General features: G+C 40.8%; 4 protein-coding genes across 7 annotated transcripts; 2 read left to right on the top strand and 2 right to left on the bottom strand.

The window, feature by feature from the left end:
- The first annotated feature begins 6,794 nt into the window (after nt 1–6,794).
- LOC125892978 (dolichyl-diphosphooligosaccharide--protein glycosyltransferase subunit STT3B-like) lies at nt 6,795–78,106 on the top strand. Its single transcript, XM_049583366.1, has 16 exons — nt 6,795–7,400; nt 44,867–44,975; nt 46,323–46,610; nt 49,159–49,224; nt 50,358–50,457; nt 58,200–58,298; nt 59,778–59,924; nt 62,500–62,548; nt 63,467–63,621; nt 67,100–67,311; nt 69,492–69,679; nt 71,326–71,497; nt 72,888–73,061; nt 73,378–73,491; nt 73,586–73,795; nt 75,848–78,106. The coding sequence occupies exons 1-16, from the start codon at nt 7,117–7,119 to the stop codon at nt 75,926–75,928; spliced, it is 2,448 nt and encodes an 815-aa protein (XP_049439323.1). The 5' UTR covers nt 6,795–7,116; the 3' UTR covers nt 75,929–78,106.
- A 2,737-nt stretch (nt 78,107–80,843) lies between these two features.
- Nucleotides 80,844–85,554, bottom strand: kiaa1143 (KIAA1143 ortholog). 2 transcript variants are annotated; one of them, XM_049582716.1, is made up of 4 exons: nt 85,336–85,554; nt 84,860–85,010; nt 84,047–84,285; nt 80,844–81,321 (listed from the first exon to the last, which is right to left on the bottom strand). In XM_049582716.1, exons 1-3 carry the CDS (start codon nt 85,447–85,449, stop codon nt 84,056–84,058), a joined length of 495 nt encoding a protein of 164 aa, XP_049438673.1. In that variant the 5' UTR covers nt 85,450–85,554; the 3' UTR covers nt 80,844–81,321; nt 84,047–84,055. The 2 variants fall into 2 exon arrangements, with proteins under 2 accessions (XP_049438673.1, XP_049438672.1); XM_049582715.1 differs by lacking the exon at nt 80,844–81,321 and having other exon boundaries at nt 81,396–84,285.
- A 297-nt stretch (nt 85,555–85,851) lies between these two features.
- Nucleotides 85,852–90,310, top strand: LOC125892641 (transmembrane protein 42-like). Its single transcript, XM_049582717.1, has 3 exons — nt 85,852–86,107; nt 88,264–88,410; nt 88,553–90,310. Exons 1-3 carry the CDS (start codon nt 85,928–85,930, stop codon nt 88,694–88,696), a joined length of 471 nt encoding a protein of 156 aa, XP_049438674.1. The 5' UTR covers nt 85,852–85,927; the 3' UTR covers nt 88,697–90,310.
- Nucleotides 90,307–111,050, bottom strand: zdhhc3a (zinc finger DHHC-type palmitoyltransferase 3a). 3 transcript variants are annotated; one of them, XM_049582713.1, is made up of 7 exons: nt 110,986–111,050; nt 107,598–108,037; nt 107,236–107,360; nt 106,826–106,922; nt 106,499–106,580; nt 103,763–103,893; nt 90,307–91,461 (listed from the first exon to the last, which is right to left on the bottom strand). In XM_049582713.1, exons 2-7 carry the CDS (start codon nt 107,943–107,945, stop codon nt 91,255–91,257), a joined length of 990 nt encoding a protein of 329 aa, XP_049438670.1. In that variant the 5' UTR covers nt 107,946–108,037; nt 110,986–111,050; the 3' UTR covers nt 90,307–91,254. The 3 variants fall into 3 exon arrangements, with proteins under 3 accessions (XP_049438670.1, XP_049438668.1, XP_049438671.1); XM_049582711.1 differs by having other exon boundaries at nt 110,872–111,040; XM_049582714.1 differs by lacking the exon at nt 90,307–91,461 and adding an exon at nt 93,829–100,158 and having other exon boundaries at nt 110,872–111,040.
- Between the last annotated feature and the right edge of the window lie 10,846 nt (nt 111,051–121,896).

The raw sequence follows: 121,896 nt of genomic DNA, 5'->3' as shown, positions 1-121,896 counted from the left end.
TCACTTTTAACATGGCAGCAGAACATGTTTCTTTAGCAGTAACTCAACTTAACTCTGCACGGCTGAAGCGATCAGTAAACAAATTAAATCTGATCTGGGGCTCACACACCTGTGCTCCATGAGCCTCTTCACAGTTCACGTGTTCTCACCTTGACTGGCCAAATTTTGCCTGGGTCCTAGCGTCCCCCTGCTACACATGCAAACAACTATAAGACAGTGTAATACAGACAAAAGTAAAATATGTTTGAGCAATATAATTCTGGTATATTTTACATGATGACAAATACATTCATTTCTAATTAGTATCAGATTACTACAAAATTACATTTGGTCTTTGTGATATAAATATTTTAAACTTTTAGGAGATCACATTAGGCCAATGTAATCTAACTCTGTAAGTCTGACTTTCAGGAAAATCACATTGATTCAATTTGATTGTTATTATTGTGATATAAATGGTTTAATTGCATCCAACAAACATGATAAGTTACAGCTATATCAATCTAAATATTTCACATGTAAATTTGCCACATAATGAAAATACATTAAACTGAGGAGCTATTTCTTTGAGCGCAAGCCAATAAAACCTATCTCTACATATCAAGTGTGGTGTAGCAAGAGAAAAAAAAAGCCCAGCTTGTGTCTGTTAACTTTCTTTAAAAGCACTGATGCTTGAGTCTTTTCCAGTACATTTTATATAATGAAGCAATAGCCAATGCAGCTGAGTCTGCCTCATGGGGACAAAGAAACATGAGTTAATATACTCGTGTTTTGAGTGCGATCAGATCCGTAAGATCGTTAAGCCCACATGCTTCCACATGAATGAATCAGGCCTTCATATAATTGTCTTTGCATTGTCAGCTGTATGATATCACCTGAGCAAAGACAGTAACAATCCTCTCAAAACTAGGGGATTTGATTAAATGTGCCCATCCATGAATTCTCTACTTTCAGTTCTACTCTATTTTAAGTCAATTTATTTCACATTATTTGCATTTTTGCCAGCTGGTGCATGTTAGGTGTATGTCTGTACAGCCTTACGGGGTGTTGAATCTTAAAATGGCCCAAAAGTATTTAAAAAAACACAACATCTCTGAGCACCTTAACTCCTGTACCTTGTGCAGATTCAATAAGCAGTAGGTACTTTCCCCTCAGATATGTACCTTAAAGAATGTCTTCCCAAAATTCATTTCTACAAAATAAGATAAATCTCGGCATTCTTTACACATTTACAATTCAGATAACATTTCTTGCTTTGATACTTTCAAAGTTTTCATACTGAATTTTTTTTTAACATGGCTGCAAATGGTACTGCATTACAGAGTTACGGTGCATGCAAGCAAAAAATTGGACCCTGGGTACATATCCTGTGCTGCATAACATCTGAGGCAACAGAAAGTCTTTTTGATCCTCACAAGGTAACATATATACTATATTTATTTATGTAGTAACATCAAACACTCTGAAGTGGCTTTAATGTTGCATTTTGGTGTGGGAATACCATTTAAGGAAGCGGAGCCACAAGTGGCACAATGTGAGAGAAGCCTTAAAGGTCCAGTGTGTGGGATTTAGAGGGATATATTGGCAGAAATGGAATTTAATATTCATAACTACATTTTCATTTGTTTATTATAAGCTAAAAATAAGAACAGTTGTGTTTTCGTTACCTTCAAATGAGCTGTTTATATCTACATATGGAGCGGGTCCTCTTCCACAAAGTCAGCCATGTTGTTTCTACAACACATTCTCACTTCAACCTCTTCACATATCGGCATTTGGTCATGTCAACATATGAGGTGCAAGGTACCCGGGTGCATTGGTTGTTGATGTCCTGGGACGCCATGTCAAGTTCAGCCTGTTACATGCATTGTCTGATTTCAAAATACACTTCCATTTTTACAGGAAATGTACAGTTTGCATACAGTCTCTTTCAAAATAAACGCACTACGCCTTGAGCTGAGTTTTTTTCCCCTCAACAACACACATGGTTTTGTTTAGCTGACACATGCATGTGGTTGGGTTTAGGAAAAAGAACAGGGTTTGGCTTTACAATCATATGGGAAGCAAACACCAGCCTACTGGGTGAAAGTCGGTTGTTGTTGACCCATCTACCACCTCTCCTACCCACACTACTCAGACTTGCACTCCCCTAACTTACGCTGTTGTCCCGCCATAGTAACCCCTGATGCTAGCATGCGTCATTTAAACAATAATGGTGACCAGCCACGTATCATGCTGACATGAAAGAATGGCTTTTTTTGTCGCTGTCCGATTCTAGAAGTCACTGACCAAGTGCCAGTGTTCATTGACTTTGGAGTGAGACCGTATTGGTTTCTACAGTGACCCAGAACGGACAAATCAAACACTGGCTCTTGACAGAGCCATTCATGGTTTTGCATCGGCCACTGTAGTTCTCCAACATGCCTAGCATACAGGAGAAGTTTCAGTTGGTAGCCATATGCAATTTTACCGCTAGATGTCACTAAATCCTACCAATGTATCCTCATAGAACAGATATCCTACAAATTACCCCCCCACACAAATAATGTTATGTCCTTAATGTAAAGTTACATAGGCTAATTGACGTAAAGTTATGGAGGTTAGATTTAGGCAAGTAAAGTTACTGTGGATAGGTTTAAGAAAAGGCAACTGGTAGGGTGTTCCGATCACATCCCCTGGGGAAAGTCCTGTGTTTTCTGACCCATTCACCACCCCAACATGCCACTGTAAAAATCTGCTTGGGACCGCTTCCTTGTTCACTTCCGTCAGTGCATTGGTCACGTGAAAAAAACACACAAGGATGTGCAAGAAGCATAGCTGCTGGTTTAAAGACACATTGCGATTTTCCATTTGTTTCCTCAAGGCAATGCTGCGCATATAGGCCACTACCTGTGCATATACCATGCTTCATAATGGAGATCATGATGTAAAATGATGACCCTACAGTGTTTTGCTTATCATTCACTTGTAATAATGGACAAAGGAACATTTCATGATCCAAAGGGGTAAATGGAACGTTATCAAGTGGGTCTTGATCACGTTCTTGTGTTAAAGGCAGTGATTGTAATGGAGAATGATCATGGATCCACCAATCAGGTTTGAGAGACAGATGTCACCACTCTAGAGCACAGAAAGACACACAGAAACTACACAATCCTCACTCTCACATTTGTTACAAAGAATAATGCACATATGTGAAAAAGGAAATAGGGAAAAATAACATTTAGCCAAACAAATGCACAGTACTATACACACTAACAAACACACAAATAATTGCATCATTATTTAATGTATGTATACACAGTAAAATCAGTGAGGCTGAACAGGATTTGTTCAACAGGATGCAGATACTAAAATCTGACACAAATGTGGATTCTCTACAGGATACGAGCGCTCGCGCAACTGAAACATGAAAGCCTTGTCACACCTTCACTTGAGCGCATCAATGGTTTACCACTGCACTGGCAGCAAGAGCGCTGCTCACCACAAACTGCGTCATGTGTTTCAGTAGTAAAATAGATTAGAGATTAGATTCGATTCCGCAGGGTGTGAGTGCACACTGCACAGATGAATGAAATGACAAATTAACAAATTTGTCTCATTAGCTGCAAAGGTCACTCTCCAGCACTTCATTTATTACTCTAATAGCTGCCATCCTTAAAACATGTAATGTGGGAATCATACAATGGTGATTCATGGCATGCTTATCTAAGCATGTTAACAACCTTTTCATTTGGGTGCCACCAGAAATATGACATGAATGATATTTTAAGGTCCAGTGTGTTTTTTCTAGGTTTTTTTTGACAACTGTTTTTTTTTAAAAGATATTTTTTTTTTGGCCATTTTGCCTTTGATGGGTGGGATGACATGCAGCAGGGTGCCACAGGCTGGATTCGAACCTGGGCTGCTGCGGCAACAGCCTTGTGCATGGGGCACCTGCTCTGCCACTAAGCCACCAATGCCCCACTTTGGTCTCAGACTCTGGTTTCAATAGGGAGTAGTGTTAAAGGGTAGAAGATAAAGCTGTTAAAGGTTAAGGCTCAGGCCTGCATATTAATGAAAGAAGTTTCTAAAATCATAAGATTTGTTGCCCAGCTGATGTGAAAAATGAAACCAATCTATCGTTGGTGTTATTTTCATTTATACCACATTATGCAAACTGAGTGTGAGTGAGAACATATTGGGTTACGTTCTCAGTTTACGCTTCGTCAAATACCATCTATGATCTCTAAATTTTATCCTGTTTTTTGCAGAACTCTGTTTTGAAAGATACAAAGATAGGACATTTGCATTGGGATTTTTTTTACCACTACATTTTTCACATTTATTGCACTTTAATTAGTTTTGTGGACTTATGCAGAAGCATATGAACAACTTTAACTATGCTACCTTATGTATCATGTGTAGAGCTTAGTTTGGGATATGAGATATACAACAAGATACAGGTCAACCTTAAACTTCCTACCTCATATCTCCTGCAGTTTGTCACAGTTTTTTTTGCATGTGCAGGGTTGTGTGTGTACAAGATAATTCTGCTCAACAAAAAGTTGAGATTTTGTCTTTGTTATCATTTGCCACAGAAAGTCCTTTTGCTTTTTCCATTCCTTGCTCACATCACCTGTTTTTATATATGGAAAGCAATTTGTACAGCACATTTCATTACAACAAAAATCATTGTGCTTCATATGAAAATGTGTGCAACCACTGACCAATCTAAAGACAGCAACTGCACAGATATAAACCACAGAATCAGAAATGCATAGTGATACTGTAAAAAGCCAGCCTATGTATCTTACTGACGTCACTACTTTAAGCGTGAAACCATTTCCTGTCTCTGGCTTTTAAGACCTACCACAAGTACATAAATCTGATATCAATTAAGCTATAAAAAATGAATGCAGTACACCAGGCCTTTAAGATTATTAGATATGCAGCTGATGTCAGGATATAAATGTTTCCTTAAAGGGACAGTCCACCCCAAAATCAAAAATACATATTTTTCCTCTTACCTGAAGTGCTATTTATGAATCCAGACTGTTTTGGTGTGAGTTGCCAAGTGTTGGAGATCTTGGCTGTAGAGATGTCTGCCTTCCCTCCAACATAGATGGAGGGAAGGCATTTGGCTTGTGAAGCTCAAAGTGCCAAAAACATAGATTTGAAAAACTCAACAGCAATGTGTCTTTCCAGAAATTATGATAAAGTTACTCACGATAATTCACAGAGCTTGTTGTGAGCAGTTTAACGTAGGAACTATTTTCTTCTTTACTGAACTACACCTGCTAATCATACCACAACATAGAGGGAAGCATGAATCCTCACCTAGCACTACTGAGCTAGCTAAAGTTACAGCTCAGCCAGGGAGGATGGATGCCATAAATGTTTACATCTCACACTGTCACAAGCATGAGCCTCTCACAGGCCCCTGGACGTGAACCGGGCTTTGAAGCCAATTTTTGTAGTGGCCCAATGGTGTAATTACACAGTCACGTGATACCATGCAACCTAAAAAGACTTTTCCCTTTTGACTTACATGGCGAAAAGGACATCTGTAAATCAGTAGATACATTTTTTGAGTGTCACAACCATGCAAAACAACTTGTTTTACTATCAAGATTAATTCATCTGGTCTGATAACTATTGTAAAGCCTAGAAGAGGCGCATGATTGAATAATATTATCCCCATTTCTAGTGGTATAGTGGAGGATATACACAGGTACAGTATATGGGGTATTCCCCCTTTTTTTCCTGGTCATTTACAACATACCCACCTGTCAGTCAAAAAGCAACAGGAATATAGGAGAGTATACCCACTTCCTCCTCAATAACCTATCAGTCTACAACTACCACTATACCACTGCCCCTTCAGGTTAACAGAGCTCTAAACCCAAAATAACCAACACGGCCAGGCCAGCGGAAGTCTGTAGTGCATCTGCTGTATGGGCCACACAGTACCGAAACAATGCCAGTCATGTGAGCAATTTTACACATGGTGGTTGAACCATTTTGGTTTCATGCGCCACTGACTTACTTTCATAGAAATGAACAAGTGTTGCCTCCAGCGCTGTATCCAGTTCTCTTTATAGCCTACAGCCATCGCCTATCATACACAAGTAGATAGGCCTACACACTTCCTGCTACGCTGTGATTTGGTTAGCGGGTGTAGTTCGATGGAAGAACTTTATGTAAGTGCAATACAAATTTGCTGGAGTATCTCTTTAGTGGTTTAATTGTTGTTCAATTAAGCCTTACTAAATGGTTAATTAACCATTTATAAAGCCACTAGTTGCACTCTATAAACCATTCATAAACAATGGCTTATCATGCAGTGGAATCAAACCTGATTGTTTACAGCATGAACTTCTTACAAGTTTCCACAAATAGCTTAATGTTGATGTGTAAGTTACATTATGAGTTTCACCTCAGTTCCTCTGGTGTGAAGAAGTAGCCTAACTGGCGTCAGTCAGGGCCTAAAGTTTACATGAAGCCCCGCTCCTGTCATAGCTCTTGTTCCGTCAGAAATATTCAATACTTTCAGTGAAATTCATTTATTTCATTGGTTCGTGTGAATTCGGCGAAACCTGCGCTGTTCGCGTGCCATACGCTCTCCCCGCTGTCTGTCACCCGACATCTTCACTTTCCTCTCGCGGTAGCGCATCTTCAGCGGTCAGACGGCTCGTCTGTCATTGGTCGCTTCGCTTGTCTGTCAAGCGCGCTCTACCGTGGGATTGGGTTTCTCCCAGAGCTGTGTCCCTCCTGGCTGTACCTGTCTCACTGTGAGAGGTTGACAGCTCTTCCTGCTCCACGCGCAGCTCCCGCCCCTCCATCCAGCTCCAAGGAAGGAAGGAGGAACTGCTCGAGCCGCATGTGTCTGCAAAACCGTGCTGCTATGTGACTCCCCGGGATTATTTATCTGGTTTTGCGGTTGGTGGGAAGTAAGGTTGGAAAGTTTGTAATCACAGCCGGTGTTTTGGAGGGTGCGGGGTCCACAGGGAAGGTGGTGCAAGTGGTTTCGGAAGTGGAGCGTGGCAGCGAAAAGGAAAAAGGGGGGCTTTTCTTTCCTGTGTGATACCAGATAGCTCGCTTCGCTTGCTTGCCACGACGGGACTGACGTAGAATATGGCGGAGCATCACCCGGTTCCCGACAACAAACACAAATCCTCCCTGAACTCCGGAGCGTCGTACTCGGGGAACGGGCGCAGCAGCACGGCGGTGGCGGAGAGAGGCAACAACGCCGGGACAGGAGGTGGAGGAGGAGGTCTGTCCGGCGGCCTGTCGCAGCCGGCTGGGTGGCAGTCCTTGCTGTCTTTTACCATCCTGTTCCTGGCCTGGCTTGCCGGTTTCAGCTCCAGGCTCTTCGCTGTCATTCGCTTCGAGAGCATCATTCACGAGTTTGACCCCTGGTGAGTTGGTCCTGTCACACACCGAGCTTCTTTGACCTGTTTGTCAAGATAGGCTGGTACAAATGAACAGTGAGCCCCGGCTGCATTGTGAGGAAGTTTCTTTCCAACATGTCAAGTGAGCGGGTTCTAACATATCTTGTCACGCGCCTCAGTGATCAGAAGCGATGTCCTTGCATTTTTGGTTCGGCCTCCAAGAACTTCAAGACCGGTACGAATTGGACCAGTGGTTACAAAAATGAATTAGCTTATTGTGTTGAATGATTTAAGCCACCGGACAATATTCTTGGTCATCCTTTGTCAAAGCTTCAGCTTTAAATACACGTTTTTCTTTGTCTTTCCAGGCCACTGTGCTGATTAGAAACACATCACTTAATTTGGGCCGCATTTTCAGTAGCAAGTGGCGCCTCAGGATCTATTGTAGTTCATTGTAAAGTGCAATGTTGTAACAGCGAGTAGAGGAGGGGGGGTGGGGTGTCAGAGCAGAGCAGACGAGGATAATGGTGACAGCTTCATCTGACGCGGGTTGAACCCGGAAAGAAGCAGTCGCACTGGGTGAAGTCCTTCTGACACAGATTTCTCCTTTGTTTACCCACAGCTCACCTCTGCTCTGATTCAGTGCCGTGCAGCAGCACTAGCGCTGATTACAGGGTTTAATATAGCCTGTGTGCCAAACATGTGCCACACATATTTCAAAAGGAGCATGTCATGCCTCTCAGTGACTTTAAGGCGATCATGTTGTACCTTATCCCGCACATATTCCTACAGACTTGGTATCAGAATCTGTCTGAAGTTAATGAAACTATTGTTTGTCCCCAGATTGTAATGTGCTTTTTTTAATTCAGTATTCAGATTCATGTGGCCGAGAAAGTTTCCAGGAGACTTACCTTGAGCACTTTGGCAGTGCCCTGGTACATGGTGCTGGTTTTAATTCAAGTGTGAAAAGGGTTTCCTCACACCGTCTCAGACATTAGTGCAGCCAGGCAGCAGCTGACAGTTGGACAGTGAGGTTAGCAGACTTTGCTGCAAGATAAGCCTCCTTACACAGTCAGGTTTTGTACTTTTTGTATTTTCTTGGAATACTTATAATGTGCTCACACATGTGCATGTCAAAGCTCACTGCAGAGATAGCGAAGCATAGGAGTTTAAACAAGCCACTGCTTCTCCGAACCCGAGCCGATGCTCTTTGTTGCACTGGCCGTCAAATTGTTTGTGTTTGATTTCAAAATCTCGACCAGCGTGACTTCTGATATATATTGTCCAAGCTTTTTATTTGTACTCCAAGGGACTGTTGCCTGGCCCAAGCCTGCATTGCATCACTGAAACCATTTAATGATTATTCTGAGACCAGCAGTGTGGATTAAACTGCCAGCTTCATGTCTGTCTGCTGAATAAAAGAGGAGGCTTGAAAGCTTTGGCTGGGGAGAATCCCTCAGTTTCTGTGTGTCACTGTCTGAAAGCCTAACATGGCATGACATGGAGTGAAATTTATTCATACACTGCTTCATTGTTCTATCATTCTCCCTTAGCTATCAGACTGGCAGCATTATTTAAACTAGATATTTGGACAGTTGAGGAGGTGTGTGTGTCAGTCAGTGTTGCCTCTGCAGGAAATCTGATGATGCAATATGTTAAAGGTCAGTTAATATTTTTTGGACATTTAAAACCTTGATTGTGTTGCAAAATGCACCAATTCTGCCAATATGTTTCTAATAGATTTTTACATTGAAGGTAGTAAATCAGTTTTCAAATAGTGATTACAATATTGAGGCTGCCTCGCCTCATGTTTCAAAGGGGAAACCCCTGGTGTGTGTGTGTGTGCCACTGTGAGCATTTGTGAGGAGGAAGTAGTTTGTCTTTGCATAACTGATATAAACATACTACAGGCTGCTGTTTTTCTGTCAAATGGACATTTTAAATGTGTGGAAGGAGTCCAATTTTTCAGAGGTCAAGCTAAAGGTACTTCAAGGTTGTCCAGCATTTAAATGGATAAAAGCCGCAGAGTTTACAGCCCTCTCTGATCACTGTTTGATGATAGTTCCTTCATGTACGACCTCCCGACCTCACTGCAAGGTTGCTGTCATTCTGCAGCTTATCTGTAAAAGAGTATTGCAGGGGAGCTCACAGTTGTATCACCCCTCCGCTGCCCTGTTTGTTCTCGTTCTACCTCTCTCTCTCTCCCTCCCTTGCGCTCCCTCTGATGTGTCCTTTTGATGTGGCTGGTTAATAGTCATTTTCCTTCAGAAGAGCTAGATCGAGCTATTAGATCTGACAGCAAAGCGGATCGGCGCTGGTATTACCAAGCAGCCAGCCCCTATATAGTTATGCTTTGAGTTGGGGCTGTGTGAATCTTTAATGGAAGAGCATCAGAAAAAAAGTAAAAAAAAAAAAAAAACAGCTTCATTAGTACTTATGTCTCTGTCTAGTACAGTAAAGGTTGCTTGATAGAGAGTGGACCTCCCTTGGAGCAAGGTCTGGCAGGGAGACGGCATCTGATCCACCTGTCATCGTATGCTTAGAGCTCCGGCGCTATGAATAATGGTTTGTAGGAAATTTAAATGCAATTAGTGTCAGTAGCCAGTACATTTATGAAGAATGACGTGGCTGATATGAATGAACCACACTATTTGAAACCACACCAGTCTTCTCTTTGTTGCCATTTTTGTCACATCTGCATCCCAAGTAACTGAAGTGACATCTCAGGGTTGGATGTTGAACATCAGTACTTTTTTTTGTTAATGACCAAAATATGTATTGAATGTGAATATTAAATCATCAAGTTCCAAAAGCTACCACTGAATGTCTAGTCAAATTTATAAGTTGATTGCTAATTATTTGAGCAGGTAATTTCTTTTTTAAATAAAAGTTTAATCAGTTTTAGATGGTATTTTATTTAGACAAAGTTTTTCTGTGGCTGCTTGTGTTGAGACAGATTGCTCAATGACTGACACTTTTTGCATTTTAAATGACAAATGTGGCTGGCAGAAAAAAAAGATCGGCTGTGACTAATTAACATGAATGCCGTAGGTACAGAGTTTCCCCCAGTATATCGCAAGCCCGACGGCTCGCTTGGCCTAAATCGACCCCTGCTTGGTGAAAGCATCAGGGATTTTTTTATTTTAAAGGGGTCCCTTTATGCTCATTTTTAGGTTCATTCTTGTATTTTGGCTTTCGACTAGAACATGTTCACAAGCTTTAATGGTCAGAAAACACTTTATTTCCCTCATACTGTCTGTGCTAGAGCATCTGTATAGAGCCTCTGTTTGAAAAGCTTCATTTTTGCACCTGTCTCTTGAAGCCCCCTTCTGAAAAAGCCCAATCTGCTCTGATTGGTCAGCGTTTCCGGGTCTTTCGCATCTCTGCACGATCATTGCACCCAGGGAATAACTGTTACAGATAATAGCAGCACTTTTCACCAATTAAAGCTTCCCAACACAACCAGACATGTTCTAGCAGGAAAAATGATCCGAAATTGGGGTGAAATTAACAACATTGGCAACCAGCATTACATGTTTCCCTGATGTTAGCATGTAGCTACATGGAGCAGTGTATGTAATGTAAACACTTGCAGTAACATGGGTGGAACAGGTGACAGTATAAAGAAATCTGCCAGGAGCTGACATCAGCTTGTAGCCAGGGAAAAACATTGGAAACAGAGTATTCAGAATGTTCTGAAACCTGAGGTTTTTGCTCACAGTGTCACTTTTACATTCGTTTACCTCATTATTAAAATCTTTGGCCACATTTAACATGCACATCTGACATTGTAGCATTTTATATGACAGAAAATAAGGAAAAGTATAATAGTTTCCTTTAAAATGTATTTTTAATAGTTTTTTTTAATACAACACTTAAGCCTCCTAATAATCTTCAATTCCAGGATTCTGGCCATCACCACTTTAAGGAAGTCTTATTATCCTGGGGCCAAAAACGTAGGATGGGGAGGATGAAAATTAATTTTAGATGATGGTTGAAAAAAAAAAAACTCTGCTAATGATATAATGAACGGCAATAAAATGAAACTGACTGGTAATGGTAACGTTTCAGGTAATGAGGCAGCAACTGACATTTGCATTTACAGTGAGTGAGCTGACAGTAACGTTCCGTTATCTATGAGGTGTCAAACCTCTGCAACAGCTAAAATCATGTTACTTATGTTAACGACTTACTTACCTATACATTCCCTATGGGACATAAGGCTGCAGTAAGATTTCTCCATCACATCTTGTCCTAGGCAACATGCTGCAGCTCTCCACCCAACAGGTGCATCATGTCCTGAAACTCCTCCAACACCAGCTAACAGGACTGTTTCTGTCTTTTTGGCTGCTTTATGCAAAATCTTATAACAAAGATTTTAATTTCAGGACAGTCTACATTCATTTCTGAACAGCTAAGATTATATTACAGCACAGATAATAAAAAGGTTAGTCAGTACTACCACTCTGATATGTAGGAATATGTTGTGTAAAAGTGAATAGACTACAGCTGTCAGATACATGTTTAATCAGCAGTCCAGATCTCCTGATGCTCATCTCATTTTCGGAGTTGAAGCAGTTGTGAACATTTCATAGACTGCCACTCAAAACTTGTGAGCCAACAAACTAAACTGAATCTGTCTACGCAGCAGTTATTAGCCATGCTAGTGGCATGGCTCTGGGATTGCATGTGTCTGTTTGTCTGTTGACGATGCTGAACTATCTCAATAACTGTTGGATGGATTGTAATTAATCTCGGTGCACTCATTCATGTCCCCCTCAGGACTTGTAATCACTTTAAGTGGGATTTATATTTCTGTTTCAAATCAGTGCCTTACCTACGGCGTAGGCTCTGCATAGATGTGTATCCTATGCCGTAGCCTGATGTGCACCTCCCCAGAAATATAACGACACGTTGCAGTGACGCAGACCGCCTGTTTACACAATAAATTGTGAGGGCAATAAAGCCCTAACAAAACAGCATATTGTCTGTGAGTCATCCTGGCTTCACGTGAGCAGAAGACAATCATGTAGCTGCTAACTTATGCAATGTAAATGTTATAGGCTTATACTAATAACAATAGCATGTTTTATAGTATGTAGGGAAAACGTGTCTAAGATAAGACTGTTTCGGTGAACTTGTAAGTCAAAATGGAGCAGAATTTCATGATATTAACCTTAATGAAATGTTGCTGTTGTTCTTGGCTTCATAAGAGGAAGAGTCCACTAGCTGCTAGGCTAATTTAAACAATGCAAAATTCATAGGCTTCTGCTAAAATTGTTAGCATTTGTGGGGAAAATGTTTCCAGCATAAGACAAGTGTTTTGACTGTTAACCTTGGGACTTATAATGATGCTGATTTATGTACTTATGTTTGATATTGTCAGCATTAAGCCATATGTAATGTGTGTTTTGAATCAGTCAAACTTGACTGCACTTAACAGAAAACCACTGCAGACTCATGTTTTGGAGGTGTTTTTAACTCAGAGCACCACTGTGCTTGAGTATCAGCATGACAAGGCTGCTAGCAAGGCTATAGACCCTTTAGTCTTTTATAAATTTGAATTGTAAATATTGGAAGCTAAACCTGAACGGGTTGGATAGGCGGACTTTACTCGATGCAGAATGGATAAAATGCTATCAAGCACCAGCCTTATTTTTATACCCAGACCTATTGATATCACGGTTTGGCTTTGTGACTGATTTGCCTGAAAATTAATATCCATGCCAGCAAAGCGAATTGAGAAGGACATTGTGAAAGCAAACGGAGTGAGATTACAATGGATCCTGTCTAATATGAGGATACTGTTTTCTTTGTTCTCACATGCACAAATGGAAGATAATAGGAAATGGGCCGGTGTTTATTGAGGATGGAGTTGATGATGTGTGTGTGGCGTTATTGCGCCCAGGCTGCAGAACAGGTTATCAATTGTGCCACGTTACAAGGCACTCAGAGAATGGGAGCAAGAGGTTTTGTGTTCTGTAATAGACCCAGGCTGTTTTGCTGTTGTACATCTGTCTGAAAAGATCTGGTTCATCCTCTGTATTTTCTTGAGAGGAAAAAAGTGCTTTTGAAGGTTTCAAATGAAGGGAGGGAGGCTGGCTTGGGAGGAGAAAGAAAAGTGCCTGCTTGAAACAGAATAGGGAAGTAGATCCTACATTTAGCCTTGCTGGCTTCATTTACACTGACAGCCTCTTCAGATCTGATTCTTTTATTTCTGCTTAATCATCTCAATCTCCCGGTGCTCTTCAGGTCAAATGATGCAGTATGTTAGATTCCTTTATTTTCGTTTTATTCTCAGGTGTAGGTGACGGTAGAAAGTGACTTCAGAAACATTATGTGAAACAGAAATTGGATCCAGGTCAGCAGTGGCTGGTGATTCATGAGCGCAAGTACAGCCCTGCTGTCTTCTTTTCGGTGCCTTCAGCAGTGCACTCTGTTCAGTGGTCACAAGGGTCATGACAATTTGTGCCTCTGGCCAGCTCTGTTGACAGACTGAGCTGGTCCTCCTGTAACCTGATTCTTTAGTGGCAGTGACTCTGCCAAACACCAGTGCATTCACTGGGCAGGGGAGCAAATGTTCTGTCCTGTTGGCTGCCAGTAACAGGCAAGGAGATGAAGGGCCGGATAGGCTGCCTGGCTAACACACTGTCAGGCTGACACACTCACAGACCCACTGGGTGGCTGTGACCTTGTGCAGTTTGGACTTTACTCCACACTCAGTGCAGATATTTTATTTACCGCTGCTATTTCCCAGTTGTTGACTGTAATTTGAGTTTTTGTTTTTGGTCTGGCACACATTGACCCAAAAACTAGAAACCCCTGTACATTAAAACTGTCATATCAAACAGCCCTGCAATAAATCTTTCTTTATGAAGCTTCTAATGTTCAGTTGTTGACATCAGGCCCGGGCTCGTTGCTGCATTACTGCAGTAATATGATGCCTGCCACAGAGTTGAGCTCATTACTGTCATCACTGCTACCACTTCTAGTAATTCTTTCTCTCAGTCTTCAACATTATGGGAATGATGCACAACATATTATGATCAACTAATACACACTGTTTGTGGGGTTATCTAAACAAATAGACAGGACTTGAATGGCTGTTCAGCTCAGGGGTTAGCTGCCCATCACCATTATGAGAAAAATTACAGACCCGGCTGTTGTCGTGTCAGAAGGCTTTACTCAGCTTATGGTAAATTTTGCAGCAGGAGTTAGTGATTTTGTTTTGGATTGGATTGCATTCAATTGAATGGTGTTTCTAATAGTTTTCCACTTTCAATAAAATTCAGTCCAATTCACCGCCACAAACTTTTGCCTTGTATTTACCAAGGAGGTGAGTAAACTCTTCTCTCACACAGTGTCAACAAAGATTAAACTTGGCTGTTTTCACAAAGGTAGTATTTGCGTACGACTCATTATTTGGGAATTTTGTTGAGTGAGTTTTTGTCTCTCTACTTAGGTAACATATATATATGTATGCAGCAGTCAGATGAATTATGCAGTTTGTTGCATCTGTCTTGATCAGCATTGTTTATGTTCACTTCGCATAACTGGAAACACACTGGTTTTTACAATGGGTGTATTGATAAACTGATCTAGATCAATATTATATTTTTAATCATTCATCAACGATTCCACATCACCAATGCAAAGTGAAAACATCAATAAATATTTTCATCTGCAAAAAATGCCTGTAATGTTAAATTCCCGTGGCACTGCCATCCATTCACATCTCCTTCCTAAACATTTGAACAGTGCTAGCGACATAGAAAAAGACCACGGGGATATTTACTGATATTGTCTAGTATTGATCACAAGCTCCTGAATTGAATCAAATCAAAATCATACCGTGGCAGCCTTTGTGATATCAGCAAGTATCATAAAGAATTGATATATTGTATTGTGATGAATCTCATGATTTATTTGCTACAGCAGATGCCTGTTTACAGTAAACTACAGTAAGATAGTCTTGTTGCAGAAGCACAAAGGACAGCTTTTGGATATATGGGGACATACCTTTCTGGTGACAATTAATTTGAATTAGTTAGACTATATTACAATACAGGGGAGTTTTTCCATTTTTGTGGAGTTTACATTTCTATTTGTAGTAGGAATGCACTGATTTATTGGCTGAATGTCCTGAATGTCTTCCTCTACTGTTGACAGTAGAAAATGTGTTTGGGATGAGCATAGATCTTCTCCGGGACTCCATCAGGATGAAAGGACGCAGTAAACTCGGTATCGACATGTCCATATTACACTCCATATTGTTTCCCGATAATGCTACATTGTGAAGAGCAAATCTGTGTTAAAATCGGCAGGAGAAGAGCTAGTTAACATTAGCTGTTAGCTGTTAGCAGCCGGTGGCTGGAACTAACAGCTCATGGAGGTGGCATTGAGTTACTGATCTTTAACATAACATTTAGTTATTAGCAAGAAACTTGAATAAAAACAGTTTTTTGAAGGAAAAATTTGGTGATGTTTTCACAGCAATATAAAACAGATATTATTTTTTATTGTGATATATAATGTAAAAAGACTTAAATAAGTTATTGTTTTTAAAAAAATGTTTTTCTTGTTAAAGGTTATATTAAAAGTTGTTTAATAAATTTGTATGATCAAATTTGTGCTTATACAAAGGTAGTGTAATTAAGTTATTTTTTTATAGTGTGGATATCTTTATTTCCCTGGCACAAGAGCGGAAATATATAACAGAAAAAACAAAATAAACAACAACAACTTAAAAACATTAGTATCGGCTAACAGCCAAGTTGTTATTTTCAGCATCTGTATCAGCCCAGAATTTCACTATCAGCCAATCCCTAATATGTAGTTATGCTACTGGATTATATTTGATCAACAAAACTCAGCGGTATGCATCTACACCCTGTTTGTAACTTCCTGTGGAGTAACTCTGTCCTGATGGTTGATGATTACAGAGCGGCACACTTGTACTCATAAACTCAAATTAAGCTAGTACTTTGAGGAAGTTGACAGGTCTTTCAGCATCACCGACTCACTTTGCATAATAAACAACTTCCACTGTGCCCGAATGCAGCTGCTATGTCACGGCACCATTAGGTGTATGGACAAGTTAGTAAGGTGCGCCAGAAGGGCAGGAACATCAGAAAACTGCCATTGATAACATTTCTGAGCTTTGAAGCACAGTTCTGTCACATAAATTTGTTTTTCACCAGGAAATCCTCCCCACGGTGTACATGTGGAAGATCCCCTTTATTCAGCTTACATAACACTAATTCTGGTGTTTCATTACGCAACATCCAGGATGGGGATGAGTCACTTTAAGCTATCATTCAGATGGGAGGGTGAAATCGCCTGGAACTAGTGTAAACTTACCAATTTACTCATGTAAATTTATTCTATCAGGGGAAGATGACAGGAAGTGCTTCTGTATTTCCAGCAGGGTCACATTTGGCACTGACCTCTGTGGCGCTGAGCCGTAAAGGTAAAATGTTATTTATTTGAAAACACCTTAGAGTGACAGTGTTTGTGTTCTCACCATTTTAACCAGTAAGATTGCAGTCAGAGGAAGTATGTGCTGTTATCATAGTCTATCAGTTTGTGAATCTGTGAAGTGCGTGTGAACGTTGGACTGTTTGCACTTTGTGGCTGTTGCTGGAGCTGCGAACTCCGCTTTATCACACGCTGTAGCCTGACAGTTCCTTTGCCACCACTTCTTTTTGATTTATGACCACTACCAGGGCTACTTCTCCTTTCCTCTGTGTAGTCTGTGCGTATATGTGAGTGTGTGACACATGCACATTTGCAACTAGTTCTGTGATCTGCTGTGGCACTTCTGTGGAGGATCTTAACCCTAAAGCTAGATTTCTTTGTCCCAAAATACCAGTACTGTATAAGCACACTGACAGATTGTGATGATGAAACAGCAGTGCAATAAACCCTTGTGTTCTTGTCAGACATCTGCTGATCATGTCTTTGGTTTTACTGCTTGATCTTTTTGTTTTGTTGGTTTATGTAGTGTCAACCCAGTTTTGTTTGACAGGCTCTTTGCTGTGGTGCAGAGATGCCTACAAGCAACACCTAAAACATGGGTTTGGCTTAGTTTTAAACTCTTGGAGTAGCCAAAGATATTATCATATGAGAAAAGACATTTATTCGATTAAAAATTGGTTTACCAACAGTGGTCTACAGATAGATTTTAAGACATCATTTTAGGCTATGCAACTGGGGATATACATTTGTCATTCTTGTTTTGACATTATAAAGCATTTAAGGCTTGAACTTGAACATTTTTTAAAATTATTGAATCAGCTCCCAGTTGTTATTTTGATAAATTGATTGACAAGCTCAGGTCACTTGTTTTGTCTGACTAACAGTCCCCAAACCCAATGCTATTAAATGTGCAATTATACACAGCAGAGAGAAGCAGCAACTCCAAGTTGGAGCCATTACATTTTTGACATTTTTCCTAAAAGACTAAATCATTTTAACACATGAAAACTGTATAGCATTTAAAAAACTGTTAGATTAAGGCTGCTTGGTTGCCTAGAGGTTAGGACAGATAACACGTAACAGCCTAAGGTTGATTTTGAGACACTTTGTGCGACCAAAAACCTGTCAAGTACAACTAAACATTTCCATTTTTGGAATATATTTGACTTTTTTAGTAATTTCTGATGGAGTAAATGCACCTGTAGTTGTGGGATTCATCTTTAAAATGTGCTTTTGCAACCTGTTGTTTTGTAACAAAGCTCCATTTGGCATCTACAGTAAGAAATGACATGGAGAAAAGATTTTCTCTCTGTGTTTGAGCTCTTGCCAAGTCTTCAGATGATTTGAATGTGAAGCTTAAAATCTTGTGAATGGCCACTCTAACGAGTTCTTCTTTTTGAGATAGAGAATGTTTCTGCTTTGATTTCATTATGCTTTGAACGGCTACTCCTGGCAGCATGCCTCCATACTGCTAACACTTTAGTTTATGCAGTCTTTTCTAATCACAGTATAGAGCCACTGACTAGATGTACTGCTTTCCTTGCAAAGCCTCTCTTTAAGCAAACATCATAGACACATCTAAAATGTATAGTGCCACGTGCTGAATTCTTACTTCAGCCTGCAGTACTTCTACTACTACACTCAAACTAGACTACACTTAACAAGTTTTTTACCCATAGTTTTCTATCTGCAGTGGCTGCAAAGGAATTCTGTGGATGCCTTAGTGTGTTTAAGTAATTTATACTGCTTTTATTTCTGTATTTATGGGTTATAGTTCTAACTTGTCTGCTGAACACCCTCATGTCTGTCTGCCCTTTTTTTTTTTTTTTTTTTGCAAAAGCCTTTGTCAGGTTTTAATTGACTGTAGCTCATGTATCTTGTAATGCATTACTCTTCTTCCCAACCGATTATTTACAGATTTCTTCCAAGTGTTAAATATATAAACTGTCTGCTGCAGAGCACCAGACCAAATACTTTACTGGACAATATCCGCTCAGAAAGCTGCTTTACAAGGTCTGTGCAACAAAAATGCTTCAAAACAGTTGAAAATTAATGCTGTAGTCTTCTTGCCTCTACTTACTGTATTAACCCAATTTCACATGGACTTCTTAATGAGGATAGTAGATAATGACTTAATGAGGAGCATTGCAGAAAAAGTAGCACAGAAGCTACACTGTGATCATTGTTAAACAAAGACTTTTGTGATAATTTGCATTAAACCTGATGTTCACTGAGTTTTACTGCAGATGGTACCTTGCTCATTTGGTTCCTCAGTGTTACAGCATCAGTGCACTTCCTGATTATTCTTTAATTAGCTTCCTGCTCCAGTCTCTGACTGGTGTTTCAGGTTCACAGTCCAAACAGCATCATGCTGTATTCTGCGATGGTGCACTGTTTGTCAGGCTGCTTGTTTGTTGGACCCTTTGCTTCACTGCTGGTCTGTGTTGTAATGCTTAAAAAACGTGATCAAATTTAAAATGCAATTTACAGATAATTATGAAGCAACACTTTTTTGACACATATCTGTATTCTTTTGTCCTGTGTACCCTGTCTTCCTTTCTGCCGAAGGCACTGTCACCTGTTTCCATTTCCTCAAACATCTGTCCATGTATCATCACGCTTCTGCCTCTTGTTCAGTCAGTGTAGAGAATCTGACAAGCTCACTGCCAGCTTCACACAGGCAGGCAGGAAATCAGACTGCATGTCTGATTTAGCTCCAAGTATTTCCAACGACATCAGTTTAAAGAGAATGTGCTGCGCTTGCAAATTGTCCCATGACATTGAAGAAAGTCATCTGTAACCATTTCAGTCTATTCGCTATCTGCTGGGAATCAAATAAGTGTTATTGGTTCTTGTGTGCATAAGTAGTTAGGATTTGTCATGGTTCATTTGATGAATAAACAGACACAGCTTGGCTGCTCACTCTTTCCTTCTCTATGCCTCTCAAGGAGTCCTACTCTGTCTCCACCTGTTCTGTAAATAAAACAAAAAGAACTTCAGATTTGTTCATTAGCATATCAGGATTTATTGTCATATGCTTTAAGATACAGGAAATTCAAAGTAAGAGTTTTATTGCTAAGTAGGTGTCTTTTTCACAACAGACAATTTTTACTTGTTAGCATAGGAAAAGCACAAGTGTTATTAAAAATATTAATTGCTCCATTTTTAATTTTTAAATTTGAGCAGCTAAATATAATTGAGCCATCATTCATTTTAGTATTAACCTCTGAGCTTTTCCTCCTGTTAAATATCAGAACGTCTTCCTTGAAAAAGTATATTGTAAAAAACCTATTTAGACTTAGAGGCTCCTTAGCGTCAGTCTGTTTTGGTTGGATTTTAATTCAGATAATTTTGAAAACAAGGATGTACCACTGTGTGTTATGCTTTGTCCTTTTGTCCCACTGTCATGCTGTCACAGTGAAATTTTCCTTGGCTCAAGTCTTGCACATGCACACGTAAAAAAAGAGGTCGATCATTAGTGGAGTCTTAAAGACTGACATGATAACGATTGTTGTGAGCAGGAAAAGGCCGATTGCTGATTAACTGAGCCAGACATGCTGAGCATTCCAGTTCCCTACTACTATACTATTTAGTATGCCAGAAAGATATTTAGGGTGTCCAAATGCATAGTGTGTCAAATGTAGTATGTCAAAAATACGAGGATGTTCTACTACATCTGGTCGTATTTTGCAGTATGCAAGCCAGCATGCTTTTCTGGCTATTCTGACCCCTAATCCTCTGCACAGCGGAAGATTTGTTACATCAACTGAGCAGCAAACAGATGACGGCTTGACGGCTGGTTGGCAGCTGATTGACAGCTGTCAGAAGCAGCAGCATTAACGAATGACAGCACATTCAGTTGACTGGTGAGCAGTCGAATAGTAATAATCGAAATATCAACTATATAGATGAACAAAATAATCATGGAAATAACCAACAACAAAAGAACATAACTATGAAAATAACAGTGACAGAGAACTGCATATGTCATTTTACTGTGGTGAATATAACTTGTTAGAATCTACAGTGTATGCAGGTAAAACTGAGAAGTATAAACTACATACATTGCAAAGTAACAACAACAGAGCTCTCCTGGCTGACCTTCAGTTCTGGTGAGCTTGGTGAATGGCGTTTTTTTTTTTTCTCCAAGGTAATGGATATATGAACAAGAGGGTCAAAGTTTAGGGTGCAGTGTTGTGAGAGTAGTACGTCCTGATTGTACGCATACTGCATGCAACAGTACATACCTTTCAAGGGCAGCTGCAGTACCTAAAAGCACAAAGAAGTATGTAATTGGGAACACGCCCCTAGTGATTGAAAAACCCTGCCCCCCCTGTCCGCACACTGGGGTGTTGGTCTGCCATGGCACTGATGACATGCATTGTAAAAATTTCAAAAAGTAACAATTATGATTTATCTACCAGATGAACTGTAGGCTGGCAGATAGACAAAGTGGTACCTTTTTTAGTGATCAGATTTGTCGCCACCATGGTGAAGATTTTATGCTGTCACTGATAACTATCTGCTGACATCCACTGGGCTCACTGCCTCGCTCGGCCCTCTCAACCGCCATGTCTCCACTGAGAGCGGAGTCAGAGGAAGGTTCCTGTAAAGTTACCGGGCTCTGGATGTGATGTAATCATTGTGCGACCATTTTGACTGGGGCGACGTAGGGACGCCGCTAGCTGTTAGCGGTGTCTGTAATAACTCACGAAGTGGCCCGGGGAAAAATATTTTTTCCAGCGGATGTCTTAGTTACAACATGATTGAGCTAACTGGAGAACTGGAGTAGTTTCATGTCGTATCCGACAACAGGAGGCTTTTAACAGATGACGTCCTGATGTTAGCTTTGCTGCTGCTGTTGTTAGCTGTCCCTGTCAGCCACAACCACTGATGCTTTCTAGACATTGTGATTTCCCAAAACTGAATAAATACCACGCATAGCAACACAAAACTGCTTTGCTAGCTCAATCGTGTTGTAACTAAGATATCTGCTGGAAAAAATATTTTTTTCACAGACCGGTTATTGAGTTTGTTTACATGGCGGTGGAAGCTATGAACGAGCTAACTCTCGCCTGCTGAGTTTTAAAAATGCTGGCTATTTTGTTGCTTTCTGTTGACCTCACATCCCCCCTTGAATATATCCAATCAGCACCAAGTAATCCCCAAGCCCCAGCCAGGAGTTTCTCGGGGCCGTTCTGAGTACCTACTCCGAGGCAGGGACTTGTTTAGCCCCTGTAAAAGTTCCGGAACTCTGTCCTTAGGGGGTGGTTCCTGCGGTGGAGACACGCACCAACGGCCCCGGCCCCATAAAATTACCCCTAAGTTCCTGTGGTGGAAACGGGCCTATAAATATCACGGGTTCCAGCAGGTGGGTCAAAAAGCGACAAAGCAGCATCGCAAGTAAGTTATTAATCACTTACAGAAACATTGCTGGCAATAGTGCAGGTTTCACCTTCTCTATTTTGTATTTCCAAATAGTCAAAGTACTGATATGATGATCCATAAAGCGAAAAAAAAAGAAAGAAAGTCAAAGGCTAGTATATGGCTGTGTAGTGTATGAAATGCTAGAGGGCTTTAAATTTAAAACAAGAAGGGGCAGTATTTACTCAGCCATGGACTTCTGCTTCTATAGGGCTGGCTCGCTGTTGAGGTCCAGCCAAGAACTTCATGTATATACATGTTATGTTAAAATGAAGAACAGAACACTCAGACTCAGTCACACAGCAGAAGGGACCTGCTTTCTCTAGAGTTGTCCCCCCCTCTTTTATTCAGGTCAATGAAGTATGCCCCCGCGTGACTGGTGGAGGCTGCGCAGCCATCGCCCACTGTCGAAGCCAAGTTCCCCTGATGCAATAATTTGTGAAATGTCCTATCAGCACCCATTAATTAGCCAAACTGATTAACTGGTCGACCTCTAGTAAGACGCCACTTAGAAACGCAGTTAAGCCGGTTAACATGTGGCTAAGAAATCTGCTCTCTCTCAGGAGAAGTTCTGCTGAGAAAATCATGTTCCTCTAAACCCATACCCGGATTATGGAAACAGGGTCTCTTGACATTACAGAAATCAGCTTACTGCAGATAGCCAGTAGGAATCCAGTTACTAAAGTGCATGTGAATGCACTGATTGGATGTTAAGCTTAGCAGTTGATGACCGATGAGGAATGTCCAACACATGGACGACATGATAAAAAAAAAAACTTGAAACATTTTTCAGCATGTCTGCAGCCGTTCCAAGTTGTGTTGGCGGTTAAACTGGATGTTTGTGCTGTGGTTGGGAAAAAATCCCAGTTGTTGTGTTTACTTTACATTCTCTTACATCCTCATGATTCCACAGTGGTAAGTGTGGAATGAACACTATGTGTTTTTTACTACAGCCAATTTTCTCATCATGGGACTTTCCAGTCAACTTTAAACATTAACCATAGCAGAAAAGCGAGTCAGACAAAGGTGAGAAAGCTGTGGTCAGTGTTGCAGTGGAAAGCTTCAGATGATTTCCTTCCCTGCTCCACTGCTGCGCTTCCTTGATATTCCTCCACACTGTTCCTCTCCTAAAGTCACTGTGAACGGGCAATTAAAGGAAGTGACTACACAGCTTACTTCCCATCAAAGAAATGTTGTTACCCTGATTAAATGTACAAACAAAGCTAGGAATTATCATAATGGCCTTGCCTTCTTTTCACAGCTGATGAATCTTTTAATGTGACAACAAACAGTCTCTGTGGCTGTCACTGATAAATATTTATCAGGATTACACATTCTTTGTCCCAGTTTAATAACCAACTGCAAAAAGACAGAGAAGCATGTTTGCCTTGTGTTACATAACATTACAGTTTACTGCACAAGATAGCTGAGAAAAGGGAGAATTTACTTAAAAATGTCACTTGGCCTCTCTACTTATCTCTAGGCTAGGCTTCACTCGTTTCTCTGCTTTACTATATCCTCCGCTCCCTCTTTCCCTTCCCTGCCTTTCATTTCCTTCCCTGGTCCTCACGGTGTTGCTGTGCCTTCCTCAGCCATTAGGTCGCTGCTGGTTGCCAGTTATATCAGCCCAGAGAGTTGCTGTAGCTCAGCATTCCTCTTTGATGTAACCCAGCCAACCCCTGCACTCTCTGTTTTACTCTCTTGTTGATGCTCTTTTCCTCCATCTTCTCATAGTTCTGTCTCGTGGCTTATGTATTTCTTACTGCTACCGTTTTTCCTGTTTCTCCTGTCAGGTGGCTCATCTGCCAGCAGAGCGACAGGCCCTGACATTTTAGCCTGGTAGTTACATTGATGGCAAAATGAACACACGGTGATAATAGTGAAGGAGAAAACCGTGGTTGTTGTATTCTTCTGATTAGGAGGTTAGGGGGGTCGCAACTGGGAGACTGATCTTTGCTGCTGCATTGTGGCTGGTGACCTGGGTGACTACAGGAGAGCTGTAATATCTCTGGTCAGTTAGCCTGTCTGTATCTGCAGAAATATTCCTCTTACGTAGGAAATACTGCAGCGTTCTGGAAAAAAAAACAATACTGCATTTATGGCGGGCCAGCAAAACAAAGCCAAGGTCTACACAGTGCTGAGTTGTTATGTCATGTCACAGTGTATTTCAATTACAATACTTATTTCTGATTGCCTGACAAGTGTCTGTTAAAACCGCACAACAAGACAAACAAAAAAAGGTCAACAATTCGGCCAATTTTGTGCAAAAGGACTGTGTGTAACCATAGTAACAGTATTTGAAAATTATATACATTATGACTTCCCTAGGAGACTAGTTAAAACTATAACCCATTATAGGTAGGGTTGGGTACCAAAAGTGGTGCTTGTGAGTACCGACTGAATTACGTTGGTACTACTGACTGCCGATTCACTTTAAATCCATGGGTGCCAAATATCAGTACCTGCGTGAGAATGCCGGGTTAGGATAAGAGGGTGAGGTGCTACAATGCGCCAAGGAGCTCCGAGGCCTGCAGCACTGCATAGCTACTGGATTCAACTTTAGACAGGAGGCGGAAGCGCCCCGAAGCTGGGAAGCTCTGCAGCCACTAAGTCAGCTTCCCAGCGAGCCAAAACTACAGCTGCAGCATGTTACCTAACCCTATAATGCCTACCATGGTAGGCATAACAACACACTCCTAGGTGAGCTGATATAGAACATTCCTAACTGCATTGTTGGATGTGTTCAGAAGTGCAACAAAGTTGAATCTGTTAACCCACAGAGTCCAGCAAATGGTTTTATCTGTACAGTACAAGACTGAATGTGGCATTGCTCTTAAAAATCTTTTGTATGTGAGAACAAAGCTATAGCCAAATCTATGTCGTGTCAAGTGTCTCAAAAGTTTTAAGCTGCTAGTATGCTTCATCAGTAGTGCTTGTGAAATAGCTTCACAAACCCTTCTTTGTCCAGTAATCTGTACTGTCTGTCAGTCATTTTCACCCACTTCAGCTTGTGATTGGCCTGTCATGTCCAGGTGAGAAAGTAAGCAGGTTTTGAACTTATCCCTAAAAATCTCATTTTTTATTTTGCACACAACTACCTCTGTCACTTTTCAAGCGACTGTCTGAAAATGTGCGCTGTTATTCCTGTATTTAAACCAAATTGATTTCAGATGTGGTTGCACAACATGTCATATGATTCTCTTCTTTTCTAGTTATAATCTGGCCCTTACCGTACGCAGGTCAAGCTGCATAGACATATTTTTCAATACTTTTAGCTTTTTTTGGCTTGCTTTTGCTTTTGGAATTCATTGTGCTATTTTTGTTCGTCTGCAGAATTCCTGTCTTTGTAAATCCCAGTCCACTAACAGTTTACCAGCTTTTTACAACCCAAGTTAAACACGTTCCATTGAGCTGCATTGGAGTGAGAAGCTTTGTCAAGAGCCGGCTGTGAATTTCTCTTTCAGCCTGAGAGCCAAATGACAAATAGGACAGGCTTGCCCCAGAAGCCAGACTCATGGAAACATATTGCCTCCTTCATCATGTGGCCAGCGACGCACCATAGATAGGCCCGTGACCTCTAATTTAAGAAACAAAGCTCCAGGCCTCACAGTGACAAACTGCAACTGCTCTACTTACTCTCAATGTATTTGCATAATTTTTCCATAGTCAGATCCAGTGTGGCCACATTGACCTACATGTTACACTGTGTTCCATATTGGGAATGGTTATGCTTTGTACTCTGATGACTATGATAGCAAGTCTGTCACAGCGAAACCTTGCATTACTATCAGTGTATCAATGGCTTGCCTTTAGTATGAGAATACATACAGCAGCAACCATTTCCATTGCTATAGCTCTGTCATTTATCATTAGGATTTTGACTCCATTCTGAACGGAGGCTGAGTTTAGGAGAGTCAGGATATAGGCCAAGAGAAAGAAAGTGGATGAGCAGCGTGCTTATGCTGCAAGATTTTTATGGTCACAGCAAAAGTCAGAGAGAAAGCATATTCTCAAAGGAATGATCAGTCACATCAGTAATACAATAAAGAAGCCAACCAAGGTTTTTATGGTGTGCATTATATAGCCCACATTACATATACACACAAACACATACAGACAGACCTGCTGTATCCTCTGTATTCCAAAACTCATGACTTTATGGTGGTATTGCAGATGAGCCGATACACAGTAGTCACAAAACAGCGGTCCTGGGGCCAAGGCTGCATTGAAATGAAAGGAAATGGACTCATTACTCAGTGGAAAATATGAAAAGCCAAAGCGGACACTTCAAACGGCTCAAAGCCCGTCTGCTACCACAGCACAACACAATCTGGACATGCATCAGATTTTATGGATCACAAAATGGCCAGCATGACTTTGTTTGCCAAGTTAAATTTGTAATATGAGTATCTCGCCGAGATTTGTATGAAAACATTGTTTAGTGTTTTGGGAAATCACTGCTCGGAGAAGGGCTTTACAGGCAGATTGCCTTGGAGTAAACCTTTAAAGGGCCAGTGTGTAATATTTGGCATGGTTTATTGTCAATCTGAATCTGAATCTAGTTTGTCGATAGAGAGTAGTGAAAAGTTTTTTTAGTTATAAAGTTTGCGAATGGACCACACTTACCTCGCAACAGGAGAGAATGAACCCGAACCGTCATCTGCGAGGAAAAGAAGACGCAACTTCACTCCTTGTGATGCACTCTCTGCGGCGCTTTTCCTCCTGGTGATATATCTCCGCAACGATGGTAGCACCGAATCCCATTCTGTGCATTCAGCCTCTCTTCTCGCCCGCTCAGCATCAAACACATGGAGTTCCTCATCTGTATGCTCCGGCTCAAACAGGTATGGCTCTGGGTCTGTGTCCGCTACAAGAAACTCTTCAAAATCACGTTCAGAGTCGTCCATTGCAGCTACTATAGTCCGGAGATATTGCTAGGCTAAATAAACAGCTGAGCTCTGTTTACCGGCTACGCTGTCAGTCAGTGTGCAGGCTGGAGATTGGTTGGCGGAGCAGAGAGGGGAGGGCGGTCCCCACTTAGTAAGGTAAACGAGTATGTGTGTAAAGTTATTAAGTGTGTCTGTTATGCTAGAAGAGTCAGAGTTTGGAACGGAGTGGAGTGTTACCGGAGTTTCTGGAGTGCTCAAATAAACAGGCCTTTTTCCCGAACGCTCCTCTGGTCTCCTGCTCGTGAGGGATTCATTACAATATCGTAACATGGCTTAGATTTCTAAAGAAATATTCACCTCGTCGCTAGATAGACCTACTCCTGAAAAACTCGTGCGCAAGGCTTTTTGTCCCTACGAGGCCACCGTCATTTACCCGACGGGAAGGGTGAGCGAGTGAACCCTGCAATCTAGAATTTGACCACTGATGTCACTGTTTTCAACCCATTTTACACACTGGCCTTGACACTTTATGAAATTCTTGTTTTAGCTGATCTCTAGTGGTTTAACTTCTCACTGTGTTGTGCAGTTGTACTCCAGGACCTGGTGACATTACTGTTAGGTGTAGTTACAGGTCGGGTTGTTCTCATGCACTGTTCGTACATATACCTTTGAAAAGTCATGCACCAGAATTTTTACATAACCCTTGAAATCATGAAGGCTGTGATCACATGACCAATGTGCAGATGGGAGTAATGGAGGAAGTAATATAAGGAGCAAACGTCCGCGTAAGGAGTTAGATTGTGTTGGTGGTTGGGGCAAACAAACATAAGACTTCACCCCAGGAGATCGGTGTCTGTTTCCTAAACCTGACGTACTTTACTTTCCTAAACCTAACCTACATAACTTGAAGTACGTAACTTTACGTTAATTATGTAACATGACAATCCTTAACCACATTTCCTTTCCTAAACCTAAGTTATGTAATTTTATGGTAAGTATGTAACTTTACACTAAGTACAACACCCAACAGGGATTTTTTTTTCTTAAACCTAAGCTAACAGGAGGAGGCACTAACTCGTTGGATATCATATGTAGCTTATTTTAAGATACACCCAACAGTAATGCTGAATGTGGTCAGATATAGAACAAGCTTGAACCTTTCAACAAGAATAAGGGCAGCAAAACGTTGCTTTTTAGCCTGGTGTTAAGTTCTTCTTGAATGTGCCTTGAGAGGTTCCTTGCAAATGTAAAAAAAAAAAAAAAAAAAAGTTCATAACTAGAACACTTTAAGTAAACCAAATATTGTAACGTGTAAGCTTATACACATCTGTTTTTTCCTGTATGAAACCTTGTTTAAAGCAGTTAGACCATATCACTTGTGTATCCATGCTGTGTACTAGGCACTTAACAACCTGCTCTGACATGCAGTGTGAGTAATGGCACCAAGCCATGGAGGTCAATTTTTGCTGTGGCTGGTCAATTTGTCTCCTCTGTCAGCCACGGTGGCAAGTAATTGGCCATCAGCTGGAGATTTTATTCAGCACCAAGACTCTGTTTTGACTCTTTAATAAAGTGAAAATAGCTGTTAAACTCAGAACTGCCAGACACTGTGGGCAGCACACACACACACACACACACACACATATGTCAGCTCCGTGCCCTGAAGCCACAGCACTGACACAATACAGACCTTTAAAGAGGAAGCTACCATTTGCACTGTATGAGCTGATTAAGCTTTGTTTATATTGTGGGAAGGCTCATACACATTATATTTCTCTAGAGGGTGGTAATGAGGTATCTGCTGGTGTGTTTATGTATCTGTCTGTACTGTATGCTTGTATAATGTGTGCAGTGTTATAATTATAAAAATCAGGGTAAGTAGTAAAAATACATTTTCTTCAAACAAGGTCAGGTTTTTTTTGTGCCCACTCTGCTGGATTACACAGATTATGTTTTTAGTTGATGGTTCCCAAAATTCCTCCCACCTTCACTAACAAATGATTTCTATTTAAACATGCATGAATGACATCATGCAGTGTTTCTGTTTTTACTTACTTACTTTACTTACTTTTACTTTATGATTGCTTGAAGTGTTCAATATCTGTGCAGGCAAAAAAAAAAAACCTCTCTTGAGTTTACTTGGCACTATTGCTGCACTCCATTGTTTTTCCCTGCAGGCTACTGTAGCCCCCCCTCCACCAGAAGCAGTAAGACAAATGACTATCACTGTCAGATTTAGGCTCTTTGTGTTGGCTTATGTTTGGTTGTTTTACACAGTGTTGTGGACTAAGATTTATCAGCTTTCCTTTTAGCTCTATTTACAGTGAGAAATCCCTCCATCACTTGCTCTGACAATCACTGTTTTTCACTACTGTGCACATGGAAAACTTCTGTGTGAAAATATAATAAAAAGGTGTAGTTGTAGAGCAATTTAACACCCCGCTGGAGCTTGAACACTTCTTCATCAATTCATAACATGCAATCGAACCCTGACATCCAGACAGAGACCGAGTGACAGAACAGGGAATGTGAATGAGTGATAGAGGAGAGCATCAAACAACACAGTAAACTAGCTTAAGTGGTATGAGTGGCAATCATCAGAGGGTCCACCATACAATATTATTACAGTACTTAAGTCACGATACATTATTGCGAGTTTCAGTATGTTGCAGCTTGCGATATGCTGAGTGTTGCAACATATTGCTATGTATTACCTTTTTTTTTTAACTGTAAATTATGTCCCTAAATGAAAACTTAAGCCATTTTTTGCAGCAAAATGTATCTAGTGGACAAAAAAGGAATTGATTATTTTATTCTAGTAGGCTACCCAAAGGTTAACTTGTATTTGTGATATTGATAATTTATCTAATGAAAAATATTGATGGCTCATTTATGCTCAGTGTTCAATGAATAGACAGAGACGGATGGAGCCTATTGCTCGTACTCTTGCGTTCATTTCATGTGTATTCTGTGCACAATGTCTGAAAGCTTACGGATACAGATGAAATGGTGCAGTGCCATCAGCAGTTGTGGGGGCAGTGTAGTGTAGGTCAACTGAGCTAAGGACGGAGGAAAAGACATTTAAAGAAATGGCAAAATGGAACGAATTAGTGACATAGTGCAAAAGAATTCTCCGTCCACAGACCACCGCTGTCTACACCCCGGCCTCTGTTAAAAGATACAATATTATGACCTCCTCCTGGTTTGTTGCTGTCTGAAACTTTTGACTCTGACCCCTGAATGTATCTATGCCATCATAAAAGACTATAGGAAGTATGAGGGCAGTGACATTTATAATGTTGGAAATGGGCATATCTAGTTTCATACATACAGGGAGTGTAAATGAGCCTCAAGTTTACACACGGCCCACGTTGTCTTGGGAGATAGCGTACTCACCACATGGCACATTTCTCATTGTATGCATTTGACAGATTAAAGGATTTATTTGGCAAATAAATGGATTATGTCTGCTTATGATAGGGTGAAAGGTTAGTTTCTGTCTGCATATGGCATGGTAAATACAGCCTGAGCAGCCACTATATTTTTTATTTTATTCCAGCTATTTCGTGTTATTCCCATGGAAAGTTTCCACCTTGAATTTTTATGGAATTTTGCAACCCTGAACCCCAAATGGCTCCCGATGTTCAGGCCAGTGTTGTGCATGGTAGTTTGTGGCTACGTGTGTGTGTGAATGGGTGAATGAGCAGCAAAAACCTCATAGAGTGCTTTGGATAAACGTGTTTTATGAATCTAGCCATTTACCGATACGAGTTAAAAGAGGAACAAGTTAAAAACATAGGTGAGCTGGTTGACCTGCACTGTTCCATACACGCAGTGTGGTCAGTAGTCTTTATTATTTTTCCAGCGGCTGTGTGAATAGCCCGTACCTCCTCAGTGTACTGTGTGTGTGCAGTAAATGGTAGTTTGCAGAGCAGGTCTCTCTTATCTCCTACGATCGGCTCCTAAGGCACTCAGATGTGTTGAGCAGCTGGTTGGAGAAGCAAAGCAACTCCTCATTAAATAATCATCATGACTGCAATGGGCTGAGACAGTGTTGTTGTTAGGCTGTTAGTGCTTCTGACTGACCAACCAGCACTGCTGAAAAAGAGCTCAAACCAACCCTGTGAACTCAACTTTTATTAAGACCTAGCAATTTTGTAAGCTCTGTAATCCATGACTTTGGTGTCAGATTGTGAATTTAACTCAAATGTAAATCAAATATACCTCAAAAATAAGTGAAGTTATATATTTTTCTTTGAGTTTAGCACTCTGTACATGCATTCCACAACTGGACATCCCTTGACTTCAATTCTCAAAGGTGAAAAAGTTTAAAATCAATACAGTGCAGAACTTTCAGTTTTGCCAATCCTTGCTGCACCATCACGCACACTCTCCCTTCTCAGATTGCTGCTTCAGGACCTTTTCTGACTTCTGACTACAAAACTCCAGAAATACACGTTTCCTTAATGCATATTTGATAGTGTGTCTGTCCAGGGGAGAGGCTTCTTCAGTGCCTCTCCCCTGGACAGTAGTCCAGGTCTCCAAGCCAACCAGTCGGCAAGCACTGGGATGCTAATGTTTAAACTTTTAACTGTGTTTATCTTTCCGATCTGTTTAACTTTATCTTATTGATTTTCAAGAAAAATATATTCTCCTCAGGTCTGGCAGTGTACAGCAACAAAATGTCTCTCTTAAGCAACAGAGGCAGCCCCACATGCTGAGATCTCTGAAAGTGAACGAATGCACATAGTGGAGAGAAGAGTAAGAAAAAAATGGGAGGGAGAGCAGCCAAACACCACAGGGATCCTACTGCTCTGTTAGGCTTGTCAGGCCCCATCTCCACTTTTAACAAAAGTTTTCACTCTGTTTGGTGGGGTTTTAGATACTTTCCCAAATCAGTTCTGCTCCGCTGTGCAGGCTGGTTGTCAACATCCACATCATTTGTCCTTCCTCAGACTCCCTAAACTTAAAGGCCTCTCTGCTTTATATGTTTAAATGTTTTCCCATTCCTGTAAAAGGTTGATGCTTTTGGTAATGATTCCTTTTTCTTTTATCTGATCATTGTTTTATCAGTCGCCTCAGGTCAGTTTTAATGAATGCAGAAGTAAGGGACACATTTTGACATTTTAGCATGGGGAGCAATTTTAAGTAGGCCTGCATTTTCATTATCGAATGACCTTGCAACAATTTTCTTGATTAATTGGTGAATTATTTCGTCTATACAAAAAAAATAAAAAGGAAACTGATCAAAAAACCAACATCCAACAATGTTCAAGGATTTTAAGTTTACAGACACATATAACAGAGTGGACGCTTGGGACTGTCATAACACCTGCTGTATTGCAATACCATGCTATTGGCAAGTTAGCCGTGGAGGATGGCAAGCAACCACCACAGCTGCAATGTTCATGGTTTTTTTTTTCCTGTCATGGGAGCGCTGCGCATTTACACTATCTTACAAATGCCAGCAGCTTGACGAGGTGCTGAGCGATGCACATTTGCTGTAAGCGAGCGTTTAAAAGTATTCAACTTTGGGTAAAACGCTGCAGCAGGTTGTTACTGTCAGTCTTTACTCAGCTGTCCAATCACAGTGGAGGAGGGGTGGGAAAAACACTACAAAATCCAACCATCACAGTGCTGAACAGCTGAGGAGAAATGAATACTGAACCCATATAGGCTGGTGGGTCTGTCTCCTCTCCTCCTGTGCTTCAGCCTTCCCTTGTGCCGACACTTTTACCTCAACTAATATTCTGTGTCATAGCAATCAGACACAACCAAAGGGTCTTAGCAGAAAAAATGCTGCGGCCCTTATTGGGGCTCATACCCTCTATGTTCTGCATTTAACAATGAACAGATATTTAATTCATTTTAAAACAGTTTTATCTTTGTCATTTATAATAATAGCCTAACAATAAAATGTTTCTATAATGCACTAAAATGGGAATACATATTTATTTATAATATGCAAAAAAAAGGCAATAACTCCACATATTGTGCTGCTGTTGAGCCACCCTTAATCACCACAGCGGAAATTACTTCACCGTGACAGCCCTACTGGATTTGGTGCTTTTCTACAAAAAGATTACAACTCTGATAGAAAATTGAACGAAGCCATATAGGCTGGAACGGCCAACATGATAAGGAATGAGATTAACATGATGAGATGAGGGGAGCGGTGACCACACTGGTACGCCCTTTTTTTAGACACTTTCTTCTGTTTCTCATCAGTTCCTGAAATGGACTTGAAGTGCAGAGAATCGGACCATAAAATGGGCCACTAACTGAAATGACTTTGTTTAGTAGGATTTTTGAGGTGTGCTTGGTTTTTGCAAAAAGAGGACCATTTGAAAACACAAGTAGTAGCTCTTGCAGGGGAAAAAATATCATTGTTCTGCAGTTCGTGCTGGAGTTGACCTTGTAACCTGCTAATAATAAGCTCTGCTTCTCTCGTAGACTAACCTTACAAACCTTTATGTAGATTCATACTCTAGGCAGCAGCAGGTATGTTGGTCTCGCTGTAGAGGAGACGTAAAGCACCTATTCTACACCCTTGGCACTGGTGTGAGCCTCATATCGTGATGGACCTACTTTTCTAGCTCCCCAGATATCTTGCAGGTTCTCATTAGAGCCAGCCCTGGGGTAAAATAAAAATTATCCAATTTGCTTCTGTTTCTGGCCTCTTAGTAAGACCCCATGTGATAAAGTATCATCTCTGTCCCTTTTGTCCCCTGCTGCTACCTCTCCTCTCCCGTTGTAGGTGATTTAGAGAATGAATGAGGGTCAGAACTGTCTGTGGTCATTTTCACAATTATGATCTCTTATCTTGTCTGCAGCCTCCTAGGCGCAAACTGAGCAGAAGGTTTTGAGGTTGATTTAGTTTGGAAATTGTTTGATCGGATTTATTTGACTTATGGAAAGCGAGAGGGAAGTTGCGGGTGAGTTGTGCAATTGTTAGTTCGTACCTGTACTCCCCCCTGGGTGTTTTTTTTTAATCAGCCAGTCATACTTGGGTGCAGTCATCCTCATTGTGTCTCTTTGCCTGCCCTCGCTTACCGCAATATTGGATTTGTGGGAATTTGATGAGACATCATCAGATTTTAATAAATGCTTTTGTGTGAGGTCTTCCTCCTCCCCCTGGCTCTAAACCGGCTTAGTCCCCACTCTCTGGCTCTGATATCTACACACCTCCTCTTCCCTACCTCACCAAACCAAATGTGGGATGTGGAAGGAGGTTAATTCTTTACACTTTTTTACTTTCTGTGCGTCTTTGTCTCAGCTCCTGAGTCTCATGCATATCTTTTAACTTCTCTCAGCACTGGTCATTATAGCAGTTTTTATGTCTTATGCCATCGTAGGCCTAAACCATTAGCAAAAGGTGCTGATTGAGGTGAGCAAAGCAAGTGGATTGGCATGCATGTCAGTCACACTATGGCCAGCACAAATAATCGGGGAAGCTGAAGGAGAGAGAGTTGTGTATAAGACAAGGGCAGTGTGTCAGTGTTGCTCCATTGTTGTACAGGATGTACATGTAAACATATCTAACATGCTAGCGCACATTTAAAAGCATCACCCAGATGTGCCGATCACAAACCAAACAGGAGCACAACTCTTCGCTGCTTACAAGTATCATTTAGACACAAAAGCAGAAAGAAAATACTGAAGCAGTTGATATTTACACTGGCAAATAGCCAAAGTGGAACTGATTGAAACACTCCTCCTAATGCACAAGTTAATTTTTTTTTTTTTTCTGTACTTTTAGTGTTTTCAATTTCATATCAGAACAGATGCCTCTAAGTTTTAAAGTTTATTGTGACCTGTCTAGTGTGTCCCACAGAATTAGATTCTGTGTGTGGCTGCAGCTGATGGCGCCTGTGTCCTTGTGTATCAGTCTGTGTCCCCTCTTTGTAATTGGAGGTTTTTGCGGGTCCGTGAACACAGCGCAGGAAGAACTATACTTTGTTTTTGTTGCGCTTTCAGAGTATGAAGCAATGATATCCAAACTGTATATGTATTCCAACAGCGCTCTTGACGAACGGTTCAGCTCCAAAAATAGTAAATCCAAATTGGCGGTAGATGTTTTAATCGCGGTGGGCCACCACAAATAAATGAATGTGTGGGAAAGCCTGCTGTCACCTTTTGGAAAAGTGTTTGCTCAGTGTTTCTACAGTGTAACACAGAAGTGTTTGAGACGTTCCTCTTGCTTGTCCCCAGTAAGAGGCTCTGTCTTTGTCACTTACACTACTGTCTATTTAAAATGAAGCACAACGAACAGATTCTTATGCATTTGTTTTTTTTCCCCCGCTGTACCAAAATCGCATGCTGTACTAGGGTATGAACCCAACTGTGAGTTTTGTGTAACCTCACATCCCTAGTTTAGAAATGACCACTGTGTATGGAAACTGACAAAAGATAATGCTTAAAGTGTATTACTGTGGAGCCAAAAGGCGCTGTGAAGAAACTGAGGTTCACCTAAATTATGTGCCGGTGTACCTAAATGAAAAAGTTAGGCACTCTAGTGCAACCAATCCAAACGGTTAGTGTGGAGCTCTGCCATTTTATTGTTGTGTTTATTTGATGTGTTGCTGCATCTTCTGTTGAGCTAGAAGTGACTTGGACATTTTATCAAAATAAGACTAGTCTCTTCTCACTCACATCCCTATGAGCTTGTTTTTCTTCTCTGATCAGTCTCCCTTCATCCAAAATGTTGTATCATCATGGCTTTAATTAAGATCTTGAGAAGTGGTATTGCTCCCGGGTTCAGTTCCAGTTCTAAGTATTGTTGTTTCTTTAATGATACACAGGTGTGAACACGTGTAATTGATATTTTGTAATAAGCAGCAAAGCCAGATTACACTTTTTTATTGCATTTCCATTTTTCTTGGCTGTGGGGCATTTTGTGCCTTGCTTCTTTTCTTCTTCTAATCCCCAGCCTCAGCTCACACACTCCTCTCCACTGGAAGAAAAAAATCTGACTCCTACTCTCTGTCCTTCTATCTATCTGTACTCCTCCTAACTTCACTTCCTTCTCCTACTCCCCTCTACATCCATTTTTACTAATCTCCTGTCTCCTGTTTCTGTTTGTTCCCATCTCCTCCTCCTCCCTTCTCCTTTCTGTCAATCACATCTCAGCCAAGCCTCAAAGCAGCAACAGCTCACAAACAGACAAGTCTTCATGGACTGTGAAATTAGGTTTTATTTAAAATCGGGCCAGTGGAGTTTAGAGATGATGAAAGTGATTTACTGCATTGTTGTTCGCAGTTACAGAAAGATGGAGACGCAGAGGAAGAGAACCTAATTTCTTTCGTATTGGCTGCTCCCGTCGCATCAAGTGTTCAGAGAGCCCTGACCAGTTACTCAACATGGCTTCTTCAAAAGGCCAGATAGGTGAACAGAAAATGCAATTATAGTTTCTATCTATTTCACCCCGGGCTTCTGACCCCTGCCCACTCCACTCTGAACATGTGGCCTATACTCTCCAGTGGTATGAGGCTCAAAATATTTTGGCCTGCTGCCCTGTGACTCCTGCCTCCAGTCCTGTGACGGAATGAATACTGGCTGCCTTTGCCAGCTTAATCTTCCTCTTAAGGATAATACACATTAACGTGACTTTGATGTCGGTGCTTCCTGTCCCGTCTCTGTTGGTCTCATCCTGATCCCATGCTGTGCTGGTGAGCCGAATGGTTCTCATCACACAGAGTTTACAGCAATACAGTGTTTACTGTGTGTGCTGTAACAGTGACTACCTGATGAACGAATGAACGGACGCTGCAGCTTGATTATGTGCAGTGCTTAGGTACGCTGTCTGTGGTGCTGAACGCCATGGCAACAGCAAACAGTGCAGCAGCCGTATACCTTTTGGATATTCAGTATTTATTTCTAGGTAAACAAAGAGCAAATAAAACTGAGCCCAAATTTGTTTTTGTTTTTGTACAAACCAGAAGTTGCACATTTAATCTTCTTGGCCCCTCTCTGAAAAGACTTTTATAATAAAATATGTATAAACAAAAACACACTTTCCCTTAGCAACACAGTCTGACTGTGATTCGTCGACAGACTCGACCCAGTGCATCCTGGCATAGATTTTTGCCCTCAGGATGACAACAACAACTCCTTTTAACACAGATGAATGGATAAATAATCACAGAAAACAATCATTTTTAGATTTATTAGTTTAATAAAGTCTCCACAAAACACAGCTAATCCATGCTGGATCACAAAGATTTTGAAAGTCAAATGTATGTGGGGGGAAAAAAACATGTCCCTCGACCTCTTCCTATTGCATTTAATAGCATTTGCGAGAATCAGACTGTGGTGTGGTCAGCAACAACCAATCTGAGCCGAGAAGTCTCTAACCCAGCAGTCAATTGCTCCTTGAAATGTTAAACTAGGTAGCTCTGATCGAATATGAATCAAGATTCTGTTACTGCCTATTTCTCACCTCAGATGTTTTCAGAAACACTCTTGTGTACTGTTAAGGTGTAAGATGACGTTTGCTCTGGTTGGTAGGTGGTGCTTGGTACTCCATTTAACTGTCTCCAACATGGTGGACGAGTCACAGACTTTCTCATTTTATAGCTAAACTGTACACTAAATAGAATATTGCAGTATCCAAAATCTAAGACAATATCTAGTCTTACATCACAATATTTATATAACATTTTTATATTGCCCAGCCCTAGTGATCTTCTGTGCTGCTCTGTTGAAGATGTGTGTGAAGCATTCATGTTTTAGGATTTGTAGCTTCTTTGCAGCAACATCCATAGTTGAAGAATCATCAACTGTCATGGCTACACATTTGTCCGGACAGACATGAATGTAAACTGCAACTTGACTGGTTGGCGGAGGTTTACAACCATGAGGCAGTAATGGTATTTGTGTAAATATTTTTGTGTGTATATCCTTTCTACGTGTGTGTGTGTGTGTGTGTGTGTGTAGCTGTGCATTAGTCTCTTTGATGCCACCTCCTGTCATCTCCTTAGGGTTGTATGTTCATCAGTCCTCCTGTGTCGGGCTCCCACACACACACATCAGCATCATGCAGAGGCTGCCGCTGCCTTTCTCATGGAAGAGAGTAGTGAGGTTGGGTCATTAAAATGTGACTTGGTTTGGCTGCTTTTTGGCCATAAATAAAGACGCAGCAGAGCAATTGTCAGTGTTACACACACAGAACAGAGAGAGTTGCCAAAGAGCTTGTTATCAGAAATGATAAATCAAAGTGGTGACTCCGAAATCTGACATAACCCTGTCTTGAACAGAAGACCAAAGATATCAAAACGTATAAAGGGTGATTTAATTGCAAAGTAGACTGGCTCTATAATCTTTACTAATAAATGTATACATAAATGTTTTTTTTTTTTTTTTTTTGCCTTATCTTCACTTGCACTCCAGCCCTCACCACTGCACTGCAGCAGTGTAAAATCACCCAAGGGTGATTGCCTAAAGGGGCACTATAGTTAATGTAAAGATAAAATGACATATTTGCCCAGAGGTAATTGTGCATGCATGTAAAAAGTAACTGAGTTTGTTTCTTTGTATGTATGAACATATTTAAATTCAGTCCAGAGATAGCAGGCTGCTACAAGTACTGCTGTGGTGATTAGTCCAAATGATGCTTGCATTTTTATTTTCACTCACTGCCTGAGTGTCCGCCCCCTGGGGGCCAGGGAATGTGTGACAGTAAACTCACATGGGGCCTGTAGTAGAATGATTCACCTTAGTGCAATACAGCTTTCAGCTATATCTCTGGATTATTTACCGACTTTAATTTGTCTAATGACAATTGACTAAGAATGATTAGTGCGTTTTGCTTCCCAAGGCAAAGTCAGCAAATAAGTCCTAATTTGATAAAACTGTTTCCATAACAGGGTTTGTGAGAAGCACAAGGGATTTCTGCTCAAAATGTTCTATAACCATATACATTTTGAAGTACAATAGTTGTACTGTACATTACTGTACAGGAAAAGCCAGCTCAAATGATCTTGTAATACACTGAAAATGTGCTAATATTTAAACTTCACTGAGCCCCTAAAGTCCTGGATGTTAATATTTTTTATTTTGTGGGCACATGTTAATTATCTTATGAGAAAAAGTTGTCTTATGCACACAAGATAATAACTTGTTCTGACAAGATCACAACTTATGCACACAAGATAAAAAAAAAAAAGAAAAGAAAAAAGATAATCTTTCAGGACTTTAAGGACTCCTTTAAGTTACTTAAATAAATTTCTTTCTTCAAGAATTTTGTTGAATTTTTCAGTGGAGTCAGAATGACACCAATTGTGATCATGTAACACTTCAAGACATTTTACTGTGCAATTTCTCTAGAAAATCAAGGGGGAAGTTACCTTAAATTACATTATAAAGTTTAGAATTTCCTCATTTGAAGTGTCATTTTTTGAGGCCTGCTCTCTGAACTTTTGACATGATTTCATACCCTGTAGGGATGCTTTGATCATTAGGCTTTTTAAGGCCCATAGTGATCAGTGATTTAATGTTATTACAAAAGGTCTAATCTTTTACTGGCCCATTGTTTCCTGGCGCATCTCTACTTCACAATCAGCCATTTTAGCACCTCTTTTACAGTCCTTGTAAAACTAGAAGATATTTTGTACATGCCAAGTCTTTTACTTTTGAAGTTACAAATCAGGGGTCATGGAGCAAAAAAGTGAAGCTCCAACTCGGATACTATTTTTTCTTTGGTCACACTTTAAAATCAGTTTATTAGAATCTTAATACACACAAAAAATATTTTTTCAAAAGCCCATTTCCATTTAGAAAAGAAGTGTTTGAGCTTTCAGGCACTAGGAGCCCAAACATACAGCCAACGTGCTTGACTGAATGCATCACAAGTCCTGCAGTGGTTATCGACTAGGCCTCGAGACCATGAGGGCCCATACAGGAGCATAAACTGCCTCCGATGCCTGTGAGGTGGAGATCAATCATCGGAGACACTGTTTAAGGAACATTAATTTATTTGCATTGAGTTGGTTTAGTGATCAGGTTTTCTTAACTGCAGTGCTAAAGGAAAAAAACACGAGTTGAGTCTCATAGGTGCCCCATTATCTGAACATCCTTAATAAATTCACCATCCCAAAATTAAATAAAGTTAAATAAAATTGAAGAGAGTTTCAGACTAGAAAACTGATTGTACATGAAGACTTTGAGGGCATACAAATTCACCAGCCACTGCTGAAATATACCAGCATGTATTTGGCAGTTAGAGTCAATTTTGTGTTCTTGTCTGGCTCAAGAAAGGCTAGTTAGCCTATTTCTGGTCAGTCTGCACATGAGAAGAGCTTCCCTATGTTTTAATGAGCTGGATCCCATGGGTGAGACAGACTTTAGCTTGGTCTGAGAGCCAGGTTGGAAAAGGTTTAAGAGCCCATCACCCAGAGAGTTAAGTTTGGGTGGTGAGTGCTTCTTTTGTCCACTGGCTGGCTGAACGCTTTAGATACTGCTGGCTTTCTGGGATTGTGATTATAAGAGGAAAACGAGTGGTGTCCTGTCAATACAGGCAGGAATCAGTGCCAAAGATGCAATGAATTGTATGTGTGTTTGTGTGTGTGTGTGTGTGTGTGTGTGTGTGTGTGCAGGCATCTCTCTTTTTTCAATCAAATAACTGACCCTCCAGAGTGAGCATGAACACCCTTGCTCTCAATCTAGCACTCACTCCTTAGGGGGCTGAGCAAGCCATATGCTGCAATCCCTCCATCAAAATCCTGTTTTTCATGGAGGGACACTTTCTATTGAGCATTTAATACTTGCGGAAAAGCTCAGGGGACAAGCAGACTAACTGCTGTGTATCAGCACAGTCTCTATCTGAAGGCTAGGGGCTGGATGCAGGATTTATACAATAGCAGCACTCCATCTACCAGGCTCGTCTAATTATAGACAAGACTGTAGTTGGGTTCTTCTCTTAAAGTCTTGTCGGCTGTAAACAACTTGAGAAACAGAAGGCAGACAGAAGGCCGGGGAAGAATGAGACAATAGATGTTGAGGAAGGAAGGGCAAATAGAGCCACTGGAGAGTGATTTTCTTAGTGATTTTTGTTCTTTGTTTCTTTTCGCGTGTCTAAGAGTAAATGCCAATAACACCTTGTGTCTACTGTGCTGTTAGCTGAGGTTGCAGTCATTTTGTGTAAGTGCGGAAGAGTGAAGTGCCAGTTTGCCAACAAACTGTCAATTAACAGTGATTGGTTTTTCAGCAGTTCACTGCATTTCTCTGATTTCTAGTCCCCAGTAGACCTGACATGATGTGACTTCAGTGAAAAGACCTAAACATATTTAAGATCTCCCCTTCAGTCAGATATAGTGCAAACCTCGATGTACTGATGTTATCTCAAGAACCAAACTGTAAACAGTCTGAATGCAGAGCTACAGTCACAGTCTAGTTTTCTTTGAGTTTGGAGTCTACCTAGGAGCGGACCTCTCCAGTCGCCTCTGTCTGTTTTGCTAAATATGTGCTAAATTTAGACTCCTATGTTTATTTTGCAAGTCCTGTTGATACTTTTTGTGGTTGGCTTTGGATGGTGGTGGCATGTGGCTGCGAGTCACTCATCGGAATGATGAAATCAACTCACCAGCCTGTAAACGCTCCTCCTGCAGACTTGTTTGCCTCTAGCCGGGTCGAGGTTTTCAAAGGTAAACATTAGTAAACATCAAATAAAAGATGAAGAAGAATGAGCATGAGCTGAACTAGCATCCTGCTACTCATTGTACAGGTGGTGGAAAATAAATTGGACAACCTCCTTGCCACAATATCAGGAACTGTAATATTCTTTGATTTGCTGAAACTTGGTGAAATCCTGGCCAGAGAAGGAGAGGAGGAGAGTGCTTAGCAGTGAATATGGATTAGTGTGACCGTGGGAACGTGAGATACTGTCCTGTTCCTGCTGTGGATCACTGCTATATGCTGTTCAGAGGCGGCTGCCTGTGTTCAGGAGAAGCGACCATAAGTCCGTCTTTGAGATGTGTGGACAGTTAAATTATTCCACAACCAGAATCCACGGATTACCTGAACCATCCAGGAACATGGACAATTATAGAGCAGCAGCCAACAATGTAAGATGACACAAAGGACTTAATTGCTGTGCAAACATTAAAGAAGCTGATAGGATCACATTTCACAGGAGTTGTGCCTTTTGTAATTCTCATGTGACAAATAAATGATTGATTGAATTATTCAGTGGAGTAAAGAAAGCAAAGTATTACACATTATCATAAGATAAGGTTCTCACCTGCAGATACAAACTTTGTATTACTATTAAAAATCAATCTTGTCACATCTGCAGTACTTCTGTCTGGCTGCTTGCTAGTTGTGTCACTGATGTCACCAGGATTTTCAGGGCACTTCTTTATGTCTCTTTTATGCCTGCTTTAACTTCAGCCATAGTCTTGCAGTTTGCTGTTAGAGGACATTCTGCAGTTCTTCATGTTGATATAATTTCATCAGTTTACCTCAACGGTATTACAGTCAAATCTTTTCCATGCTTTGACTTTGTTGTGACTTAGTCATGACTTCCAGCCCTGCTCATAGCTGGGACTTTGAAGTTTCCCTTGTTGTGTCTTTTCAGTTCTGCAACTTTCAAACTCTGTTAAGTGCTTCAAGTAGAAGCTTGTTTGATATCACCATTTCCTCAGTCTGCTCAGTTGTTGCACAGAGTTTGTACTTTTCATTTTTTTTCACTGCTGCTTGTTTGGCGCAGTGAGAGTAGCTTGGCCCACCCACATCAGGTCAGCTGAGCTGCTGTGTTCGCTGTCTTGTTGCTCTGCAATTGGCCCTGTAAGAAGAATGCATTTCAGTTTCTTACTTGAGGGCTGAAGCCATGCTAATATGCTAATGTGAACTTGTGGGCTGCAGTTGGTTACCTAAGTCATCTCGTCATTTTCAGAATGGAATAGGAATTTTCACACCGGGCAGCTGGCCTAGAAGCATTTGATTCTCAAATTAAGTCTCAAAAACCCAAGAACTGTGTTAACGTTGGAAACATAGTGTCCTCACTGAGTCATACTCTCAGTCCTCAGCCTCTAGGTTGGCTGTAAAAAATGAAATTGTATTATTTCCTGTTTCCTTTTAGAGGTATCAAAAGGGTCTTTAATGCCTGGTTCACGGTACATGACTTAAGCGCTGGTTTTCAACTTGCCAACAATTTGTGAAGCTCACCGGCAAAATCCCCAGATCAGAGACGTTGGCTCCGTGCTTACAAATCAGTTCTCGAACGCTTTGTGTGAACTGTTCAAAGAGGCAAGCAGAGCTCCCCAGATATCTAGCAGGCCAAATATCTGGACCTGGGGACTGGCGGGAGGTGCAGTCAGTGAGAGTGGAAAACATAGGTTAAGGGCAGAGACAAGCAGTGTTGCACAAGGGGTGTGTGTGTGTGTGTGTGTGTGTGTGTGTGTGTGTGTGTGTGTGTGTGTGTGTGTGTTTGAGAGGGAGAGAGTGACAGAGAGGGAAGGTGGATTATTGCATGCAATTTTTCTGTAAGTTATGAGCCTAATAACTTACTCTGAGTGCTGCTTTGTCACTTTGCAGATTTGATATTTTCTAGTAAGCACTTCCCAGACCTAGGGTTGTGGTCTGGTCAGTCATGTAGTGTGAAAACCACACCAACTTCTAGACTCAGTTATAAGCAGCAAGTTACAGTGATCTGATGACTTTGAAAGTCGCGTAGTGTGAACTTACCTTAAGGTTTCTTTCACACCTTTAGGTCAGTTCACTTGGTCTGGATCAAGACAGTGAACTGCATTTTTGCTTTTTACTTATGATGCATTTATTGTTCACACTGACTATTACAAGAAGTAGAAAAGAGATGTAAATTAGAAGCTAAATGAAGCTCAAGGTTACTCACTCATCAGACTGTTGTGGTGACTGTCATCCTGCATCATGACTGCTTCATGGACCTATTGTCTCATTTTCATATTCTGGTGACTAGCATGAAGCCGTGCAGCACTTACCTTTTTTTCCCAGGTGTCGTGGAGAGCTCACCAAGGAGTGTTAATTATGTGCATTGTTTGTCAAGAGTGCAGTTGAACCCCAATGTCATGAATAATGACAAACTGATAGAACAGGTTTAGATGAGGAGAGGTGTCTTGTACTGGGTTAGGGTTATTTACATGCTCAGGAGATTGTTTTTTTCACAGTTCACAATCTGAAGATTGATGTATATGCTTGTTGCTTTGAAATGCTTAAATCACACATTTCCTCCCACAGACTCCCGTGGTTTGTTTTGCTTCCACACGACAAATAAGCCACTTGCAGACCATTGATCTATTTAGGCTGTTGCAAAAACTGAACCCGTAACCCATCAGTTTATCCCATTTACTCCATTAAATAGCAGTGTTTAACTCCCAGATGAATCCTCCCACCCCTCACCCCCTTTACTCTTATTTATTTAGTTTAGCTTTCCTTTCTCCCATGGTGTTTGGTTACATTTTGGTGGTTTTTCCTTTTTGTTTTCTTTTCTTCTTTACTACTTCTTGAGTTTGGATGTTGTTACAGCAAAAGAAAAGATATGGTAATTTGTAAACATTTGACATAAAAAAACCAAACTAATAAAACCTGTAAAATGCGTTGAGTTAGTTTGAAGCACAACACTTACTCTCCTCAGTTAGACACTCATGTCCTCTGAAGCTGCTCTGTTTGGTTTCGGCGTTGTGCCCTGTTTGACCGTCCACTCTCTCTCTGCCTCTGTCCCTAATGTTGCAGGTTCAACTACAGGTCGACTCATCATCTCACCACCAATGGCTTCTATGAGTTCCTCAACTGGTTTGACGAAAGAGCCTGGTACCCTCTGGGTAGGATAGTAGGGGGCACGGTGAGTGTTTCTTGTGCTGTGTGTGTTTGTGGGTATTTGACTCAGGAGGCTGGGGATGGATTGTGGAAGTGTGTGTACCTTCTGCCTCAGCACCATCTTTTCTTTGTCCTTATTTCTCAAGAGTCACATTACTGTGATGGATCTTCAATCACTCTGTTAAACTCACTCTCAGCTACACGTCTTCCAAACTCTTACACACACGCACGCTCAGTAAGCATGGCTGGATGGTTAAACAGCTCTCTGGGGAGCAGGGGGCACTCATACAACACATAAAGCGGATCTGTCTTCATCATAGCCAGAGAACAGAGACACCGGGGTTACTTTTAACATGTCATTACACTATGACTCATCTCTGAATTTCCATCTCCTCTATATTTACTCTGTGTGATCTCTTTGTATGGGTTGATGAAAGGAGCGCTAACTGTTGTGGGCTAATCTCTTCCCCAGAGTTCACTTATAGACATTCACATTAGCTGACAAAACAACACCTTTAAGTTTGTTGTTTTTTGACTTTGAAGCAACCCTTTGCATCACGTCACTGGAATGAAACAGAGACAAAGATGAGACTCTATACTTAAAGGGACAGTTCAACCCAAAATCAAAAATACAAATTTTCTCCTTTATCTCCAACACTCTGCAACTCACACCAAAACAATCTAGACTGATAAATAGCACTACAGGTAAGAAGAAAAATATGTTTGTTTGTTTTTTTAAAAAAAATTGGGGTGAACTGCTCCTTTAAATATTGACCACAAAGATTGGCTGATGGAAATAATGGCTGAATCTGGTTTAACTAAATGAGTTTTTGTAATTAAGTAATTTTAAAGTACCAACAGCTAACAGTAGTTGAAGTTTTGGACTTTCTGTAGCTGCTTAATATAAAGAAAACTGCAGTGTTTGTTACATTAACAAGTTACCAGATTGTTCCATTAACATTTGCTGTCATAATTTTGTTGGTTGATGTAACAATGCAGGCTGGTAAAAGCCCATCATCTCTCCAGTGGCTCTGAGCTAGCAACAAGCTTGTAGTGTTATGGTTTTTACTGCTGTCGAGTTTACTCATTCAGACTGTTAATGATGGCATTTTGCAGTCACAGCAGTTCGAAGATGCATGAAGCAGCATTTTCAGTTGTTCAGTACTTTTGCTGGCTTGTCAATATTACCGCTCTCCTCATCACATCAAATACATATTACATGGGGGAGGGATGAAAACAAGATCAGTTTGAGCTATTCAAACTTTATTAATAACACTTGACGTGTAAAATCTACAGAAAATTAGATTTGGGTTGCTTTTCTGAAGAAAAAATTCTGCCCTGATCTTCCTCCTCTGTTCCCCTCTTCTCTCAGGTGTACCCAGGCCTAATGGTCACAGCGGGCCTCATCCACTATGTGCTCAACCTGCTGCACATCACCGTCCACATCAGGGACGTGTGTGTGTTCCTCGCGCCGGTGTTCAGCGGCCTGACCTCCATCTCCACCTTTCTGCTGACGAGGGAGCTGTGGAACCAGGGGGCGGGGCTGCTGGCAGCCTGTTTCATCGCCATCGTCCCCGGCTACATCTCCCGCTCCGTGGCTGGCTCCTTCGACAATGAAGGCATTGCCATCTTTGCCCTGCAGTTCACCTACTACCTCTGGGTATGGCTATACATACTTTATTAGCCTTTACATAGTGTAGTCCTGACCCTCCATTATGCAGCTATTTATAAGAGTTTTCACTGCTGCTTCAGATGGCTGCTCTTCGTTACATGTTGGGGAATAAAGTGAATCCGACTGCAATACTAAACCTTTTTTTTCTTAAAGTGACTTAAAGCTGCAATCATTAATATTTTTTATTACCAGTGACTCAAATGACTACTGTTTGTGCAATGTGGAAGTAGTACTAAGTTAATAGTAAGTGGCGTGTACCTCCAAAGTCATTTTTATTCAACACAGAAACTGCAGCAAAGGGAGCAATTAATTTTGTTTTTCACACTGATTTAAGAGTAATGCCAACCTGTATAGCTGTGCCGATCTAGTTGCTGTTTTTTTTTGGCAATTTTTCAGTTACCATTATTCCAACTCGAGCGCAAGAAGATTCAAGCTCTGCGATATTAGGATTGGCACAGTTTTTCCAAATGGGGAAACCACTTTTACTAAACTTAAACTGAACAAATCTGAGGTGATGTAGAGATTCAGAGATCTAGATACATGCTAGCAGTTTCCTTCAGCTCTATGGCAAATTTTAGCTGATGTAAGCTTTAGTTGTGTTTTTTTGGTCTTGTTGATAAATTAGTTAATCTTGTTTGCAGCCACTGCAGGCAGCTGGCTTCTGCGACAGAGTTCTGATAAATCCACTGTATCGCCCTGCACTAAAAGGCAGACCAATAAAGTTAGCAACTCGCTGATGAATATAGTGCGTTAACGAGCAGCTAAACATCCAAATATTTTTCTTTTGGTGGAGACCAAACCAGAGCTAAAAGGAGAGTAAATATTTGACCACATGAAAGATGCTGCTGCTTTATATCTGCTAGATGTGTAAACTGGCGATTGTTTGTGACCACGTTTGCTGTAACAGCTTTTTGAAGTTAATATATTTTTGACGTTGTGTTTTAAGCTTGTTTCACTGCCTCTCTGTTGCTAAAAATCAATTAACTCAGATGTAGTATTTAGAGCATGAAGTTAAACCTCTTTATGTGATCTTGTAAAGCTGAGTGTTCATCTAAGATGGTTCCTAATGTTAGGAACAGATCATTTAACTTACTAATACATTTTTATTTTGACCAGAATAGTTTCACTTACTAGAATAAACATTCTTTCAAGCCCAGTTGCCACTGGACAAAATGCCACAAATAACCTGCTAATATCTGGCTTTTGTATTTAATGGGAATGGTTACAGTCAGCATTCACTCCTGGGACAAATAACTCTGCGGTGGTCCAAGTAGTGGTCACAAGTTTTAGCCCCGTTGCTAGTGCAATGCAGTGACAGGCTGCCTCAAAATACCGTATGTCTCTGTCTCCAAAATTTAGTTGCCACTGAATTTGAGTGAGAGACTGAGTAAGTAAGAGAGATACTGCTGCTTTCTTTTACTAACCTTTTTTCTGGCCTGTTTGTGTCATTGAACGTGACACACCAAAAATAAAAAAACAGGAATTCATACTTGGCTACCTCTGGTCTACTTGCAATCGGAAAGCTGTCTGTCACCTATTTTTTTTTAACAGGTCTTCCCGCATTTAAAATAACCTGCATACACATACTAATTTTTGTGGGAAAAGGGTGTTGGTCACCAAAGACAAGTTCCAGTGTCTCATTCATGATTACACATTAATGTCTGGAGAATGTTGTACATGTTGTTTCAGATCATAGGCATAATATGATTTTTTTTTTTCGTAAATAAAAACTCTTTCCTTTAACCACAGATGTGGCTTTCTATTTCTGCTTCTACAGATTTATTCTTCCTACTGATCCTCAGTGGTTTGTGCATGTGGCTATATGAGCTAATGTTATTCTTAGTGTACATGATCAACTACAACATTTCATGCATACCACTGAAACTTAAAGAAAGAATCCACTATCCCAGTTATGCAGCCTTGAAGATGCTGTTAATTGGTGGTATGGATGGATGGGGAATAGCATAACCTGGTTTACATAAACATTAAGCCTTGTTTCTATACTCTGGATTTTAGACAGATTGTTAATACATTACAACACGAATAAATCACACAGAAAACTAGAATAACTTAGCAGTCTCCAGTGATTGCATCTCCTACTCCCAGTATCTCTCTCTCTAACAGTCTCTACCTCCCTTTTGTTTACTTTACCTTAACGTTCCGTCCATCTCTTGCTTCTTTACATTCACCACATCTCATTGGCTCAGCTCCAGTGTCATCTAGCCGAATGCAGTGACTCCAACCCGTGCCTTCGTTAAGTCGGGGCTCGTTAGCCTCGTTAAGCCCTTGTTAACTTCTCTTGTGCACCGTGCTGGGGAAGGTAAAAATGTGTAGGACACGGTGCTCTGCTTTGTGCAGGTCATTAAAGAGCCAAACATGATGAATAATTCAGACAGTCGTGTTGGGTAAGCAGCAGCAGAGCAAATCCTCAAGGAGGAAAAGTGATAAAGCAGCTCAGCTTAATGAAAGCAGCTGATGTAGATTTTACTCTGTGTGTGTGTGTGTGTTAGTTAATGCTCTTTTATGCAAACTACAGGTGAAGTCGGTGAAGACGGGATCTGTGTTCTGGGCCATTGGATGCTGCCTCTCCTATTTCTACATGGTGAGAACATACACAGAAACACTTGTTTTACATTGTACATTTCTGTGCTATTATGACACTAAAGCTTAACCCGTAATGCTAACATAGATACTAAACACAGGTCTGAGTCATAAATGATAGGGAGAGCCATGTGTAGCTCACACACTGACTCAGAATCACAGGAGCGCCCAAAAATGACTGCCGTGCCACTGACAGATGGCTAACATCGAACATTTTGTGGATGTCCGTCAAACTTTGTTTGCCTCACATCAACACAAGGCATTTTCATCAGACAAAACCAGAGCTTTTCCCCTTCTCACCTATCACTCAGCCAGGCTTTGATGAATCTATGATGAATCATTTGAACTCCTCACTCTGTAAGCTCTGATACCTTTTCTCTGGCAGCTGCTCACTGACAGGGAGGGACATGACAGTTAGAGACAAAAAGCACAGAGCACAAGCTTAGAAAGAGGTGCACATGTGTTGTTCTGAACATGCCTATACCTGTGTGGGGCTGCTGTTATGAACGTGTGCATGTGTGTGTGCGCGCCTTAACGCTGTAGCTCATAATGTTTTCACAGCTCTCCAGTGGGCTGTGCAGCTTTGCACCCTGTTTCTGATTGCTACCTGTCTCATTATGGAAGTGTGTGTATGTTGTGAATAACAGAGGAAATACAGCCATCCTTCAGTTCCCAGCCTGCAGGGACTCGTGGGCTCACAATACTGATTACCTATTTCAGGTGAAAGCACTGCATGGATTCAACAGAGATCAAAATCCCATTATGATAAAAAGCAGTAAACTAACTGTATGTGACTTTGTATGAAAAACAAGAACCAAAAACTGTCAACATAATGCAGGCAACCATGCAAAAGAAAAACCAAGGCACTCCTTGGTGTGAAATAATCTCATATTTATTCTTCCAGTGTAGGTAACCGAACTCCGTCTTCATTTAGCCTGAAAAACACGAATCAGACTAAATCATATACCAATCATAAATGTATGTTACTTTTTATTTGTATGTTCATACATCTGTGTGCAGGTGACCACTGTATGTGTGAATGCATATTCCACATTGTTACACCCCTGCATTCATGTCTGCTGTTTGTAAAGTTCTAAATAAGTAAGAAAATACTCTTATTTTGTTGTTTCACAGGTGTCAGCTTGGGGCGGTTACGTGTTCATCATCAACCTTATTCCTCTTCATGTATTTGTACTGCTCCTCATGCAACGCTTCAGTAGGAGAGTCTACATAGGTGAGATGCAGCGCGCACACACACACACACACACACACACACACACACACACAAACTATCGGGTGCGGAAAGGGACACAGAGATGTGTGTATATATGTGCATCCGTGTGTGATTAGTGCAATGTCTGTGTACGTGGGACTCCTGTAACACAGGTGTGCAGGTGTACGTACATCCACATGCACATCCTGTGATTGCATGGGCAGGCCGACTGCTGGAAATCTTGGCCGACATAACTGTCTTAAAGAGGCTGTGGTGTGCTCATGTTTGAGGCTAGCGTTAAGGTAGTATCATGTGAAACTAGACAACTTAAGGCAGGGATACTGACTTTACCCGGGCTGCTTTTGCAAAATGGCAGGAGGCCAGGGGCCAGTTGATAAACAAACATTAATAATTAATATATGAATAATTAGCCTGGACCTCTGTCAGGGGTTCTGGGTGATCCCCCTCTGGAACTTCTTTTTGGTATAAAAGCTCTATTTAATTGTTTTTTCAATGTACCCTGACATCTTATTTACATTCAAAGTACAAAAAAAATCCCAGCGTGAATCAGTTTATTTTCAATGTTCATCAGACAACTGTGTGTCATCTGTAAGTTGAGAATCACTGACCTAAGGCATCCATTGGTATCAACTATGTCATGCTAGCTTGTCGGGGAGGGGGCTAAATAACACTCCAAAGTTAGGCTGTGCCAGAGCACAGTGCCATTATGCGTGGCTATTCACTGTGTTTACCTTCACTAAATGCCCTGAAAGTGATACCAGGTTGCTACAGTATAACCATACGGAGCTCCACACACATCAGACTGCTCAGTTATAACTTTATGTTCAACTTTTTTATGAAGGAGGTATCCAGATACCAGAGCTCATCATAGCCTCTTTTCAACTTTCTTTTTAACAAAAGTAGTTATCTTGTTTTATCCTTGAAACCCACTGCAGTGCAAATGCTGTAGTTTAACATCAATTACTAAACTATGTGGCCATGTATGAGGTAAGGATTGGAACATTTGAGTTTTGTTAAAATACCACCAGTTTGATATCATAAAAGGTCTCACCAAATCAGTTTCTCTATTTTTGATTTCAATCATTGTGGTAGTAACTACCTGATGGAAAATCTGTCTCCATCTGTCTTTGGGTACAGATTTGTGATGTGTGTCCATTTTGTGACGCTCTGAACCATCTAGACATTTCCTGAGGAAATGCATTCTGTTTGCTGTGCTGTTGTTATCATGTTTAAGTGCGATAAGCGCAGATGGCTGGCTGACAGAGTATTTAATAATCTGCACACCTGCTGATCTTGGCTATATTGACTTTAACCCAACCTTTTGCACTTTTTTCTGCTGTGGCACATATACATGAATCCTAAAAAGAGACTCAAAATATGTCTTAGGGGAACGCAAAAGTATTAGTTGTTTTTATTTCACCCATCTATGTTTTTTTCTCTCCCGTGTCCCCCTTTGGGCTCCATAGAAAACAGTTGAAACAACAATAATGAATCATGCTTGGCTAGTAATGTGCTCCATATTTAGATAAATTAGCTGGTTCTTTCCTGCCTCTAAAACTTTGGTTAGGAGTTACATGTGCATGTGCACATGCACGCCCCCATACACACTCCCCTTACCAACACAGACACACAAATACTTTACATTGACATTGATTCAAGGGCATAAACCAGGGGAGTGGGGTGTGTACAATTTAGCTCATTTGACATTCAGTGTAGCACATCCAGGATAAACAGAAAACAAAAGGGGCAAAGTAACTGTACAGTCAGCAGCCACACACCTACACACACACACAAATCCTGTATTTCCTCTGCTTTCAAAGACTAAAAGCCATGCACATAGATGTGGGGGTAGTAAACAGAGTAGCTTATTAATTTTTGTCATATCTGCACTGTATAAAGACTTACTGATAACTTAAAGCATTCACTAGCAACCGATGTTGTGCCTGTAATGAGACACATATCAGGTTTACACAAATCCCCCAGAAGAGAAGAGATATGTGATAAAAGTAAGACAGATGGAAAGTGGAAATGTAGGCAGGAAAAAAGGGAAGGAAAAAAAAGATTAAAGCTGTCTTCCCTTCAAAGAGCTCGCCTCGTCGCACACTCTGAACTCGCCTCACTGATCATGAATTAAGTCTTGACCCAAGGCTCACAGCTCCATACTGATGCCGCAACACTGTACCATTGTTTCAGATCCAGATCAATAACCCATACATACTGTACCAGATCATAATTCTGTGGAAATAATGACATATCAAGATGTGACACGTACAAAGTCAGGCAAGGTTAACCTGACAAGGAAGCTGTGAAATGTCTGTCTCTCTCTGAAGACCAGCACAATACATTTTGCCTGCAGCAACAGAGTAAATGAGGTGGTTCAAAGTTGTTATACAGTAGCTTACCAATGATGCATACCTTCATCTGTGATTTGAAGTCCAGTCTGTGACCTGCTGTCACACACCAGCCCTCTCTTGCTTCGTCTTCCATGTCTAACAAAGCACATATACCATAATGAAATCCAACTGGAATTTCATCACATGAGCAGCATCGTCTCCTCTGCAGCAGAATAAAAAACAGAATAGAAAACCCTCTGGATGGATGCCTCTAATCTCAAACGGGCATCAGCTAGGCTGCTTGTTCCTAGTACCAGATGAGGCCATCACATTGCCCAGCATCTAGACTGCAGGTGCCATGTGCCACCTGCTGGGACACCTTAACAGGGCGACACCGGGCTCATCCACAGAAGTGAGCTGCCTGGCTGCCAGTAGCACGACTAAATGATTAGATTAGACTTGATGAGAGGTAGGACATCGCATATCATTACATTTAGTTTGCAGTTCACCCCCAAATCAAAAATATGTATTTTTTCTCTTACCTGTAATACCATTTGTCAGTCTAGATTGTTTTTGTGTGAGTTGCTGAGTGTTGGAGATATTGGCCATAAAGATGTCTGCCTTCTCTCCAATATAATTGAATTAGATGGCACTTAGCTTGTGGTGTTGAAACCACCAAAAAAAAAAAAATATTTACAAAACTCAACAGTAATGTCTCTTTCCAGAAATCATGACCCAGTTACTCAGGATAATCCACGTTTCAAGTTTATTTTTCAACTTTTTTTATTTATACAGCACTTTAAAAAGCAAAAGAGGCTTTGCACCAAAGTGCTTAACAAAGATAGACAAGCACAGAGACATAAAAGTGCATAGATGAGTTAAACAAGATTAAAATAAGTTTAAACATATTTTCAACCCAGGGAATCAGATAAAAAATAGAACTAACAGTATAAACACAAGTAAAAGCCAAAGAATAAAAATGGGTCCCAAGGCTCATCCTAAAAGCTCACCTGGCTAATGGCCTCTAGCAGGCTACTGTAGGAAAAAGTCCTGCTCCCAGCCTTTCTTTTCCACCACTGGGGCACAGCCAACATGCAACAGTGGGTGGATCTGGGCGGTCTGGCGATGCTGTAAGGGCTGAGAACCTCTGACATCTATGCAGGGGCGAGTCCATGGAGAGATTTATAGATAGCTAGAGGGATTTTGAAGTGTATCTTGAAATGAATAGGGAAGCCAGTGTAAGGATACAAGGATAGGGGCAATGTGGTTCTGTTTCTTGGATCTTGTCAATAACCACAGCAGCGATTTAAATTAGTTGCAAACGTGAGATGGTAGCCTGAGAAATGCTGAGGTAGAGCGAGTTACAGCAGTCCAGCCTGGATGATTTAAGTGCTTTATTGACCCTTTCTAGATCAGAGAGTGACAGGAAATGCCTAATGCTGGAGTTGGCTCTGAGTTTGAAGAAGCTGGACCCAACAGTGTATTTACTTGCCTGTTAAAACTTAGATTCCCATCAAAGATAACACCCAGGTGATTGAGGTTCTAGGCGATAATACTTGGATGATGCGGGGTCCAAAGAGTGGGATGTCTGCCTCGTCTTCATTTAACTGCAAGAAATGATGTGCTAACCAGTCTTTAATGCCTTGGAGACATTTTTGTAATTAAGTGACCTGATTTTGGGAATTGAGTGATAGATGGATCTGAGTATCATCTGCGTAGGACTGAAAAGAGATGTTGGGAGTTTGGGTGATTTTTCTCAATGGGAGCATGGAAGGACAAAAAGAAGTGGACCTAAAACTGAACCCTGTGGAATTCACAATAATCCACAGACCTTGTTGTGAGCAAGTTCATGTAGGAACTGTTTTCTTTCTACGCGCCAGCTGTATCACCATGCAAAAGAAAGCATGCATCTACTCATGGACAAAAGGCTCGTGCTCGTGGCAGTGCGAGATGTTAATATTATTGACATCTTCCTCTGCAGAGCTGTAACATAAGCTAGCCCAGTGGTGCTAGGTGAGTTAGCAGTAGATGCACGCTTCCCTCTGGGCTGATACAATTGGTTGGTATAGTTTGGCAGAAAGACAGTATTTCCTGCCACCTGCAACATTTACATGCATTCAAACATTGATGGCACAGCCATCAGGAGAAATTTGGGGTCAGTATCTTGCCCAAGGATACTAAGACATTCAGAGTTGAGGAGCCAGAGATCAAGGTGACAATTTTGTGATTAGTGGACAACCTGCTCTACCTCGTGAACCACAGCTGCCCGTAGCTATAGGTTACTTTATAGATAAAGATTTACCTATAAAGCCAATGAAGAGTTTATAAATTGTGATGCGTTGTTATAGATTATAACACCCAAAAAAAGTTTGAATTTGCTCCACATTGACCAACAGTAAAATAGAATAAGTATATAATAGTATAATAAATACTGTCAGACATTTTTCTGCACAGAATATCTTTACTTTTGATTTTATGTGCATTTTACTCATAATACTAACATGCTTTCTGTTTCAGTGCAAGACTGGTGTGTATCTAAGTACTTCATCCACTACTGCTTATATCAATGTAAATGTGCATTTAATCAAAGTTAAAGTTATTCTGTAATTCAAAAATCTACAACAGCCCTGTATTAAATCTCATCTACAGTTTTTGTTGACATCACATTATGATAAACATATTTCACCATGGTGCAGAACACCACCAGTAGTGATTACAGACTTCAATCAAATTTTCTCATAACACAATGTCAACAAAAGCTGAATATTGCAAGTTTCGCACAGGTAAGATTTATTACAGGTCTAATTCTATTTGATCACATAAGGTTGCAGAGGCGAATGAAAAATGACAACTCAGTGCATTAGGGCCGTTGAGGAAAGGTGTTTCCTTGCATTAATTTACTAGATCAGTTTTTTTATGGAGCAGTTTGTGACACCGGCTGGGTCAGCAGCAATCTTTTTCCATTTTCCTCACTCTGGCATTCCTAATAATGTTGTCATCATCAGACGACAGCCAGGGAGGGAGAAAGTGATTGAGTCAGAACAACCTTGGAACCGTTGCTTTTAAATGTAAATAACAGTGAGGTCTGCTGGGCTTCATGAATCATCTCTGAAGGACGGCTGATGCTGACTGGAAAGCAGAATATCTGAACTAAATATTTCCTTCTTTGCTCCCTCCAGTCTGGTCGAGGCAAGGAGATAATCAAGATACAAAATCACTTGAAAGTATGTGTTGCTCCAACAGAACAGCAGGCTGTTTTCACACCGAGACATACATCTTTTGGTGTTACACCAATAGTAATCATGTCTACTTGTGAAGACAGCAGTGGAGAGAGTTGAGGTTTGATTCTATGCCCAGACACAAATTGGCGTAGACTTTTTTCCCCCACACATGATTCCCTTTGGTGTGATCTGGTGAGGCTTCAGCCTTTCAAATTTATTTTAAGTGCAGCCACAGATGAGCAGCAGAATTGGAGACTGGAGTTCTGGCTCTTAGTGCAGAGTGACAACCATCCATTTAATGTTCTGCTTTAACACATCAGTTGAAGATAAGATTGTCCAACAGTGAACTGTGAATTTTGAGGAAATTTCAGCTGCTGCATCAAACTGCTTCATCTTATTCTGGGTTGTTAAGATACCTAAAGGAGGCATGTGGTCAGAGTCGAGTCATCTAGCTTATTGAAGTATTTCTAGTCTGATGTACCATTCTTAATGTCTACAATTCTCAGCTTGTGTCTATAGTACGTAATAAGACTGCAGCCTGTTTAAGCGAGCTAACCTTTTGATGTCATTGGCAGTGCTCTGGCAGTGTTCGACCAGCAGAGCTTGTTTCTGAGGTTTTTGTTTTTGAAGCTTTCTTTGAGTGTTTCTGACCCTTGAGGGCTTGTTTGAAACACTTTTAAGGTTTAGTTGGAGTGTTCACAGTGAGCCTGTTGTCTGGTTGTGCCGCTGATTCCCAAGTGTGTCAATTGTTTTAACTCTGGAGCTTAATCACTCTTAGACTGTCAGTCATGATTTAGGCTCAAAAGGCGTTTTGTTCTTGTGTACTGAGTCAAGGACTTTTAGAGGGGGGATCACTAACACTATGCTTGTATGCGCCGTTGTTCTTTTCCTTACTAGATCTTTCCTGGAATTTATTAATATAGTAACAATATTTACACATTTCTGAAATCACATGTAATTAAACAGTGAACAGTTACTGACAATTTATCATGATACTGATAATAGGTCACATTGTCTTACCCTAACTTTATGTGTTATATTTTATGCACGGTGTGTATGAAGTATTTCTCCTATCTGTGTGAGCACAATTTTGTTTTATACCTGCAGAGAGACATTTTTACTTAGTGAGATAACTCAAAAGACAAGGCAGCAATAGTATATATTTCATTACTGTTATCAAGAAAAGACCAAAACCAACAACTCTCATCAGACTCTCAGCCCCACAGCCATTGGTTCCTACTGAGAATGTAAATCTTTAAAAATGGGTCAGAATATGTAATTTCATTTTCAGAAAAGCATATAATGTTCCAGAACAGGTTGGCACTGTTGTTTTTTGTAGTTTGAGTTCACAGAGGTAGGCAGTGCACTGGTTAGGGACTATTTCCAGGCGCAGATTTGATTTGGTGCTGTAGTGAATATTTTCAGCAGCAGGACGATGGATGTGGGATTAAGTCAAAATAAACAGTTCCCACGTTCAGCACAATGAGACATGTCACCTAGTGCAACAGTGTGACTCACTGATGTAATTCAATAGTTTTTGAACAACAATGGAGCTCTACGGCTCAGAGGAATAAGATATATCAGGCTTTGGATACACACATAACACTTGTTAGTAGGACGGTTTTATTGCTACCTGGGATTAGTTTACAGTAAGAAAAATCTAGAGTGGGGGACATCAACTTAATTTGTCTAAGGGCCGGAATTTTTCCAAGCAGACTATTTAATTAGCCTATCATAATTGTTCAATAATAAATCTGTCCACTCCACCGAGTTGACTAGAACTGAGTGCCACAGCTCGTATGTGTGTGTTTGGGAGAGTGACAGAGACAGACAGATGGAAAGAGATGGTGGAAGGTGGACTATTACAGGAATGCAGGTTTCTGTAAGTTAGGCTATCAATAACTTACTCAAACAATGTCTCTTGATGCTTTTTGATGCATAACTTTTGACGCATTTTTGGGGGGAGTTTTTCTTCATCCACTATGAGGGTCCAGGGACAGAGGGATGTCATATGCTGTAAAGCCCTCTCAGACTAATTGTGATATGTAATTTTGGGTGTAATAGATCAAATTGATATCAAAATGGAGTTGAAATTACTATTTGCACAGCCCAGGACGCATGCTTTGTGATGGGGCCTAAGTAAATAAGTAAGTAGTGTCTTGTCTTAACTGCTTGTTTCTCCCTCCAGCCTATAGCACCTTCTACATCATCGGCCTGGTCTTGTCCATGCAAATCCCCTTTGTGGGCTTTCAGCCAATCAGGACCAGTGAACACATGGCCGCAGCAGGTCAGTAACCAATAACCTGTGATCTGGGTGGAAAGTGCCAATTATATGCATTTACTTCAGGCCTATTGAATATGTTTTAATTTTATTTTTATACATAAAACAACATTTACCTGTACCAATTTCAAACAGCAGATAAAAGGATAGGTCATCATTTTTCCTGTCTCTTTTAACACAGGACTCACATGCCCATATGTACAGTACCTTGAAAAGGAGAGATGGGCATTTTAAGTAATTTTCATATTTGAGTACTCACATTGAATTAGTATCAGGTACTAGAGTACTTGCAAAAACATAATCCAACCTAAGAATAGTGCCCCAAATGAATGCCCAAGCAACAATGCAGGTGGAGGTTAGAATTAGCCTACGTTTCTTCACAACATAGACTGTAGAGCTTCGATACGCATGTTTAATGTAACATAACTTGCACTGCACATTGAAGTACTTAAAAAGACATCACTCTTATGCCTGATTGCCTGCCTGCCTGCCTGCAACGTTAGATCAAGTGATGTCTGACTGAAACAGTTTGAAATTTTTCTGTGTCTGCTCAGACCTCATTTTTGGTGTATGAATCTGTGCAGATATTCATAGATTGCAGTTACATCACTGCATCCTGCTCAGAATATCTGAACTTTTACTGATGAACAAATTCGGACTTGAAAGCGTTGTTGTTTGCTGTAATTGTTCCTCCAGTCCATACTGGCTAAAAGATCCCTTCTTAAACCAGTTTTAGTGTTAGTCATTGGGGATGCTCTCTTAAAAAACTGCATCATCTAACCTACTTGATTTGACTAACTCAGACTGCTGAAGCTTTACATTAGCTTCAGCTGAACCTTAGAATGGATTATCACACAGGACAGTGTATTTTTCCCTTCATCTGTTACATAGATATTGATGAATGAACATATGTGCATGTCAGTATTGTTTTGAGATAGACTTGAAAAATGTGACCCTTTCCTTTTAAAGTACCTTTTTCCCCAGTCATGATCATATATCTGCTACAAAATTAGATTCAGAAATGCAATCTGTGTATGAGCCCTCAAACTGGAGTGTGTCATGATGGTGAGGTAATCTTCAACCATTCACCTGAGACAGTTTCCATAATAACAGCGCCCACAGCAGCTTGGCAGTGCCAGTGTTATCTTGACGGGCAATGACAGTACAGTGGAAATAAAGTGCACACTCCGCTATTACCTGCTAAGATGCCTTAAATTATTCAGATATGCACAGTACTGAAACACTCCAGTAAAGAGTAGGTAAAGTGGATGTGATGCCTTTAAGTGTTGTTAAATGCTCATTTCTTTATGAAAATGATTGGTTCATATTTAAATGACATAAAAAGCATGCTGAAAAGGAGGTTTTAAATATGCTTTAATGACAGAGTTACAGTAGAAACAAAGTTTAACAGTTTATTTACTGCTTGAGCAAAGAGAATATGTCACATTTTTAATTCAGTTTTGTTTTTGTGCTCTATCTCTGTAGGTGTGTTTGTGCTGCTTCAGGTCTACGCCTTCCTGCAGTACCTGAAGGACAGACTGACCCGGCAGGAGTTCCAGACTCTGTTCTTCCTGGGAGTCTCTCTGGCTGCTGGAGTGGTTTTCCTCTCTGTCATCTATCTGACTTACACAGGTTTGTTCACATTGGCTTTCAGAGGGAAGGTCGTCTGAATCAGTCTCACATCCACTTTCTGCGCTAGGAAAAACAGCTTATGGAAACTGAAAAATGAAGCTACCACATTTTTGTTCATTATTCTGTGGCAAGATTACTCAGTCACATGCCTAGTGGTTTTAATACGAAGCTGGACATGCATACCACATCATTACTGTGCAGACAGGCTACAGTTAAGCTGACTAGTCCCTTGGGTTTTAGAGAATTTGGAGAATTTGCCATGCAAATGTAACAGCTAATATGAATTTGCATTTCAGTTTGGTGTCAAAGGAGAAAAACAAAGCTGTGTACACAACATCTTTTACTCTGGGAAAGCTTCACAATTTTCACTGTGCTTTTTGTCAGATTGATTGATTCTGCAATGAGTGGCTGAGTCCCATTTGAATGTAAACAACAGCTCGGGGTGCCCAATTATGCATCGTTTTACATATTTCCCAGGAGTAAAGTTCTAAAAGAATTTAGAGCAGCTATTTAATTTACACGGTACCTTCAGTCCTCCCCTCGGTTGACTGCTCTGACCTGGTGAATGGGCTGGGGAGGCTCCTTCTACCACCTACCACCACACCAAATCTTTAAAGTTTCTTTAAAGAGCAACTTAGTTGTTTATTTATTGTTTATTTATTTATTTATTTTTAAGGTTTTTTTTATATCATCCTGTAGCTGCAAAGCAGCAGTAGACCATCAACTCCCATGCGCTGTGAGGTCAGATTACTGTTTCTGTCAATAGAGCCTGGTGCCTTTGAAGATGGTGATGTAACAGCTTCAGTACCCCATTCGAAAGGGCTGTGTGACGGCAAGATAAAGCCGTAAAATAATTTAAATATAGAGTACTCTTGAATCAATATTGATTTTGTTTTAAGGTGGTCCCATCATTAGTTGACTAAAATACATTTTGCTGCTCCCCCCAGCCACAGCCACCAGACTCCTCTGACAGAATAAGTAATTTTACCATGAGAGCATGTTGGGTTGCTAGTCTACTGCTGCCTCTCCTCTGATCGTTTAGTTTGTATTATTATGTGACTTTCAAGACCAAACTAATGTGGCATCCACAGCAGTATGCTGTTTAGCCTCTGTGTACTGTTACTCCAGCAGCATTACATTATATTTGATCTCAGTGTGTCTTCACCTAGTCAAAAAAAAGGTTGAATTAGAATAATAACAGCATCTTCCACCCCCAAGCTCAAATCTTCTAAGCTAACACTTTACTCACTCTTTGTGCTCACACTGTCAGAAACAGAGTGTGTTGGGGGGTGAAGGAGGGGAGGGCATCACCACGGTGACCTGCATCACTGCTTTTTGCTAATGGCTGAGTGGGAGCTTCCATTTGAAAAACACTCAGTTGGACCCACCCTCTAAATAATTATCAGTTAGTTTTCCAAATAACTATCAGTTACTTAACGAAGTTCACATGAACCGCTCCTCTCATTAGCTTAAAGTAGAACCACCAAACAGCACTTATTTAGAAAGAAAATGTGTCACTTTTAAAGCTGATTCGTCTGTTACTCCATTTATTTTCTTCTTCCAAAACAGTGGTGAGGAACACCAGGAGCAAATGCCAAGAGTTCAGTTTTCATTAAAACTAAATTATGACTGGTTTGTTAACTGCATGCCAAATTAATCAGAGCACACACGGCCAAACTGCCTCCTAATTTACCATATGATGGCTTGTTGACAAGCAATGTAGCATTTAAAAGCCTCTTCAAAAAAAAAAAAAAAACAGAGTCCAGTGCAGTGCTCACTTCATGTATACATCGCTTCCAGCAAGCTTCACAGAGAGCAATGAGGGAATAACGGCATTACTAGGTTGTTTTAATTGAACATTGTCTGGTCTAGCTCAGCAAAAAACACAAAATTACTGGATCCATCAGCATATTAGCGTGACATTCGCCACTGAGTGGTAAAAATATTTTTTTGTCCTGGCGGTGGGTCCCGTTAGCCCATCAGGCCTGTACGGTGAAAGAGGAAACACTGGACTTTTTACACAGTTACCTGAAGCTATAGTATTGTATATTGATAATATTATAATAGTGATGAGTGTGGTCGCAGTAAATTAAAACCCTTATCTAAGGCCCAACAGCCATTAAATGCTGCATGTAAAGCAATAGCTGGTTATAGTTGGAGTCAGCCATCCACTGATATCACACATCTATAGTCTGTGTGTGTTAGGACCACCTGCTAACTATCTAACTAGTGGTGATTGCTCTCTGTGTTCTCATTTATCATTGCACTGGTGAGCTGAGCAGCCAGGCGGCCAGAGAGAGCTCATTACAGCTCATCATGTCTGCAGCACAGCAACACACACATTAGAGACAATTACATGATCAATACATGCAGGAGGAATGTTACAAACCAATCAAGCGATCCACTGATGCGTGACAGTACACAGACCACTGACCGTCAACTGTAGTGTGTGTTCACAGGTGTGTCTGTGTGGGCTGCTGGTTAGACGTGTTTGTTTTAATGCACTATAAGTATAATGCACTATAAGTATATACTGACTGAGTCCATATGGTTTGTGTGTGTGTTTAACCTTCAGGGTACATTGCTCCATGGAGTGGGCGCTTCTACTCCCTCTGGGATACTGGGTAAGTCGTCACAATAGATGTGTTGTATGTTTGCAGTGGATTACGGACTTTACAGCAGTGCTGATAATAATTATGTACAGTGGCACATTTAAGTCTGTTAAACTGTAGGAGACAATGGGGCGATTAAGATTCATTCCACCTTGTCTACTTATTGATTTACTATGAAGTCCAACTTTTGATTTAGTCCAAATGTTGTTTAATAAACACATACTCAGGATGATGATTTTTTTTTTTCATGTGCCAGAGTGAAAGTGTCACTGTTTCAACAAATTCAGTTTATTTTCCCCTTTAATTTTTCAATCACATTTTCATGTTTTAGCCAGATCAAACAGACACATCGAATGCACGCCAAGTAACCCAAGAGCACTAAACACTCACTGTTTGACCATAAAAGCATTTTGGCAGTTCCACAGTCAGCTGTCACTCAACCCCATCATAAAATCTTAAACAGATAACGCTCCCTTTCTCCCTTCCCAGATCTGGGCTTACAGAGAACTGCCAGACTGCAGCATCAGCTGTAAAACCCTAAAACTCTGAGTGTATGTCCACATATGTTTGTGTGTTGGCGCACACGCCTACCGTGCACACGAGTATATTTTTAAAGGAAATTAAGTTTTGCTGCAGTGCAGTAAAAGTAATGAGGTCATTATAACTGACATCAGCCATACTTGATTTTCCTCCATGCTGAATAAAATATCACAGCTTTACTGTCAATGAGAATGGTTCATTTAGAGTGAGTCAAGTGGAAATTAAAGGGAATACAATGAACTATTATGCCTTTTATAAGAAAGAACGGGGTCGTTTGGCACTAATGATACATTTACAGTTTGATAGTGTCATTATAAAGACCTCCTTCTTTGCCTAACCATACTTAATTTGCAGTGTCTGACTTCTTTATGTCTTTAATGTTCTCCACAGATATGCTAAGATCCACATTCCCATTATAGCATCAGTATCTGAGCACCAGCCCACCACCTGGGTGTCCTTCTTCTTTGACCTCCACATCCTCGTCTGCACCTTCCCAGCAGGCCTCTGGTTCTGCATTAAGAACATCAATGATGAACGTGTCTTCGGTAAGAGCCGTTGCATGGAATAATAACAAATTTAGAACACGGTTATTGACAAAGTTGTAGAAGTTGTCAGTTGTACTTTAGATACAATCTATCATCCAGTATTGAAAGATTAATAAACAAGGCAGCATTAGTTGAAGTGCTGTTGTGGTTTAGACGGAGACAATGAGCTTTAGAGTACCATTGCTGTCAATAAAGTGCCCACAATAACAAGAAACAAGCTTTCACCAGTTTTATGACTTCTGTCCCTCAAGTGACTAAGTGGCACTAAGTTGATAAGCAGCGTTGGGGAGTAACTAGTTACACATAAATAGATTACAAAAAAGAAATTGTAATCACTTACATTCACTGAAAAAAGTAATTAAAATTGAATTACAGGTACTCATCAAAATGGTGGTGATTACAAAGATCTTACATCTGAATATATTGTTTAATCAAAAGTTTATATAAAGAATATAACGTTCATTATGTTGCTTTGCATCTTTTCACTGTGCAGGAATGTTCTTTTTTTAGCAGAGTCTATTTCTGGATAGTTGTCCACTTTATTGCCCAGTTTGAAACATTTGTTAGCTAGTAATCTGGAAGCTACTATGGTTTTAAAGTAACCTTCAAAACATTGTTGATGAATATCATCCTCTCTATCTGTGACAAGTTTGGATTTTTGTCCTATTAATGATCAAATTCCGTCAAATTTAATTACCAGTGTAACCAGTATAGAGCTGACATAACACTGGAAATCACTTTAATGTATGTATAGGTCCTGTTTGTGCATGTGTGTATGTGTATTTCGGGCCTGTGTGTGTGTATATATATATGACAACAGGGTGAAAATATTGAATTTCCCCCTTTGGGATTGATAAAGTATATAAAAGTAAATAAAAAATAATAATAATAAAAAAAAAATCATACTTTGATGGTATACTGTACATTATACATTTGTGCAGAGGGCAGGAGTGGCCATTAAGAGAAAAATATAAATAAATCAAGGCCACGTTTATTAAATCATGCTCATGAGATATAAGTCATTACCTCAGTTTAACTAAATAGTTTCCACATTTTGGATCATTTGAGCGCTCAAGTGTTTAAAAACGTGGGTAATGTCTTGCTGCATTCAAATGGGGTCCTGTTTACTGTATTCACGAGTCCACATGACCCTGTAAATACATTTCTGAGAGCTCAGAGTTCACAATTTTGTGTACACGCCTTTTGGTGTCACAAGTTCCATTTGAACGCAGCAGCTGGTGACGTCATGTCGTGAGGAGACTGTGTGTGGTTCACCTGAATTTGGGCTCTTTTTGGTAGTAATCACTATACTAGCCTACAGGCACTGGGAAGGGCTCTTTTCAACATGTACATATCAACACTTATGTTCTCTGGTGCGCTTAAGCACTATACTGAAGGTCTCTGAAAGAAGCAGGTCTCTGTTCCATCTGCACTCTCTAACTGGCGTGATGTTGCACACTGTTGAGCTGCAATTACGCATCTGGAGTTTTTATTATGTTTAGTATTGTCAGAGCTATTTTTTCCTGTTGTATCAACACTTGGAATTGTGATACAACCTGGCATGGCATATAGTACAGATTTAACTTAGCATTGGCTTTGAAATCAAACAATTGGTATCCCAACCACATTTTAAGAATATCACTGACAGACCATTATTGTGAATCATGTGCTAGATAGTTGTTGTTTTTTCTTTCAGTGAGCGTGTGAAAATTATGATCTTAAACAGTGTAGAGAGTCCAGCTCTCAGGCTCCTGCTGCTGCTCGTATCGTTTGTCATTTGCAAGCTCACTTGTGTTTGTGCTGTTGTTTCTTATCAAACTGTCGAGTTTGTTTTCTAAAATGTCCCGCTCAGTACATTCCAGTATTGACAGCATATTTCTTTTAAACTTCACTTAGTTGAGCTGTTACAAAAATACTACATACTCATAGTGGCTGGAAATCAGAATGTGCAGATCGACTGGTACTGTATCACATAAAGTCTCTCAAAAACGTCTCCCCTTTAAATAGAAACATAGCTGAGAGTGTTTAAACCTCACTGTGCAGTCTAATAACTCCTATGTTGGACGAGAGAGCAGTGGAGCAGCTACTGTATCTGAGCAGTGTCTCTCGCATATGCAGACCACATTTGTTGATAATGTATTTGTCAGCAGCATCTGTCATCTGTTGCATCCACAGCAGTGAGCTGCAGCAGTGGTGTGTGGGCACTTGTCTATAAAACACTTTTGTGTTTGTTTGTTTGTTTGTCTCTTTCTGCTCTTTATCTCCACAGGTGTCACACATCCCCCTGTGTTCTTTTCACCGCTCTCAGTTCGCTTTCTGATCTTCCCACTGCCTCATTATCTTTTTAACATTGTCATGCATACTGTAGGCTTTGTTTGTTACCCTGTCTGTGTGTACTGTGATGACTTGATTTAAATGATCAGAAAGTGAAATATACATGCTGTATCAGCTGCAAGGAGCAGGTATAACACTACATTTAAACAGTAAGCTTCACTGAAAATTGAATTAGTTTCTATAACATCAGTAAACATCAGGGCACGTAAAATTATATGTGTATATGTAAATTGAGATTAGAAGGGTAACACATAAAAATAAATGTGTATAACTTTTTTTAATTGTATTTTAAATCCGAACCAGGATAAACTACTGAGCATTAGATTTAGTTGTATAGTGTCATCAAGCCTGTGTTACAAGCATTGCATGAATTTTTGATTGGATTTTGTCACATTACTAATTAATTTAGTATTTCTTTATATTTATGGTTCATTTTCTGCCACGTTTAGTTCTGTCTATTCAAGGCAAGCTACAGAAAAGCTTCTCTCAACCATTACATCAACTGAAAATGCCTTTTCAGACATATCTTTGGTGTTGCTGTACTGCAATTCCTTGTTACTTACAAGCAACACATATACACCAATATAATAAATCTATGATGGGTTTAAATTGCTCAGTAATATCAAGGTCAGGTTCTACTTGCCAATATGAAGTCCAGTCTTCTGCTGCCCTCCTTTGACTGAATGAACCCTCTCCCTGCTCCCTCTGCCTTGTTTACTTTCTTTTTCTCCTTCACTATATCTCTGTCAGATTCTGTGTTCATCTCTTTTTTGCTCTGTACCTGTAGCCTCCTGATCATTTCATCATGACTCTTTGATCTCAGTTCAGCTAAAAACACTCCACTTAGAGACAAACACATCAGGGTTAGTGTTTGATTATATGCTGTACTTTTCTTTCTGCTTGTTACATTTTCTGTTTTGATCCAACCTGAGCAGAGGCATAGTGCTGAAAAAAAGGGAAAAGGAAGGCATGAGTTTCAGGTCAGACAGCAGAGATGGGGGCAGTGCACCTGTGAAATGACTTGACAGCATTAAATTAAAGTAAGTTTAAAATTAAATCCTGGTCACCTGTAACCTCCTTATCTCTCTCTCTCTCTCTCTCTCTCTCTCTCTCTCTCTCTCTCTCTCTCTCCCTCCCCCACCAGTGGCCTTGTATGCTATCAGCGCCGTGTATTTTGCTGGCGTAATGGTCCGTTTGATGCTGACTCTGACTCCGGTGGTGTGCATGCTGTCGGCGGTGGCCTTCTCTAGCGTTTTTGAACACTACCTGGGAGATGACATGAAGAGGCAGAGCCCACCTGCAGAGGACAGCAGCGACGAGGATGACAGGAAGAATGCTGGAAACCTCTATGACAAGGTTAGCAAACATCAGAATGTGTGTGATGTGATCGTGTAGTTTGATGTACGTTAAACTACCAAATTTGTCACTGTACAGTTACTGTTATATTTGTAGATTGATGTTCATGTGTACAGTGTAAGACACAATGCTGAATCGTTATTTATATCATTGTAGAAAAAACTGTCAAAAGTGAATGCCTTCATTTTCTAGTGTCAGCTTTGTTTCTTATGAAATTAATGGCTCATTGGTTTTTCAAACATAGTGCTGTTGCATGACTCAAATGCTCAAAGCATTAATATATTACATGTGTTTAATTTCCAAACAAGGATGATTCTTTTTCCCTTCAAAAGTGAGAATTTCCCTGCCACTCTTTTTTTAATAATGTGTCGTACAATTCCATACACAATATACAACACCATTAAATCATATAGCCTGCACACCTAATACCAAATTATAACATCATTCAGTCTTTTCATATTAATCTGATGACAGTGTGTGCTGTTAAAGGAGTTGCCTGTAGTGACCATCCCACAGAAAATAATCACCATCTGCTGCAGTTCACCTCAGCTCAATGGAGGGTTTTAGCGTCTTTTAGTTTATTGTTTTGGTTTTACAGCCTGCAACTTTACTGTTGTGGTTCACTCTCGCAGCTTTTATCAGCGTCATCTCTAGCGGTAGCGGTTAGCTGGTTTCAGTGAACAAGCTCTGATTAACCAGGCCCCCAAAAATGCTGCTGAGCCTATCCCAGTGGCCACTTGATAAATTGCAGTGAAAAAGTCACCTGCAGCCCAAAACACATTTTCCCCATAGGCCACCACTGTTTAAAAGATGTTTGTAAAAGTCTTGACAGGACACCATGAAATCCAAACAAGGTCAATTATGACTCTTCCTATTATGAATTTTTGATCCAATAAGTTTTTATATTTGAAAAACTTTCCTCAATTGGTGAAAAGCAGTTTTAAAATCTGTGACATCATCGCAGTGTTAAGTCTGTGAATCAAGCAGGAACTTGTGGGTGGGGCCAACGGGAGAAACAAAGCTGCGCATATTCAGTGGCGTGTGCGCCAGGCAAGCAATTCTCATTAGACTGAATAGGCACCATCTTGGGATCCAGTATCCAGATCTAATGATAGATGCATGTGTTAAAGCCACTGCCTGTCCGCCAGACAGTAATAGGACAAAGTTAGTGACTTGCAGTTAGCAGCTGAAGAGCCAGATATTGCTCTCAGGATTTTGTGAGACCATAACAGAAACACAGCTTCAAATGAAGGCTAATGTTGCTCCACGTCTGCTGGATGTGTAAATAGACAAATGTTTGCTAATGACTTAACAAATTAAACAACTTTGTAACCTAATAATATGCTAGTGTTGCATTTACAACTTCTGCTGCCCCAAAGTGGCCAAACAAAACCAATAATTACTGCTATAAATCAAATGCTTAATGTTTTTCAGACCTGGCTTTCATATACACCAATTCATCTCATGAATGTTTCACTTCCTGTGTCTATTCCAGTTGTGTCTTCTATGATAAAAAAAAGTTCTTGTCACATTAATGAGAAATCACAAGTATCAGATTTTGTTTCCTACACTCATCAAAAATTAATTTTGTAGCCACTGGTACAAAAATATTCAATACAAGAGGCAAACCACTTCACAAGTCACCAAGCATTATATTTGTAGACACACGGTCAGCAGAATACAATAACATCGTATATATGTAACCAGCACCAGAACATGCAGGCATAATAAATGCATGACATCCCACTATGACCATTACAAAAACAACATTTTCAGTCATTTTCAATGTAACCATCTGAGTAGCACTTTTAATTGAAAACATTGTGTTGTGGTGTTTGTAATTAAACGAGCTGTATCCTCATTTGTCTTTCTCTGCTTCCTCGGGGAAACCAAATCACACTGCTGTCCAATGATTTTGTCATTTTGCCACTTTCCTTACAAGTCGATGCAGTGGGAGTAATGTTTACCAACCAATAACACTATCACAGGTCTTCTTAAAAGCATTGTTTAGATGAGACACTATAAAACGGCTACAGCAGTCTGAGAATTCTCTCAGTGGGGACAATTAACAGTCTTCTAGCACAGTATATTTCCAGCTCATTTTTACAGAGCTCCTGTCTTGTTAGAGTTTCAGCAACACTTACAAATGGTGTCCTGTTGGTGTGTGCTGTCCCCTGCAGGCCGGTAAGGTGCGCAAACATGTATCAGAGCAGGAGAAGGCTGAGGAGGGCCTGGGCCCCAACATCAAGTCCATAGTCACCATGCTGATGTTGATGCTGCTCATGATGTTCGCTGTCCACTGCACCTGGGTCACCAGCAACGCCTACTCCAGCCCCAGTGTCGTACTGGCATCATACAACCATGATGGGTGAGAATAATACAACACCATGTGCATTTCCAACAAATGCCCCCTACCTCTGGGGGTGTGTAGACATGCAGATAGTGTTTGTTTTCTTTGGCCAGGTTTTGACATACTGTATCCTCCTCTGAGATTTCTGCCTCCCCTCTAATAGAGATGTGTTTGCAGCACTCACAGCAATGAAAAATGACATTATGAAGTCTGTCATCATTACTTAAACTGTGTTCCCTTTAACCCACCGACCGACGGTGTTGTCATCACTTTTCAGAGGAATTGCTTTCTACTGAGGAGATATGTCACTGATGTCAGTACTGTGGGCACCTCCTCCTACCAAACAGATGGTCCTGCATCTTTTTTGTATTAATTTGCTATTTAAAGCAAACTCCAAAGTCCTGTTGTTGGTTCAGCCCACACTATATATACTAAATCTTTTCCAAACCTCCCTGCCAGAGCTAATCCACACTGGCACTCCTGGTCTCATGTAGAAATATATACTTAATATAATAAACCACTATCAAGCAGAAGCTGTAATGCAGGTTCTGTTTTCTTTAGGCAGAGCTATTCTGCTGTCAGATACATTTAAAGTGCTTTATAAATGTAAGTGTAGCCCCACGATTGCCTAAATATACACTGTACAGTTGTATTAGGAGATAATGAGTGTGTAATGTATAATCAGATCAGACTTCAGCAGACACTATTAAGGGACCAAGATAAAAAACAAATGTGATTGGGACATTATTATTAATGACTCAGCTGAGGAACTTTACAATAAGGAATGCTCATAATAGTCACCTCAAATAGAGGCTGTTAATCAGGAGTCTGTTCATGTGCACTGTACCAGGGCGGAGGCAGAAATCTCAGAACCAGATATCATAAGACCCTGGTATATAAAACAGAGACTATCTGCATGAATAGGGACCATTACAGCAGAAATACATGGGGCACGGATGTGATGTGTCATGTAGGCAGACTCTGTCTTTGCAGCGTGTGGTTGCTGCCAGCTTCACTGTGTGTGTATTGAGTTTTGCCAAGTGGTAATGCAGTTGCTTATTGGTTTGAAAGCATAGACTATATTTACTGGTACTGGAGTAATTAACTGGATCATTTTAACAACAGGGTGCAGTGATTTAATTACATTTATTTTAGTGTGAAATGTAAAAACACACACAAGGTTGCTCTGCTGCTTCACACTGCCTCTGGTACAACGAGGTGTGTCTTTTATCATTTTTAAACAGATTGTACAGTGTTGTTTTTACCTGTTGGAGGTCCATGGAGCCTTACACAGAGAAAAAATAAGCACACCAGCCATGTAAAAATAAAATTGAGCAGCATGGTGCCCGTGTGGGCAGGTGCAGCTTCCGTGGTCAGTGTAGCAGCTTCAGTTGATTACATGATGGACGCGCTCTGTTGTGGGCATGCTGCAGCAGACGTGTTGCGCTGTGACTGTGTCCCATTTATTTTACTGTTAGAGTTAAGAGTGAATGCTTGTTTGTAAGTTATGTAAACTGACCCTTAAAGGTGTAATGACACGGGTTTCATTTTAATACTTAATACTTACTTAAATAATACAGCCCATGTTCAAATACACATATTTATGACTCATCATCTACCATCCATGTGTTGTCACCTTACCCATCTATTACTTTCTCCACCAGCTCCCGGAACATCCTGGACGACTTCAGGGAGGCCTACTACTGGCTGAGGCAGAACACAGACGAGCATGCCAGAGTGATGTCCTGGTGGGACTATGGCTACCAGATAGCAGGCATGGCTAACAGAACCACGCTAGTCGACAACAACACGTGGAACAACAGTCACATAGCACTGGTGAGAGCTGCTGTACCTTTAACACTATTGTTTACATTTAATCTCTTTAATTTTACACATGTGGATCAGTTTACTAGTCATGGGGAGCACTACATAGGCTGTAAAAACAGCTGCATTTTGTCTTCTGTGGCTCTTGATGAGTTTTCTGTGTTTGAGAAAATAACCCCAATGATGTGTTACGCTCACAAAAATAGAAACATTTGGCTCAACCTTGCTACCAACAACATTTAAAGAGGGAGCCATACCTGAGGATTTGGTTCAAAGCAAAAACTAAACTAACAGACAAAGTTGCAAAAACTGGACTACCAGACCTCCATTCACAAAAGAAACGTATGTAAAATAAGAAGCAAAAGAAGCCACTCACTGGCTGCTTTGTCTGGGAGAGAGCGCTCCTTCTCCTCCACCTGTCTTCAACATGGGGCAGGACTGCCCACTAATCACCTGGGGCCTCTTTTATAAAAAAGTGTGTAGGATCCTACACTAAAAGTGTACGTCCACACAAATGCCACAATTGGCCTGCGTCAAAGAATAATCAGATTTATAAAACCTTTGCACACACACAGCCGCAGGCAGTGTTCCATTTAAAATCACAGTCCACCTGCAAATGTATGCACATTGATCAGCCTCTTATGTCGCCCTCTAAACGCCCACAGTCAACCATAAATGGTCAATGCAAAGCACCTCATGAATGTTGGTGCATAGAAATAAGCCTGCTGATCGGTGGCTGAACAGCTGCCTGCTGTGGCTGTAAACAACGCTAAGAGAGCGGTGAGAATGAACCAAAACAGTTAAGTTATGGGTGGGACGGGTAAACAATGAGCCGTTTTTGTTACAGCTTTGTTTATATATTTGTTTGTTTTTGCCTCCATTTTCTGTGGTTACACATTTGGCCAGCTCCTAGTCGAGTTTCTTTCAACTACTGTGTAGAGGTCAGAGTGTTGATTGATTTTTTTTTTCCCCTTTCTTTGCCTTAGTGTGTTGCACCAGCAAGTGAATATAACATTGTGTCAGTACACTGCATCGCACAGCAGTGAAAGAGAGATGTCAAAAATATGACGGTAGACACTTGGCTTGCTTTAAACTATAAGAGTCTTACTCTCAAAGAAGCAGCAGATAGCAAGATATCCTGACTTTTAGTCACTAATATGGGTGAAGCTCCAAGACCCTTTCCTGCCGAATTAAGAAACCCAAATGGCGATAACACCATTGTGATGACATTGTGATCATCAGGGTTATTTTCTCAAGTTTGACAAAGCTCCTCCAAAGTCACTGCTCAGTTGTTTTCACAGGCTGATCTTGGTGTTTAAAATCAGTGGACTGTCCCATAATATTCATGTAGGTCCACTGAATGGAAATGAAATGTAACACTGCTGTGTCTGTGTTCCTACAGGTGGGCAAAGCCATGTCATCCAATGAGACTGCAGCTTATGAAATCATGAGGTCACTGGATGTTGACTATGTCCTGATCATCTTCGGAGGAGTGATTGGCTACTCAGGCGATGACATCAACAAGTTCCTGTGGATGGTGCGCATCGCAGAGGGGGAGCACCCCAGAGACATCAGGGTGAGAGCGACGTTACACACACACCGTATCTCAGTCACTTTAGTGGGTAACTTCTGTCAGTAGAAACATAAAAGAAGGTGAGTGTGCTGAAGTTGTTAAATATTTATTGCAGAGATAGTGGATGCCTGTTAAGTGGGATTCATATGAATGTTTGATGTGCTCTCTGGGGGAGGGAACTGCTGAGGGAAATCAAGGATCTGTAACCAAGTGTGCCAAGTTATTTGGCTGCAAAATCAAATGAGATCAAGGATCAAAGTGTGTGTGAGTTTACTTATTTCCCCTTCCATCTGTTCCCCCATCTTTCCTCTCAACCCAGGAAAGTGACTACTTTACCCCGCAGGGAGAGTTCAGAGTGGACAAAGCTGGGTCCCCGACCCTCCTCAACTGCCTTATGTACAAAATGTCTTACTACCGCTTTGGAGAAATGCAGGTATGTCAAAAAGTGTTACCACACTGAGCCTGACAAAACAGTTTCACATGGACAAATGTAGATATAAACAGCTTCTGTCTTCATTTCTGTGAAGCTGGACTTCCGGACGCCACCAGGTTTTGACCGAACACGCAACGCTGAGATTGGCAACAAGGACATAAAGCTGAAGCACCTGGAGGAAGCGTTCACATCAGAGCACTGGTTGGTCAGGATTTATAAGGTCAAAAAGCTGGAGAACAGAGACCGCATAGAGCACAAGCTGCGGGGCACTGACACCACCAAGCAGAAGTACACCTCCAAAAAGGTAAACTGGGGTCCTCTTCAACCAGCAGACTGTGTTTAGTCTAACACTGACAGGAAACGCATAGCAACTGTGTTTGTTTCATGGTATCCAACAAGATCAAAGAGCTCCTAAGTCATGATGAGAGTGACTCAGAAGTTTATCAAAACAACAGTAAAGTGAAAGCCTGAAGCCAATCCCATGACACCGCTGACAGGTTGACATTGCTCTGCAAGCCAGCTCTGTGATGATCAAAGCCAAATACAGTGCTTCTGTTAGTCACAACCTGCCCTTTTACACATGACAACACAACTGCATTTCATTTGGACTGTACTGACAAGTTAACTGGGTGTTATTTGCTCTATATGGTGGGGATGTAAACAAATACATTATTCAGATATGATAATGAGCTCTAACAGATGTGAGGAGGTTTCCAGTTTTTACAGCAATATTGCCCGGGCACCTCCCAAACTGGTGTTTCAAAGCTGTTATTTTTACTTCCTGATCTGATATTGAAGCCTGCCACCTTGTGTTAGTTAAGAAATTAACAACTTGAAGTTAGGGCCTGTCTATGACTGGGCAATATGGAGAATAAATAAAAATAAAAATCACAATATTTTTGACTAAATACCTCAACATCAATATTGCCAGGATGTTTTAGGGTAATGACTAAGTGGGTGAGGGCAAATATTAGAACAGCTAAAACATGTTCGGAACTTCAGAAAATGACATCGTTTAACTGTGATGCAGCCTTTAAAACCACGAAAAGACAACCCATATGATATTACAATCTCCAAACTCTAAGATTATACCTAGTCTCGTATTGAGACATCATGATATAATATGGATATGTTCCCCAGCCCTGGATCAGTCTTCAAAGTGCAAAATGGCCATGAGAGATTTTCACATTTGTATCAACAGCTCTTTCATTTTTAATAGATGCTTCGCACCAACTTTATTTTCATTTGTCCCTCCACCCATTATGAACATAACCCCAAACACAGTAAAAAAAAAAAACAAAAAAAAAAAAACATGCAATAAGGCCCACTGCAATTTGGACCTGTATTTTTCCTCTGATAAAACTCTCCATGCTATTTTCATCATTAATTTCTACCCATTAACAGTTAGAGCTTTTATTCAGAATCACTTTACTTCACTTCACTTCGTTTATTTCTTTTTTGAAGGTGGGTTTCAAATATAAATATTTTTAAGTTTTATTATTTAAATAGTGTAGGCACATTGTTAAGATATTTGTTTATATTTTGTTGGCAGCTGAACCTGTACATACTGTTGAAGGGATTATAGATGTCATCACGGGGGTGGAATTTTAATATCAAAGGTGGTGGGGACACAGTTGGCACAGACACAACTCCTCCAAATGGCTTTAGTTTTTCCAGACACCCCTAACCAAGGCAGAACAAAACACAACCATGTTTTTTCATCATTTTGATTTGTCCTCATAAAAATGGATGGTCATAACAAAATTATTTCATATAGCAAAATACAACAGAAGTAAGGACAAAAGTGCTCAACATACTGACTGATCCTGTAGGTGAAAAAGAGCTGAATAAAACCACTCTCGAGATGATCTCTCATATATTTCACCTTTTGCTTAGATTAATGTCAAATTTGCACCAATAGAGCCCTGATATCTGCCTTATATCTCAAAGTGATATGAATTTTAAAATACGTTTTTATTGTAAAACTGGCGACTAGAGGCTTTAAAGACTTGTCATAGGCAGAAATTTCACACAGACAACTCTTAAGGAAAGTCACTTTTAATTAAAGTAATACAGCCTTCTGAAAAAGTGCAGGGGAAATGTCCCCCTCTGTCCCCCACATACATTATGCCCCTAAATTGTCAGTAAAAAACCATAAAACAGAAAAATGAATGTGACATAAACAGGTACAGACTTGCAGTCTTAGTTGAGGTCTAATTTTAGATCTAATTATAAAGGTTTGGTCTTAATTATGTGGAGCATTTATTTGCTCTCTGAAACTGAAGTTGTTATTGTTGTGTCAAAGCTAGTCTTGATTTTTACTCAGTTGTGTCTTTGGTCATTTCCCCCTCTGCAGACAGCCAAGAGGAAGCGTGGATACATCAAGAACAAGCTTTCCCTCAAGAAGGGCAAGAAACTGACCAAGAAATCTTTATAGAAAGTCCAGCACCAACAAAACCACACTGTGGACGGGAGACAAGAAAAATCTTACACACAAAACTTTCAACAAAAAACAAGCAGCAACAGTAAATCCACCAATCAAGATGAGTACGGAACACCAGAGGTTCTCCAGACCCCGTCATCCCACGCGTCCTCACCCAGAGGTCCACGCTGGAAATGTTACCATCACCTATGAGAATGTGTCGAACCCCAGCTGACCTTTGACCTGATAAGTGGGGTCAAGGAGGCCGAGAACGGGAGATGTTGGCTTGTCAGAGATCCTCGCCACACTGGTTTTAACCTGAGGAACTGTGACCTTTGACCCGCTTTTCTTTTTGTACTTGAATGTGATGGGAGCCAGAGGGAGCGAGAGAGATTAGCTGTCCTTAATGCGGGGACTCAGTTTGGGACTGCTCAAAGCATTGCATCATTTGGATAGAAATAATAAATAGACCACTGTTCTGCCATGTCCCCAATTCAGCGCTGAAACCTTAGACCTGCTCAGAATGAGGCAACGATTGATTTAGGATGACTGAACCTCTTGATGGAGTTTATTAAATTCTTCACAGATATTCAATTGAATGGAAAAGGAGTGAAACCAGAATGTTTGAGTTTTATCCAGCACCTTTCTGAGAATGAGTCTGTGCTCCGATGCCTTTGGAAAGTCCACTGGAACATACTCGCTAGTCTGTTTTTATGTGTACCATTTCCTTTATGTTCTCCCCATACACCATTATTAACAGCAGCATGTACACACGTGCCAACAAGGAAAAGCCGTCACTCTTCATACAACCTCATAGTGCTGCACTGACATATTTTAAAACAAGACAGCACAGGCTACTCACAGGATAATCCCCCTTTATTATTACTTGGTCTTTTTTTCGTGGTTTCTATCAGTAAAATAACATTTTACCTAACAACACAGCGACACCAGTGAAAAGAAGTCAGACTGGCCAGGCAGCATGAGCAGTCTGATTTTGAATAAACCTTCAGGTTAAACAAACAGAATTTGAAGAAAAAACAAAGCAAACCGTCAAATTATTACCCACACATCAGTCCCAGTTTACTTACTGGTTCAACTTTAATCTACTGTACTTAGTTTGCAGCCAGAGTGTTAAAAGGATATCCCAGCAATTCAGTACTGTGCTTCCATAAAGTCAGTGGACTCACAAAAGACTGATTAAAATAAGAATTGTCCAAATTTGAGCAGCCCAGGGTGAGATATTCTGACTTTTAGTTTAGTGTGGGCCAAGCTCCAGAAACACTGGATCCTACATTTCCCATGTTGTTACATAAACTGGACTATATTTTTCATCAGACCCTTCATGCCTCCTGAATGCTTATGTCTTTAAAGGTCCAGTGTGTAGGGCTTAGTGACATCTAGTGGTGAGGTTTTAGAACTGCAACTTCTTCTGTGTGCATAGCTTGATGGAGACCTTTGGTGGCGATGTGAAAACACAAAGGGCACCATCTTAAGCCAGTCTTTGGTTTGTTTTGTTCTGGGCTACTTTGGAGCAACATGGCAGAGTCCATGGGAGAGAAACTGCACTGTATATAGATATAAACAGCTCATTCTAAGGTAACGAAAACACAACTATTCTCATTTTCAAGTGATTATAAACATATGAAAACAGCTATAAATACAATTTCTGTCATAGATGCCCCTACATCCTACCCACTGGACCTTTAAAACCCCCTACCTTAGTTCTGTCACGCATCCGGTGGCGTAAGTGTCGATTTTGTATGTGATCTTTAATGATTTGAGTGTATTTGTTCCCTCTGTGAAACATTTCCAATAATTTAATCCTCTGTATTCTTGTTTCTTGAAGATATTCTGAGAAACATATCTGTCCTACCTGAGGTGACTTTGATTCTGTTGTGAGGTTTTTGGCAGAGGAAGGTCAACTAAAGCAAACCCAGGTGGAGAGGATAGCATTGGCCTTAACAGGGGAAAAAAAAAATCCTATTTCCAGAGCTCAGTGAGAGTCAGTGAGTGTATTTATTACATGGACGATGGAGGCTGCGATGACGAAAGCGAGGGCAGTGTCCTATCACGAAATGCAATGATTTTGTTCGGTTTTTGATTTTTAAGTCAAGGTTTCTTCCATCAATTGTAATGATCTGGATGCAGGTGTGAGAATGAAACATGCCTTTTTGAATAAAGAGGTTGAAATAATACTTGTGTTTTCATTTCTGTTTGCTCATATGCACAGTGTGTGTCATTTACATCTACTAAGTGTCCATTTAAAATGCATCTTTCACACATGGTTAGCTTTCAGTGCCAGTTAAGAAAAAACTGTATACACTACAGTAATCCTCATGTTCATGTTTCTTACAGGTCTGCACTGCCTCATCTTCTGCATTTACCTCTGCTAGTCTGATGAGTTTCATCAGGTGTGTAACTGATGCATAAATTAAAATATGTCATGGTGTAGAGCTCCCCGTCAGTGCTGACATTTAAAGGAATGGTTCACTGTTTTGGGAAAAGCTTATTTGCTTTCCAAATACAGTTCAGTCTGGACAGACTTCATATGAGTGAACAAATATTTATTGACGTGCTCAATAAAGATGATAAATGAGAAAAGTCTTTGGCGATTAGATCCCAGTGTGATGTCATCAGTTTTTAACGGGGGGGGGGGGGGGGTAGAGCATCTGTAAATAGTGATACCTGATGGAGTCAGACACTGGTAGTGGTGATGACTGAAGAGGAGCAGGTTTCTCGTGAGCTCAGGCTTCAATGAGGAACTAGCGGCTGAAGAGGTCATTACAGTCTGCACTGAAATGGAAGCTGACAGCAACAGAGAGGAGAGCAGGTTTAAAGGGACAGCTCACCCCAAAATTAAAAAATGCATATTTTCCCTCTTACCTGTAGTGCTGTTTATACAGTACAGGCCAAAAGTTTGGACACACCTTCTCATTCAATGCGTTTTCTTTATTTTCATGACTATTTACATTGTAGATTCTCACTGAAGGCATCAAAACTATGAATGAACACGTGGAGTTATGTACTTAACAAAAAAAAGGTGAAATAACTGAAAACATGTTTTATATTCTAGTTTCTTCAAAATAGCCACCCTTTGCTCTGATTACTGCTTTGCACACTCTTGGCATTCTCTCCATGAGCTTCAAGAGGTAGTCACCTGAAATGGTTTTCCAACAGTCTTGAAGGAGTTCCCAGAGGTGTTTAGCACTTGTTGGCCCCTTTGCCTTCACTCTGCGGTCCAGCTCATCCCAAACTATCTCGATTGGGTTCAGGTCCGGTGACTGTGGAGGCCAGGTCATCTGCCGCAGCACTCCATCACTCTCCTTCTTGGTCAAATAGCCCTTACACAGCCTGGAGGTGTGTTTGGGGTCATTGTCCTGTTGAAAAATAAATGATGGTCCAACTAAACGCAAACCGGATGGGATGGCATGTCGCTGCAGGATGCTGTGGTAGCCATGCTGGTTCAGTGTGCCTTCAATTTTGAATAAATCCCCAACAGTGTCACCAGCAAAACACCCCCACACCATCACACCTCCTCCTCCATGCTTCACAGTGGGAACCAGGCATGTGGAATCCATCCGTTCACCTTTTCTGCGTCTCACAAAGACACGGCGGTTGGAACCAAAGATCTCAAATTTGGAGTCATCAGACCAAAGCACAGATGTCCACTGGTCTAATGTCCATTCCTTGTGTTTCTTGGCCCAAACAAATCTCTTCTGCTTGTTGCCTCTCCTTAGCAGTGGTTTCCTAGCAGCTATTTGACCATGAAGGCCTGATTCGCGCAGTCTCCTCTTAACAGTTGTTCTAGAGATGGGTCTGCTGCTAGAACTCTGTGTGGCATTCATCTGGTCTCTGATCTGAGCTGCTGTTAACTTGCGATTTCTGAGGCTGGTGACTCGGATGAACTTATCCTCAGAAGCAGAGGTGACTCTTGGTCTTCCTTTCCTGGGTCGGTCCTCATGTGCCAGTTTCGTTGTAGCGCTTGATGGTTTTTGCGACTCCACTTGGGGACACATTTAAAGTTTTTGCAATTTTCCGGACTGACTGACCTTCATTTCTTAAAGTAATGATGGCCACTTGTTTTTCTTTAGTTAGCTGATTGGTTCTTGCCATAATATGAATTTTAACAGTTGTCCAATAGGGCTGTCGGCTGTGTATTAACCTGACTTCTGCACAACACAACTGATGGTCCCAACCCCATTGATAAAGCAAGAAATTCCACTAATTAACCCTGATAAGGCACACCTGTGAAGTGGAAACCATTTCAGGTGACTACCTCTTGAAGCTCATGGAGAGAATGCCAAGAGTGTGCAAAGCAGTAATCAGAGCAAAGGGTGGCTATTTTGAAGAAACTAGAATATAAAACATGTTTTCAGTTATTTCACCTTTTTTTTGTTAAGTACATAACTCCACATGTGTTCATTCATAGTTTTGATGCCTTCAGTGAGAATCTACAATGTAAATAGTCATGAAAATAAAGAAAACGCATTGAATGAGAAGGTGTGTCCAAACTTTTGGCCTGTACTGTATATCTAGATTGTTTTGGTGTGAGTTGCTGAGTGTTGGAGATATCAGCTGTGGAGATGTCTACCTTCTTTCAAATATAATGGAACTAGATGGCACTCAGCTTGTCGTGCTTAAAGGACCCAAGAATATATTTTAAAAACATATAAATAGTTCCTACATGAAACTGCTCACAACAAGGTCTGTGGATTATCTTGTGTAACTGGGTCATGATTTCTGGAAAGACACATTGCTGTTGAGTTTTTCAAATGTACTTTTATGGCACTTTAATTACCACAAACAGAGTGTGATGTAGTTCCATTATACTGGAGAGAAGGCAGGATATCTCCAACACTCTGCAACTCACACCAAAACAATCTAGATTGAGAAAAATGACTACAGGAAAGAGGAACGATATATTATTATTTTTTTTAATTTTGGGGTGAACTGTCTCTATCAAATCTCATCTTAAATATAAGATATGATCGGCTGATAGAGCTTGCTGTTTAATCTGGTTGGTTTAACCAAAAGAGTAAATGCCCCTAATTAACGAAAAGGAGAATGAGCGAGTAACAGTATTCCTGATTAAAGCTTCATTAGTGTGATAGCACTCTTGTCTTGTCCTGTTAGCTCAGCTTAACACAAAGATTGGAAATGGGGAAACACCTATCACGGCTAGTTCAAAGGCAACTAAAATTATGACCGACCACTTAAGAGTGGTAGAGATAATGGCAGCACACACCTGAGAGAATACAAGCAAGGACTTTATATACAGTATATAGTGTTTGTTGGGCCGTCTCTTCATATGGCTCTCAGGACATTGACAATGCTGTCATCTTCATCTCTACTGATCACTGTCGAATCAGTTCCATACCTTGACCTGAACACACCACAGTACAGTGCAACTGTGACACACACACACACACACACACACACACACACACACACACACAGAAAACAATGAGCATACAATACAGGATGTTGTGCAGTTGATTTAATGTTTTATATTTCAAATGTTATAGCTATGACCATTCTCTAAAAATGCACACAAAAACAAATCCACATATTTAAAAAAAATCATATCATTGCATTGACAAGAATGCATGGTTTCTACATAAACTGTCACAGCTCCTTTGTCGAAGCTAGAATATATTCATACATTCAACACACTGTTGAATGTATTAAAAACTCTACAATGAGCACACCACTAAGAAACACACTTACATCTCTGATAACACCACAGACAGATACAAATAATGTTGAGGATTCAAGCACAAGCAACAATAGGATCTTAATATGCAGGTGTTTAACCTGCAAATGACAAGCGTCTTTAAATGTGTTCTGACTCCATGTTCTGTGTCAGGAGGTGGAAAGTCTGTAGCAATGTCAAGTTCCAAGAAGCCACCGGGACTAGGAGGTGACTGACTTGGAACTGTGGTCTTAACAGGTTCTTTTTGGGATGAAGAAGATTACTTTGTTGTTTCCTAAAGTGGAAGGCACCAAAAGCACGGCAAAAATTGTCATCAAAATTTGTCTTAGTTTGGACTGAACCAGAAGGTAATTACTTTTTTCTGACAAACCTAAAAAATTGTATTTCTTTCTTTAAAATTCCTTTACAAAAAGGAAATTGTTGCAAATAATTGCAGAAATAACTGTAATTACCCAGGTGAGTGACAACTGGTCACTGTAAAATTAGACAAAAAAATTTTAATATTTGAATTACCAAAAATCACTCTCCCAGTTTTTGAACCTGGTGTTGCTTGATTTCCATTTATGAGATTACATTGCATAGTTTGTGTGGAGCTGAGTGCCCACCAAAGGTTTTGAGGAGCACCTTCAAACAGCAAAAGCACAGCTTCTGCTTTTCTCTGGTTGTTTTAGACTGCAGAAATCTCTGGAAAATGTGTACTCTGACTTCTTACAGGCGAACACAAGTATTTTTCAACCTTGAACCTATTTGCCAGGCTTTGCTGTCTAATGGAGACAACAGTTTTCAAAACAGGCTGCCATGGACATTTGTGCACTATCAATGTACGTCCACTAAAAGTGCTTGTTTTGCCACTGACAGGCTCAAATTATTACTGTCAGTGTCTGACACACGTAAAGAAAGGACACCTACAGACATGCTCTTTCTGGTTAAACAAAAAGGATCTTAAACAGAAAGGTCTATCTCTGTAGGGATCCTTCCATGATGTTGTCAGACACTTATTATAACAATCTGAGCCTGTCAGTGGCAAAGCACTTAGTGGACGTACCTTGACAGTATACACCTACCAATTACATTTACATTGCACCTTGTTTTGCTTAATACAGGACCACTTTTAAAACTTACTGTTCCCACTGGTCACACAAAACATGGGGAAAATGGGGTCCTGGTTGAAAAATACCAGTTACCCCTAAACTTTGTCACTAAGTATTGCTGATGTTCTCTTGCCAGATGTTTGATGAAACAGGACAAACTACACATAGACTCACACTGATGGTTTTCCATTTTGTAGCCCATTAACTACAAACTGCCTAAATTTCTGTGGACCAAAGTCTTTTATACAGCTGTCCATTCATTTCAGTATTGAAATCAACTTCAAGTCAATTTTTATGGTACAGCTCAATATTTCAAAAAATGTCTCAGTGGGCTTCACAAAAATTTCAGAGACTTGAAACTTGTTCGAGGTAGGTAAACAAAGTGAACACTACTTCACCTTTTTCTGGCAAAGATGAGTTTGCATGGTATCATATTGAAGCTGTGAGCTGGGCCCTGTCTGAAAAACTCACTGTTGACGCATTCACAGGCACTCATCCAACTCTGGAGTCTTACCTGACATTTGGGAGTCACTGACATTTAGAATATAGGCAACATCCCTGCATGCTTTGTCTTTGGAATTTTATTTTCAGACTACAAACAGCTTGTTAATAAAATCTTGTCCCTAAGGCTAAATGTTTTTTTTTAAATTTTATTTTATTACTGCTTTCCCTTTTTTACCACAACAGTATGCAGCTATCATCAGGATAGCAAACTAATGTTAATAAATACAAAATACATTTTTGTCTGATTCTCTTGATGTAGAAACAGAATGCATTTGTGACAAGGTTTGGTATGATCACACTTTTTAACACAATTGCAATACTGGTCAGGAAGTTCAGCCCTAGCTGTTTCTGTTCAGCAGACTTTGAATTTCAGGATGTCTGAGTGTCTTTGAATGCACCAGGTGGAGTTGACAATTATCACTGTTCTCCTGTTCAGCCATAATAAACTTTGAAAAAACAAAAAGGGTAATCCAGTGTACATTCTGATAGATTTATTATTCAAGCTAATTGAGTATCTGGAAGTTGATTTCAACACTGCTGCACTAAAATGAATGGAACAGTTGTCAGTCATATCAAGAACAGACTATTTGTAGTCAGTGGGCTTAAGTGCGCAGAAATATTGGCACTGCCCTTTAAAAAAAACACTACAGAATGGACCGGCTGCACACTGTTGATGAATTCCAGACAGTTTCTATTGAGAATACAAAGTCTTTAACTTTCACCCTTGTTACTATTTGTCAATATTATGAAACACATAATCGTTAATATTCAAATGTCACTTTGATTCCTCCCTGTCACAGGGGTAATGACAGTCTTACGTTTCACCTTTAACATTTAGTCCTCCTCTTCGTCCTCCTCGTCCCCTCCAAATGACAGAAGGCTGTTATTTTTTACTGTCTTTCCGGACTTCACCTCCTTCTTCTCCTCCTCCTCCTTCTCCTCTCTCCCATCACTCTTCTTCTTCTTCTTGCTGGAGGTGGCAGTGATGCCCTGGAATTTGTCTGAGGAGGAGCGCTTGGCTGGTTTCTTGAAGAGGATTTTACCATCAGGAGGAGGTTCATCATCTGTGGACAAGATACACGTGTATAATTCATCGAAACGCACTTTTTGCACATGCTAATTTAGATTATTGCTGTTGCCTTGATGAAATAGAGTTCAGTAAAAATGATCTCATTAAGCCTATCAGCAATAGAGCCATGATTAATGGAAAAGTCGATTTAAAAAATAACAATTTTTAATGAATTTTGATAGTCAAACAAAAGTCATTTTTCAGGGCAGAAATCTCAAACACTGGCTGCTTTCAGCTTCTTAAATGTGAGAATTCACTACTTTGTCATTTATGATAGTGAATGAAGAGGTCTTTACTGCTTGGACTGTTGGTTGGACAAAATAAGTAATGCGCAGACATCACTTTGGCTCTGAGGAACTGTGATTGCATTTTTCACTTTTCTTGACATTTCACAGACTTAAGGGTTAACTGTGAAAATAATCAGCATATTAATCGATAATGAAAATATCTGTTAGTTTCAGCCGTCATCAGCAGTTACATGACTAAAACACAACTGGACCGCACCATTCAGCATGTCTACTGAAACAAAGATGCCCTCTTACATACAGAGATGGCTCATGCTCATTCACCTTTCTCTGCGCCTCCTCCTGAGCGCATATCGCCCTTGATCTTCTTCACGTCCTCTGCGGTCAGATCTCCGTCTTTTAGAACCACAACCTGAGGTAACTCATCCTCCCGATCACTCCCGCTGTCATCATCCAGTGTCGGCATCTCCTGACGCTGAGAGGGGAATATAAAACACAGACAATGAGTTTTTCTTTACCAGACTCATTCTGTAAGGGAAGTAACCTCGCTGGATGAATGAGACTGAGTGGAGGGACAGCGGTGTTAACATGGTTTGACTGAATGGGCCGAGGTCCGGTGCAGAGGTCGACTCCGGTTTCAACGACGTGAATTATTTAATAAACACACCGTCACTAACACCAAATACAATACAACACGAAGCTGACGAAAGAGTTAACTTAACTAACGCTAAGATTTCACTAAAACAAGTGACCGTTATCCGGGGACTGTGCTACTAGCTTAACTAGCCAAACCAACATACCTTAGTATCAACAGTCGGCCCTTCTTTATAACCAACATCATTTTTAAACTTCTTCAGAAAGGAAGGCTCCGCTGGTTTCACCCACGACACGCTACTGGCCTTATTTTTGTTCATTGCGAATGAGTAAAACAACACAAACACACAAATAACGTTGGGCCTTAACAGGTTTCTCGTTCAGCGCAGGATTTCACCAAAACACAACACACGTCATTAAGATGTGCCGCCGCGAGTCACATGACTCCAGGAGCCACTGTGATTGGTGGATGTGCGCTAAGTGAATTAAGGAAGTGACATGTGATCGGAAGAAGTATTTTGCCTTCAAAATAAAACCACACAGTTAGTCAGAGGTGGGTGGTAATTACTTGCCAACCATCGGAGACGCCAGAAAAATACTCATATGGCAGTGATTTAGACCACCACTGAAGGTAAAATGGATTTTGATGAGGTAAAGTGTGTTGTTATGGGTCTCTGTTTGATCAAGGTAAAGTGTGGCGTCTTCAGGCACTTTTGTTTTGAAAATTACCACGGTCCATATGCGTTTTGTCAAACTTGACGTTGCTGTCAGCGGGTACTACCGGTGTGGCGGTAATGTATGCCATACTGTGCAAATATGATTTCAGGGTCGGTTTACGCGTTGTTAGCGGGTTTTTTGGGTGCCGCAGCCTCTCTGTGTGCCAAGCTGTCACTCGGTGCTGACTACATGAGAGAGATGTGTGAGTCTGGGCTCAGCGGCTGGACTGATACACACGGTGGGACTACAGCCTGTGACTGGGTGAGATGATCTTAATATCACACTGCTGTCTGTGTCTTTTTTGTAAAACATTGTCCTTTCTTTTTGTCCCTGTCGAAGATTAGGAGTATTCCTTGATGTTTTATATTGATACCTGGGGTGGTTAAAGGTCTGGTGTGTAAGATATAGCGGCATCTAGCGGTGAGGTTGCAACATTGCAACAAACTGGAGGGTTTTTTTCATGTGCCAGGTATTAAGAGATATATGGTGGCTGAGGGGAAAATTGAATGGCTCTGTCTAGAACCAGTGTGTATTTTGTCCATTCTGGGCTACTGTAGAAACAACATGGTGGACTGCGTAGAAGATGACACACTCCATATGTAGATATAAACGGCTCATTCTAAGGTTATGAAAACTGTACATGATTCAGGAGGATGTATTGGCAGACATGGAAAACAATATCATATGTTTTCATTAGTGCATGGTCACATGAGACTAACAATCGTTGTGTCTCTGTAACCTTAGAATGAGCCTTTTCTATTGCTGTGTGCCATTTACCTTGAGGTTGGAGCTGGGATTGACATCACAACTGTTTCAATTGCATTTCGGGAACAACAACTCAGAGACGCAAGCTCTTTATTGCAATATCAGTTGATAACAAGGCATTATGCTGTATATTGTGCATACCAACACCGTAGCAAAATGCCCACAGATACAAGTTGGACAGGACTTTGTGTATAACTGTTTTAGTGAGACACAAATTAAACAGAAGTGCTGATTAACAGTATATTACTACAGCTTTCAGTGCCATTGATGCATGGAGCGGCCATTTTGGTTTTTGAAGTCGGGATAGGTGAGGTTCCTCCGACTTTCTAAATTGAAAATGCAACTTCAAGGGGCATTCCAGTTGAAATTTCCAACTAGGAACTCGGAAATTACGACTTCCGGCACAAATGGAATGCACCATATCTACATACATAGCATGTCCTCTTCTACAGATTCCTCCATGTTATTTCTACAGTAGCCCAAAATGGACAAATAAAGCACTGGCTTTAGATAGGGGCCTTTTGAGTTTTTAGAATTTCATGTTTTGACCTTAGTTTTCCTTCACGTCTGGCATCATGGATGTATAAAGAGACCTGGGTACAGCATTTGCAGAGGTCCCCGTTCATTCCTATGAAAGTTGCTCTTTGGTGCATGAAGCCAAATTGGTTCTACTGCGGCATATGAAATTACCCAGATGATCGGCACTGCATCCACACTGTGCAGCCCATAAAGCAGGCACACTAGACACTTTCACCAGCCGAGCTGGCTAACTTCCAATTTAACGCTCCATTAACTGGAATGGAGATAAAATAGTTCAATCAAGAGGCTCCTCTAGACTTTCCAAATGTAATTATACCAAATAGATTAAATCCCGATAGTGAAACGAGTCATTTCGCAGGGGCTGTAATGCTCAAAAAAATGTATACACTGATTTACCAACATCTCTTTCACTATGTTAGTCAATGGGAAGATGTTTTTTTGGGCCGCAGGGCATCACGTGATAGACCCAGAGGTTATAATTCCACTGTTTGGCCACCACAAAAATTGGCCTCAAAGCCCAGCGCACTTCCTTTGGGCCAGCTTGGCACATGGGAGAGGTTTCAGTTGGTCGCAATCTGCAGCCTTACTGCTAGATGCCACTAAATCCTAAACAGTGGACGATAAACATATCATCATTAGTTTCATTGATAGTGTAGAATTTAAAAGAAAATCCATGGTCGATAAGGAACAAATGAATAGGCAGAAAAAGACGAAGAGATACTATCACAGCGGGCATTTCAATATGTTACTGTAGGTGGTAAGTATAATTAATATTATCAGTGATCCGCTACAATAACAACTACTAGTTGCACCTGTGCTTTTCCCACTATTCCTGTCTGCTGCAAAAAGGGTGTGTTGAAAGACACCATATGTACACAGTGTTAGGGTTACGCATCTAGATAGAATTACTGTATTGATTATGTCATAACAGAGGCTAAAGCAAAAAATATATATACATATGACACATATAGTCTGGTGAGCCTGAAACCCCTGGAGAACCAAATATCAACATAGAATGCTTATATTGTAGTAGATTTCTCCTTGCACTTGTCACCCACCTGTGGTTGCATAGCTGACTGCTGCTTTCTCATTTTACCTGTGTGTCTCTGCAGCTCCACATCCCCCTGCGGCTGCTGTGTGGAGGCCTGCTGTTCACCTGTAATACTATCATGTGGACATTCTTCTCCAAGGCCCTCAGACACTGCTCCTCTTCAGCCAGGGCCACAGTCACAACCACTGCATCCAACTTCATCTGCTCAGTAAGCTCATGGCATTCCTCTACAACGTTTAACAGTACTGAGCCTGTGAAAACAAATGCACTCAGCTAAAGTTGTTGTGAGAACATTCAGACTTCTGTTGCATCTATGTTTCACAGTGAGTCTCTTTTGTTTGTGTGTCCAGGCCATCCTGGGGAGGGTGATTTTTGGAGAGAGTCATGCAACTCTATGGTGGGTGGGAGTCTCTCTCACACTGTGTGGACTGCTGCTGCTTCATGGGTCCACACCTCAGACACTCCCACAGGAAGAGGACAAAAAGGACAAGTGATGTAGGTTTGACTCGTCACCAGTACGCAGCAACAGCTCTTCAGTCACAGGAAGGTGGAAATGTTCCTTCATGTCTAGAAGAAGAGAGGTAGCTCACTGTCTTAGTGTGAAGTGCACTTACAAAAGCAGACTGTGTTGCACAGAGCTGATGGTACGTTCTGAACCATCAGTTCTGTGCAGTTGTTTTTTCTGTATTTTTCTTCAGTGAGAGTATATCAGTAACTGTTAGAACTGACTGGGTCACTGAAATCAGCAGACATTTTGGAGTCCAAATTTTTACACACATTTTATCTTGAAGTGTTTTGTACTAATGTGCATACAGTCTCCTCAGAAGCTATTGGAACAATGAGGCCAGTTCCTTTATTTTTGCTGCACACTGAAAACAATGGGCTGGACATCAAAAGATGAAAGTAAGACAGGATCTGCTTTCAGCTTTTATTTCCAGGTATTTACAGAACTGTGACTTGGAAGATAGCACCTTTTGGAAAGGACACACCATTTTGAGTGAAAGTAAAGGAACAGATAGACTAAAATAGATTGAAGTGAATAATGCATAATATTTGGGGGCAAATCATTTGCTTGCAGTAACTGCATCAAGCCTGAGACCCAGTGACATCACCACACTTTCACCACGCTTTCTTCTTTTATAATACCTTTCCAGCTTTCAATGCAGCCTCTTTAATGCCATGTCTGCGCTAATATGTTTTCATTTTAAAATGTAAATGATCTCCTTACACGTAAGTGTTTTAGCACCATTTTAGAATGAATCTCTGTCCATATTAAGGGCACGGTCACACATGAGCAAATGCAGGCGAGTGACCATTGTCTGTCGAGGCGATAATCACGCTGAATGCGGACAGTGTCAGATGTGATAGTTGTATTTGTTAGCCAGCTTGCTAAAATCTCTCCAGGGTGTCCCAACTTCGATTACAAAAAGCACGTAACAGTTGAAGAAGGTGAAAGTGTATTGATTTCATAATATGCCTTGTCTTTTGCATTATTTCAGGTCAACAAAGGTAAGAAATTTGAGTCATATTTGAGTAGAACGCACACTCGACCCCTGTTGACAACACCACTGTGGCTAGTTCAGAACTTTAAAGGGAGGTTACTTTTGTCATTCTGAATGCAGTCCGTCATTTTCGTAGTTTGCTTTTAAAGTTTAATACTGGAAAACTGACTGGCTTTAAAAACTGGGTGAACCTTTAGAAAACAAAAAAATCTCCCCCCTCTTTCTGTGTTTGACATAAAGCACATCACTTCAGTCGCCACAGAAATCAGACACCACTTCTCCACTAAACTGTGAAATACAGAGAGCTTTCCCTTTCAGCTATAGGCTGAATCAGCATTGTGTTAACTCCTTTGGCAAGGACTTGAATGTAACAGATGTCATTTATGTGTAAAATTCCTGCTCTCCAGCTTCCATAATAAAGCCAAGCTGTATTGGTTGTTAGACCTGTTTTGCCCGGATGAATGTCACACTGAAACTATTCCTGCTCTTCTGTCAGACTGCTGATCAAAACAGCAACAGTAAAGTTTTTACTTTTATTGTAAATGCCTTTGTACATCATGTAAAACTGCAGATGAGTTTGTAAAAAATAAACTACGACTCACTCGGTGCTGTTTCTTTATTATTCACAGAAGAAATCTTACAAACAGAACAGTTTGTGATGAACAGATACATGAAATATTTCCATGTATTTTAGAATTAAAAAATGAAACCCGAACAATGATAAAACAGTTTGTTAAAATAATGTAAACATGAGAAAACATGAGTGGTCCCATGGTAACCAGCACCCATTGAACAGTTAAAAGCCCTTATCCAGCAGTTTAATCATTTACACAATAATCTCTTCCTCACAATGACAATGAACTATTCCATATGTGCAACAGAGAGGTTTAAAAAGTAATGAAAATGGCGACTCCAGACCAAGACACCAGAACGAGACCAGTGAGTGGTTGAACAATACATCAGACACACTGAAAGGTCTGCTTGTCAGGACAGGTAAGGCACAGTGAATTAAAATCCTCACAAAAGGCATCAGAGACAGCAACGTGGTTGAAAGCAAACTGCTCATGCTTCAGTTAGTGCTACTATTAGTGGTGTTCTCCTGAGACAGCTCGATTAGATGCTTCAAAATCTTCTCTCCTGAAGTCAGAAACACTTTGGTTGCATGACAGCAGCTCGGAGTCCTTCAGCTCCTCAGTTAGTTTTTACACAATGCTTTAAGGAAAATACTGCAGCTTTGGCAGCATGAGTTAGAAGTAAAGGATCATTTCCACGTGGAATTAGACTCCCTCTTATCGCAGGACATTTATGAAGGACCACCATGGTAGTTTGGTAAATGCACTCACAGAATCTAAGTTTACTGTCCTATACATCCTACAAATAGCTGCATCAACACTGGGAGAGAAAGTGGACGTGTTACATGTGATATCTTCAAGTATAGAAAGTCTTTGAGATAAAAAGTTTATATTAAAATCTCAGGTGGTTTCTCGCTACGTAGAAAGCCCTGATAAAGTCTTGTAGAGAGGCGCATGCCTTCCTGACTGCAGGCAGAGCTAGTTGAGTGGTATTTCTATGACGTCCTCTTCGATTATCTCCCCCTGTTGGACCGGGACGTGCTCTGGAGGGCTCTTCTTGCAGCTCAGCCCTGCGAAGGGGCTGCACCAGGATAGAGAGAACGGGCTGCCGAACGCCATCTGCATGGACTCCCAACACGACATCTTCCCCCACTTTCCCGTCTCTCCCTTCAGACGCTCGATCCCCTGGAGAAGACACAGCAGTAAGAGTCTGAGGTGAATAGAGCTGAGCTGAAATGGACTGAATGTCTTTGTCTACATGCACTATTAAACACTACTATGACAGAGAGCTGATGACTAAAACTGTGACAACACACTATGATTTGGCTCTTTGGTCCTGTTTCTCAGACACTAATCAGACTGAAGATGACTCAAATTAACCTTTAAATTTAAATTAAAGGATAGGTTTAGATTTTTTTTTCCCAAGACTAGCTTAATGCAAAACTAATGTACTGTATGTATGTTGAAAGAGTTATTGGTTGTTGTAATCACGCCTGTCCATATTGGCCGTAAAGCAATCCTTCTTTATGTGTAACAGAGCACAGCTGAGGCAGATAAGTTAGGAGATGGAAATAAATATTTTTAATTTTAGGCCTTATCAGCACAACAAGCCGACTGGCATGCAAGTCAGTCATACAATGGCGAGCACAAATTAAACACCTGAGCTGGAAAACCCGCATGCAGGTTCCTAGTCAGTACAATAGCAACAGAGAGAGACAAAGTTGCAGCATTGGCTTTGCTCCAATGTTGTACGTATGTAAATTGAATAGGTAGATGCATCCTAGTATCACTGTATTTTTGCGTGGCAATATCATATTAATACATGAATGCCAGGTGTTGATTTTTCATTATATAAATTACTACAAATAAATGGTAATGGTAAATGGACCTGCATTTGTATAGCACCTTTCTAGTCATCCGACCACTCAAAGCACTTTTACACTACGAGTCACATTCACCCATTCACACACACATTCATACACTGGTGGCCGAGAGTACCATACAAGGTGCCACAGATTTGGGGTTGAGTATCTTGCTCAAGGATACTTCGGCATGCAGATAGGAGGAGCCGAGGATCGAACCACTGATCTTCCGATTGGCGGACAACCTGCTCTACCTCTGAGCCACTAAACTTTAGGTAGCCTACTAGAATAATAAAATGAATGCTTTTTCAGTCCAATAAATACATTTTGCTGCAATAAAAATGACTGAAGTGAGATGAATGGAGTGAAAACTTATCTTATTAGATAAAACTGATGCTTAAGTTTTCCTTTAGGGACACAATTAATAAGGTAATAAATTGCAATATATATTATTGCAATACTCAGTATATTGTAACATGCTTGAAATCACAATAATATTGTATCATGACTTAAGTATCGTGATAATATCGCATCATGGGGCATCCCTGAGTTGTTGAGTGGACAGACAGATGGACAAAATACCCCCTAAAGAGTCATACCAGCAGGATGTTTAGTATAAATATACTCTACAGCTGAGCTACAACTAAAATAAGCCATCAGTAGAATGAGTCACACAAATCAAATGGGTGTCTTTGCCATGGCAACAGTCACATGTAAGTTTATTGCTGGTGTTTTGTCCAGGTCTCTTTCACCCATTCCTGACTGGGGTTAGTTTAGATTATGTTATGGTTGATCACAACAATGTAAATTCTTTATTGTTTTTTTTACAGTTAGGCTACGTGTGTTGAATTTAAACAAACTAGTTAGTTGTTATTTGTTAAAATCGAATTTTCCCAAACAATGAAAACATCATACAAGATTCCTATTTGATTATGAAACCCAGATGGAATGCTTTTTGTGTGCAGTGCAATGACTGTATACTTTGTCCTCTATCTTTTACAGTGTAGTTGTGAAAGGATCGCTTCGCAGCCAGTATAGACAGGAGGAGTGGTAACTCTTTCAGTGTACATAAAACGTGTGTTGTAATACAATAGTTACAAGTGTATCCTTTGAATAGTTTTGTATAAATCCTGATTCATTTGTATTCTAAGAAACATGCCCAAAACTAATAAAATACTGTACAAAATGAGTCACATGCATGTTGAAAATAAATTATAACAACCTGAGGAAGAAGCAAACAAGTCAAATGGTCATAATGGAGCATGCATCCTGTTACACACAGAGTTCACTCATTCATTCAGAATGTTTGGTTGAATCTGAAACAGCAACAAAAAGAAAATGACACCCACTTTGGCCTTCAGATTGAAATCAGCATGCGTGTGATGTGCTCAGCTCAAAGGGACAGCTAACGTGACCTCTGTTGTAAGCTTACCTCTCCTCAAGATTACAAAGAGTTGTCTGCTTCAGAAAGTTTTTGGCAGAATGAGTTATCAACCAAAGCAAATGCATGAGAGAACATTGCAGGGGGAAGAGGCAGATAACAGAAGGTAACAGGAGTTGGAGTAGAACTAAAGACGAGGACTGAATGAAAATTTCACAATGCAGGGTGTGAGAGGAGAGGACTGTATGCAGGGGAAGGAGACACTGTTTATTTAACATTTCTTAAAGCTGTAGTTGGAAACTTTTGTAAAAAAAAAAAAAAAAAAAAGAAAAGAAAAGAATATATGCTGAAACTGTCACTACACCAGGCCTGAATAAAAACAACCAATCACAGCCAGCAGGAGTCTCTAACGTGGCTGATAATCATATCAATCACTGCTGCGGTCAAACTGTCAAACTAGGCAGTGTGCTGATTAAATATTAATCAAGATTCTGTTGCTGTGTTGCCTGTTTCTCACCTCAGATGTTTTCAGAAACATATTTCAACATACTGTTTAGCTGTAAAATGAGAAAGTTTGCTGGTGGGTGGTGCTTCATTTTGGCTCAACTGTTTCCAACATGGCAACCAGGTCACATACTTTCTTGTTTTACAGCTAAACAGTGCACTAAAATATGTTTTGAAAGCATTTAAGAGTGGGAAATAGGCAATGCAGTAACAGAATATTGATTCATGTTTGATCAGGTCACAGTGACTGTCATGACTGACAGCTGCGTTAGAGACTCTGTGGTTGTTTTTGCTGAGGTGCCGTGGATTTTTGGAAATGCCATTAGAAGCACCTTTTTTTCACAGTGTCTCATGTACTACGGTATGGATACAGTGACAGTTTCAGCAAATGTGACAATAAGTTATTTTAAAAGTTACCACGCACAGCTTAAACATGAAAAAAAATGTTGAACACATTTGGGTATAGCAGGCCGTCTACAATCAAAGAGAAATAAATACATTTTAAAAAAGCAAGCAAACACAGTTTTGCATTGCAACTGAGAAGTATTTATTCTCTGCGCATGTGCTGAAATATCTTCAGAATATTTAGAAAGAATTAAAATTTCTGTAAAAAACAAATCATCTCCACCATCACTCTCACCAGTGAGACGTCATCATCATACCAGCAGTGTTTCACATACATCACTAAACTAACCTTCATCTGTACCATGCATTCAGATAACAAAGGATACATAAAATATCATGTAAACAAAGAATAGAAGAATAAAATACACTTCAGAACAGAGCAATTCACACAGGAGAAAATGAGAAATACAAAGTGCGAATTAGCATTTTTAGTATCACGTGTAAATGTGAGTGGTGAAAGTTAATACTTTGTTAAATGCTTTATCAAGCTGAAGTTCCGCTGCCGCATGAGAAGATGTATGCAGAGTTATACATTTTTATACGGTGCTTCCCTTTGACTCCACACATGATTAAATACAACTTTCATTTTTAAGGTCAAATCAAGGTCCCTTTCTGAGGAATTTCATATCAAAGCTTTCCCAAATAATCATGTCTTTCTGAGGTTTATTTCATTTGGCACACACTCAAAATATCAACACACCACATGGGCTTATAGCACATGAACACACACACACAGGGCCGTTAGTGTTACTATGGGGCACCAAAATTTTCCTCACAAAAGAGAGAATGAGCATACCGTAAAACTTAAATTAATATCCCAGGCTTTTATTTGCTTCAATCACTGTAAACAACCGGTGTATGTTTTAGACAGGAGTTATACAGGATGAGCTCCTAAATCTCCTGCACAAAACTCTTGCTCAGCAAAGACGCGAAATAATATCACATTGTATATTGAAATCAGTATGAATACTACTTGTATAAAATTAGACTATCTAATCACAATTTAATTATGTATCATTCATTTGGTCTAGCTCTAAGAGACAGCGCATCTGATGTTAGGCCATTCTCATGCACTGAGAGAGAAAGAGATGCATCAAAATACAGGTAGCCTACCTTAGAGAGGAAGAAAACCAAAAAAGATTTATTGCAGAAAGAGAAACGCAGTGAGAAAGGAGTGAAAACTAAGCAGAGAAAGGTGGGTACATTTTCATTTTGTAGCCAGCAAGGTAACGAAAACAAGTGTACCCAACAACGCAGCGCAGGAAGAGGAGAAAATATTGTTTGTCAGTTAAAAGTACGGTCACAGTCAGTGAGCAATGGACTTTACACGCCAATATTCATAACTTGGATTATTTTTTATGAAAAACTGTTCTGATGCTTTTGATCTGAGGACTCTTACAGCCTAAAAGATTATAAATATTTAACTGAGGAATGGAGGCATATTTAGACACTATAACTGCTCCTAGGGTGGGGAGTCACTACTTTTTTCATCTCTCTTTTACCATGCCTGTAAATCTGAATGAATTGTACTTTGGTGGTGGTGGTTTCAGTAAAATGAACTGAATGCCTGGATTGTGGAGGATCTAATCAAGCTAACGATGCGTAGCATGTCCACATGGACAAGAGTTTAAACATTTACATTTGTATGTGCAATCTAAGCAGCTCAGAATTAGCTCAAGTAGGTCACCCTTTCCTCAGTAGACTTAAAGAGGTTTTATACATCCAAAGAAGTTATATAAAAATAAACTAATTGGCAGAATCAGAGGCAGCCAGTCCAGCATGTCAAAACGTGTAGCCAAACCCGCTTAGTAAAAGGAACTAGGTGTAACTGTGGCTTGGCTTTTAATTCAAGTTTTACGGTATGTTGCAGTATGGTTGTTGACAGCCTGCTAACTCTACCGGCAACATTCTGACAACTGTGATTAGCTGCTGGAAAAACAAAACGAGGTTTGACATTTGTACTGACTGAAACCATTTCCTCATTGAGCAATGCAAAAATGATTCAGCAAAACCTGCCACAACAAAAGCAAGCTGGCAATTTGTTTCAGGATTGATTTTGTTTGGAGAAATGAACAAATATTCCTGGCTTGTTTAAGCTTTTTTAAAAAAAAAACAGCTCTGCCCTCTAACAAACGCTTTGTTCTAGTCGAGCATGTATCAGAGAGGAATCAGGGAGAATGTTCCACACTTGGGTAACATGCAGGTGGCACCTTTTTGGCCTTGTATGTAGTTTTTTTCCCAGAGGGCTCAAATACAACAAGGTCACTGTATAAGATACTGACCTGTCTCACACAGGTGGGTTGAGGACACTTGCAACACTCAATTTACCCACCAATAACATTATCAGTGATTTTTACTTGTGGGTTCTTGGATGCATTTTAACTAGGGGGTTGGATCTCAGTATTTACAGTAAATACTGGGTACTTTATGTTTGGAGGCACCGTAAAAATGATCCCAAGGAAAAGGAAAAAACAGAGCACTGGTATTTACATCGGGAGTTGATACTGGCAGATGCCCTGAGCTGAGGTATCAGGAGAAAACATGGGATTGGTGCGTCTCTAAGTGTAAAAATGGGTGATAACAAGCCACAACTTGACTTTTAGCAGAAAAATAACCTTTTTTTGCCCAACTGGGTGCATTTAAAATATTTTTACAATCATAAATAACCAAACATCCACAATAATGATGGCAAACTGTTCTGTTACGTGCTGTATTTGGCACCATTTAAAAGGGTCGGCCTAAGAATGGATCTGTTTGCAGAATGGCTCCCATGAGGAATGTGATTATAGAGACTGTTACCCTGAACCTACTGTAGCCTAACCATTCATCCAATCCATTCTAGTGGGGACCTATTTAAAAGGTTTATTTGATCAAAAACACACTACTGATTACTGTCTGAAAAGAGAATGATTTAAAGGGTCAGTTCAACTACATTACAAAAAGACAAATTTTTTTATTTACCACTAGTAGTATGTAGCCAGGCAGGTAGTTTGGTTTTACTTTTCCAGGATTCAATTTTCTGCACTCAGCCTTGTACAGTAGAGGTGAATGTAATTTTAAATGTTTTGAAAATCCGAAAACAGTCAACAATGGCAAATTGTATAACCAGAAACAAAGTCCTGGTTACTCTGGATTAGGGATGTCAACAGTTGACTCTCAATCAGTTAAGGGCCAAGAGTATTTTGACCAGTTATGCGTGTCGGTCTGTAGGTTAATTTTACTACCCGTCAGTTTAGCAGAAGTACTAACTTTATACTGTACCACAACACAGCTAATAAAGTACTCATGCTACACTGGTTAGCTAACAGTTGTTGCTCTGCACTGTGCACCACCCAAGTCGGATGGGGGGTAGCTAACGATGCCACTCATTTGGTGATTACAACTGGTAATGCCATCCCAAGCCACTGGCCACTATGTTATCACTTTTAGCACAGTTAGTGGTGCTAACATAGTTAACAATGCTAAAGTGGTTTTACAGCTTTAAATTAGGCAGCACACTCACAAGGGTGACCTTGGGTGAGACTAGAGGGTGCCGTTCTGCCACAGTGGATCAGGATGGTGTACCAGCTGTAATTGCCCAATGAGCATTGCCGCAAGCTAGCTCCAATCTGAATGGTGTGCAGTGCAAAGGGGCCAAAACTAACTTTGGCTAACCAGTGGAGACCAAAAGGTGGGTAGTGAGCACTGCGTTTCCGCGAGGGATGCCTGCAATTGGTCGTCTATATGATTAAACGTCCACCACCTCACTAGTCAGCACAAGAAATATTAGTTGATTAAACCAATTAGTGTTTTATTCATGCACAAGGTTGCTTAACTGTCATGCAACCGCTTGCCACTAGTGAGGGCTACAGAGCAGTCAGACAGCAGTCCTCCTCCCCGCGGTAATGCTCGAGTAGACTGGAGTTTTAAAACAGCACGGTAGGAAATTGGAGAAATGTTCTCTCACAAAACCAGTGATCAGTTTGATCTAGAAAATGAATTCAGCAGCAATTTATCTTTTTTGACATGTGATAGTATTTGTTAACTTGAGTGAGTTGTCGTTAGATAATGTGCAGGGTTTACATTCATGCTGCACGGCGCAAAATGCCTCTCATTTCAGCTGGAGTTTAGTTATAAATTAGATGTTTTATTTACTTTAAAGTGAATTGCTATCATTTTGTTGGATAATCTGCAAGGTTCAATGCGCCCCACATTTCAGAGGCAATTTATTTATTCTAGATGTTATGTTAGTGGTTAACTTTTGACTGAGTTGCCATCATGTTCACATTCATACCACATGGCGCAAAGTTTCTCGTACTCCAGCGGCATTTAAAATCCGACATGGTTGTTGAAGTTTGTGATTAAAGGCTTCAAAGGGCACACAATATTTTTGGGACAATGTTTCAACTACTTAACAATAAATTGTGCTAAATTTTTGTGTTTTATGAGTGTTTAACTGTCTTAATTAAAATTTTGGCTTAGTTGAAAGGGAAATTAGTGGCCAGGAACATCCCTAATTTCCACATGTTGACACAGCTAGCCAGCAGTCTGTCTGCAAAGCAAACAGAAAAGATTAAAGGCAAGACATCACAAAACTACAAACAAATTAAAATTTCACCACCTCTAAATGGACAGCACTTTGAAATGTGGTGCTAAGGCTCATTCTGTTTGTGTTTTACGCCTGTTAAGGTCTGTGCATTTACTGCATTAGTAACCAAGATACTGACTCTACAAAACAATTTGCCACAGTTTCTGTGATGTCATTTTTCAATTTTTTGACCACAAATGAAACTAAAGCTGAAACAATTTCTTTTAAGTCAAAGACACAATTTTGAAAATCGTTCAATAATTTCTTAAGCAAACATTAAAAAATGCACAGCTTCCAGCTCCTCAAATATTAATGAAATGTTTGCCTTATCTCCAGTAGTTAACTGAATATATGTCTTTTGGATTGTGGAACTGTTGTTGGTTGAACAAAACAATTTGAAAGAAAGCATGAAAATGTGAGGCGCACTTATATTCTCAAAGAAAATATTTAGCAGAGTTATCGATAATGAAAGTAACTCTACGAGGCAGCTTTATACTAAATTCCATTCTCTTCCATTGAAATGGGGCGGCAGTTTCAGGGGTTATTTTCTTAAAACTAAAACTATCAGCACAGCCAGACACCACTTTGGAGACAGGAGAAAATGTGTTCTTTTTGGAATTTAACTGAACTGACTCTTTAAGGGAAAGCAAGAGTAAACACAGTGCAAGAAAAGAGAAGGCTTCTGAAACAACAACAGAAATAGAAACAGCTCAGGAAAAAAACAGATTTATCACAGTGATTTCAAACAGGATTCACAAACTGAAAGTGCTTTCTTTTTCTCTGCAACTCAACTCACTCAAGGCAACACAAAAATACAAACGTATAGCGCACTTAGATGGCAAAACAAAAAGCAGAAGGAAAGCTGTCCATGGCTAGTGTGGGAGATACAATGTAAATCATGTTCAGCGCTGGGAGCGACAGACTGCCATAGCAGAGCTCTATGCAGCCAGGCAGGGTTCCCACTCTGGCTCTGACCCAGCCGCCTCGTTCCCTGCGCTGAGCTCTCACACCACATACTGATAGGTCTCAGCCTTCCCATGGTCAGGGGTGGAGAAGGGACTAAACCACAATATGGAGAAAGGGTGTCCAAATACCGCCCTCATGTTCATCCACTTAGTTTTTTTAGCCCATCTTCTCTCTTCCTTTTTCAACTGCTCTATGCCCTGAAAATGAGAGACAACCAAACTTCAGTTGGTGTGCTTTCATGACCCAGGCAGTAATCACAAACCAAATTACAAATACTTTTTTTCCCAACCCACTAAATATATATTAAAAAAAATTAAAAAAAATTTAACCATTTCTTAAAAGCATCTGGGACACAAACCCAGTATTTCAGTGATTTCTCTACAAGCATAATGTAGCTGCTTGTGTCCTGTTGCCTTTCCCTCTGTCAAAGCCCTCTCTCCTTGACATAATGATTAAATGTCTCCCATATATCTGACCTAGAGTTGCAGACAAAAAGAAGTTCAAAGCAGGAAAGGGAGTTTGGATTAGTGAGCTCTGACACACAGGCACACCAACAGACTGAATGATTTTAGGATGGCACCGAACTACACAGAGGCGGTACTGATTCCTTCTTCCACTGATACATGGACAAATTTACCTTTCTATGTAAACACATTTACAGCTTTCAAGTACATCACTCAGTGGTTTTACTCAGTAGCCACTGCTTCTGTGGCTGCAGCAGAAAACACAGATTGATTTCAAGAGCAGATTGTTAAAGCTTTGTAAACATAAAGTGAGACACAGGTTAAATGCATGGCCTGCAGTAATTATTTTTAAGACGAGTACCACCTGCCACTGGAGTGAGATGACACCAGCAAACAAAATAAGATCACAGACACATCAGAATTTTGGTATTAATTAACGGCTCAATCAATATGTTAGCACCTTTTAAGTTACATTATATTCATATATATAATTCAGATTTTGACTGTTTCTCAACTCAGATCTCTCTAAAACCATAAACAGCATAAAAAACATAATATTCAGATTTTATTATTAGTGTCTGGTTTCAATTTTTCATTAAAGACCACCAAAAAACAATTTGGCAAGATCAGGCAGGTTTCTTAGAGGTTTAAAATGTTGGCTATGGAGCAACCTTTTTGTCTACGTTGAGATCACAGATTGTGCTTTCGAGGTAACTGCCAAAATGAGGGAAACAGCTGAATACCAAATCAAAATGTGGAGAAATAATGCTGAGCCGGGGAGATGCTGAACTGAACGTCCTTACACTCACACACTGGTCAAACACACATCTGTGCTCTATATGAATTGTTCAGCGTACATCAGACAACCCTCCTTCAGGCCTGGGTTGTAAGCTGTCCAGTTTTAGTGACCTGGTGTGCCTAACAGCTGGGCTCCGAGTATTTTTTTCCATGTACATGCAGTGGTGCATGTAACTCAAAAAAATTACATGCTCCAAAAAATCCCTCTTACTGCACCATTTGGTGTTTTGTCCTTCTTCATCTGCACTCCCGCCCTGGCCACAGCCGGATCTGACCCAAATTGCAGATAAATTGGAATGTACAGTTAAATTACTTAAATTGTATAAAGGTATAGGAACAATTTTTGATATGGTCATAAGAGGTTTGTCCTGTGTGTCCAGTGCAGTAACACATTTTTATAATAAATTTGAGTTGCTGGGATACATTACATTGAAGTTAATGGGAAAAATTATCCATAAAAATACTGATATAAAATAGAAGAAGCACTAAAATCCCACATGAAGAGGTCTGTCCCGTGTGTCTAGTGTAGTGACATGTTTTGATTTTAAATTTGTAGCGCTGGGTCACATTACATGGAAGTTATTGAAAAAAAAAAAAAAACAGAACTTATTTTCAATTTTAATATTTGTGTAAAATAAATGAACTACACATTAATAATGAAACGTGGTGTGCTCCATGAGACCAATTTAATACATTTTTTAAATTCTAATTTTCACTGATAATGGCTGTCTTTTTGTGCAGCAACATTATCATAAGTTATAAATTAATTAATTAAGTGTCTACTTACGGTCAATGTGTGTGAGCTGTCAGCTGTGCCTAGTTACATGCACAGGTGCATACAGCTCAAACTTAACATGCACAATCTATATGCATGTGGCACTTTAAGCAAAGACAGTGGATAAACCAAGACGGTTGCGAGTCAGTTTCCTGTATCAGTGTCATGTGGGGTTCGCGACCACCACGCCCCTTTAGGAGACTAACAACAGGTCCTGAGTCCATTGACTTCAGTGGGAGAAATGAACGTGATTACAGATAATGGCCGATTCTTTCGCCCCATAGTCACGGAAGCAGATATTGGACCCATTTATCACAAGCCACATATCTTCAGAACATTCCGACACCAAAATGGCAAATTTCACACAACAACACACTCTCGCGAGATCTGGCAACAGATAGCTCCTCTCTGGTGCTGAAATCAGTGCAGTTTCACCAAAGATACTGGATTAAAAAAATATTTTTCTCCAGCGGATGTCTTAGTTACAACATGATTGAGCTAACTGGAGTAGTTTCATGTCGTATCCAACAACAGGAAGCTTTTAACAGATGACGTCCTGAGGTTAGCTTTGCTGCTGGTGTTAGCTGTCCCTGTCAGCTGCAGCCACTGATGCTTTCTAGACATTGTGATTTCCCAAAACTGAATAAATACCACCCATAGCAACACAAAACTGCTTTGCTAGCTCAATCATGTTGTAACTAAGATATCCGCTGGAAAAAATATTTTTTTCACGGACTGTTTATTGAGTTACTGAGTTATTACAGACACCACTAACGGCTAACGGTTAGTCCAGCTAATCTACGATAACCAAGTGAGGTTGGGGATACTCGTCTTTGACTGGCGGTTCTCCATCATCTTTGATTAGGCTACGGGGGACAAGGCCTACTTAGGAGACCGGAAATGTATACCATTTCATACAATGGGGGTATATTGTAGGTGGGCCATCTTGTTATAATACAGTATCTTTGCTTTAAGCCCTGCTCACACGTATGGGAAAAAAATTAATGATACTAATGTGTAAAAGTAATTAAAAAAACAAACAAAAAAACACCAAAGAAAAAGAGACAACCATGCAAAGCTTGCAGATTTGGAAAGAGAAAAAGAGGTAGAGGGCTTATATAGAGAGATGAAACTGAAATTTTCCTGTATTTGGTAGTTATTCAATGTCATTCGGTGTAGTTCTGATAGATTCATGGTTTATGAAAATACAGAGAAGACTGAAGTCTCTGCAGACAGTGACAGCCAGACATAAACCTGTGAAGGCTGTCTCCTGTGAATGGGTCCACTCCAACGCACATTGAATTTGTGTTCAGTAGAGTTCACGGTTCAGTCTCCTGTATGAAAAGGCTATTAGTTAATGTTGCTATGACTGTCAAGCTCTGAATCCTAGTGCATACAGTGCGAAGCTTACAATGACATCAGGGACTGATTTGCTTGACAGATCCTTGATATCAAGGAGACAGAAGATTTGTGGTCACTACACCACAAATTTCCCTTTTCTGTTGAAGTTTCTTTCTTTTTGGCAGTTACCCACTTTTCAGACAGTGTTTTCAGTCAGAGTTAAGACATGCAGGGAATTTGCTGCAACTTATTCTACATCAGGCTGCAAAAAAAGGAGACGTTACTTAACCATAAACAGTTTGAATTAGAAGGTCAGAGATGCCAATGTTAAAAGCAAAGGGTGGCAGCAGCAGGGAAAGGAGCAGAAGAAAAGTAGTGAGATCAGAGGGAGGAGGAGTGTGGGTCACTAAATGAATCACTTACGGTCTCGTCGGTACAGATGGAGTGGACTTGGGTGCCGAACATCACAGAGGTGAAGATGAGGAAGAGGAGACCCTCAAAGCACAGGAGTATGAGGAGGATGACTGTTGCTGGAGGAGAGAAGGAACTGCACTCTGGGAGGGGATGGAGGGACATGGAGGAAGAGAAGTGAAGGGGCGAAAAAGAGGACTTTATGAGGAACTGCTGGACGCTACAATGAGAGAAACTACTGAACTCTACTGTTAACTCGCCTGCAGCATTACAGTGATGCTGCAAAGCACTGAAGCAATTTTGTCAACAGGTATGCCCACTTATCACCTGCTGAGGGTGCTTCAGTAAAAGGGGAAGGGTAGTGAGTGTTTGGGATCAGGAGGCTGGATTGTTGAGCAGGAAGGAAAATGTGTGTCTATAGTTTTAGCACATGTACAAAGGGAAACTCCAGAAAACTCTAGGAAAAAAGCAGCCAGATGTTGGCTGCAGAAAAGCCTTGGGTTCAATTTAAACCCCTTGGTTACAGCTTTATGAGTAGCAGATTTTGTTTCCATCTTCAACAACTATTTCAACTAATTGTCTCTACACACAAATTCTCATTCTGAAATGATGCCTTATTTGTGTGTCAGCAAGTCACAAGTGCACTGTTGGTCTTACCCTGAAGCCTGTCATTCAATCTCAGCTCTATAGACTGTTTTGACTCCACCCTAAGATACATGTGCCTTAGCACCAACAGAACAAAATCTAAATATGATGAAGATGATGAAAGAAGTTGCAAACAGTCTGAAATCAAGCTTTCATATACAGTATGACACACTGCAACCAGGATGAATAGGACTGGGCAACTCATCAAATTTTATTTTCAATTACAATTTTGGCTTCCAACAATTATGAAATCGAGCTAATTGAGATGAGACGAATGTGCTACATTCCACTTGGCAATGACGGTCCCGTTTTATCTCATGTTATAAATCCAGCACTCTCCTTTCTTTTACAGCAGTGCGCTCACTGTCGTCAACTTGGTGACTTTCTCACTAGATTTAGTGACTTTTCAGACACTCTAGTGACTTTATTTCTAAAAATACCCCGCTGTTACCTCGACTGCTGCTCTCATTACGTTACAAGGCGGAGCTCTCAGGATGGCTTTTCACAGCAAATTTACAAATGCATCGCCAGAATGTGTTGATTAGCGAAAAGGTACAAAAACAGCCTGGAGTCCTTCTCCCCGCAGCGTTCAGGCACCCTCCCATTGCAGATTCAGACGTGGCCAAAGCAATAAGTAATTACTGCATATATCTGACCACACTCACTAGTGCACACTGTACGCTGTAGAGAATACTGAATTAAAGTGGATGGTCTAAGTGCCTGAGCCCTGCTACAGTGTGCAATTAGTCAGTTCACTGTGTCTGCCCTGTGTAAACAAGGACGAGCTGCAGTTCAAGAATTATCAACAGGTCAGAGACTGATGATGAGAATTACATTACATTTGTTATTTATTCTTATTTATTGACAAAATACCAGTATTTGAGTGCCTTAAGTGTTGCAGTAAGAATTATGGCCAATGAGCTACCTACATTTGAATTATATATATTAAGTTCCAGAAATCCACTGTTATAAAGACTTTTTTTGTATTGTTTTTTAAGTTCAATAAATGCATGATGTTTGCAAAGTCTGTAAGTGACCGTGTTAAATAATTGTGACCTCAATGTTGACCAAAATAATTGTGATGATGATTTTTGCCATAATTGAGCAGCACTAAAAAACACAACAGGTTCAGAGATCGTAAAGGCTTCTGGATGTTTCTCAAGCCAGTTAGCGCCTTTTATCACAAGACACAATCATGAACATATGGTTTGCACGCTGACAGACTGTGCTCCTCAGTCCTCCTGAAGTTCACACTGTGCTATGCAACCCAGTTCTGTCAGCAAGAACAGGACAACATTGAGTCCAGCAGGAATGTTGTGACAAAATGTCGCTCATATACCTGTGAATATTGTGTTGTGATAGCTTTGGAGAAGGCCTATTAATGCTATAATATCCCCCCAGCACTTTAAGACATAAAGAGAAATGACTGTATTAATCCAAGTAAAGTCTCTTTTTATATTTGGGCAGCGTACATTAAAAAAGAAAACCCTTAATCTTTATTATCATTAACAAACCCCAAAGAGGCCAAATCCAGCTGGGAATGTATCCCAGTGAGTACTGCCTGTGTAGCCAGTGCCTCCCAGAGCTTCTGTCCCCATGCCATGGAGCACAAATGTCCAAAATAAACCAAATATTTACATACAACATCCATGCTGCTTCAGAAAATGAAGGCGACTGGTGGGTGGAGGGGCTCTGGAATGGGTTGGTTTGTGTATTTTTGGTTTGTTGGTTTGTGGGAATGATTCTCTTTCCGTTTGTGTTTCTCAGTTTTATCAATTTCAATTTCCCATTAGCATGACATGTACATGCATCTGAAAAGCAAAGAAAATTGCATCTCTAAAGCGTCTAAAGGAAAATAATGGATAAAGACAAATAGATCAATGTTGATAATAATACAAACTGGCTGAGTAAGAATAACTCTGTATTATGTTAAGCCAAACATACTGTTTTATTTTACTGATATATAATGTGTATCCTTATACAAACATTGTAAAGAAAGATCGTCAGTTTAGAGCTCCAGTTCTGACGACTTAAAGAGAGGCTTTTCTTTTTATGAATGAAGGGAGTTGAAGGCAACACAGGTTAAAAAAGAACAACACTCACTTGTCCAATCATCTTCAAAGCAGTAGAGGAAATGGAAGACCACCATGAGCAGAGCGTGGAGAGAGATGAGTGCAATGTACATCTGGGTTAAAAGAATAACAGAGGAGAACATAATGAAGGACTACTCATGACATACAGAAACTGCAAACAGAGGGGGTACTCACTTCTCATCTGTATCTGTGCTGCATTACAACAGCAACTACTACTGATTTCACATCCTTAAGAGCAGTTGCACAGTGTACAGATACAAAAAAGATAAAAAATTGTGACTTCTAAGCTACAATCTGATAGCAACTTCTTATTGTCTTATTCCTGCAGTGAACTTACTGTGAAAAGCACAAAGTACTTTTGGTTGTTCTCCCCAACACAGTTATTGACCCAGGGGCAGTGGTGGTCCATCTTCCGTATGCAGCGTTTGCAAACACTGTGAGAGAAACAGCAAGTTAAGTGTAAAGTAAAGAGAAATAGAACAAAATAAAATGCTTACTGCATCAACCCTCCAAGAAAAACAATAAACAATAATACAACAATAATAAGTGTGCACAAGGACGACATTAACAGAAAGTGAAGGGCAGTACATTCTGTGAGCAGCTTCTATTTCACAAATTAACTGAAGTTGGAAATTATGAGAACAGTCTGACTTCTTCACTGCACCAAAACACTGCAGCTGGAAGCGTGGGATTGGGTTTGTGAATGCCTAATGCAGCAGTGAGAATTTCATGTCCTTTTTGCCCTACCTGCAGTGGTGTGCTCGGTCAGGCTTGATGCTGCAGCACTTGGGACATTTGTAGACCACCTGCCCTGGTTTCAGCTGAAGGCTTTCTATGTATTCCTTAGTAGCGTTCCCTTTTGGCACCGCCCCCTAGAAAGAAACATGACCACACAGTAGATGACTAAATGTAACTCGCAGCTCATTAATCCTCCTAATGAAATAAGTGGGTAGAAGCTAAACATACTTTTACAATTTTATTAAAGTTCAGCTCCATTAATCACAACCATAAAGCTAAAGACCCTAAACTTGTCTCCATGACATTGAGAGTTAAAGCATTCATCTAATTTTTACTGTGTGTTTACATGACACCAAACAAATGCCACTTACAGGGTCAGTGCACATGGCCCTGAGGTGTGAGGCAAGGGCAAGGAAGGCCAAAATGTTGAACAGGGTCCCATTCACAATGCTGTACGTCAGATTCTTGGATGGCAGCAGCATCACAAACAGTACCACGAACTCCGCGTACAACACCAGCAGCCAGGTGATGACGGCGCACACGATGCCACAGACGTCCCTGATAAACCACATGGCGGAGGCAGAGGAGGAAGTGATGACGTCTTTGGAGATAGGGATACGCTGCTCGGCCTGCAGGCAGGTGGTGGTGGTACCAGCCCCGGCCCCGCCCTGCCCCCGCCCGTGCTCCACATCCCTGCATCTGTGCACCGGGCTCTTCATTCTTCATCTAAGCTAGATGCCTGCTGACTGGTGCTGCTGCTGCCGCCACCTGATCCACTGTGCCTTCAGGCCACAGTCTCAGTCACCGCATACTGGAGGAGAGGAGCAGGAGGGTCACAGTTTATAGGCAAGTTAAAGTTTGGTTCTTTACAGAAGGGGAAAAGCAGTTGATCAACTGTTGGCACTAAAAATGCACTACACCAGCCAAAGTTCTCTGCAGTGTTTAATAGGGGAAATGGGCAACTCCCCCTGAAATTAAGTCTACATCAATTACCATAAATGCACGTTTATAAAACCAGGCTTTGACCATTAAAGAGTGAGCAGAGAAGCCATCCCACACAATTAATACACACTGTTCAGCCACAACATTAAAACCACTGACAGTTGAAGCTACCAACATTTATTATCTCGTTACAATGTAATGTTCTGCTGGGAAACCTTGGGCCGTGGTACATGTGGATGACACTTGACACATACCATCCACCCAAACACTGTTGCACACCAAGTGCACCTTTTCACTGCAGCGATGATCACAGATGGCAGTAACTCCCCAAGCAGGACAATATAGCCTGCCAAATGGCAAAAAAATGCTTAGAAATGTGTTGTTGTTGAATGTCAGGAGGTTTTAAGGCGTCAAGCTGGCCAAAAAACCCAGTTCCCAATCTGATTGAGCATCCTCAAGATGTGCAGATACCCCAGAGCCCAAGTCCAATCCACAGAGGAGCCTTCTTTGATCAGACTTGGCTCTGAGCAGTGATGGCATGGACACAGGGACTCTGGGGTGTCCTGTGATGTCTAGGCCAGGTTGACACCTTGAGCTCTGTGTCATGTTGTTCAGGCTATTTCTGAGCACTTTTCACAGTGTGGCATGGTGCATCATCCTGCTGGGGTCACTGCCTTTGGAAAGTACTATTGCCATGAAAGGTTGTACTTCATCTGGTGGCATCCACATGAGTACCAGGACCCCAGGTTTCCAAGCACAAAAATGCACTGTAACGAGATGATCACTTTACCTGTCAGTGGTTTTAATGTTGTGGCTGATCTGTGTTTTTAATGAGTGTGGCTACTGTTCAGCAGGACTATCATAATATCTTCATTCTCAATTAATTAGGTGGTTATTTTTGCAATTACCTGTAACTGATTAGTCTACAACATGTAAGAAAATAATCAAAAATCATCTCCTCACACTGGCAATTTCACACAGCACAAAATGCACAACTTGAAGCCATTAAAAATGCCACACCTTAAATGAAGGATATAAACCTAGAGGCTACTGTATAAAGACCAAACCATTTGATACAGGAAATGCCCTGGGAATTATCCTGCCCTATAATAAAGCATGCAATATGGACAGTCTTATACAGCTATCTCATGACAAGCAGAGAGAAGGGAAAGCCAGTCTGTTGTGCTGACCTCAGGGCTACAACTATTTCCATTATCCATCTGCCAATTATATTCTTGCTGAATCAACTGGTTGATAAAAAGTGTCAGAGAATAGTGAAAAATGTCCATCCCAATTTCCCAGATCCCAAAGTGATTTATAACACATCTTGTTTTACCAGATCAACAGTCAAAACACCCAAAATATTCCGTTTACAACAACTGAAGACTAAGAAAGCCAGCAAATACTCATGTTTGAAAAGCTGAAACAAAAGAATTTTGATATTCTTTTTCCCCCAAACAGTTAGATTAAACAGTCAAGCCTTAGCCTAACTCTTTATCAAAATTTTAGCCTATTAATTTTCAGCCAAACAACTTATCGTTGAGGCTCCAGCTGGTCTGTGACTCTAAAAGTCAAACAAAGCAGTGAGTAGCACAGTGCCATGTGCCTGTACAGCATGCAGAACTTGGAGCAATGGACTGCATTTCACTGTGAGCTTTGAACATGTAAAATGTGACAACTGAAATGAAGTATGTGTATGAAGACAAAAGCATCTCATACAGGAAATACTCTATGAAACTGAACTTTCTTGCTCTGCAGTAAAACATCTTACTGCAAGTGGGCAAACGAAACTTCTTCACACTGATGCCTTTTTTGGTCATACTTTTCATTAATCTCTGCAACTCAAAATTAGGGCAACAGATCTTTTAACAAGTTCAAATGATAATCAACTGACAATATCATAATGCTGTTCTATTATTCTTTTTTCCCCAAGTGAAAACACTAGATGGTACGTGGTAATCATGGTAAGTTGTCAAACGTTGACAAACGTTAAGAGGGTGAGTCAAGGGTTTTATTGCAGTCTGGGCTCACTGTACTCATAAACCCATCTCATGACAAGAAGCCAGAGGTGAGTGGTGGTCAGTTGTGTTGAGCTGTCAAAGCTTTGCAACAGCAGAGGTCAAACCCAGCAGTGAGCAGCACAGTGCAGCATGTCTCTGCAGTCTGACTAAGTGCCACACTAACCTGGAGCTGTTATGAGAGGTCACTGAGTGAATGAGAGTTCACTGACGGGTGATAAACGGTGAGGTGACTGTGCTCATCATATCCTGGCGCATAGCAACCACATGAGTTAATAACAGTTTTAGCCCTTCAAGAGCACATCCTTATATAACTATATTTTATATTGTTAGCTATGGGAAGATATCATCATTTATATCAAATTAAAGAAGTGGGCAGTGATTGCCTTTTTTAGTTAAAATGTGTGTCACTGATTTCCAGTTCAGCCTGTTCCAGTGGGTGAAACAATTTCTATTTCACTGCTACGTAAACAATACTGCAGCGTTACGTTAGGCCTGGCAAGTTATCAATATAGTAAAACCCACCTGAGACTGCTTTTCCATCAGGTTAGACAGTTAATAGGCCTGTATTATAGTACCAACACCTGACTGCATCTGGAAGCAGACGACACACGTTAGCTAACGTCAGTCCATTTCAACTGACGCTAGCTGCTTAGCTAACGTCTCAGAGAGAGCATTTACTGACCTGTTAGCATCTTCCTGTCAGTGTCCTTCCCTTCAGCTGTAAGCGGGAGACGCTCGGGAACGTCTGTCTGCCTTCACTTTAGATTAATTATCATTATATCCCGCTGAATCTCACCTGAAAGACGGGCATCCTTCGGTGGCTTTCTCCTCAGGATCGGCGATGCACTGCACCCGCCCCTTCACCAACAACAAGACGTCATGACGTAGGGTAGCGAGCCAATGGGATCATCAAAGAGGTTTAACGTCAGAGAACGTGTCCCGACACACCCATTTCCAGATTTATCTACATAGAAAGGAATTTAATTTTTCTTGCAAACGTAAAAAAATGATGAAGTTCAACTTCTCAAATAAAGATCTGCTTTGTCACTTAAGAAGAATATTAAACGGTAATGAATGCTGTTCCTGGTGGGATCCATCAGCTGGTGAAATGCCACTCAGAGAGGCAAGTTAACAGGAACTGGATCCTACCCTCTTTGTCAACAGAATAAATATTAAACGCCACAAATAGACATATAAGGAAATATTTATACAGCAAAGGGAAAATTAGTCCATCTGGGAATATGAGTGAGATTCCCATTTTCCTAACATTAATTGGGAAGCAACATGACTTCTCCCATATAGGCTACATTCCCCAGCAAATTGAAGGAAATATAGTACAAAGTTGTGCATTTTATTTATCCCTCCAACAACTTTGTCTCAAAAGTTTTGATTTCCAATAATAAACATAAATTTTGTAACAAAGAAGACAAAGCAACATCTATTTTCTGAATGTCAGTACGCATTAGGATCCTAGGAAAAAAGAGGATTATTTTGACACTCAAACCCCTCGTTCAATTAAGCTGGAAGCCAAGGACATAATATTATACTATGAAAACAGAAAATGCCAGAGATGGACTGTCAACATGTTAATTTTATTGGGAAATTTCACAGTCAAAAAGTCAAGTTCTCAAGCTCTTGCCCATAGTTTGAATCTCTGAACCATTTTCTGCTGTAGCAGACAATGATCCTGATGAAGACCTGTGAGTCACAACACATTGGTCTTTTTAATCAATGTATATTGCCATGTAAAATAAGGTATTTTCGTACAAACCCTACAAAATGACTTTGATGGTTTTTGAAGGAGACTTGCATTTTATATTTTTTGATTGAGAGTATACTGTACTCATGCAATGAGCCCTTCGCAAGTTGAAATAAACACGGTACCCGTGAAGTATCCAAACAGCATCTGCATGTGTCTACTATTAAGACCCAGTAGCGCTTCTACTCCTTTGTCTTCACTCTCAGGATTAAATGTAGGAAGTGTTTTGAGTCTTTCCAAATTATAAACAACATTAAAGTGCTCATATAGCCTGGTTTGTGTGCTGCATTTTTTTTAAGAAAATAGATTTTATTGCCTATGTTTCATTGTATTTTTTCTTTCTCTTTTTATTCTTTCTATGGTCCATTCAACCAAATGCAACTGCTGAACATAACGTACCTCTGAGAGTGAAGTCATGGCTGTTGTGCAAACCTTATTTTACTATGGTGCCTAAATGTTTCTATCTATCTATCTATCTATCTATCTATCTATCCATCCATCTACACCTCACAAATCTACTTCTCTACATATATGGTAATCATTACATTACATTCTAACATAAGCACACATTGTTCCACTTGGTGAGGTAGCTACTGATTAGGTGATCATCTGAACCAAATCTTATTGAGTGAGGAAAAGTATAAAAACCACTGCTGTGGTCATCACTATCCTCTTGCAATGGCACCAGCTGGATGGCAAAAACAGTGCAAGTGGTAACTCAAAAACTGTAATAAAAATAAAAGTTTTGAGTGAGGAAAAAAAGGTTCAATCCTGGCTTAACTGGCAGAAGGATACAGTGACTTTCAGGTTGCTTCCATCCTAAAAATTTCAAGGACTGTGATTCATAAGAACAAGGTCAAGTAGCAGACACTGGGGACAACAAAGCCTCAGACTGGCAGAGGTTGAGAAAAAAGACTCCCCACTGACCGGGACAACCACAAACTCATTCAAATGTTGCTCAGTAACCGTGGGATGACGTCAAGTGACCTACAAAAAGAATGGCAAACAGCAGCTGGAGTGAAGTGTATGACAAGGACGATTCAAAACAGGCTCCTAGAGGCAGGAAGTCTTGCAAAGCTTGAAAAAGTCCTTCATCAATGAGAGCAAACAAGAGCCAGGCTGAGGTTTGCATAAGACCATAAGGAAAGGACCACAGAAGACCGCAATAAGGTTATTTTCTCTGATGAGTCCAGTTTTCAGCTTAGACTAAGTCCTGGAGAGGCCTACAAGCCGCAACGTCTCGCTCCCACAGTGAAATTTGGTGGTGATCAGTGATGATCTGGGGGTACTTTAGAGAGGCTGGAATCAGGCAGATTTGTCTTTGTGAGGGACACATAAATCCAGCCGCTCACAACATTATCCTGAAAGAAAACTTGCGTCTTTCTGCTCTGAAAATGTTCCCCCAACTCTGCTGGCTTTTTTTCCCCAGCAGGTCAATGTTCCATGCCACACAGCCAGGTCAATCAAAGTGTCGATGGAGGACCACCACATCAAAAACCCTATCATGGCCAGCCCAATCTCCAGACCTTAACCCCAGTGAAAACCTCTGGAATGTGATCAAGTGGAAGACAGATGGTTACAAGCCATCAAACAAAGCCAAGCTGCTTGAATGTTTGGATCAGGAGCAGCATGAAGTCACACATCAGCAAAGTGAAAGACTGTTGGATAGCATGCCAAGATCAGGTTATTCCACTAAATATTGATTTGTGGATACTTCCTAATTTAGAACATTATTATTGTATTTAAAAATTAGCAGGAACTTGTTTTCTTTGCATTCTTCAAGGTCTGAAACACTGCATCTTTTTTATTTCAACTAGCTTTTAACAATTTTCCTCTGCAAATAAATACTCTAAATAATAGCATTTATACAACAGTTAGTTCCGGCCCTGCAATCTGATTGGTCGAGAGACAGTAAAACCGTGATGATATTGGAGTACAACATCACGGTTATTTCACTGTGTACGTATTACTCCGCCTCACAGCTGATTGCAATCAACAATCAAATCAAAACTGACGGTTAGTGTCAGTTAGGTCAGCAGTTGCGTTGTAGGCTGATTAATTCATCCACTGTCAAACAGCCAAAAATATGGATTTATTTCCTAAAATAAGTTTTGAATTGAACTATGAATGGTCATCAGAGGAAGATGAGGGAGAGGAGAAGCTGAATCCATCTGAGCACACATCCAGGTTTGTCAGTGTTTCATCAGCGGAGCTCAATGACTTGGAGAAAAGCAACATACTGTCAGATCAGAAGGCAGAGTCGGCTGTGCCTGTGAAGCGACAGTCCACCATGCAGTCACCACAGACTAATTTCACCGGCTGCACAATTAATGGAAACGTGCTGATAAATGTGTATAAAGAGTAAGTGCCTGGTGCACCATGTCTGCGTTACATAGCAACGGTGACAGCGGAGTCCTGGGGGAACTATTTTTGTTGGCGGAAGACAAATAAAATGCTTAAATTATCTATTTTGTCCTCATTTTTCAATTAAGCAATATCACACGAGAGGGAGTGATGCTGTACTGTGATATCGTCACGGCTGTGATACGGTCATAGGCACGAGGCCGCAGGCCAATTATATTTGGAGTGTGGGAGTAATGTTTTGAGTTGTTGATAAAACAAAAATGTTGATTTTGCTCAAACACATATCTGTAAATAGTAAAACTAATGTCAGAGTTTATTTGTAAAAAATTCTAACAAAGCTAAAATTCCTGTGCGGCTTCCTAGGAAGTGGCATTTATTGCTTGATTTCTAGTTCATATAAATCAAGCAATAGGACCCACCAACTCATATTTGTTCTCCGTGGGGGACAGGCCACCGAGGCCTTCACTTTAAACACAGTGCATGCGGTCTACTTGAGTCCTAATCGAGTAATGTGGGGGCTACAGAGCACATTCTATGTCGTTCCAAATAGCAGGAATTGCAGCAGACATGTTTTCTGTCAATATGGGAGGTAAAATATATAGATGATATTCATAAATATCATCTATATTGTTTCGGTTTTTGATATGGATGTTATTTTTTGATTATAAGAATCCCAACTATATTCTATTACGTTATTGAAAGTGTATGTCAATTTAAGCCCCTTCAAAATACATTTTTAACCTATGTCCTTTGTGGGGGACGATGGAACTTGCTTCATCTCATCTTCAGGAAACAAGAGCATTGAGTGAGGAAGAAAATATTTTGTTGAAAATTACTGAGGGGCAACTGTTAGAATATGAGGAGGAAGAGTATAGGACCATTTTGAATGCACAGGAGAGGACATTTTAGCTGAGGATGAGCCTGAAGAAGAAATTATTAAAAATAAAACTATTATAATTATTCATCATTACCAAATTGATGTCTTGTGATGTACTTCAAAAGATGGCTGTGGAAGAGATTGATCCCATGTCTAGTCTAAAAAAAATAAAAATGTTAAACCATTTTTATTTTGGTTCTCAGGAGGAAAAAGCATTTGGCAAATTATATTATGACTCTACTACTTTAACATCAAAATGACAAAGTACCATAACAAATGCAGCACCAACCATAATACTGTAATAATCTATCTATCTATCTATCTATCTATCTATCTATCTGTCTATCTGTCTATCGAGTGTGAGAGAGCTAATGCTGAGCCATTAATCCATATCTGTTGCAATCCAATCTAATGTATGGTGGTAATGAAGGACAAACGTAGTCCTCTTAATAGTATTCCTTCTTATGTTCCTATACCTCCACTGCAGTGAAGTAAGAAAACAAAAAGGGAGTTTTCCACAAAACAAGATTATAACTTTCAAACATACTTGTTTGATTTCGCCAGGTCCGATTGCAGAACCCTCATATTAACTTTGGCTGAGTTTCATATTACACGATTGCATTTGCTCCTCCAAGAACCGTCACCTTATCGTGGTGGAGGAGTTTGAGTGCCCTAATGACCCTAGGAGCTATGCTGTCGGGGGCATTTTGCCCCTGGTAGAGTTTCCCATGGCAGATTGGTTCTGGGCGAAGGGTCAGACGAAGAATGGTTCAAAAGACCCTTCATGATGGAAAACAACAGGAGATCGTGTACCCGGCCTGGAGGGTTACCAGGGCCCCGCCGTGGAGCCAGGCCTGGGGTTGGAGCCCGTGGGCGAGCGCCTGGTGGCCGGACCTTTGCCCATGGGGTCCGGCCGGGCCCAGCCCAAACCGGCTACATGGGCTTGTCCCCCTGCAGGCCCACCACCTGCAGAGGGATCCAGAAGGGAGTGGTGCGTTGTGGATCGGGCAGCAGACCAAGGCAGGGGCCTTGGCGGTCCGATCCTCGGCTACGGAAGTTGGCTCTTGGGACATGGAATGTCACCTCTCTGGCGGGGAAGGAGCTGGAGCTTGTGGAAGAGGTTGAACGTTACCGGCTAGATATAGTCGGCCTCACCTCGACACATAATTCATGCTCTGGAACCCAAGTCCTTAAGAGGGCTTGGACACTCTCCTTTGCTGGAGTTGCTCTGGGTGAGAGGCAGAGGGCTGGGGTGGGCTTTCTGATAGCCCCCAGACTCTCTGCCTGTACTTTGGGGTTTACCCCAATAGACGAAAGGGTTGCTTCCCTGCGCCTTTGGGTTGGGGAACGGGTCCTGACTGTTGTCTGCGCTTATGCGTCGAACAGCAGTTCAGAGTACCCACCCTTTTTGGAGTCCCTGGGACGGGTGCTGGACAGTGCCCCGACCGGGGACTCCATTGTTGGGGGACTTCAACGCTCATGACAGCAGGACCTGGAAGGGTGTGACTGGGAGGAATGGCCTGCCTGATCTGAACTCGAGTGGTGTTCAGTTATTGGACTTCTGTGCGGGTTGCAGTTTGGCCATAACTAACACCGTGTTTGTACATAAGGATGTCCATCGGTGCACGTGGCACCAGGACAACCTAGGTCGCAAGTCAATGATTGACTTTGTATCATTTGACCTGCGGCCATATGTTCTGGACACTCAGGTGAAGAGAGGAGCAGAGCTGTCAACTGATCACCACCTGGTGGTGAGTTGGATCAGGTGGCAGGGGAGGACGCCGTGCAGACCTGGCAGGCCCAAATGAGCAGTGAGGGTCTGCTGGGAACGCCTGGCGGAAGAACCTGTCAAGATGATCTTGAACTCCCACTTCCGGGAGAGCTTCGACCGCGTCCCGAGGGCAGAGGGGGACATTGAGTCCGAATGGGCCTTGTTTCGCTCTGCCATTGTCGAGGCGATGATTGCGAGCTGTGGCTGCAAGGCCACTGGGGCCAGTCGCGGCAGTAATCCCCGAACCCATTGGTGGACACCAGAGGTGAGGGGGGACGTCAGGCTGAAGAAGGAGGCCTACAGGGCATGGTTGGTCTGTGGGTCTCCGGAAGCAGCTGGCGGGTATCGGCGGGCCAAGCGGAGCGCAGCAGTGGCAGTCGTGGAGGCAAAAACTCGGGCGTGGGAGGAGTTCAGTGAGGCCATGGCAAAAGACTATCGATCAGCTCCAAAGATGTTCTGGCAAACCGTCCAGCGCCTCAGGGGGGTAAGGCAGCAACTTGCTCACACTGTTTACAGTGGGGGCGGGGAGCTGCTGACATCAACTGGGGACATTGTGGGGCGGTGGAAGGAATACTTTGAGGAGCTCCTCAATCACACCAACATGTATTCCAGTGAGGAAACAGAGCTGGGGGTCTCAGGGGCAGGTCGTCCAATTTCTGGGGCAGAAGTTGCTGAGGTAGTGAAGCAACTCTGCGGCGGCGGAGCCCCGGGGGTGGATGAGATTCGCCCTGGATATCTCAAGGCTCTGGATGTTGTAGGGCTGTCCTGGTTGACACGCCTCTGCAACATTGCATGGACATCGGGGGCAGTGCCTCTGGAGTGACAGACCGGGGTGGTGGTCCCCATCTTCAAGAAAGGGGACCAGAGGGTGTGTTCCAACTATAGGGGGATCACACCCTTCAGCCTACCCAGTAAGGTCTACTCCAGGGTGCTGGAGAAGAGGGTCCGGTCAATAGTTGAACCTCAGATTGAGGAGGAGCAATGTGGTTTTCGTCCCGGACGTGGAACCGTGGACCAGCTCTTTACCCTTGCCAGGGTGCTTGCCATCCAGTCCCTGTACCAAAGAAGTGTGAGTCTGGTTCGCGTGGCCGGCAGTAAGTTAGACCTGTTCCTGGTGAGAGTTGGATCGCGAGTACAAGCGGCCGAAATGAGTTTCCTCTGCAGGGTGGCTGGGCTCAGCCTTAGAGATAGGGTGAGGAGCTCGGACATCTGGGAGGGATTCGGAGTAGAGCTGCTGCTCCTCCACATCAAGAGGAGCCAGTTGAGGTGATTCAGGTATCTGGTAAGGATGCCTTCTGGACACCATACACAAGTACGATTGCATTTGATCCTCCATCACTTACATTGGAATTGTGTTATTAAAGTAACTTCTCCTGGCCAGTATGCAAGGGCAAGAATATTTACAATTACAAGGACCAAAAACTGGTTCAAAGCAGATACAGGCATGTGAGCACTGTTGTGAAACACCCTTGAAAAAATGAGAAATTTAAGTCTAAAGGAACCTGAACTTGAAATATTACTGTAATAAAACCTGACCATACAGTCTTTACTGTAAGAACATTTTTAAACTAGTATAATTTATTACTATTTATTTTTTATTTGATATTCATCTGTCATTCTTAATTTACTTATAAAAGTTTATGTTGCTCTGCTCAGACATTTATCAAGAATCCTTTTTTCAGTTGTTATAATGTGTTATTGATTATAAATCATGACATTGTTTAATAAAGCATTTAAGTCCATAAAGACAGAGAGCTCCATCACTCAACACCTCTTAAACCTCAGTCATCACTAGAGGGCAGTGCAATACTGGCAACTCTTCCTGAAGGACTGTGAAGGCTATGACTCATTGCTCTTGGCCTTTGGGTGAATATACTGCACAGCAGTCTACACTGATTATTCTAATGCTGCTTTGGTTTCAGATTTACAGTTTATTCACTGATTGAAATTGTCACACAAACTGCAACACAGATTTTTCACAATCATTTCTTGCTTTTCTGGATTAACTGACAGTTGTATTTACTTGCAGCATTTGCTCTGAAAACATGAGGGCAGCGCACTATACCTGTCCGCCTACATATATTGAACTCCGTAATATCTGAGAGCGGTAGAGAGAATCTTGGCCTGCTTTCAAACCAAACATCCAGTAGGACTTGAGAATGAGTTCTGTCAACATTCAAGTTGTCATGTAGCTGAGAAACTTCAAGGAGTCTATAGAAAGAGGACCATTGTGTGGGAGTCTTCATATGGATTCTTACATCCCCCTTGAGAAAAATAGAAAATCTCCTCCTTAACCAAAAGTAACAACTCAAAGGCTTAGAAAAACACACATTATGAAAATGTGGTGACAGTGCAGCTAAATAAACATGAAGACATTCAGCCTGTTTTAACCTTTGCTCACAGAGCAGCGTTTTCCATGTATGGCATTACCCATGTGGAAATAAAATGCTAAACCAAGCTGGTGTGAATGCCTGTTCTGTCCAAAATGAGTCATGGGTAAGATGTTTTTTTTACACAGTCTTTGCCGGCTGCGTGCCAGCTTCATTGTTTTGTTTTAATTATATAGTTTTTCATGCACAGTTTGGAAGAGTGGGGCGTATTAACTGGTACTGGATGAATTGAGGAACCCCAGGTGTCGGCACAGTGGTACAGTGATTAGCATTGTCACTTCACAGCAAGAGGGTTTCTGGTTTGAATCCACGGTGGGGGAGCCCTTCTGTGTGGAGTTTGCATGTTCTCCAGTGGGTTTTCTTCAGGTACTCTGGCTTCCACTCACAATCCAAAGACATGCAGGTTAATTGGTGACTCTAAATTGGCCGTCGGTGTGAATGTGAGCATGACTGGTTGTCAGCTTCTTTGTTTTAGCCCTGTGATAGTCTGTCAACCTGTCCAGGGTGTGCCCTGCCTCTTGCCCAATGTCAGTTGGGATAGGCTCCAGCCCCCCACAACCCCTAACAGGTTAATGGATGTTTACACCAGGTGCTGCAAGAGTAAGGCTAGGAGAATCTTTAAGGATCCCAACCACCCGCACAACGGTCTTTTCTCCCTGTTGAGGTCGGTAAAAATGTACTGGACACACCAGGCTCAGGACAAGCTTGTACCTTTAAGGCCCAGACACACCAAACCAATATCAAGGAACTACCTGCAACAAAGTCCGACTATTGTGCTGCCTTACATCGCCTGTGTCTTGGCCAAAAAATTGCACTTGAATGCAATGCAGCCAACAGGCAACTAACAAGTACGTTTTACGCCTGTCTGAGAGGAAATAACTCTCTATACCAGCAAGTGACTGTAGTCTGTAATTACCATTCAAAAAGGGAAACCAAAAAAGCCAGGACTGCAGATGTACAAACCATTGTTATGATACATAGATGAAACAAAGCAGGGTTTGCCTTCTATCTTCACACCATTCTCACTTGCCAATTGGTTTTAAGTTGCATCATTTCAGATGACCATGTCATTGTGAAAATATTTATGTATTGCAGTGATCAGATGAGATGAAGATGAAAAGTGAGAAGAGCCGTCATTTGCTAGTTTTCCTCACTTCCATTTCTTTTCTTGTGCACTTATTCAATCAGAGTGATCCCTCTCAACCACTGGCTCTGCTGCTGATTTAAAATGCTGAATCGGCAGACAAGGGCCAACTAGTGCCAATGGTGCAGGACACACTGCAAAAACAAGGGCAATAGAGGCTCACTGACAGCCTAAAGTTGACCAATGGCCAAACGTTGGCCACTGGCATCCTAAATGAATATACTGCATTGGACTACCTAACCCCTCATGGGAATACATCTTACTGAAATTGTATCCTATTGTACCCTATTTCATTTGACAAATAATATTGATTGATTGAAGGTTTGAGGTTTTACAGAAAAGATGATACTTTATCTTCATCATCTCCTTGTAGATGTGTCTGCACACAGGAAAACACATTTCCATCCTAACAAGTGGAAATGAAAAAACAGATCTCACAGTCAGTTTCCACTGAAAAATAGCATTTACAATCCTATGGGACAGTGTCAGCCCCAGCAGAGACATTTCAGATCTTCTTGTATCTAGAACAACTTCCTCTATTACATTACTTTAACTGTGCACTAGAAGAATAAGGGAATGAAGTATTACACCAAGAAAAGACTATTTGAATATTTAATTGGGATGATCTTCTTATTTTCTACTGTCTATCTGCTGCATTAAGCTGGATTCACCCTTGTCCTTAGTCAAGATGAGATCTCCAAAGGATGTCTTGTCCCCAGGAAATGAGAGAGCTCAGTGCCTCTTATCAATCCCCCTTAAATTCTACTGGTCATCCACCAAAAGCAACCTTTCATTTTCCATCACAGTCGAGTTCTTTCTACTTATTTCCTTTTGCCTGAATAGTTTTCTTTTGGGAATTGCCACTGGACTGTTAAGAGCAGGGGCTGTGCTGTTACACTTATCACTTTCTTATGAAGAGGCAATAGGAAGATTCACCAGAGTCTCACAAGTGCACTTCCTACATATTCTCCTAGGATTTGTTTCATCCTGTACAAGCTGCTCCTGATTTCTCACTTAATAGCTTCTCAAAAGGGCCTTGCATTGCAAACAATGAAAAGCAGTCATCAAATTCATTCCTGTTTTATTCAGTGGAGAGTTTAATGTCTCACTGTAGCCTAAATGATATTTCACAGGCTTTGTTACCCTGTGAAGACAGCAGATATCGACAGATTTACTAGTTATGAAGCACACACACAGAGTTTTAGGTGTATATATATTTTACCAGCAGTGTGTCTTATTGCTGCTTTTATTTTATATCCACTTGCAGATGTGCCCGGCTTGTCAGTCTTTAGAAGTTTTACACCAAAACTGGCTACTGTAAATCATATTGTTTCATATCATCATTACATATCTCTATATGCAAAAAACTAGGAAAGAAAATAGGAAATTATTAGTTTACCTA

This window comes from Epinephelus fuscoguttatus, linkage group LG8 (genome assembly GCF_011397635.1).
Source record: "Epinephelus fuscoguttatus linkage group LG8, E.fuscoguttatus.final_Chr_v1".
Classification (NCBI taxonomy): domain Eukaryota; kingdom Metazoa; phylum Chordata; class Actinopteri; order Perciformes; family Serranidae; genus Epinephelus; species Epinephelus fuscoguttatus.
The sequence above is the reverse complement of the archived record's forward strand: the minus strand, read 5'-3'. Positions and strand labels throughout refer to the sequence as shown.

Excerpts from the sequence above, each read along its gene's own strand:
- kiaa1143 (XM_049582716.1), bottom strand. The coding sequence starts at position 85,449 with ATGAACAAAAATAAGGCCAGTAGCGTGTCGTGGGTGAAACCAGCGGAG. Across the intron at positions 85,011-85,335 it reads GGCCGACTGTTGATACTAAG|CGTCAGGAGATGCCGACACT; the intron begins GTATGTTGGTTT and ends TTCCCCTCTCAG. Across the intron at positions 84,286-84,859 it reads AGGAGGAGGCGCAGAGAAAG|ATGATGAACCTCCTCCTGAT; the intron begins GTGAATGAGCAT and ends TCTTGTCCACAG.
- LOC125892641 (XM_049582717.1), top strand. The coding sequence starts at position 85,928 with ATGCCATACTGTGCAAATATGATTTCAGGGTCGGTTTACGCGTTGTTA. Across the intron at positions 86,108-88,263 it reads GGACTACAGCCTGTGACTGG|CTCCACATCCCCCTGCGGCT; the intron begins GTGAGATGATCT and ends GTGTCTCTGCAG. Across the intron at positions 88,411-88,552 it reads CATCCAACTTCATCTGCTCA|GCCATCCTGGGGAGGGTGAT; the intron begins GTAAGCTCATGG and ends TTGTGTGTCCAG.
- LOC125892978 (XM_049583366.1), top strand. The coding sequence starts at position 7,117 with ATGGCGGAGCATCACCCGGTTCCCGACAACAAACACAAATCCTCCCTG. Across the intron at positions 58,299-59,777 it reads TGAACACATGGCCGCAGCAG|GTGTGTTTGTGCTGCTTCAG; the intron begins GTCAGTAACCAA and ends CTATCTCTGTAG. Across the intron at positions 63,622-67,099 it reads CAATGATGAACGTGTCTTCG|TGGCCTTGTATGCTATCAGC; the intron begins GTAAGAGCCGTT and ends CTCCCCCACCAG.
- zdhhc3a (XM_049582713.1), bottom strand. The coding sequence starts at position 107,945 with ATGAAGAGCCCGGTGCACAGATGCAGGGATGTGGAGCACGGGCGGGGG. Across the intron at positions 107,361-107,597 it reads GGGCCATGTGCACTGACCCT|GGGGCGGTGCCAAAAGGGAA; the intron begins GTAAGTGGCATT and ends GTTTCTTTCTAG. Across the intron at positions 91,462-103,762 it reads CCATCTGTACCGACGAGACC|GGGATCGAGCGTCTGAAGGG; the intron begins GTAAGTGATTCA and ends TGTCTTCTCCAG.